The sequence below is a fragment of the Hippopotamus amphibius genome, chromosome 1 (genome assembly GCF_030028045.1).
Source record: "Hippopotamus amphibius kiboko isolate mHipAmp2 chromosome 1, mHipAmp2.hap2, whole genome shotgun sequence".
In the NCBI taxonomy this organism is placed as follows: Eukaryota; Metazoa; Chordata; class Mammalia; order Artiodactyla; family Hippopotamidae; genus Hippopotamus; species Hippopotamus amphibius.
Window position 1 is genome coordinate 97,523,962 of NC_080186.1, and position 143,409 is coordinate 97,667,370.

The 143,409-nt window shown below is 43.5% G+C and overlaps 5 protein-coding genes across 8 annotated transcripts; 2 read left to right on the forward strand and 3 right to left on the reverse strand.

Moving 5' to 3' along the window:
- Nucleotides 1-20,274: 20,274 nt before the first annotated feature.
- LOC130856089 (pepsin B-like) lies at nt 20,275-58,385 on the reverse strand. Its single transcript, XM_057740320.1, is given in 19 exon segments — nt 20,275-20,434; nt 20,657-20,748; nt 21,817-21,894; nt 21,896-21,965; nt 23,571-23,658; nt 23,661-23,692; nt 24,858-25,029; nt 25,723-25,869; nt 26,382-26,499; nt 27,650-27,806; nt 43,459-43,575; nt 47,205-47,329; nt 47,811-47,976; nt 49,624-49,680; nt 50,641-50,845; nt 51,234-51,263; nt 55,029-55,090; nt 57,660-57,776; nt 58,065-58,385. Coding segments are annotated over 18 exon segments (1,878 nt in total). The 5' UTR covers nt 57,662-57,776; nt 58,065-58,385.
- Nucleotides 58,386-63,887: 5,502 nt separating this feature from the next.
- On the reverse strand, nt 63,888-74,081 carry LOC130856423 (methylosome protein 50). Of its 2 annotated transcripts, XM_057740797.1 has the most exons (11): nt 73,768-74,081; nt 73,305-73,490; nt 72,384-72,525; nt 72,069-72,118; nt 69,608-69,678; nt 69,424-69,478; nt 67,276-67,347; nt 66,614-66,722; nt 65,868-65,936; nt 65,239-65,314; nt 63,888-65,183 (listed from the first exon to the last, which is right to left on the reverse strand). In XM_057740797.1, the coding sequence occupies exons 1-11, from the start codon at nt 73,880-73,882 to the stop codon at nt 65,121-65,123; spliced, it is 1,008 nt and encodes a 335-aa protein (XP_057596780.1). In that variant the 5' UTR covers nt 73,883-74,081; the 3' UTR covers nt 63,888-65,120. The 2 variants fall into 2 exon arrangements, with proteins under 2 accessions (XP_057596780.1, XP_057596686.1); XM_057740703.1 differs by having other exon boundaries at nt 63,888-65,314; nt 73,768-74,080.
- Nucleotides 74,082-74,142: 61 nt separating this feature from the next.
- Nucleotides 74,143-86,087, forward strand: ATP5PB (ATP synthase peripheral stalk-membrane subunit b). The gene is made up of 7 exons (XM_057740926.1): nt 74,143-74,287; nt 74,565-74,601; nt 78,285-78,430; nt 80,315-80,478; nt 80,837-80,962; nt 84,531-84,710; nt 85,673-86,087. Exons 1-7 carry the CDS (start codon nt 74,248-74,250, stop codon nt 85,748-85,750), a joined length of 771 nt encoding a protein of 256 aa, XP_057596909.1. The 5' UTR covers nt 74,143-74,247; the 3' UTR covers nt 85,751-86,087.
- An 11,632-nt stretch (nt 86,088-97,719) lies between these two features.
- Nucleotides 97,720-101,400, forward strand: C1H1orf162 (chromosome 1 C1orf162 homolog). Of its 2 annotated transcripts, XM_057705874.1 has the most exons (6): nt 97,720-97,789; nt 97,940-97,987; nt 98,767-98,836; nt 99,742-99,836; nt 100,111-100,160; nt 100,903-101,400. In XM_057705874.1, exons 2-6 carry the CDS (start codon nt 97,951-97,953, stop codon nt 101,062-101,064), a joined length of 414 nt encoding a protein of 137 aa, XP_057561857.1. In that variant the 5' UTR covers nt 97,720-97,789; nt 97,940-97,950; the 3' UTR covers nt 101,065-101,400. The 2 variants fall into 2 exon arrangements, with proteins under 2 accessions (XP_057561857.1, XP_057561848.1); XM_057705865.1 differs by lacking the exon at nt 100,903-101,400 and having other exon boundaries at nt 100,111-100,340.
- A 4,880-nt stretch (nt 101,401-106,280) lies between these two features.
- ADORA3 (adenosine A3 receptor) lies at nt 106,281-123,054 on the reverse strand. 2 transcript variants are annotated; one of them, XM_057745224.1, is made up of 7 exons: nt 122,382-123,027; nt 112,918-113,024; nt 110,686-111,033; nt 109,087-109,153; nt 108,266-108,366; nt 107,796-107,857; nt 106,281-106,411 (listed from the first exon to the last, which is right to left on the reverse strand). In XM_057745224.1, exons 1-7 carry the CDS (start codon nt 122,729-122,731, stop codon nt 106,409-106,411), a joined length of 1,038 nt encoding a protein of 345 aa, XP_057601207.1. In that variant the 5' UTR covers nt 122,732-123,027; the 3' UTR covers nt 106,281-106,408. The 2 variants fall into 2 exon arrangements, with proteins under 2 accessions (XP_057601207.1, XP_057601216.1); XM_057745233.1 differs by lacking the exons at nt 106,281-106,411; nt 107,796-107,857; nt 108,266-108,366; ... (1 more) ...; nt 110,686-111,033; nt 112,918-113,024 and adding an exon at nt 119,570-120,708 and having other exon boundaries at nt 122,382-123,054.
- Nucleotides 123,055-143,409: the final 20,355 nt, after the last annotated feature.

Consider the following 143,409-nt stretch of genomic DNA (forward strand, 5'->3'; position numbering starts at 1 on the left):
CAGATCTTTTGGTTTGTTATAATTTGAATCATCTTCATATCAGTGGTAATCTCTGGAAAGAAAACAACACATCAATTCCACATTCAGATAAGCCTAAAGTGAGCGCTTCACTAGAATGGTAGAGGGGTCAATACTATAAACATACAAAATTAGAAAAGTCTTCTCTTCTTAAATCCAAATCAAGCCAGATTAGAGGTAGGAGGATGCTTTTCACCAAAGATTAGGACAGAGTTGCAGATTACCACAGGATTCTTTGCTCAAAGTAAAGAGAAGGCTAGTTTTATTCCTTGCACTAGCTAGACTAGAAAAAATACACAGTCTTGAAATATTTGGTATTTAGTTTCCTTGCAGAGTTACATAGCAATAGCTGTTTCTTGATGGGCAAAATGAATTAGTCTCAAGTTCACCATAGCAAGGCAGTAATTTTGTATATAACATACTCACAGATGGAAAAGTGCATATTTTCTAGGATTTTGTTCAATAATTTGCCTCAAACGCCCGTCTCAAACTCAAATGAGAAATTATTGAATGTTAGAAACCATAATTTGTCTTGATGTTCATGCTGCTGACTCTCATGGTACATTGTTTAAATTATGTCCTACACCTGGGTGAAATGGTTCATGGGCCCAGGTCTACTCTAAATAGGATGACCATCCATCTCATGTTTCTGTGGACTATACAGGGTTATACTGTTATTCACTCAAAAATGTCCCAGTACTGATACATCTACAACATGAATACTACAATTTTGTGCATATGAATGCCCAGAAGAGAAAAAGGTGTAGGGACTTCCCTGGTGGTTCAGTGGTTAATAATTTATCTTGCAATGCAGGGGACGCTGGTTTGATCCCTGGTTGGGGAACTAAGATCCCACATGCTGCGGGACAACTAAACCCATGCGCTGCAACTAGAGCCCATGCACCTCAACTACTGAGCCCACGTGCTCTGGAGCCCACGCCACAACTGGAGAGAAGCCCACAGGCCACAATGAAAGATCCCATATGCCGCAACTAAGATCAAACACAGCCAAAAATAAATAAATTAATTAATTCTTTTTTAAAAAAGACAAATGCGTAGACACAGAAAGATTAGTGTTTCCTGGGGCTAAACAGGAATGGGGAGTGGCTGCAAATGGGTTTGAGGGATTTTTTTTTTTTTTTTGCTGTACTGAGCAGCATGCAGGATCTTATTTCCCCAACCAGGGATCAAACCTGTGCCACCTGCAGTGGAAGTGTGGAGTCTTACCCACTGGACTGCCAGGGAAGTCCCCTGAGGGATCTTTTTAAGGTGATAAAAATGTTCTAAAATTGATTTGTGGTGACATTTTACAAAAATCATTGAATTTTATTATGAGTGAAATTGCAAAAGTAAATTGTTAAAATGAGTAAAGTTCATGGTATGTAAACTATACCTCAATAAAGCTGTTTTAAGAAAAGGGAGAAAAAAATATCCCAGTCTGGGAAGTAAACTATATGGTCACCCTTGCTAGAATATTTTAATTTTTCTCTGCAAAAATAAATTAAAATCCCTACAGTAGGAATCATGCCTTCTGCTTCTGCTTCCTAGAGAATCAGTAAGTGAACCAATGTATATGGAAGTATAGTTTCTTTGGTTCAAGGTGTTTCTCTAATTACCTAGTGTCTAAAGCACCAGCAGAGACTTGGGCTTGAAGACCAGAGGGTATAAACCGTCACTGCAGAAGTTGCCCAGGAAGTCCTCTAAGCCAAGACCCCAAACCATGGCACCATCCATCAAATCCATTGGCTTTCAGAAACTTCGCTTGTGATATGAGTGTAATCTATCAGCCTGGCACTAAGTCTCTTAAAAGACTCTAAAATTATTGAAAGCATTATGCAATACCTTTGTAAAAAGAAAATACAAAGAAAAACATAATCATAACTCTATAAAAGAACTCGTCACTTTTGCATGTTAATCGCAGTCTTTGTGCATCCACCATCATTATTTACAAGGTCACCATCACAGCAAAAAAAACATCTATCTCCTATTTTTTATCTTTGTTTTCACTTTGGATGACAAACATTTCTTATATTTCTGCTTTATTTTTAATGATTTAAAATACTTTTTCATGTTTATGAATTATAATTTAACACACCATTACTCATTCTTTTCACGTTTTACAGTCATAAGCAAGACTCTGAGAAACACCTTAATACATAAATGCTTTGATCATATTGTCTTTCCAAAAATACCCAAGAATTGAAATTGGAGGCTAAAGAGTATACATATTTATACAATTCCTGTTATATACAGCCACATTGTTTTCCAAAAGAGGAAGCCAACCCAACTCTATACAAGAAGCATTTGGAATGACAAGTGTACTTACAAACTGGGAGTCTGTAAGGTGTGGTGAAAAGAGCATGAACTTTGGAATTATTCAGACCTGTAAACCAAATTCCAGTACACCATCTACTATATGTCCTCCAAAATTAAATTAACCACTTTAGCATCAATTTCCTTATTAGGAAATGAAAATTATAATGTATATTTCATAATAATAGCACTTTCATTTCTTGAGCATACATTCATCAAGCATTCTTCATGTAATCCAGCCTCTCGATTATTCTCTTTCCATGGAATAAAAATAAATTTTGTCATAATCTCAAGAAAGAACTCTCTAAGCAAAGAGAGCTTTGTCTTCAGTTACTCTTGTGGAATGCGAGCAGCCTCCAACAAGCATGCGGACATGGTCCTGAGGCCAGGATTTTATTGGCAAGTGTGCCCACAGGCACCAAGTCCCCTTTTGGTCACCAGTGAAGAATTGCCAAGGTCTGAGACACAGGCTACCCGCTCCTCACACACCTGCATTACTGGCAATAGGACTGACTACAGTTAGCTCTACTCTTTCCTTCTTAAAAGTCTATGCCAGCAACATTATTGGACCCTCGGTGACCCTCCCAGAGCAAAAGTCTGGCACTTTTGTTACCCTGCTCATTAATGCAAGAGGTAATGTTCCTCTTCTTGGGCAGCTTTTTTGTTTGTTTGTTTGTTCATCAAGTATTTTATTTTTTATTTTTTTATTTTTATTTATTTATTTATTATTTTTTGGGGGGTACACCAAGTTCAATCATCTGTTTTTATACACATATCCCCATATTCCCTCCCTCCCTCGACTCCCCCCCACCCTCCCTCGAGTCCCCCCCCACCCTCCCCGTCCCACTCCTCTAAGCCATCTTCCATCCTCGAGTTGAACTCCCTTTGTTATACAACAACTTCCCACTGGCTATCTATTTTACAGTTGGTAGTATATATATGTCTGTGCTACTCTCTCACTTCGTCTCAGCTTCCCCTTCACCCCCCGCTCCCCCAAACCTCGAGTTCTCCAGTCCATTCTCTGCGTCTACTCCTCCCTTATGAACAATGGTGTATAAATGCTCAGAACTTTCCTCCTGCTGCCCCAGGCCAATCTCATTTTCCTTTGTCTTACCTTTGCTTACTGTTCTCTAAACTTATCAAAGGATGGAGGACAGAGGTAGAAAGGCAAGACTGAACATTCAGTAAGAGGAGAGTTGGTCAGGGCTGGTGAAGAAAAAGGAAATATTCCAGTTTCAATTTTTCTCTACCACAACCCCTGGATTTGACTACAAAGAACCAGGACTCTTTATTTGTAGAGGTCTTTTGGGGGTGTGTGTGTGTGTGTCTGTGTGTCTTATGTCTGTGTACATGTCTAAGAAGGTAAATGTCAGTGGTTCATACTCATGTCTTCTATATATATTATATATGTGTTATATAAAATATACAAGAGTGAGTCAAAAATTATCCACACTCTGGCTGCAGAATTTATATTTATTTTAATTAACTTTCAGAAAAGACAGCTACATCATTTTCAACATAATCTCCTTACTTTTCAATACACTTTGTCCATCTGTCAACAAGCTTTTGTATTTCCTCATTAAAAAGTGTTTTAGGCTGAGCTGTGAGCCACAAATGCACCACTGTCTTCATTTCTTCATCAGAAGTGAAACTTTGTCCTCAAAGGGCTGCTTTCAGGGGACCAAACAGGTGAAAGTCTGATGGAGCAAGATCAGGACTATAGGGAGGATTCTTTAACACCTCAAAATGAAGTTCTTGCAGAGTGTTGACAGTGTGTGCAGAAGTGTGCGGATGTGCATTGTCATGCAATATCATAACGCCCTTCCCTGGGCCCCCAGCCCACAGTGGTGAACACATAGATGAGCTGTGTACACTGGGGATGTGAGGATGGCTCAGATTGCTGAGGTAAGACTACAAGCTAAATTCTCCTCTCAAGGACCTGGGAATGGAGTCAGAGAAAACATAGGATAAACTGGACCACTTCCCCTGAAGAGTTCTAATTTCTATGGAGTTAAAGACTGATCCACTCTTGAAGTAAGTCAGAAAGAGAAAAACAAATACCATCTGCTAACACGTATATATGGAATCTAGAAAAATGGTACTGATGAACCTAGTGGCAGGGCAGGAATAAAGATGCAGACATAGAGAACAGACTTGAGGGCACAGGGTGGGAAGGGGAGGCTGGGATGTAGTGAGAGAGTGACGTTGACATATATACACTACCAAACGTAAAATAGATAGCTAGTGGGAATCTGCTGCATAGCACAGGGAGATCAGCTCGGTGCTTTGTGACGACCTAGAGGGGTGGGATAGGGAGGGTGGGAGGGAGGCTTAAGAGGGAGGGGATATGGGGATATATGTATACATAAAGCTGATTCACTTTGTTGTACAGCAGAAACTAACAACACTGCAAAGCAATTATACTCCAATAAGGATGTATTTTAAAAAAAAACTGATCCAATCTAAGCTAACACATTGTACGGTTATTTTAATTCCTTACCTGACAAGTGTCATCCTAATCCTTAGCTGTCTCATTCCCATCTCTAGTTCAAAGAAATGTGGATACAGGATTGTAGGAAGTGGAGTTGAGGAAGTTCTCTCTCTCATTTTTTCTTTCTTTCTTCCTTTCTTCCTTCCTTCCTTCCTTCCTTCCTTCCTTCCTTCCTTCCTTCCTTTCTTTCTTTCTTTCTTTCTTTCTTTCTTTCTTTCTTTCTTTCTCAGATCTTCATTGGAGTTGATCAGCAATCATCGAGTTGATCTCCCTGTGTTATGCAGCAGCTTCCCACTAGCCATTTATTTTACACTTGGTGGTGTATATATGTCAATGCTATTCTCTCACTTTGTCCCAGCTTCCCCTTCCTGCCCTCCCCATGTCCCTAAGTCCATTCTCTATTTCTGCATCTTTATTCTTCCCCTAACACTGGGTTCATCAGTACCATTTTTTTAGATTCCATATATGAGGGTGAGTCAAAAATTATCCATACTCTGGCTGTAGAATTTATTTTAATTAACTTTTAGAAAAGATAAATACATCATTTTTTGACATAATCTTCTTGTTTGTCAATACACTTTGTCCATCTGTCAACAAGCTTTCGTATTCCCTCATTAAAAAATGTTTTAGGCTGAGCTGTGAGCCACGAATGCATCACTGTCTTCACTTCATCAGAAGTGAATCTTCGTCCTTGCAGGGCTGCTTTCAGGGGATCAAACAGGTGAAAGTCTGATGGAGCAAGATCAGGACTCCAGGGAGGATGCTTTAACACCTCAAAACAAAGTTTTTGCAGAGTGTCGACAGTGTGGGCAGAAGTTTGCGGACATGCACATGCTCAGACCACAAAAAATGAATCACTGCCTGCTGCTCTTCTTTTGTGCAAATCACAAGTGGGGCATCCACTTTTGCTCACACCACAGTTACAAATGAACTGATGTAACATGTTTACACCTGCACAGCAGTGACTGGGGAAACAGCAGCCTTGAATGGAAAGCGCTGATAAGACAGTGAGGCCAACTGAAGCTTTAATATAACCAGAATGTGCATAATTTTTGACTCCCCCTCGTATATGTGTTAGCTTATGGTATATTTTTTTCTCTTTCTGACTTACTTCACTCTGTATGACAGACTCTAGGTCCATCCACCTCCCTGCAAATAACTCCGTTTTATTCCTTTTCATGGCAGAGTAATATTCCATTGTATACATGTGCCACATCTTCTTCATCCATTCATCTGTTGATGGACATTTAGGTTGCTTCCATGTCCTGGCTATTGTAAATAGTGTTGCAGTGAACGTTGTGGTACATGTGTCTTTTTGAATTATGGTTTTCTCAGGGTATATGCCCAGTAGTGGGATTGCTCGGTCATATAGTAGTTCTATTTTTATTTTTTTAAGGAATCTCCATACTGTTTTCCATAGTGGCTGTATCAAATTACATTCACACCAACAGTGCAGGAGGATACCCTTTTATCCACAGCCTCTCCAGCATTTATTGTTCCTAGATTTTTTGATGATGGCCATTCTGGCTGGTGTGAGGTGATACCTCATTGTGATTTTCATTTGCTTTTCTCTAATGATTAGTGATGTGGAGCATCTTTTCATGTGTTTGTTGGCCATTTGTAGGTCTTCTTTGGAGAAATGTCTATTTAGGTCTTCTGTCCATTTTTGGATGGGGTTGTTTGGTTTTTTGATATTGAGCTACATGAGCTGCTTTCTCTTTTGTAACAATATTGAGTGTCCTATAGGAGGCTGAAACTCCAGCTCTCTTAGATTTTCAAATATGTAAGTTTTCTAATGATGGAAACTCCTCTATCAAAAGGAAAGACACTCATGATGCTTACCAAGCTATAGCTGTAGCAACACAACCAGACCTGTAAAAAGGCAAGAAACAAACCCATGACTCAGCTTGGGCCTTCCCAGGGAAGCTACAGACCTGTTGCATGGCTGGGTAACTAACAATGAACAGTCAGCTACTGGTGAGGCCTGCACAGATCTTCCTCTCCACAGCTTGTGCCTAAGCCACCCTGGGGAGGAGAGGGTCCTGGAGCTGGGTCCCTACCACTTAGTGAGCGGTGAGTAGAAAGAGCATGGGCTCTGAGCAGATACTATTGTGCTTGAAGCCTGGCTCTTCTCCTTCCAGCTGTGGGATGCTGGATACTTTGTCACATAACTCCAACCTCAGTTTACTTACTGACAAAAATGGGGAAATGGGACTTCCTAGGTGGCACAGTGGTTGAGAATCTGCCTGCCAATGAAGGGGACACGGGTTCGATTCTTGCTCCAGGAAGATCCCACATGCCTCAGAGCAACTAAGCCTGTGAACCACAACTATTGAGCCCACATGCCACAACTACTGAAGCCCACGTATCTAGAGCCCATGATCCGCAACAAGAGAAGCCACTGCAATGAGAAGCCTGCACACTGCAATGAAGAGTAGCCCCTGCTTGCAGCAACAAGAGAAAGCCCAAGTGCAGCAAGAAAGACAGAATGCAGCCAATAAATAAATAAATAAATTTACTTTTTTTAAATGGGGAGATTAAAACCCACTTCAGAATATATTGTGAGCATTAGATGAGATAACTGAAGTGACATCACCTAACATACAGTCAGAATCAAATAAATGTGTGTCAATCAAACCATCGGGCCATCTACCTGGCACAGTCATCAAGGCTCCAACGGACTGGATTTTCACCTTTCAACAATTACCTTAAGCCAAGATACAGCTTATCTGCTCTTGTCTTAACTCAGCTACATGTTCCGTGAGGGCAACAGCTGAGCAACTCGCCATTCTTGCTGAGGCCCAGGATGTCCCAGAGCCTGTTGGATCAGCTGCTCCCACTGGTGGTGTTCAGCATCCTCAGGTGCTCATGGACCACAGCCTTCCAAGGCTCTTCAGGAGTGGGGTGCTGCCAGGTTGTGGATCTGAGCACTGAGGGCAGATTAGCTTTTCATTACAGAGGGTGGCACTGGGCAAGATATGGGTGGTGAGAGAGGTGATGAATGAAGGAGACTAGGGGTTGTAAAAATTATTCTATGAAGATGAGTCAAAAATTATCCACACTCTGGCTGTAGAGTTTATAGAAGTTTTAATATAACCAGAGTGTGGGTAATTTTTGACTCACCCTCATATTAAGTAAAATATTGGAAAGAGAAAGGCAATGGGACTTGGACTGGAAGATATAGAAGCAGTGCCTTGGCTTGGATGCCTTGTCTCTAGGAGACCATTGTGCAGGACCTGCTTGGGCTTGGGTTCAGGGTGAGTGCTCAGGCAAGTAGATTCATCACCCTGGACTAAGCCTCCACTCCCTTGTCAGAGATAGAGTAATACTGTGACCTTGGTTGACCCCAGGTTTTCATGCCATAAAATTAAATGATGAATGTGAAAAAGTTCTAAAAACACAAGGGATTGAATAGGAGTCAAATACTATCTGGTAATATTGAGATTTGCTTTTTGGTTAAAAAAAGGGCCCAGTACCTATCCCATAGTAGCTTCTTAATAAATACTCAATGATTGAATGAATGGTGTGATTAGAATAGGAATATGAATGTGTCCTGACCTGGATCCCACAATCTCATTCCAGATATCTCCTACTCCCTTGGAGCTGTATTTCCCCCATCCCTACTTGCCTCCTCCTTGCACTTAGGCAATAGAATAAAGTGGCACGTGAAGGAGAGAAAGAAAGAGGAATGGATGGGGTGAAGGAGAGAAAGAAAGAGGAATGGAAATGGAGGAAACATCCATTATGTCAGCAGGGATGGCTCTGGGGCACAGTCATTTCACCTAGGGGAGCCAAAGACATGCAGGAAATGGCTGACTTGCTGAGACACAGCTGCTTAGACCTTGAAATGCAGTTCTTTGTTGCTTTAGCACTTTCTATCAATGCACAGAGGAGTCAGTCTTTTCATTCTGGACCCTGAGCATGTGCAAAAGAGAGAGAAAGCCACAGCCTAACAAAGCAGGGGCTTGATGAGATGGCACACGCCAGGACAAGAGAGAAACGACATAGAAAAATCCAAACAGAGCCTTGTTGTATTGACGTTAAGGGCAGGATCCCTGCTTCCTGATGCTTGATGGAGAGGATTCTCTGAGTTTAGAGGAGAAGAGGGGACTGGGTCTGTGTTACTTACCAGCCCAAAATAGCATCTTCCCCATCTCTGCTGCAGTCCCTGCACAAAGGCCTGGGGTCCCATCTCGCTGTGTAAGATCTGAGCTGAGAGGGACCTCATTATCTCTGTGATGCAGAACAGCAGCACAAGGCATTGTACCAGAATCCGGCCTGCATCCAGCTCCACATTTGTCTCATTTCCAAGATCCCTGGGCAGCCTATTGTGTTGTCAACCCCTCACTTGCTGTGGCCAAGTTCAGAGAACTCATTACACATCAAATCTTCTCAAGAAGATAAAATCCTTTTGTCATGTCTTTGACCATAAGAGGGACAGAGACATTCCACCAGGACTGTAGAGAGTTCTTTCTGTGGTTCCTGTGACTTTTGGGTAGAAAAGAGGAGAGTTATAGTAGAACTAAGAAAGAGGGAAGCCAAGAGCTCCCTGCTTTGGGTTGGCTCTAAATTCTTGGTTTAAGGGTCCTTCACTTCTGTTTAGGTTTCTCGGCCATGACCATGAGCTAGGAAGATGGCCAGGGTCCTAGGGCAGAAGCTCTGCCAGGAATGAAGAATATGTATCTATCAGGAGTTGTGTCTCCACCAGGTGCAGGAACCTGAGGAACCCCAACTGAGGGCTGTGGAACAGAGGGCCCCTGCCAGCAGACCTCTCTTCCTAAAACAAAGGTCTGATCATGTCTCTCTCTTCCTCTAAACCCATTGTGGTTCCCACTGATTAGATAATAAAGTCCAGACTTTTAGCAAGGCCCTGCCCATCTGATCCAACCCACCTGGCAGCCTCATTCCCTGCCATCCTTTCCAGGTACTGTGTGTTCCAGCCAGTTCAGATTCCCCACTGATCTACAATGGCACAAAAATCTTCCAAGTCTCTGTGTTGTTCTTATGCTGTTTTACTGCATGAGATGCCTTTTTACTTTCCCTACCTGATGAGTTCCTACTCACACTTCAAGGCCCAAAGTTAACACAATTTCCTCTGTGATACCTTCTTCTTTCCTGACACTATCAGGCAGAATTCACTGTAACAGCATTTATCTCACTTGTATTATCATTAATTTGGTAGTACAACAGATGTTTACTAAGTACATCTTATCTGCAAGACATCTAAGATCTGGGCATTTAAAGAGAAAAATAACACAGTCTCTTTCCTCTAGGAGATCATAATCTAGTTGTGGAGATACACATGCAAATGGGTAAAATCCAGTGCACTGTGTAGTGTATGCTCAGAGATACAGAGTGCTGTACCTCTTCACAGGGAGTGGGAGTGTAGGCACAGGAAAGGGAGAAAGATGTCAGGGATCAGGGAAACTTTTATTTACACAAACTGAGATTTTGATCAACTTTTATGCATTAGTGATATTTGACCAGAGATGACATAATGAGAAATAGTTAAATAGAAAGAAATGTCTAGAACCTGTTTTAAGTATAATAAATATAACCAAAATATAAACTAGCATCCCACATGGCCACTGTCCGCATGAATTCAATTTTAAAGGCACATTATAGCTGCCAATGATAATTAAAGAGGAATTCCAATCTTTACTTATGTCTCTTGAAGAACATTAAAAATTATAATTTGTAAGCAAAGGCAACATTTCTCAAAATCTCCATCATACGGTCCACTCCAGGGATGTTGCTCTGGAACATCTTCCCCAACAGATCTATATCTTCACTGCCATACTCCATAGTTACTATTCCTTCTCACTTCCTCGTTACTTTGCAGCTCTTTCTATTTAAATACTTTCCTTTATCTTCCTTTCTGGATGTGTTCTCTCTCTCCCTCTTTCCCAGTCCTCCAGTTCTCTACCACAGAAGATATGATAGTTAGGTGGGCAAGATCTTTATTTAGTGTAATGGAGATGGAGGGGTGCTGGTGAAAAGTGAGGGAACAGTCACATATTAATAAATCATGTCCCCATTCCACAGTGATAGTCAAGGCAGAACAGACTTTAACTTGTGGAGTAGTTTCTGTTGGGTGTTATTTTCTAGAATCCAGGAACAGACAGAATTTTCTAGCTCTGGCTTTACCAATACCATCATACATTGCTCTAGCAGGCTGGTTCCTGTTGATGCATTTTAGGTGACTCATGATAACTTGCACTTGGTTGTATTTCAGTATTCAGAACTTTCCAGAAATCATATCTCTAACTCAAGATCTTTGTTCTAAATAGTTGAAGCCAAAGGCCAGAGCATGAATAGAGGTGATGCTGAGGCAGGAACAGTGGCTGACAGGGCAAGGGATGAGGATGGAGGTGAATTGGGGCTAACCTGCAACTCCCTTCCCTTTGACAGAAAGAATCTATTTTTTCCACCAGAGAAATGCAGCAGAAAAGAAAGAAGGAATGGCTCAAGTGCAGACAAAACTCAATTCAATAAAATCATGCATTATGCATGAGTAGAGACCACTCATGAAATGACATAGAAAAATAATAACTACATCCACCACTACCAACACACACACATCTGGATTGATAATGTTTTGCATTTTTCTTTTCAGATATATCCTAATTACATTGGTTGAAGTAGTTTTGAGGTCCCAGAAAAATAATAGTTTTTAATTCCCTGGAGGCAGCATTTCTGCACAGGAAGAACATGCTCCAGATGATTACTGATAACAATGTAATGCAAATTCAGCTAATGGGCTTTACTTCAAACAGGGAAAGTGCTCAAAACTAAAATCCTCTATCGGGGGGAGTGGCCAAAATGGCAAAGTAGAAAGACCCTGAACTCACCTCATCCCATGGGCACACCAAAATTACAATTATTTACAGAGTAACTATTGATGAGAATGACCTGAAAAGTAGTTGAAAATATTTTCCACATTCACCAATATAAAGAAGGAACCACAAAGAGATGGATAGGAGGAGCAGAGATGTGGTATAGTCGAGACTCACACACACATGTAGGTGACCCACAGACAGAAAGATAATCACAGTTGTAGAGATTCTCCCCAAAAAGTGAGGGATTCAAGCCCTACATTGAGCTCCCCAGCCTGCGCATCCTGTACCAGGAAGGCAAGCCCCCAGAATGTCTGGCTTTGAAGGCTGTTGGGGCTTGCCTACAGGAGAATCAGAGGGCTCTAGGAAGCAGAGACTCCACTCTTAAAAGAAACATGCAAAATCTCACACACTGCGAGACCCAGTGCAGAGGCAGTAATTTAAAAGGATTCTGGGGGCTTCCCTGGTGGCACAATGGTTAAGAATTTACCTGCCAATGCAGGGGACATAGGTTCAAACCCTGGTCCCAGCAGATCCCAAATGTCACAGTGCAACTAAGCCCATGTGCCACTACTGAGCCTACACTCTAGAGCCTGTGAGCCACAACTACTGAGCTCACGGGCCACAACTACTGAAGCCCATGCACCTAGAGCCCGTGTTCTGCAATAAGAGAAGCTACCGCAATGAGAAGCCCAAGCACTGCAAAAAAAGAGTAGCCCCCGCTTGCCACAACTAGAGAAAGCCCACACACAGTAATGAAGACTCAATGCAGCCAAAAAATAAAATAAAATAAATTAACTAATTAATTAATTTTATAAATAAATAAATAAATAAATAAAAGGATTCTGGGTCTGAACCACTTGCTGATCTTGGAGAGACTCCTGGAGAGGCAGGAGGGAACTGGGACTCCCTCTGTGGACATAGACACTGGCAGAAGCCTTTTGGGGGAGCTCCTTCTACCATGAGGACACTGGTGCTGGCAAGTGGCATTTTGGAGTCCTTCCTCTAGCCTATTAGTGCTAGGGGCTTACCTGCCCACCAACCAGTGGATGCTAGTCCCAGAATCACCCAGGCTGAGCAGCCAGCCATATGGGGACTCAGCCTCACACAACAGCAGATCAGCACCAGCCCTGGGCTCCCTAGAAAGCTGACCCAGAACCCAGCACTACCCACCAGTGGCTGGCACTAGATCTATGACCCCCAGGTCCTGCAGCCAGCTGCACAAGGACCTGGCTGTAGCTACCAGTAGGCCAGCTTTGGTCCCAGGACCCCCAGCCCTCAGCCAACTCCATCCACCAGCAGCCAGCAGCCTCTACGTGAGGCAGGGCCTGGCAGCCACCCAAGATAGGAACCAGACTTGCCTGCTGGTGCACCCAAAGTAGTCTTCCCTGCCACAATAGAAGAGCCCACTCGGCCCACATAGAGGGCACCCCTAAATCATATAGTTCTGGTGACCAGAGGGCCTCATAGGACATATCCTATATAAGGTCCCTTCTCTATGACCAGAAACACAACTGCAATAAACACAGAGAATTAGGCAAAATTGGGGGACAGAGGAGTATATTACAAACAAAGGAACAAGATGAAACACCAGAAGAAGAACTGAGTGAAGTGAAATAAGCAATCTACCCAATAAAGAGTTCAAAGTAATGATCATAAAGATGCTTAATGAACTCAGGAGAAGAATGGATAAACATAGTGAGAAATTTGAGTTAGAAATTATAAATAAGAACCAAACAGAGCTGAAGAAATAATAACTGAAATAAAAAATACACTAGAAGGGATCAATAATACATTGGATAATACAGAGGAACAGGTCAGCAAACTGGAAAACAGAGTGGTTTCCACCAATTAACAGTTGAACAGAAAAAAAAATTTTTTTGATTAGAGCAGTTTAAGCGACCTCTAAGAGAAGAACAAACATACTAACATTCACATTATAGGCGTCTTAGAAGGAGAAGAAAGAGAAGAGGGGCAGAGAACTTATTTGAAGTGATAATAACTAAAAAGTTCCTTAACTTAGAAAAGGAAACAGACATCCAGGTTGAGAAGCACAGCAATTCCTAAATAAGATCAACACAAAGAAGACCACACCAAGACACACTGTAATTAAAGTGGCAAAAAGTAAGCATAAAGAGATCATATTAAAAGCAGAAAGGGAAAAGCAACTAGTTTTATACACAGGAACTCTCATAACACCATCAGCTGACTTTTCAGCAGAAATTTTGCAGGCCCAAAGGGAGTATCATGATATATTTAGAATGATAAAAGCAAGAAAACAACCAAGAATACTCTGGTAGGCAGGGCTATCACTCAGATTTGAGGGAGAGAGAAAGAGTTTTACAGACAAGCAAAAGCTGAATGAGTTCAGCACCAATAAACTGACTTTACAAGATAAGTTTAAGGGACTATTCTAAGTGGAAAAGAAAAAGCCACAACAAGAAATATAAAAATTATGAAAGGAAAAATCCCATTGGTAAAGGCAAATATACAGTAAAGTTAATAGGTCAACTACTTATAAAGCAAGTAGGAAGGTTAAAAGACAGAAGTAGTAAAATTATCTATATCTGTAATAAGTAGTTAAGAGATACACAAAACAAAAAGATGTAAAATGTAATGCCCAAAATACCTAATGGGTGGTGGAAGGAGTAACATTCAAACTTAAGAGATTATTAACTTAAAATAATTACATACATATATATGATAAATATTACTTATGATATATATATATATATATATATATATATATATATAGTTGGCCAAAAAGTTCATTCCTATTTTCCTGTTAAGATGTTTTATATATATATATATAAAACATATATGTTATATGATATATCTATCTATATTACTTATGGTACCACAACTCAAAATCTGAAAGTCTATAATAGATATACAAACACAAAAAAAGAAAGAAATCCAAACATAACTTAAAGGTAGTTATCAAATCAGAAGGGAAGAGAGCAAAAGAAACAAGAACTATGAAAACAACCCCAAAACAATTAACAAAATGGCAATAAATACATACATATCAATAATTTCTTCAAATGTAAATGGACTAAATGCTCTAATCAAAAGACACAGAGTGACTGAATGGATACAAAAACAAGACCCATATATATGCAGCCTACAAGAGACTCACTTTGGGTCTAAAAATGCATACAAAATGAAAGTGAGGGGATAGAAAAAGATTCCCTGCAAATGGAAATGAAAAGAAAGCTGGAGTAGCAATACTTATATTAGACAAAATAGACTTTAAAATGAAGATGGTAACAAAGAAGAACATTACATAATGATAAGAAGATCAATCCAGGAAGAAGATACAACAATTATAAATATATATGCACCCAACATTAACAAACATAAAGGGAGAAATTGACAGTAACACAATCATAGAAGGGAACTGTAACACCTGACTTACATCAATGGCAAGATCATCCAGACAGATTCAATGAGGAAACACTGACCTTAAGCAACATATTAGATCAGATGAACTTAATAGATACATATATTAGATCAATAGATAGATAGATAGATAGATATTCAATCCAAATGAAACAGAATACACATTCTTTTCAAGTGCACATGAACATTCTCCAAGATAGATCACATACTAGACCGCAAAATAAGTCTTGATAAATTTAAAACTATTGAAATCATATCAAGCATTTTTTCTGACCACAGTGAAATGAAACTAGAAATCACCTGTGAGAAAAAAAATTCATAAAACACAAATTCATAGAAACTAAACAATATGCTACTAAACAACCAATGGGTCACTGAAGAAATCAAAGAGGAAATCAAAAAAATATCTGGAGAACAAATGAAAACGGAAACACAATGATCCTTAATCTACAGGATGCAGCCAAAACATCTCTAAGAGGAAAGTTTATACCAATATAAGCTTACCTTAGGAAACAAGAAAAATCTCAAATATACAACTAACTCTACACCTAAAGTAACTAGAGAAAGAAGAACAAACAAAACCCAAAGTTAATAGAAGGAAATAAATAATAAATATAAACTCAGAAATAAATGAAATAAAGACAAAGATAGAAAAGATCAATAAAGCTAAGAGATGGTTCTTTGAAAAGTTAAACAAAATCTATAAATCTTTAACCAGACTCAACAAGAAAAAAGAGAGAGGAACCAAGTAAAAGAAATCAGAAACAAAAGACAAAGTTTCAAAAAGTTTCCTGACACCACAGGAAAACAACGGATCATAAGAGATTTCTATAAACAATTATATATGAATAAAATGGACAAAACTAGAAAAAATGGATAAATTCCTAGAAACATACAATCTCCCAAAACTGAATCAGAAAGAAATACAAAATATGAACAGATCAATTACCAGTATGAAAATTGAATCAGTAAGAAAAAAAATTTCCAGCAAACAAAAGTCCAAGACCAGTTGGCCTCACAGATGAATTCTTCCAACCATTTAAATAAGAGTTAATGCCTACCCTTCTCAAACTATTTTAAAAATTGAAGATGAAAGAATGCTTCCAAACTCATTCTATGAGGCAAGCATCACCCTGATCCTAAACCAAAGAACCACAAAAAAAGTTACAGGCCAAAATCACTGATGAACATAGATGCAAAAATCCTCAACAAAATATTAGCAAACCAAATCCAACAATAAATTAAAAGAATATCCACTATGACCAAGTAGGATTTATTCCATGGATGCAAGGATGGTTCAGTATTGGCAACTGGGTCAATGTGATATACCACATTGACAAATTGAAGAATAAAGATCATATGTTCATCTCAATAGATGCAGAAAAAGATTTTGAAAAAAATTAAACATCCATTTATGATTAAAAACTCTCAACAAAGTGGGTATAGAGGGAACATGCCTCAACATAATAAAGGCCATTTATGACAAATCTTCAGCCAATATCATACGCAATTGGGAAAAGCTGAAAGTTTTTCCTCTAAAATAAGGAACAAGACAAGGGTGCCCATTCTCACCATTTTAATTCAGCATGGTATTGGAAGTCCTGGCCCCAGCAATCAGATTAGAATAAGAAATAAAAAGAGTCCAAATTGCAAAGGAAAAAATAAAACTGTCCATGTTTACAGATGACATGATATCATATATAGAAAATCCTAGTAATACCATCAAAAAAACTATTGGAACCAGTAAACAAATTCAGTAAAGTAGCAGGATACAAATTTAATATACAGAATCTGTTGTATTTCTATACACTAACTACAAAGTATCAGAAAAAGAAATTAAGAATCAATCCCATTACAACTGCATCAAGAAGAAAAAAATACCCAGGAATAAATCTAATCAAGGAGTTAAGAGATCTGTACTCAGAGAACTGTATGACACTGAAGAAAGAAATCAAAGGCAACACAAACAAATGTAAAGATATACTGAGGTCATGGACTGGAAGAATTAATGTTGTTAAAATGGCCATACTACCCAAGGCTATTTACAGATTCAGTGCAATCCTTATCAAAATACCAATGGCATTTTTCAAAGAACTAGAAAAAATAACTCTAAAATCTGTGTGGAAACACAAAAGACCCCGAATAACCAAAATAATCTTGACAAAGAACAACAAAGCTGAAGGTATTATGCAACCTGATTTCAAACTATACTACAAAGCTACAGTAATCTTTTTGATGGTATTGGCACAAAAACACACTGGTCAAAGGAACAGAATAGAGAGCCCAGAAAGAAAGCCACAATTTCATGGTTAATTAATCTGACAAGGAGGCAAGAATATACAATGGGGAAAGACATGCTCCTCAATTAACGGTATTTGGGAAAAAAAAGACAGCTACATGCAAAGGAATCAAACTGGACTAAATAGTCTCATACCATATACAAAAATAACTCAAAGTGGATTAAAGACTTAATGTAAGACCTGAAACCATATAACTACTAGAAGAAAAAACAAAGGCAATATGATGTTTGACATTGTTCTTAGTAATATTTGTTCAGATATGTCTCCTCAGGCAAGGGAAACAAAAGCAAAAATTAAAAAAAAATAAGAGTACATTAAACTGAAAAGATTCACACAGCAAAGGAAACTATCAACAAAAAAAAGAGGCACCTACTAAATGGGAGAAGATATTTCCAAACCATATATTTGATAAGGGGTTAATATCCAAAATATACAAGGAACTCATACAACTCAACATCAAAAAGCAAACAACTCAATTTTTTTAAAATGGACAGAGGACCTAAATAGACATTTTTCCAAAGAAGATGTACAGATGGTCAACAGACGCATGAAAAGGTGCTCAACATCACTAATCATCATGGAAATGCAAATCAAAACCACAATGAGATATCACTTCGCATCCGTCAGAATGTCTATTAACAAAAAGACAACAAATAACAAGTGCTGGAGAGGATGATGGGAATGTAAATTGGTGCAGCCACTATAGAAAGCAGTATGGGTGTTCCTCAAAAAATTAAAAATAGAACTATCATATGATCCAGCAATTTATCCAAAGAAAACAATAGCACTAATTCAGAAAGATATGTGCATCCCTATGTTTATTGCAACATTATTTACAATAGCCAAGATGTGGAAGCAACCTAAGTATCCACTGACAGATGAATGGATAAAGAAAATATGGTATGTGTGTATATATAAATATGTAATATGGTATATACACATATACCATATATACCTCCCAAAACATGAGGAAGATTAAGAGGTACAAACTTCTTACGATTGAGTCACAGGAATGAAATGTACAGAGTGAGGAATATTATCAACAATAATGTAATATTTTTGTATGGTGACACATGGTAATAGACTTATTGTGGTGATCATTTTGTAATATATACAAATATCAAATCACTATGTGGTGGAACAGAAACTAACATAGTGTTGTAGGGCAATTATACTTCAAAACCAAACACACAGATTGAAAACACTCATAGGAAAAGAGGTCAGATTTGTGGTTACTAGAGGCAACGGGTGGGAGGATGGGGGAATTAGATGAAGGTAGTCAAAAGATACACTTTTAGCTATAAGGTAAATAAGTACCAGGGATGTAACAAACAACATTATAAATATAATTAACACTGCTGTATGTTATATATGAAAGTTGTTACGGAAGTAAATCCTAAGAGTTCTCATCACAAGGAAAAACACTTTTTCTTTTATTTTGTGTCTATATGAGATGATGGGTGTTCACTAAACTTGTTCTGATAATCATTTCATGATGTATGTAAGTCAAATCACTATGCTGTACACCCTAACCTTATACAGTGCTGTATATGAATTATATCTCAACAAAACTGGAAGAAAAAATAAAAATAGATAAGTATAATAACTTTAAAAATTAAAAATAAATTTTAAAGAAGAAAACAAAGAGACCTCCCTGGTGGTGCAGTGGTTGAGAATCTGCCTGCCAATGCAGGGGACACCGGTTTAATCCCTGCTCCAGGAAGATCTCACATGCCATGAAGCAACTAAGCCCATGTGCCACAACTACTGAGCCTGTGGCTCTGGAGCCCGTGAGCCTAGATCCTGTGCTCCTCAACAAGAGAAGCCACCACACTGAGAAGCCCATGCACTGCAATGAAGAGCAGCCCCTGCTCGCCACAACTAGAGAAAGCCCATGCATAGCAACAAAGACCCAAGGCAGCCAAAAACAAAAAACAAAAAACCACAAACAACAACAAAAACAACAAAAAAGAAAACAAGCAATATGCTCCACTTGACTGAAAATTCCTAGAGGGCCAGAGCCATGCCTCATCTATATTTTCATGCCCTGGTATCTTGCACGCAGCCGACTTCATTACATAGCAGTATAATAAGAAATACATCTGGATCTGATTTTAACAGTAACTGTGTGATTGTCACTCAATGCCTCAGTTCCTTCCACTGTAAAATAAGATTGGGGTTTTAAACTCAAATGCTTTAGGCCCCTACAGGTAAAGTAAATACATGAGGCAGCCTGAGAGTACACGTAGGGCATGATGGGGTCGGCAAAAATGCCAGATAGTATTCAAATTCACTAAAACTGTGCTGCTCCCCTCAAAAACAAACAAACATAAAAAGTATTTTCTGATCAGATTTGGCCTTCAGAGCACCTGTTTAAAAAGCTCTCTTGGGTTTCTGTCTTCTGTTCTAAAATTCCTGAGTCATCCATTGCTCTGGTTCACTTTTTTTTCTAAGAATGGAGAGAAAATAACGTTGGGTCAGAGAGTGCTGGGAGGGATGAAAACCTCCACCTAGGGTCTCTCACGTAGAGACCACTGCATCCTTGATGCCCTGCTGCATGCAGCCAGATACCACCTCTCCTGTTCTCTCCCATTGGTTAACAGTTCCCCCCCAAACAGCCATTGCTAAGTTTCAAATTAGGATTAACCACTAAATTGTTTATTGGAAGGAGGCTCAAAGATGTTTGAAGATTTCTGATTTCATTAGTTGCAGGAAGTCCCAGTAGGAAGAAAAACTCTATTGAGCAGAAGGCGGTCGGGATATAAACAATGCTGCCACAGGCCCACAGACACATTAGGATCAAGAAGAAAGACTCCAATGAGCCGAAGGAATCAGGATAGTTTAAAATGCTGCCCTCAGCCACAGAGGCGTTCGGGCAATCACATAGTTCTCGGAGAGCGTGCACATGGCTAGTCTAGGCGGAGAGGGCAAAGCCCACCCGGTTGTTGCCCAAGCCAAAGACAGAGTAATACTCCTTGAGGAAGACATCGCCCAGAATCCACAGGGGCTCCTCGCTGGAGGAGGGCACGTAGGAGGACTCAACCCCCAGCGTGCAGTAGTCATCATTCTGAAGAGACAGACGATATGAGGACATCACCAGTTGCACTGCAAAGGCCTTTCCCCATGGGAACGCCCCCCACCCTATGACACTTGGGGGGTCCCTACTTCTTATTCACCTTCAGCCCTGCCCTTGGTGATTGCCCGTAGCTGCCCAGATGTGAGCTGGATCACAGAACAGCCTTTGGGCCCATCCAAACACACATCCAGGGAGCCTGGGATGAATACGTATGTAGGAGACATAGGCAGAGGGAGGTAGCGGGAACGGGGACCCACTGATGATGACGGTGATGGCAGGCAGGTCCTGCACGGAGTCACAGTCGACCACAAACTGAGAGAGAAGAGGCAACGCTGCAGAGCGCCGGGGCTGGGTGCCCAGACAAAGGGCCCAAGCCCCCCTTTTCCTATGAGACCCTCTTCTCCACCTTCCAGCAGAGGCCGCTTCACAGCATGGGAGGCCAGGCCTGACTCCCAGGCACAACGCTGACTGGCCCTCTTGCTTCTTGACTCCTCTCCCTAAACACACCTCAGCTCTTAGATCTGGGGAGCATGGTTGTGGCCATAAGGAATTAGTCTCTTCCAGAACACAAATTCTAACCTCAGAAAGTACAAATTACAGAGAAAAGGCAAGGGCACACATGTATAGAAGAATACTCATCATGCATTCTCATATCCACATTTGTGTACAGAGTCCATTTACTATACACACGCACTTGTACACAGGGAAAAGCAAATTAGACACGTGTGCCAAGAGGGGTGGATGTGGGGACAGGAGGCTACTCAGAGTAAAACCCAAACGTGCGATAAAAGTGAAGGAAGAGGCAAATGCTAACAACTATGAGAGGAAATGCAAGGCAGAAATAGACACACAGATGTAGAGAACAAATATATGGACACCAAATGGGGAAAGCGGGGAGAGTTAGGGGGGGAGTGAATTGGGAGATTGGGATACCAAATTGTATACTCTAAATATATGCTGTTTATTGTCTGTTTACTGTATCTCAATAAAAGTACTTAAAAAAAAAAAAGTGAAGGAAGAAAGCCAGGTAGAATGGACAAGTGCATTGTGCCCTGACTCTCTCACTCAGTCAAATGACAGTGGCCAGACCAAGCTGAAATGTGCTCCTAGGACCTGCAATGAACTAGTAGCGCCTCTTGACAACCATACAGCCCACACTCACAGTCTGGATGGAGTTGGTATCACTCCCTCCCTTTTCCCTCCCTTGCACTGGAGGTTCATGACTGAAATGCCAAACTGTGTCCCCAACTGTTCTGTCCTTCCAGAGGCTCAGGTCCCCACACAACCCTTCCTCCTCCCTCTCATGCACTCATTGCACTCAGGCTCCTGTGCTGAGACTGCCTAGATGTGCAGAGAAACCCTTGGCTTCTGGCTACTCACATCACCATTCTGGTCCTCCTGGGCTCCTATTGACTGCAGGAAGGAGGTCATGTACTGCTGGGGAACAGCCAGCCAGGAAGGTCCCCATATCCACAATGGCCTGGCAGCCCTGGGAACACCAGCCAGTGGCCTCGTCACTGATGGCAAACCTTAGAGGAACACCAGTACAAAGAGAGTCAGGTGCCTCTGCCACAAACATGAGCCATGTCTTCCCCTCATCACCATGCCCCACCCCCCCGCCCCCAGTCCAGGAGCTCCTACATTCTGCATCCTCCAGGTCACAAGGCCACCCTATGACACATCTGCCCATGCAATGCTGCTGCACCTTTGTGACTATTGGAATACTAGCCTCAGTTTTGGACTGGTGACCTCTCCAGCTCTGACTGGAAGCTCTTGGAAGGCAAGGACTATGTCTTGTCTTCTTTAATCTCCCTGTGTGGGGATTTCCAGTGCTTACCCAGTGATTAGGACATATAAATTGTGATAGGAGCACAGGTAAATACTAATGGATTAAAAGAGAGAGATCACTGTGGACTGGGCCCCCAGGAGAGGTTTTGGAAGCAATAGGAATTAATCCAGGCTCTGAAGTTTGCCTTAAATTCAAATAAGCACAGAGGAGTGGAGGAGGGGAACTACAGGTAATGTAAACCAAAGCAAGAAAGTCATGACAAAGTGCAAACACTTGGTGAAGTCTATGCTTCCTATCAGGAAGTGGTGGAAAGGCTGTATTGATAGGGAGGCCCTCGCTCCTGTATGATCTTGAGTTTAGGTCAAAAGCATTTTATCTTTAATTTGCACATGATGGAAAATTCGTGAGGGCTTTGAGTGTAAAAGTAATACATTCATGATTATGAATTTTGGGGTCTGATATGCTTATGTTCAAATTTTGAAATTTGTGCAATGTGTGACTTTGGATAATTTACTAAACTCTGAGCCCTGATTTCTTTATCTGTAGAATGAAATACAGTGCTGACATCCTTATAGTGTTGTGGAAATTATATGCAACAGTATATGTAAAGTATTTAGCACTGTATCTGGCACGTGGAAAACACTAATGACAGCTATTACTCTTACTGATGATGGAGGTGGTAAAGATCACACTGATGGAATAATGAAGCTTCTACGAGCAAAGACGTGAATTCACAGCACCTGGGAATGACCAACCTGCTGGCATGGCAAAGCTCAGTGACCAGCTCAAAAAGTTCCATCACGAGCTAGACACCAGAGACCTCCCTGGTGGTGCAGTGGTTAAGAATCCGCCTGCCAGTGCAGGGGATATAGGTTCAATCCCTGGTCTGGGGAAGACTCTCACATGCTGTGGAGCAACTAAGCCCATGAGGCACAACTACTGAGCCTGTGCTCTAGAGCCCCCACACCACAACTACTGAGCTCACATGCCGCAACTACTGAAGCCCACGTGCCTAGAGCCTGTGCTATGCAACAAGAGAAACCACCACAATGAGAAATCCATGCACTGCAACAAGGAGTAGCCCCCAATTGCCACAACTAGAGAAAGACCGCATGCAGCAACAAAGACCTAGTGCAGCCTAAATAAATAAATAAACAAATAAATAAATAATTTTTTTTTTAAAAGAACTAGATGTCAGAGTCTACTGAGCTCCAGGACCAGGTCAGCCTGGGGGTTTGGTGATTCTTTAAGAAATCTGTGTCATGAGAGGAACAGGAAATATTGTCACACTGGAGGAACATCCTAGGAGCATCCCTAATCCATAGGAACTGTCTGCTCTACTTACTCCTCGATGTCTATCTGCCAGTACATTTCCCGGGTGACAGGGGTCCAGACGATCTGACCAGAATAGAGCTGGCTGTTCATACCCCCAGGATGAGCCCTCCATCATACTGATAGGTTGGTTGGCTGGGGAGAAAGGTACAAGAGCATGAGTTCCACACATAGTTCCTCTCTGTCCTCCCGCCTTTCCTCTCTCCCTCAGATACAGAGGTACTGCAGAACAAGGGTGTGCTGTCCTGAGTTGGCTCAAGGTACAACAGAGAGGAGAATTCTCAGAGAAACCCCCAAAGTGCAGAGACTTGGAAACACTGACTCCATCATAAAGGAGAGGACAGACACCTGAAAACAAACTATAAAAGTATCCCAGAGAGACCATCCCTGCACAGGGTGAGAATAAGAAGCAACCCTCTGAGAGCACCTGGAATGGGGCCTGACAGAGACCCGCAAGTGTGCCATGATGGGGATGCTCCTATCGTGGTCAGGTTGGTAACTAGATAATGTGAAGAGATCTAGGCCTCTTGTGTTCACTACCTGGGCCTGCCAGTGATCAGAGTAAAACATTTAGATTAGGTACCTTGAGGACCATGTGTTTAGGAATAAAGGATCAGGGAGTAAAATTTGCCATGAAAGTTTGAGGCCAGGTGGAGTAGGAAAAGTACTGGATTCCTGATCAAGACATTTGAGCTTGAGTCTTAGCTCCACACCTACCAGAGACTGACCTGGCTCAACATCAACAACCTGTTTGAGCCTCCATTTCCTCACTGGCAAAATGGGGGCTAAAACAGGATTTTTGAGATGTCATTTGAAGTTACTGCTACAAGAATACTTTGGAAAGCCAGAGGTGTTATTACAGTTATCCCGCCATTTCTGTTCTCTTCACTAGTGGATGCTCATGTGGCTTGTTCAATGGCTCTAGAGTTGTGCAAATCTAACACAGCAATCTCCAGATTTACTGAACACATGTGGAGGGAGCATTATTCATTTCTAAGAAAAGAGTCATCATATGGCTTATGGCCATCATTAAAAATTCTTCCAGTGCATTTATCTTTTTTAGTTTATTTAAAAACTTTATTGCTAACAGATATTACAGCTTATAAGTTTTCCAGTGCATTTAAAGTAAAATTCTCGTCAAAATGTAATCACTATTTTTCAGAAATACATGGATTATATATAGCAAATTATACTCATTGGATCAGGAAACTTTTTTACCTGGCCTCTGTCTGATGTTGAGTTATCCAAAGCCCCCACAGAGCCTCATTTGATGAGCCCTTCCTAAGACAAGGGTTCTTACCGAGAGAAGTAGAAGCTGAAGAGGGGTTCGGTGAGCTGGTCCTGCTGCACCATGTTCTGCATGACTGTTGGGGTGCCCGCCACCACCAAGCTGGGGTAAGCCATTCCCAGAATCCCATCAAAGTACGACTAGTAGAAGGGATCGCTGGGCTCACTCTCACTCAGGCCAACTCCTGGTTATCAGTGACCATGTTCTGAGCCTGGGGTGAGCAGAGAAAAGAGCTTCACAATTCAGGTGGACAAGTCCTTCCCAGACATAGGTGCCCGGGGTCTGGAATCTGGAGCCTCTCCCAGGAGAGGAAGTTGGCTTCTTTCATGCTGAGCTCAAACGTGAGGGTGAGGGTAGAAGGTGAAAGAGCAACAGCATCCCTCAACCATGGATATCCTAGAAAAAAGAGGTAGGTGTTGGGGAAGCAGAGGCTGGTGCTTTCTGCAGTTACAGCCTCCACTTTCATGGACAGTGAAAGAACAGTCACTGGCTTTACACTGAACAATTCACGTGCAAGAAAAACAGAGAACTCTGAGAATAAAACAAAAGGAAATAACAAAATAGTGAAAGGACAAGATATCAAATATCCAAAGTGAAATTGTGTGGAGGAAGGAGGATATTTATTCTATGTGGTTCCAGGGGGCAGAGTTAAGACCAGGAAACAAAGTCGCAAGACATAGCAACCTTAGCATCACATAAAGAGCTTTCTTCAGTCAGGACTGCTATGGAAGCAATTCCCACCTTGGGAGGAAGGTTGAATTAGATGGTCTTTGATATCCTTTCCAACTCTTAGCTTCTGGGAAGGTTGTACCAAATTAGTAATCCCAGATTTTTCTGAAAGCTTAAGGCTCTAAAAACTAGGAGACGAACTACAGACCCTCAGCAGCTATGAGAACCTCACTCACAGTCACAGTGTCATATCCTAGGATCACACTCAGGCTGCCACTCCCATAGGACAGTGTATAGGTTTGCCCATTGAGCCTGAAGGTGAAGGACTGGCTGGAGTTGAACCTATTGTGGTTGGCTGTAGAAAGACAAAATGAAATATTAGTGTCAATCATTAATTTCCGAAATAGAGACAATTTACCCTTGACAACCTGGGATCATCGGGCCAAAGCTGGGTTAGGGCCTCGGCCTCAGCTCCTTTGTACTGTAGACAAACTGTGTTGGCCCCAGAAAAGCCTGTCCCCTTGGATAACATACATTGCCCAAATTCTCTCCAACCCATTATCCCTGAAGGACGGATCTCTTCAAAAACACCAGGAATTCCAGCCCATGGGAGAAAGTTGAGGGAAAGGAACAATGTAAAAAGGGATGGAAACCTCACTCTATTTCTGCTCTCTGTCTCCAGAACTGTCAGCACTTCTGAAATGTAGACCAAGTGTAAGATTTCCCCATGTTCGTAACTTAATCAGGATGAGATAGTGATTATGCACCAAGAACTCTGGACTTGGCATTATATGCCTGCGCTCAGTTTGGATGCTGCCTCTCCCTCTGCTCCCATCCAGGAGGTGGTAGTGATGGTGGTACACTCACAGCAGGCCTGGGTCTGGCAGTAGGTGGAGGGCACCCAGAGGTTGGAGGAGCCCGTGTCAAAGAGGACCAGGAAATTTTGGGGTGGTGTTCCAATGCTGATCTCCCCAAAGTAGAAAGACTGCAGAGAAAAGTTTGTCACCCTCATTAAGCAGCCAAGCCTTGTCCAAAGGATGGGAAAGAAGTTGGCCCACTGGAAGCCATATTTTGCCCAAAGGATTTCCTTAGGGAATAAGAGATTTCTCCCACAAGTTCTCCTTTCCACCTGGAGCCAGATACTCTCAATAGTCCACTTTTGTGTCCCTAATTGCAAATGTTTGACCAGCTGAGACTTAGTCTTGCAAGACAATATCTTTTTCTAAATGTTTTCTACTTTGTAATAAGGTGATACCTTCATGTATTTACCATGCTGTGCCAGAATACCCAAAGATGGAGAAGAATCACTTTTTTCTCTTTTCCCAGTGTCTATCCACTGTCCTGCTTCACATACACACATGTACATTCACTCAAACACACACACACACACACACACACACACACACACACACACATCCCTCCCCTTCCCTTCTAGTGTTAGATACTTCCACCACCATTCTCCTCTTTCCTGGTCACATACTTACAATGGGAACTTGGAAATCTAGAGTGAGAGGTAGCATGGAAAGCAAGAATAGAATTTTACTGACAGTTTTAGTTCTAGGTGAATTTGGGCCAATCATGTCATTTACCTGCCTCTATTTCCTCCATCTATAAAATACGGAAGTTGAAATAGGAGATCCCTAAAGTAGCTTCCAGTCCTGAAACTCAATGCGTGTTAAGGTGCCCTGTAAAGATACTGTAGCCTCAAGAACATTCAAGTAATTGCTCTGGGTATACCTGTGTATCTTTCCAGGGAAGGGAGATATGTATAGTGTCTGGAGCCACTGGAGATTTTGCCTGGTGGACTTGCATGTGTTTTCCTTCTTTCCCCTGCAGCTCATTGCTAGGACATTATTTCAGTCTCTTAATTGACTTGAACATTCCCACATGAATCTCTTAACCACATAGACAGGGCTTTAGAGGGTTGAGCCAGTAATGAGAGGAAAGAAAGAAGGAAAGGGAACTAAAATACTATTAGACAGCACCAACTCCTAACACTTTTAGATACTTTCCATAGGAAGGTGAGACTTAGGTTCAGTAACTAATCCAAAATCAGAGCTAACCAGAGGTATAAATGAGTGTTTAAGAATGGTTATTAGCTGAGGGTCATGGACACCACCTCCCACTTCACTCACATCCAGGTAGTTGGTGAAGGGCTCATAAGCAACAGCATCATTACTGAAACGATACTTGGCAGCTGGATCAACCTTTAGGCGGTTCTTTAGGAATTTCTCCAGTACACCCTGCTGCTCCATCACCTCACGGATAGATTTGCCTTTCCTCAGGATGATTCTGCAGAGGATAGGGTAAAAAAAGGACTAAACTTCACACATCCCTTCAAGGACCTGACCTGGGGTTTCCAAACTTCTTTAGTACTCTACCCAAAAGAGCCTCTTTTAGGAAATGCTCCCAGATTTCAGCAAGTTCTAACCACCACAGTCGCTCAAGCATTTCCAGCATGAAAATACACCACACCATATATTTGGGTTTTGTACTTATATATTTTTCCAGAAACAAAATGTCTGTTTCTTCACAGTTTCCTCCTATAAGCTTGGGGCAGCGATCATACATCCTTCCTTCTTAAGCAACAAAACACCCAACCCACTCTTAAACACACACACACGCTCACACACATTCACACACACTCACACACTCACACACTCACATGCACACACTCACACACGCACACTCACTCACACACACCCCCACACACACACTCACACACATACACACACTCATGCTCTCACACACTCACACACACACACACCCCATCCATTTAAGTCTTGGCCCACAGGAGTTGTTCAGTTCATGGTATCAAGAAACAATCCAACTGCTTTTCCAAGAGACCTGCTGAGGAAGTCCTTTGCTCTTCCCTAGTTTGTCAGGCTCACTCAGGCTGAAATTCACGATGAAGCTAAATCCCAATACACACCTTTCCATGTCCTCTGAGAAGTGTAGACAAACAAAGACCAAGACCAGGATCTTCATGGTGCTGATTTTCCACTGTTCACCAACAGACAGGACACGGTGGCAGACCCAAGGGTTGGGACACACAGATGGAGGTTGGGTCTCTCTCTTATACTCTGATCTCCCTTGTATTTTTCATCTCTAGGCACATGGGCTTTCCTATCTTTGTACCAGCTTGTGCCTCTACACATCCATGGATCCTGTTTGTTTTTCCCTCTGGCAAGTATCAAGGACTTTAATATCCAATTTGTAGCCAATTTAAAAAGCAATTAATGGCTTTGCTGATGGAATTGTGATAACTAATGTAAAATGCATTGGGGACAAAGATCCTGGTACCCTTGTCTACTGGGAAATGGCTGCTGGCAACTTCTGCCAGAACAATGGAACAATTTGCTCTTTGCCTCCAAAGGACTTGTGCTTTTTTGAGATTTGCAGTGTACTCTCTACTTCTTCTGCTTCTTTTCCTCCCTCTTCCTTTGATCAGTCTCACCTATAGCCTTCCATATATGATTTTCATAGTCCATGACACTCTGTACTCTTTTTTATTTTTTTAGTTCATGAATTTATTGAATGCCTACTCTGTGCTCTCCTCGGCACTAAGCTCTGGGAGTACAAAAATAATTAAGAAATTGTCCTTGTATGTAAACATCTGCATTCCTGCTGGAATGACTGACACATATTCAAATTATGAGGCTATGCGGCTTGAATGCTATCACCATAGGCATTCAAATGGATAGCAGATGAATGAGAGTGAAAATAGGAGTATTCGTAAAGCAAGCAGAGAGGAAGTGATAGCTCCTGGTGGGATAAAAAAGGCTTCACAGAAGAGGTAACATTTGAGTGACAGTTTTACAGGAAGCTGGATGAGGAAGCAAGGGAAGTGGAAAAGCCATTGAAAGCAGAAGAAAAGCTTGAGTAATGGCACAAAGAAATTGTGTGATGTTTTCAGAGAACATTGTGACCTACAGTAGTGGCCAGAAGATCGATCTTCAGCATGGTTCCTCACCAGCCAAGACACATCCGAAGGACCTGCACTGGATCTGCACAGTTCTTGTCATGTTAATTGTAGCTCTGAAAATTATTTTCTACTCAAGAAACCATTTGAAATGAAAAAAGACTACAGTGGTAAAATAAAAATACTCTTGAGTCTACAATTATATTAAAGCAGTATGTAGTAAGTACCTTCAGTATTTTAACTATTATTCTATCAAATTATTTATGACATGTCTCATAACTGATTACACCACACCAAAGCACCTTGGGTGGAACTACTGGACTACAGTGCTTGGTACCGATAATAGCATAATTGTAAGGCCTATTGATGCATGTTTATTTAAAACATTGTGTTATTGCCTCTGCTGTTAATAAATGAACAAATGACTACCTGGGGGAACAGCTAATATACTTACTTACTTCCAGAATTCTAGAGGTATATTTTTATTTATAATTGGATAGACTATATTAATTAACTTTATAGACCAGCATGATTGTATAACCTATAGCCTTTGTAAAGTATTTTTGTAATTTATCTTTTGCATATATTAAGTGCAGCTAAAAGCTATTTCATTGATTGCTCTCCATAATTCTTTACTTTTTAAATTTTAAAAATCTTTTTAAAAATTTTATACAGTTTTTAAAGGTTACTTTCCATTTACAGTTATTACAAAGTACTGGCTAAATTTCCTGTGTTGTACAATACATCCTTGAGCCAATAGTCTGTATCTCCACTCTCCCACCCCTCCATTGCCCCTCACCCCCAACTGATACCCACTAGTTTGTTCTCTATAACTGTGAGTCTGCTTCTTTTTTGTTATATTCACTAGCTTGTTGTATTTTTTAGATTCCATATATAAGTGATATCATATAATAGTTTTCTTTCTCTGACTTCTTTCACTTACCATAATACCCTCTAAGTCTATCCATGTTGCTGCAAATGGCAAAATTTCAGTTTTTTTATAGCTGAGTAGTATTCCATTATATACATTATATATACCACATCTTCTTTATCCACTCATCTATTCATGGACGCTTAGGTGCTTCCATATGTTGGCAATTGTAAATAATGCTGCTATGAACATTGGGGTACATGTATCTTTTCAAATTAGTGTTTTGGTTTTTTTTTTTTCAGATATATAGCCTGGAGTGGAATTCCTGGGTCATATGGTAGTTCTATTTTTAGTTTTTTGAGAAATCTCCATTCTGTTTTCTAGAGTGGCTGCACTAATTTATATTCTCACCAACAGTGTACAAGAATTTCCTTCTCTCCACATCTTCTTGTCAACATTTGTTATTTAGGTTCGTTTTGATGATAGCCATTCTGACAGATGTGCGGTGATATCTCATTGTCGTCTTGATTTGCATTTCCCTGATGATTAGCAACGTCAAGCAACTTTTCATGTGACTGTAGGCTATCTGCACTTCTTTGGAAAAATATCTATGCAATTCTTCTGCCCATTTTTAATTTTTTTTTATGTTGAGTTGTATGAGCTGTTAAAATATGTTAGATATTAACCCCTTATCTGTCATATCATTTGCAAATATTTTCTCCCATTCAGTAAGTTGTCTTTTCATTTCATCAACAGTTTCCTTTGCTGTGCAAAAGCTTTTAAGTTTAATTAGTTCCCATTTGTTTATCTTTGTTTTTATTTCCTTCAGGAGACAGATCCAAAAAGATATTTCTACGATTTATGTCAAAGAGTGTCCTGCCCACGTTTTCCTGTAGGAGTTTTATAGTATCCAGTCTTACATTTAGGTCTTTAAACCATTTTTAGTTTATTTTTGTATATGGTGTTAGAGAACGTTCTAATTTCATTCTTTTACATGTACCTGTCCAGTTTTCCCAGCACCATTTATTGGAGAGACTGTCTTTTCTCCACTGTATAGTCTTGCCTCCTTTGTCATAGATTAATTGACCATAAGTGCATGGGTTTATTTCTGAGCTCTCTATCCTGTTCCACTGATCTATGTGTTTCTGTGCCAGAACCCTCCTTCTTTCATTACTATAGCTTTTAGTATAGTCTGAAGTCAGGGAGCTTGATTCCTCCAGCACCGTTCCTCTTTCTTAAGACTGCTTTGGCTATTTGGGGTCTTTTGTGTTTCCATACAAATTTTAAAATTATTTGTTCTAGTTTTACGAAAAACACCATTGGTATTTTGATAGGGGTTGCACTGAATCTGTAGATGGCCTTGGGTGCTATGGTCATTTTAACAAAGTTGATTCTTCCAATGCAAGAACACAGTGTTTCTTTCCTTCTCTTTGTGTCATCTTCAATTTCTTTCATCAGTGCCTTATAGTTTTCAGAGTACAGATCCTTTGCTTCCTTAGGCAGGTTTATTCCTAAGTGTTTTATTCTTTTTGATGTGATGGTAAATGCGATTTTTCCCTTGATTTCTCTTTCCGATACTTTACAGTTTTTAAATTTAAATAGTCCATAATTCTTTACTTTCTAAAAAGTATGTGAAAATTTAATGAGTTGACTAAGCAATAACATACCAAGTGCATTATAACTGGAAAATGTAAATATATGCATTATTCACCACATATTTTTGCTACACACATTTTTTGTCTTCACACACCTTGGTTCTGAGTTTGAAATATCATGCTTTAAAAAAAAATGCCTATATGTCATGTGAAGCAGTACTGACTTTATTCTGCACATGAAAAGGGGCCATTAAAGTTTTTTTAATCTAGTGAATGACACACTTAATACCTTCTTTGTATCATTTATACATAGCTTTTTAGATTGTAGCCTTTTAGAAGCATTTAGTGAAAGATGCCAGTTACCAAAATGATTCCCTAGTGAAGTTGTAGCTGGCAGAGGAAAGTTGTTAGAATATTGTCATGAGGCTTTTGACCTATGCACAAACCCAAAGAAGTTTCCAATTTCACTTATATGGTTTAATGCTTCTTTATAGAAGCAAATTCTTAAAGGGACACTCAAGAGCTACAGAGGATATGCTTGGAGCAATAACTCCTATTTACTGAACACCGACTTTACACCAAGCACATATTTCCTCTAACCATTGTAACAACCTTGTGAGGCTAATTTAGCTTCTCCATGACCACACGGTCAATAAAAGGCAGAGCTCGAATTTCCAGTCTGGTTTGTCTGAACTCAACTTCTGTTTAACCATGACTTCCTCCTCTAGGCTCTCTGTGTGCAAGCTCTCTTTGTTTCAATGTGAATGAAAGTATCAACTTTAACAATAATGACAAAGAGATTTATATTTGATTTAATTTTTATAGAAAGGTATTCTAATTGCTCTCCTAGTTTTTCTTCCTGCTGCCATTAAAAAAAAAAAAAAAAAAAAAAAAAAGCAACCATGTACGCTGCTGCCACCTGGTGGCAATATTTCTAACTTACAAAAAAGGGTTTTAGAAATGTTGAAAGGAACCCTTTATGTGACTCTTCAAAATTCAAATTAGAAAGGGACCAAAGTGCACAGCATCCACAGCTCACTTTGCTAGGTAGATACAACTGGTGCCTGCTCACTAGTCATGCCCCTGTGAGCTTATGTCCTGTCCCCTTCCCATCCATGTTAGATCATCCAAACCATCTCCTTGCCAGTGCTTCCTAAGACGTCTCCCACTGCACATCTGTGTCTCTGGCCTTTTGTCAACCCACACATTCCAGGCTCTATTAATGCACACAGAAAGTCTTCTTTGCAGTATGATATCATTACCTAAGCTCTCTGACTCTGTTTCCTTGCCCAAGTAAAATAATGACTGTACCGCACAGGGTGACCTGAGTTCTCTCAGATAAACATTTGAGTGATTCTTATCTCTCTCACTGGTGTTTAAAGTCTTGTAGGAACCTAGTTCCTGAAACACCACCTACTGCCCATAGCACAGTGGCTTCCACTCAGAACAAGTACTCAGAATTTTCCACCCAAGAGAGGAAAGGGGGGAACATTACTCGGGCTTCTGTTGCCCGTAAGGATCGCACAGTCACCTTCTCTTCAAGGCAATGGGTCAGTTAGGAGACCAGCACTGACACTGCTCCTTGACAACGGCAGTTCTTCCAGACCGAAGTCAATTTGTGTGCTGTGCCATATCTCTGTGGGAATTGATCACAGTGTCTAAAAAGACCACTGCCATAGCTAGTTGTCCTTATCACAAAAAGTAGGAAGAGTTTAACGAGTTGGGTGGGGCATATTCAGCAGGTATAATTCTTATAATTCTTATGAAGCATCATTCAAGAACTGAAAAATTGGACTTCCTAGGTGGCGCAGTGGTAAAGAATCCACCTGCCAATGCAGGGGACACAGGTTCGAGCCCTGCCCTAGGAAGATCCACATGCCACGGAGCAACTAAGCCCGTGAGCCACAGCTATTGAGCCTGTGCTCTAGAGCCCATGAGCCACAACTATTGAGCCCATGTGCCGCAACTATTGAAGCCCACGCACCTAGGGCCCGTGCTCCACAACAAGAGAAGCCACTATAATGAGGAGCCTGCGCACCACAATGAAGAGTAGCCCCTGCTCTCAGCAACTAGAGAAAGCCCGTGTGCAGCAATGAAGACCCAAAGCAGCCAAAAAATAAATAAATAAATAAAAATTAAAAAATTTAAAAAAAGAACTGAAAAATTCTTCCATTTATTAGTTCAGAGTTATCCAGTCTGAGTGAGGGCACCCATCTGGAAAGGTAATACAAAGAAGACAAGGAATTAGAAGCAGGTGTTAGGTTCTAGGGCTCCCTGACCTTTACGGAATCAGTAGGGAAAAGCTTGCAAGTAGGCATTGAAGGTTTTGGTGTATTGCTTATGTATTTGCTACCACTGAGTCCTTTGGTTATTATACTGGTGTCATTTTTGAGGGCTTGCAAACTGAGCTATGTGAGGAAGATGTAAGGGTGAAGCTTTTATTTTGCCAGCAATAAACTGACTGTATGATCATGAAACTTAGTCCCCTCAGAGTGGATATTTCAAGACTGATTCTAGGAGTTTGTGTACAATATAACTTTCCATTTGTTAATTCATAATCACCTACAATTACTATGGTACAGTTATAAGTACTTAAGCAAATGAAGTATTTCCCAACCACTGATACTGGCTGGAGGAAGTGAGGTCTGGAAAGGCTATAACTTAGTACTCACTGCTAATCTGCCCTCTTTTGATGTATTGTATCATCCCACATGCAGAGATTAGTACAATCTCCTCTCTGAAGTCACAATCTCCCCTCTCCAGAGATTATTTTCCTTCTAAAGATGTTAGTGAAAAATTAGGAGTAGGTGGAAGCTACATTGTAGTGAAAAATTGAGGATGAGCATCAAAGGAAATCAACAGGAAATAGTCCCTTACTTCCCACAAAGTGGTCCCTCGTCGATGGTAGTTAAGTCTAGGAACATGAGTATGCCATCTTCAGTCACTTCCAATAAACTTCCAGCTAAAGTCATGGATGATATTTTCCCAACTTGAAGACCTGCTCTAAATTCAGGAGCCAGATTACTGGGTTTGAATTGCTGTTTGCTGCATCCCAAGGAAAATATCTTCTCATGGTCCATGTTGTAGGCACTGAGCCAGACCCAAGGAAGGCATGGGGCAGAGCTGTGCTCTGGAAGACAGCATGCTCCATCAAGATTCTAGAGATGGGGTCTGAGTTCAGATCTAACCTTCTAACTCTTCCTTCTCACTGTTAAGTTAGCCTCTATCCTCAAGAAATGTCAAAAAAAATAAATCCACACTTCCAACTGATCTTAATACGTCAGAGAGAGCAAACTACCGGATGCTTTATATACTACAGTTCAACAAGCATTAACAATAATACCATGAGTCCTATTAGATTTTGTCAGCTCCAAGCTCCTTCTTTAGGAATTCGCCCTTCCCCTGCCTCCATTTCCTTCTAGAGAGGCAAACCGTGTTAGTGCTCCCTCTCCCAGTTCTGTCTCAGTGATAAGTACATTATTTAGGCCCAGAAAAATATTGCCGCCTCATTCCCTAGAAACAATGACTTATAGCAGGATTAGCACACAACCCTCATGAGGCCACCAGAGCCTTTCTTGAAACTGACATAGAGCTATCATGTGAGATAAGTATTCTTTCCACTGGGAAGATATTATTTTGGGGATTCCAGCAGCATCGACTTGATCGGATGAAGAAGACTGTCTGCAAAATTAATGCAAATAAAAGCCAGCAGAGAGAGGGAGAGAGTCCAGATCTACTGACTGCCCCAGAGCAGGTACAATGGGGTAAAACAGAAAATGAACCTCTTCTTCTTGGGCTATGTGACTTCTCAGCCTGACAATTATTAGCATCTTACTTTAAATTTGGATTTTGTTCATATATTTCTATCCCTGCCATGGTTTAGGAAATCTGTATTTCCAAAGCACTCTAGCTTAGCCTGAAAAGTCTGTGATTGTTCAAATCCTAAAGCAACTCTCCACCTCACCCCCCTGCCCTAAAACAGCAATATCAAGAAACAAGCTACATGGTGATGCATAGAAACTAAATTTTTGCTAGCAAACACACTATAGTGTATACAGAAGTAGAAACATAATGCTGTACACATAAAAAAAAGACAAGCTACAAAAACCACACAGCCTGTTGGAAGTGTGGCCTCTCCAATGCCTACTTCATATGCGGTCATGCAGGAAATGGGCAAGAGAAGGGCCAAGAAAGCAGTCAGGAATACGGATGCATGTTATGTGCCAGGCACTCTTCTAAGTGTTTTAAGCATATTAACTGACACATTGAGTCTTCACATTTACCAACAAGGAAACTGAAGCATGAAGAAGGCGAGTAACCTATGCAAGGTCACATAAGTGCCAAGTTCAGAACAAACACACCCTGGCTCTGGATACACACATTAACCGCATGCTCCACTTCCTCTCTAAAGTGGACAAGAGCTCCTATCAGAGAGAACTAGGGGCTGGCAGGTGAGCTAACCAAAGAACTCACACCCTGCCAAGGAGGGAGTCTTTGTAATTCACAGCCAACAGGATATGATCTTTGTAATGTTTTCCATTCTTTTATTTTTCCAAAGGGAATTTTTATTGGGGGAGATGAAACTAACATGTCTTGTAGTTTATAGGTTATCAGGCCATGAGGGTAAAATTAGGACCTAATCGCGAGGACTGGGTACCACCCAAAAACCCTGGCCTTTGAGCTGGATGCAGTAACTGAAGGGATTTTGGAGTCAATTTCCAGGAAGATAATAAGTGGTTTCTAAACGTAAAAGAAAGGTTTGCACAGATATTTGAATGGCTAAAAGGGCAGATGTATGGCAAAGACTGCTATTTACCCCCAATATCTGTCCTTACTTTTATATATTTCATAGTACAAAATCCTAAGAGTTACCTGGGTCCATGGCATACCAGCATAAAACCAGTATTTGTCAGGTTTCATTGCAGAATCAGTTCACTTTCAGAATAAGTTCACAAGAGAGTGTGTGACCTCAGCATTGAACTCTCCTCTTCCCCTTTACTCGTGAACAATACAGGGTAGAACCTTGACTGCCCACTGATCTGTTTTGAGACAGATGATGAAGTCGGAGGTCCCAAAAAATCTATAGCTAAAAGATAAATTCCAGGAAGCTTATAAGTTCGATTTTTAAAATACTTAGATAAATAGAAACTGCCAGGTACATTATCCTTGAATAAAGCACATGCAGAAAAGGGAACAGAAAAAATTCACAAAGATTCATCAGAAATAATTATTGTCCATATAGGAGCTAGTGGGAAAGGCTTCACCTCTATCCCTTTTCTACACTCTAAGAATGACCCATTAAACATATAATCCCTAAACTTTAAGGAGATGAGGGTAGGGTTTATACAACAAGTAGAAGAAACTTAAGATAATCCAGTGTCCAGAATGAAATGCCAACCCACCTCTATTCCCTCAGAACTTAATGCAAACATGAAACCCTTTGATCCAATTTCCCTATCAAAGCACATGTCCTATGTGCACATGCACATGCACACAAACACACACACACACACACACACCCCAAGTTTAGCTTCTCTTAAACATAGGAATATGGAGCTTGTGTGGTAGGTTATTGCAGTAACATCCTCCAATTTATCTATGCTTCCCTGTATCACTTGGATAATTCCCTACCATTCTAACTTTGTGCTTGGTCATCTGACTTGCTTTGGCCAATGGAACAATAGTAAACACGATTCAAGCAGAGACTTAAAAATTAATTGCCTGTTGGAGCTTTCTCTCTTGCTTTCTAGTAACAATGAGACCACAACCTTGTAAACTAGCCAGTTGAAAGAGACCTCAGTCAGCCCAACTGAGGCCATGATAAACCAGCTCACCGCAACCCAACCCACTGTAGGTGCCTGACCCATTCCAGCCACGACCAGCCAAGACCAGTTCAGACCATAAAATCCACCAAGTTCTTCAATTTAAAAAAAAAAGATTAGTTCTTCAAAAAAAAAAAAACACCTAGTTGAACACAGCCTAAATTACCAGCCTTTAGAACTATAAGCTAAATAAATGGCTGTTTTGTAAGCCACTAAGTTTTGAGGTTGGTTTGTTGTGCAGCTTAACTGATTTGTGATTTACACGGTAGCAGTGTGGTCCCGGGGACATGCGTCCACACATGTGTGCATACAGCCTACACCTGCTGTAATCATTTATGACAGGTGCTTGCTCCCACAGGTATTTTAATAAGACCCTTAGCTGAGAGTCTTGGAGGCTGCACTTCCAAAAGAAAAGCGGACATGGATAATAGCTCTGACACCTACTAGCATCATTGTTCCCTAGGAGAAGAAAGGGCTAGAAATTGGTCCTGTGTCTATACTGACTTATGAAGGTCAATCACGCCCAGGAAAATACTCTGTAGGTGGACTGCAATGTGTACTATAGGAACTGGTATTTCTGGAGAAGCCCTAGCATAAGTTTGCAGGTAACACAAAAATATTGATTTCATCTTCTCCTCCACCACTTCTTACGGAGTGTTTTTTCAGAGAGGACTCAGACTTTACCAAGTAGGGAATATAACAGGAAGACACAACTCCCTCCCCCTCCTCTCAACCGCCTTGAGGAGCATGGAAGACTTCTCTAGGGGAGATCCTGGCTCTGGCCGACAGTTACGTCAGCGGTTGCGCATGGCAGAGAGGGAAGCACGTAATCAACGCTGGAAAACATCAGTGTGGGCCAGACACAAATTCCCTCTTCCCAAAAATAACAGGAGGAGAAAGTGACCTTGAAAGGGAGAAGCGGACAACTGGCTAGCACAGGTCATTTCGAGAAAAGAATTTTGGAGAACTCAGACACCTTCTTGTGCTTCCAGTTTATTCAACAGAAAAGAGGGTCACTTGCTGTGGCCTGGGGCCTGCGTTGCCCCAAGAATGGTTTACGAATGGCTGGGCACAGGCAGCTTCTGTCAGGGCACCTAGAAGAATAGGCAAGAGCCTTCCCCAGTTTCCACCAACAACGGACCTTAGGATCCTTGGTCCACAGCAGAGTTTTCTGGATTTTCTTTCTTTAGAGAGAAAGGACTCATTGGAAGGTTACTGAGTCGTCAGAGGAATGATTCCATCACTGGGAAAAAAGAGGTTGTCAAAAGCAAGAGGAGTGTGTCCTGGGGGCGGGATGCCAGGACCAGAGAGCAGCATCCAGTTCTCAGCTTCTGTGTGAAGACCAGAGTAACCCGCCAGGGGGTCAGGGTCCACCTCAGCAGTCAAACTCTCCTCTCAAGGGTCTCAGTCTGCCCATTAGGGGTGACTGTCATCGTCCCAGAGGGGATGGTCATCTTCTCAGGGGCTACAGCCTTCCTTCTCGGGGACATGATCGTCCCTCCAGTCTGCAGATGCACAGGAGCCACAGTTATCCCTCCAGCGGTCACAGCCTGATGGCCCACAGGGGTCATGGTCTCTCCAGGGCTCGCAGTCGTCCCTTCTGGAGCTACAGTGTGCTTTCCAAAGGACAGAGTTTCCCTTGTAGGGGTCACAAGCCCCCCTCTGGGGACTGCGGTCATAGTTTCAGACTTTCTATGGGTCTCAGTGGCCATAGCCTCTCCTCCTGGGGGCAAAATCCCCAAATCAGTGGTCAAATCCTTGGTCACAGCCACCCTTTCAGGGACAGTTCTTGAAGAGTTCACAGCAGTTGAGAGCCAAAATTGTGGTGAAGGAGTGGAGCTGACCTCTAGGGGAAATCATCAGAAAAGGATGAGATTCCTCCCTCTTCCTTCCCATCCTATTACTGACAGGACTAGCCCCACGGCAGGGCTGAAGTACCTGCTCCCAAAGTAGAACTGGAGCATTTCCCAATGTACCCACTTGATGACATAGACAAAATCTCACCACATAGAAGCCCTGCTCCCCTACCTCATCATGTTCACATGATCCCAGCCACCCATGGACACTCAGTGGGTCTGCTACACTTTCAGTGAATGACCCCAAGGAGGAGTCTGACAGTTCTCTATGCTGAAGCCCTTGCTTTGACCTTCGCACCTTGAGCAAGACCTTGCCCCCAAGGCCTATTCCTTACTTGTGGAATCCTCCAGGAGAACGCTTCTGTGTCCCCTATTGTGGGAGGCACCAGGAACAAGGCTGAGGGCAAGGAGGCTGCTCTAGATAGTGTGTTGTAAAGCATCGAGTTGGAGTCCCATTTCCTCCCCTGACTAGCGTATTATCCTTCTGAGCCCTAGTCTCCTCACAAAATGAGGGTTATAGACCATCTCCAAGGATGCTGTGGCTCTAGCAAGCCAGGTTCCATCTCCTAACAACCAGGGCAGTCTCTACTATCAAAGAGACATCAAAAAGAAATCTACTTTCCTTTTCTGGTGCTTGTCCCATGAAAACAGGAAAAAGAAATAGGGAAATAAACTAACGAACATGAAGTGTTCGCCATGAGCCAGCATGTTCTCATTCCATACCTCATTTAGTTTGTACACTAATGTCATAACTATAAGGATGGTCCCCATTTTGTAGATGGAGAAAACAAAGTTCAGAGAGGTCCAATGGAACACGTTTCCAAACCAAGATTAGAAAGCAGACTGGCCTGGCATCAAAGCTTATTCTCTTCCTTCAATGTCATGTTGCCTCGACAAAGCTTTTAGCTCTAACAGAAGGGACCCACCAAGTGGCTGGGCGTGCAACTGTCAATCCCAGCTTCCAGGTCATAGCTACTCACCACCCTTCAACAGCAGATTATTCAACGTGTAGACAAGGGGGAAAGGGCCAGTGCCGCAGAAAGTGCCCCTGACATCATCCAGGTCCAGTGTCCACACCATGGCCCCCCCAAAATGCTCTCTCTTTATGAAAAATGCCTGAAAAAAATCAGTAGTCAGTCAACACACTGTGCTAGCCACCCTCTAGACTAGGTACAATGGCAAAGACAGATGGACTCTCAGAAGGCAGGATGGCAGGATGGTTAGGCATGTAGTTTGTATCTGAATCTCTCTTTTACTGCTTATTAGCGATGGGATCTTGAAAAAAGTTGCATAAAGCTTGGGTGTCTCAGTTGCCTCATGTGTAAAAGAAAATGGATAATAACATTTCCAACATTTTTAGGACCCAAAGAATTCCTACATGCACTTGTTACCACATGGATGAAATTGGAAGACGTTATGCTAAGCGAAATAAGCCAGTTACAAGAGGACAAAACTATGATTCCACTCATAGAAGTACTTAGAGTGGTTAAATTCGTGACCTGCAGGAGCTGCGTGAGGGAGGGACGGGGAGTGGTTTAATGGCTGTGGAGTTTCAGTTTGGGAAGATGAGAAAGTTCTGGAGATGGATAAGGGTGATAGTTATTCAACAATGTGAATGTACTTAATGCTACAGAACTGTAACAAAAAATGGGTAAAATAGTGAATTTTATGTTATGTATATTCTGCCACACTTTGAAAAAAAGTTTTAAATTCCTACTTGTAAAATACTTGGAGCAATACTTTGCACGTAGGAATTGCTCATGAATGTTAAATACTGTCTGGCTCCCCAGCCTGCTAATCACCATTCTCATCATGTTAAATGATAGCTATTGCTTTATTTTTTAAAAATCACTTCAATATACCTTATGCCATAGTGGTGCTATAAAGGAGGAGTAGAGCAGGTAATATCATACCCTTTTCACAGATAAGTAAATAAAGTCTTTGTCCGTGAATTTTAAAACCACAGATATAACCAGAAGGCAAGGTTTAGACCCAAATCCAGGTTTTATTATTACTTTGCCAGTGCTCTCTATAAGGCTGATGAAAAAGGCAGACTCTATCATATGCAAACAACTGCATGACCTTGCCAAATCAGTTGGCTCCTTTCTAGAATTTAATTTCCCCAAATGTAAAATAAGATGGGAAAACCTAATTATTAAGTTTGAATCTGTGAAGATTCTGAGATTTTATCCTACATAGAGGCTAACAAGTTAACCGGTCAGTTTTATATGTACATACACATACATACACACATATACCCCAGACCTCTGGATCAGAGAACTGACCATTTCTACTCACAGCAAAAAGTCAGAATAGCTCCTGAAGTTTGCTCTCCATTCCCCAACTATCCAAAGACTGATGTGAAGGCAACCAGATATTCACCTGCACGTACAAAAGGCTCTGTACCACAGGAGAAGAATCCCAAAATTATGAGACTCAAGCTTACATAGGAAGCTGGCATATCTGGTCCTCCTCCTCTCTAGAGAGACAGAGACCTCTGCTCTGGAAAGTAAAGAAGTCCTCTCTGGGGAAAGGGATTTTACAATCCTTGCAGGTAAGGAAATGGCTCTGGAGGAGAGGGGAGGGGCAGCTCTGTATTTTAATTACAGCTGGTCTGCTTCCTTTACTCAGAATGCCTGCACAGTGCAGGATCACTGAGAAATCCAGGGATAACTGTCTCCCAATGATTACCTCCAAGGTTTCTTTCCAGGCTGAGATTCTGAGATGAAACCCCTTAATCATCCTCACATGGGCTTGTGTTCCCCTCTAGCTCTGTAAGGCTCTGTAACTGCCCTTCAAAGCAAGGCCACACTCTGCCACTAGCCCCAGGCTTTCCCCAACAAGGGGTCAACCCCCTCTTCCATGTCCTATGGCTCATATATTTAATTCCATCCAACTAGATAATTCCACTGTCACTGACCTTTTTTGTTTGTGCCCTCTATTCCACAACTACAGAGTAAGATCCTGGAGGTTGAAAGCCTTGCTCTCTACCTCTCCCCACAGCGGGCCTCACCCAGGGTGAAGCACAGAGAAGGTCACAGTGAATCTTCATGAATGCTGCCATATTTACGCTGCTTTCTACCCCAAACTTCCCCCAGAGAACAACCAACACCCATCACTTCTACACCACTTACAGGAGGAGAGGCTGCAACATCTCTCTATTTATAAGCCCCAATATCCAGGCAGTGACAGAGTGCTGACAAGTTCTCACTCATCACTCTCCTCCCAGCTACCCTAGTCCAGGCCCTCACTATCTCACACTTGCACACCCAAAGTGCCACACGGATTACAGTAGGATCACAAGGGGATATACTAAAAGCAGTTTCCAGGTTCTTTCTAAGACCTGATGAATATTCAGGGGTGGAACTAAGAATTTCCACATTTATCAAGTCTCTTAGGTGATTCCAAGCAGAGGCAGGTTAGGGAACCAGTAGAGCATGTCACTTCTGTTCTGTTTCACTATAACAAACCTGCCAGATTCAACTTCACAGACCACTGCTAATATGGGGAAGGAGGGTGGTCACAATTAGAGCCTAAAGGTTTCAAATTCACAGGTCATATACCTGTTCAGAAACCTGATTTTGCCTGAAAATGCACACAGGATGAAGGGCAAACACCTTCACCAGTGTTCAAGTCCCTCCATAAATCCTCCCCTTCAGAATAAGACAGTTGGACCAGATTTGATTAGGAAACTCCAGTTAGATCAGCTATGCCTGAAACTCACCTGATCTAGTCATTCTCACCTTCTCATCCTCCACTCAGTACACACACCCCCATACACACACACACACACAGACACACACACACACAGTACAGACAAGCACCTCACAGAAGCCAGAGGGAAACTATGCTGAAACAAGAAAGGACAAAAGTCACACCTTGTAACTGAAGCTGATGGCATCATCATAGCCAACCCACTCCTTCCCCTTGTAGGCATATGGGACGTATTGATTATCAATCCAGCGCTTCTTCGCTCTCCGGATGAAGGAGCAAATCTGCCAAGAAAGATCACCAGGTCAGTTCTGTGAAGTACCATAAAGGGAAGCACCAGCAAGGATAAAAAACCCAAGAATCCGTCACCATGGACTGAGAAGAAGGTAGACCAAAGAGGGAGTAGGGAAGCCACTCACAAAGGACCCCCTCTCTATTCTGCAAAATGCCCATCTGAGAAGATCTCATCTGATGAAGGTATTGCCAAGTTTTAGAAAGACATCTTAACATATTTAATTTGTTTAAATTTTATAATGAACTTGTATTTTGTATATCCAGGAAAATGAATATATGACTTATGGTTTCTATACAGCTAAAAGAAAAGTAAAAATTACCAATAAGTCTGTGAAAAAAATATGATTATATAAGCCTTTCTACCATAGAATGAACTCAGGTTTGTAATTATTAAAATATAATTTTAAGTGATTTAAAAAATCAAAATAGACCTTTTTTGTCAAAAAACTTAAATTGTGGAGTAAACAAGATAATGATAATTTTATACATATATGTATATACATATGGGGACCAAAGTTTACAAATTTAGTTTGTGTTTGTTTCACTAAACTATGCAATAAATTTCATTAAACTATGCAATAAAAATTCGCAACTTGATGGAAAAAAAAAAAAGAAACCAAACCCGGGTTTGGTAAACAATATGAATACCAAACTACTACAGTAACAAACCTGACCCTTGACCAAACCTGTATCTTTTTCAAAGAGTTTTCATGAACAAGTATCTCCTCTGGTCGTTAAAACCAACATAAACTGCCCCATCTAGGTAGTTATCAAACTAACTTTCGAATCTATAATAAATGTAAAGGTCTCAAAGGCAGGGAGAACTAGGTTATTATAATCAAAGAAGCACTGAGTATGGACTGGGTACGATATGCTGCAAAGATGTAGACGTGCTCAGGTTGGGCTGCAAAAGTTAATGTGTAAGGTTTTTTCTCTTTTTTCGAAATTAAAAGTTTAGTCTACCAAAATCTCTTTGACCCATAATGTCCTTCAAGAACACTCCTTCAACTATGTCATCACTCATGACCATGCTTCATTGGATTAGCAGGAAAACATCTCCAGGCAGCCACCACAGAGCAGAGATTAGAGAGAGATACACCCGGCACCTCCACTACCACCTAAGGCAAAGATACAGCTCTCCCACTAGCCCCCGCTACACACTGGTGTCTATGTGCCTGCTGTTCTCTGCCTAGGAGGTCCTTCCCATCTTGTCATTTCTGCCCATCGGGATTCTACCTGAGCCTCAAAGATCTGCTCAAAATCCTCCTGTACCATAAGACCTTCCCAGGTCCTATAGCCACACACTCAGTGCCTCTTACTGTCTTCTCTTGTGTTTCACATTCGCTTGGGTCCATGTCTCTTTCCTTCAATCAATAGCAAGCGTTGCTGAGGTAGGGATTAGGAAGTGGAATTGGGGTAAGGAGAAAGGATCTGTAATGGGAAATGTCCTGACCTACTTTAAAAAAATCTAGTAGTGGGAGGGAGGGAGTAAGGGAGCAGAGAAGAAACAAGATTGGCCACGAGTGGTTAATGATTGAAGCTGGGTGAGGCGTATTTAGGAATCAGGGAGAGTGAGAGGACATTATACTGTTCTTTTACTTTTGCAAATGTTTGAAATTTTATAAATATATATATATAATTATGTATGTATATATACATATATATATTGCAAATATTAATTATGCTTATTTAGGGCATAAAGTAAGTTAGAATTGACTTAAAAATCATTTAAGAATCTTCTAAGGGGTGAAATATCTGTCCCCCTCCATTCAGACTCCACCCACTCCCTCACCCCTAACAAAGGGCTCAGATAACTTCCCCAGAAGAAAAAGAGAATATTCCAGAGAGTGGATTTCCCTTGCTGCAGTAAACCACCTCCTTGTCCTGTCTCTAGTCCTCATTCTTGCCGAGGGCTGGGGCGGGGGTGCCCTAACTAATAGAAAGAGGTCCCCATTCCTGTCACCTCATAATAAGCCAAGAAGCCAGCCTGCTTGGTGTACTTCCCTGGAGATGCTGGTCCCACAGCTCCTGCCCGCAGCTCATTCTCAGAGGCTCTGAGGAGGCGAAAAGTACGGCCATAGGTGGGGAGCCCCATGAGGAGCTTCTCAGGGGGGGCCCCAAGCTTTCGCCAGTAATTCATAGCATATGCCTGCAGGTAGGAAGAACACAAAGCCCTCCTTGTTACCAAGAGCCAATGGACTGGCTCAGGGGCAGATTTCTGGGCAGCTTGAGAGCTTTCCTCTTCTTACCGAAGATTTGGGGTCCTCGGGCAGAGAGAACAGGGGGCTATTGTGTCCTGTGAACTTTTCCCAGCTTCCATGTAAGTCATAAGACAAGACGCTGACAAAATCCAAGAGTCTGTAAGGGGCAGGAAGAGGAGACATGAAGAGCGTGCTAGCAAGCTAACTAGCTGTACACTGGCCACCCAACTTCCCTGCCATCTCTGCCTGTGGGGACAGCCCAAGCCATGCCCTCCACTTGAGAGGCTGCCCCTGGAGCACACAGCTGGTTAGGACAGTGCATCAGGGCCTATGCCATCCTCAGAGTATCCAAGGGGGTGGGAAGGGGTAAGTCACTCAACATAAAACAAAAGCATTCAAGCTAATACAAGTGCAACAGAGGTCTGCATAAATTGTCATGTGTAAGCAGTTCTGCCCCACAGCGTGAAAAACTCCTGTCTTTCTACCGTTCAAGGAACCGTTGAAACCCATCTCTTCCAGAAAGCTTTCCAAATGACAAAGCGTAACTGAGCCTTACCAGGTCACGGGTATGGAGGGTAACACGGATTATCTAATTTAATTTTAATCTGGCCAATGCCCTAAGTACCACAATCGTCTCCGTTTTAAAATGAAGAAATTGAAACTCAGACAGTTATCTAATTTGTCTAAGGTGACCCAGCTGGGTGAAGGTGGACTCACTCAATCCTTCCTGGCTACAAGACCAACACTAGCCAACCCACCTCACTGGGTCTCTCACCTTTCCTGCCACATTGAAGCCACTCGCACTAGGTATAATCACACACAGAAACACCCAAGATCTTTTGTGTTCTGCGTCTGCCTCAGTTTTCATATCTGTAAATACTTGATTCTTGGGCTTTGAGAAAATTAGTCCAGAGCTGTCCAGAAAGTTATGAGGTCTCTGCCTGATTTTGTAACTTTTTCATTAAGACCAGTGCTCTGAAAACTGGGCCTGACTAAGCATTCTTATTTTTGTTTCAGTAGCAGTAGTTGGTAATTAATCTCAATTACCGGTTGGTAATTAATCCATCTCTATGATACCAGCCACCTGGCACCCAGTAAATGTCGACAGCAGAGGCCAGAGCCCTGGCTTCTCTCCTTGAGACCCAGCGATGGGCAATACAGATCTCTCCCCAAGAGGATGCTGTGGTGTGGACTTGTACTACATCACCTCCCTCAATCTCCTAGGGAAAGCCCAGGAAATAATGGAATAATCCTCGTCCCCACCTATGCTTCTGATCAGCCCCCCTCCCAAAGGGGCACTCATACCAGGGCAGGAACTTGGAAAGCTGAAGGACAGGGCTTGGGCACCTCTGGGGTTCCGAGCTCCAGATGCCTCCTGCCCTCCAATGCCCCTCCCCAACAAGGCAGCACCCACTCACCTTCCCAGGAGGCGTGCACCATATGCTTTTTGGATGACATGGGGGTCCCCAGAGACAGCAGCAGAGAGCAGCAGCCTTGGACGCATGGTGAGCTGCGCCTCCTTCCTGAAAGCAAGCAGGAGCTCCTGGGAAGAAAGAGAGGCAGACAAGAGAACTAGACAAAGCAGAGTCAGGGAAAGCAAGACTCATCAGGAACCCTTTATTTACAGAGCACCCTGAGCCAGGAGAGCAGGCAGAAGCCCTGCCCACAGGCTCATGAGAAAGGCGGACGTGAGCCAGTGCGGTAAGTCTTTGAACAGACGGCTGGCAGCAGGCCCAGGTGACGAGTTCAGACAGCCCGCCTGAGGGAGCCCAGGAGCTGCACAGAGAAGGCATCACTCAGGCTGGAGGACTGGGGCCAGGCCTGGATGTGACAGAGAGAAAGGGCCACCACAGGGTGCCTGCTAGGCAGCTCTTTGTCCAACACCTGCAGGTGATGGCAGAAAAAGAACCTTCTGCTACCACTCTCCTGCCCTTGCCCCCGGCCTTAGGCTCCTCCTGTGCCCTGCCCAGATATGATCAAAGTAGAATCATTTCTAGATTCAGGAGCTGCCAGGCTGGCCTTACTTCAAGTAAGAAGAGAAAGGTCCAGCGGTCACGCCTGGGGCTGCCTCTGAGTCCAGGGTACAAGAAGAAGAGGTCCAGACCATCAAAGCCATGTTTCCTCAGGAGGGCTATCACGGAATTGATAAACTTCTCCCGGTTGCCAAATGTGGACAGCATCGTGGTGAACCTGCAGGGAGACCAGTGGTGAGGCCAAGAGTGCTTTCTGCACAACCTCAGCCTCCCCTACAAGACCCCTTCGTTTGTGCCCCGTGGAGGGCACAGTGGATGTGGCTGAGGAAAGGAAGGCCAGTCTTTGAAACTCTCAAACTCTCTTAACGCCCATCCCAGCACCAGAGCTTCAATACCCAGGAATGAGGACTTCAGGCTCCATGGAGGATTTGCAACCCATGACAGCCGCCGCCAGATGGAAAGCAGCACACAGCCTGGCGTGGAGAGAGCGGGCTCGGGCCAGCTCTGCCTCCGAAAACCTGGTCTGCCTCTGGCCAGGCGCGGTCCCCTCTGCTGTTTCCTCGTGGGTAACAGATTCGTCCCGATGCCACTGACTTTCTCTGTCCGAGCAGATCAGGGCAGGGAACGCGAGCCAAGGGCCAGCATCTCCAGAAAGACCTCTCAGCCTCTGGGCCCACCATGTGGCACAGGAGGGCCATGCTCTGACTAGGGGTTCATTGGCTGTTTCGTTGTTTTCTATGATTTCTATTATTTTCTCTTCCATAGTGAAGACACTATTGGAAAACTCATAACTTATTGAAGCTGAACTTTAAGCAATTTGGGATTAGTCCTACGTGCAATGATTAATCAGATTCAGACTTAGGCAGGCCTGGTTCCATTATCTGATTGCCATCCCATAGCTGGGCGGTCTCTCAGGGTCACCTGGGTAAAATATGGAAAGTTCCTTAACTTCTCACTCTTGCTTTTTTCTACAAATTTAGAATGTAAACTTGTATTTTAAAAAGTGGTCTTTAGAGGCCACTTTGGAAGCCTCTCCCTAGTAATCATGAGACAATGCATGTAAAGCCTCTGGCCAGCGTCTGGACACAGCAAATGTTCAAGAAGTGGTGGCAGAGGGAGAGGTGAGGTCTGGGGTCGGGCAGAGCCGGTTCTCCCCCAGCTCCCTGCATCCTCCTTGCACTGTTGCTGGGTCCTGTGCCAGGTGCTTCCTCTCCCACACACACCCTTGCCCAGACCTCCACCTGTCCCTCTCCGACAACTCCCTCCTCAAAGGTGGGAAGGGAGGCAAGGCTCTACCCTTGGCCTCAGCCATGAAACGGGGAAAGTTTCTTCAGAGCACACGAGGCAGTTTGTCACCTCTACACTGCCTGGTAAAGGGTAAAGGAGAGTAGCCACCACGCACTGGACAAAGACCATGTGCCAAGGTGCTCCGCTGTGCACCCTGTTTATGTTACTTCTTTTCCTCCCATCCTTTGAGGTTGATATCACTAGCTCCATTTATAAAGCGAGGAAACCCAGGTCCTGGGTCACGTCCTGAACAAGACTCCTCCCCTCTCTGAGACAAAACCCCTGCCTCTTAGGAAGGACAGAGGGGACCACTGTGAGTGCCCCATTTTGCCCCTCATTTCCACCAGCCCCTTTATCACCACCTCCTGGACCTGCCCTGTCTCCCCTCACTCACCGTGGAGGAGAGGCCGGGGACTGCTAGAGTCCAGGGCCAGGTCAGAACCGGGGGAGTGTCTGCACTCGCGTAACTCCCCACGGCCCAGCTGGCTCTCCACTCTGTCCTCACCTCTGCCCTGCCTGCTCCTCCCCTATCACATCGCCCCCACCCCAGAGAGAAAATCTGACAGCACAGTCTCACCTCGATGTGCCAAAGTTCCACCCTCCGATGGACAGCAGTGTTTTCAGCTCCCTGTTCCTGTGACGCAAGACAGAGTCAGTGAGCTGGGTTCTCACTCATTCCTTTGGGTTAACAGCGGGAAGTAGGGAGGAAGGGAGGACGAGGATGGAAAGGGGGAGGCAGTTGGAGGAACCTAAGGAAGACCCTGAGGAAGAAAGGAGCAGAGCCCAGGAAGGCAACAAGGAAAAGAGAAAGAACAACCAGGTTATCACACCCACGAACACGCAGGCTGCCCAAAGCTCCCCCACACTCCCCACTCACATGACATTCCCACGAAAAGGAAAAGCAAAAGCAGCCTAAAATTTCTCTTCACTCGCTTTCTTAGTCAACAAGTGTTTTTTAAGCAATTATTAAGTGCCACAGACTGCTTCAAGTGCCTGAGATACTGTAGTAAACAGATGGGCAAGCTCCCTGCTCTCCGCTCGGAGGCTGCAATCTATGGATTTTCCCACCCTTCTATAACCATGCATGCAGTGACAGACCGCCCCCCAGACAGAAGAGCCCAGGAGTCCTGGGGAGAGGAATAGTGAGCACCAGCTCCCTCCTGGGCACTGACCCAGCCACTGGTGTACAAAGACATCACAGACACTGGCCCTTCCCTTAGGGGCACATCTGCAGGTGAAAAAAGGTAATAGAAACACTAGCAATTATGACGCATCTGTGATCGCAGCTCTCTCTGAAGCACTTCAACAGCATTAATACATAGAACCCTCAACAATTAGGCTTGAAGAGTGAGTTGGGAGATGCCAGGCAGAGAAGAGACAGGAGCGCATTCCAAGCAGGAGCAACAGCAGCCACAAGGGCAAGGAGGCAAGGACGAGCTCAGAGTGCTGACCAACGGGGAGCTCCCAAGGCAGGGATGCTCCTGGATGGGAGGTGAGGACTCGAGAATCAGAGGAAAATTGGCGACTAACATGAGAAAAGGCTTAATTCTCTTCCATTTGTAAACTACAAGCCCCACATCCAAAGTGAACACACCTCTCCTTGAGCTGGTTGAACTCTGGGTAGAGGATTTCCTCATCCTGGGGGTCCTTAGCAATGATCTGATTGTCGTTCATCGAGGCAAAGGCAAATACCAGGTGGGTGCAGAGAAAGGGGTCCAGGTCCCGGGGCAGGATGGAGGCAGGGCTGGGACGACTAAATGCCCAGTTGGTGAAATAACACACCAGTTTGTGGGCAGCACCTGGCAGGGGAGAGCAGGCATTTGTTGGCAGAAACCAAGGTGGGGATGGAGCTCAGTTTCCACAGGGGAGCGTGGACATAGCCCGAGAGGCCAGGCCACTGTAATACCCCCCACACGCACCCCCCAAAGCTACACTGAGGCCAGGTCCCTCCCCCACTGCTGGGGTCCCCGGGGGGAAGGAACGCCCTGTGAAACCCTGGTCAGAACGGATCCTCCAATCCGGATCCGGCCCGGAGAGTGACTGAACAGCAGGCGACTGAAACTCCTCTGCTGAACCGCATTGGGTCAATGATCCCCGACACGGAGCCAGGGCAGGGCGGGGCTGCAGGGGACACTCCACGTGGAGCACTTCTCAGCTGGACCCTCTCCCTGGCTCTGCTTTCCTTACCATTGTGGTGTTTCAGCACAAGAACCAGCCCTGTAGGAGACAAAGGAAGGAATCACACGCAGAGTCACAGGCACACCGGGAGGGACACACCCCAGCACACCCTCCAGGTCTGAATGCGCCCACCAACTCACACAAATGGAAACACACACACGCGTCCCTCTCTTCTTCTCTACACTGAGCAGGTGAAGCCAGAACTATCTACGCCCCTTTGCACTCCAATCAACACCACGTGTATACACACATGCTTTGCACAGGGGCAACCATGACATTTAGAAGTCCCAGAAAAAGCTCTAGGCCAGTGGTTCTCAACCCTGGAGGCTAATTGAGTGATATCCCGGCTCCTCCCCCAAAGCTTCTGAATGAATGGGTCCAAGGTGGAAGCCAGGTATAAAAATGTCTAATGCGCAGCCACGGTTGAGAACCACTGCTCTGATCACTCCTCCCTGAGACCCTCTGGCCCTTCACTGTGTTCTGTCCCACCTCTACCTAATCTAGCCCCCGAGTCCCAGGATGCTTCCTAGGAATCAGAGAGACTAAGAGACATTGTGGGGCCGGGACCCACCACACTCACCAACCCACAGCAACAGTTTCCCCATCTCCGTGGTCTGAGAGCTGCAAGCCTAGAGCTGGAACCCCTTTATATGAGCTTCCCCAGGTACAACCTTGGGACAGCACCAGGACAGTCCAGCTACACACACACACACACACACACACACACACACACACACACACACAAAACCAGGGACAGTGATTAATGGGCAGCTGCCCCAGAGTCACAGTGACCCCATCATTCTCTGTCCTCCTGCCCAGCAGAGCCACAGCTCTCAGATCCAACAAAGCAACTCTGACACTGGCACAGAGTGGGTGTCCACCATGGGCCCTGGCGAGGGCAGGGCAGGGCTCAGCCCCTCTTCCTGGAATTCAGCCCCACATGGACTGAGTACGAAGACGAAACACTGAAGGGCAGCAGTAATTCTATTGTTCTAAGATTAGTGGTTAGAAAAGCAGTGTAATGTAAAGTTAAAAAGCCCCAGCTATGGACTCAGGCAGGCCAAAATTTGAATCTCAGTGTCAAAAATTAGAAGTTTTATCATCCTGGGCCAGCTATTTAGCTCTTTGAGCTTCAGCTTCCACACTTGTAAATTGGAGATAACACTTGAGCTTACTTCACAGGGTTTTGTTTGTTTGTTTGTTTGTTTGTTAATTAATGTGTTTATTGGTTGCATTGGGTCTTTGTTGCTGTGGGCGGGCTTTTCTCTAGTTAAGAGAGCAGGGGCTACTCTTCATTGTGGTGCACCACCTTCTCAGTGCGGTGGCTTCTCTTGTTGCAGAGCACAGGCTTTAAGGCGTGTGGGCTTCCTTAGTTGCGGCACATGGCCTCAGTAGTTGTGACTTGCAGGCTCTAGAGCACAGGCTCAGTAGTTGTGCACATGGGTTTAGTTGCTCTGAGGTATGCAGGGTCTTCCCGGGCCAGGGATCAAACTCGTGTCCCCTGCATTGGCAGGCGGATTCTTAACCACTGTGCCACCAGGGAAGACCCACCTCATAGGGTTTTATGTGAATTAAAAAGAATGTATGAAAAAACATTAGTTCAGTGCTTTGCATATAGTAAGGTCTCAGTGAATGGTAGCAGTTATTAGAGATCCCACAAGTGTTTCCCCCCAGAGCAGGGTTCTCAAACTCAAATCCTGACAGGCAGATAATGTCAATGGGTGAAGTGGACACAGTAGCATAGTTCACTTTCCACTTGACTAGAAGAATAACAGTTCAAGCCCAGTGATACACTTCAACTAATATGAAGCCTCTTGGTCAGGAGACAGCAGAGATTGGTATGAACAGGGACTGCACTCTGAATAGCCACTAACTTTTGCGTTGCTGTGAAATAGAACTAATCTTTGGGAGGATTCTTCAATTTCTCAAGAGAAGACAAAACTCTGAATTTTTGTGAGTCAGCAATGTCGCAGCCAGTGTGTGAGTCAATGGTGACACTGCCATGACAGGTGTCAGGAGCCTAAGGAATAAGATAAATCCAATTCTGGACACCTGGCAGCCAATTTTTAAAAATAAAACAATAATATGAAGGATAAATAACATAGGTCTCTGCTCCAATGTTTTCATGATCCATCAGTTTTCTTTTCTGCTACCGAGGCTCTCAGGCCATGAGTAGGTCCCACATTTCAGGATCTGAACCTCAGTCATAGGGACCAGAAACTGGATGTTCCCAGTGTATCCACTCTGCCCATCCTCTCGAGACTCACACTGCTCACCTAATCCACACGCCACTGAGGTACTAACCAGACGTCAGTATAATAAATGACACTAGGAAATAACAATGATTAGTAGTTGAACTCACTTCATTTCTGATATGAAGAAACTAGGAAAGTTTAATTTGTATCAGCAGGTTGCTTGGATACCATGCAATGAAAACAATAAGTGGTATAGAATGTCTAGGGCGAGGATATCTCACTGAAACTTGGGATAGCCTGAGAGAATACCCCACCCAACAGAGGCTGTGTCTCCATTTGTTCATTCCTCTTTGCCTTCCTTTACGTATTCAATGAATATTCATTGAGCACAGGCCAGGCCCTAATAGGCACCCTAGGTATGTGGTGATGAAGACACAGTTTCTGCTCAAAGAGCTTCTAGTCTAGTGAACACATGGACCACACCCCCCAGAGCTAGTGTGTGTCTCTCTCTTGTATTTCTTGGACGAGTACAGTGGAAAACACATGCGTTTTGTTTCCAAACAACCTTGAGATCCAAGTCTCGCTCTGCACTGTCATTGGGTCCCAACTGCATGTTCAATGCCACCCTCTGTACCTTGCACTAATATTAACTAGAATCAGGAGATACTTAAGCCTCCTGAATGCAACGCTGGATCAGGTTGGCAACATCTCACACCGTTGGTCAGATTACCCTGGTGTGGTTTCCAGCGCTAATGACCAAGCTCTTACTTGTTTCCCAGTTCCTAGCCAATGGGCCCTAAATTGTTTCTGGGTCCCCACTTTGATTTCTCCTCCTAGTTTATAAATTGTAGGCATCACAGTTGGTTCCTAGGACCTGCGTCCTGACTCATTCTTGCCAGGCTTCTGGTGCCTTACTGCCTGTGTTTTAAGACCACCCTGATGTGAATGCCTGCTTCTCTCTGCTTCTGAGCCTCCCCTCACCCCACCTCCTGCTCCCAGATACCACATCACTGAGATGTTCCACGAGGTTTGTGCCCTTCCATGCAGACTCCTGCCGGGGGGACACTAGCTGTTAATGCTGTACCCATCACAGAGCCTAATCTGCCTGCCAACTGAACCTCCTTCATCTGCACCTGGCTCAGTGTTCTGGACTCTTAGTCTCCTGCAGTGGACAAGGCTGGATCCCAGACCCACCTGTTCTGTACATTCAGAAGTGACTGATGATGCTGAGAAGAACAGCAAGATATAACAATGGAGGCCTGGGAGTGACCTCTGCTTCATTCAGGGATGACTGTGCCAAAGAGTTGGCAACCAAGACTCCATGTGTAGGAGATGATGGATAATGAAAGGCTGAGTGAGGGTCACGTTGAGAATCGGTGTGCCATGTCACTCTGTTCCCTCTCAATCCCCCTCCTTGAGTTCTTGCTGTCAAATGTACAACCATTGCTTTGTATTTTTACACACCCACCCAGATACTTAGAAAACACTCCTTCCTAGGCTTAGCCTGTTCTCACGAAATGAGAAAAGGCATGTACAAATGTCTTTTAGTTGGCTCGCTGAAGAAATCCCCACTGCAGCACAACCCCTCCCATATTCTACAACACTCAACTGGATGAAGGCAAGATCACAGATGTGAAGGGCTTTGGGTTGACCAAATTTTTCATGATTCTCCTGTGGAAGAATTGGAGAAGTATAACTTGAACAAAAACAATTGGTTGAATATATAAGAACACAAAGAGTGTTGACTACAGATCAGTGCAAACTTGAAAGAGCCTTACTACAACTCTAAAATGAAGGGGATACACTAGAGCATGGTTTCCCAATATTTAATACTGGGAAAAGACTCTGTGTGTAGAAGAGACTATAACCTAGCAACTTCACTTTTAGAAATTTGCCATGCAGACATATTTGCCCAAGTACACAAAGAAAGTATGTTCACTGCAGATTTATTTGTAACAGCAAAAAAACAAACAAAACAAAAGGGAAATCCCAACTGACTAAATGACCATTATATGAAGACAGATAAATACGTTACTCTACATCCATGCAATGGCCTCTTTCTTTACCTTTTAAGCCAGTGGTTTTCCATTGGGCAATAATTTGCCCCACACAGGACACTTGGCAATGTCTGAAGACATTTTTGGTTGTCACAATGGAGGCAGGGGTGCTACTAGTACCAGGTGGGCAGAAGCCAGGGATGCTGCTGAACATTCTACAACGCACAAGACAGCTCCCCCCATCTCCCACAGCAAAGAATCATCCAGTATTGAGAATTAATCATCCCAAGGGTGAAAAACTCTGGTTAAAGCAGAGTTGCTTTCATTGTTGTTCTTGTTCTTGCTCTTAAAATTCCATCACAAACCAGAAATCAGGTATCTATGTACCCCTTATTACCCTAAATTTAAAATTAAATAACTATTTCTTCTATTGCAAAGTGAGCTCTTTTCATGAGGATACATGATTGATTTCTCTTTGTAGCCCCAGAACCAGCAATTAAATGGTCTGCCTTTGGGATGAATGAGCTATGAAAAAGCACAGCCAAGCAGCACAATCTGGCTCAGAAAGAGGCAATGGGCACTGTGTCCAGTTATAGAAGGAGGGATTGTAACAGCTATGTTTTACATTACTTGTTTTCATCTTCCCATTTCCCTCCTGTTACTTTATATGACAGCACTAATGATGGCTAATTGTTTACGTTTCAGGTGACAGTATGAACAAATGAACATCATCCCATGATGGTAAATAGCTGATGGAACTTTGGGCATCTCTTGTATTGAGGACATGAAATTTTACCTGCATTTCAAACAAGAGAGGACACTAGGGAACAAACAGGGTGGACCATTTGTCCAATTGTCCCTCTACCTCCCCATTCTTCTCCACCTGCTCTCTGCCCCTGCAAGTTAGTCTGTTTGGACTACATCCAATAGCTCAGTGGGCTCTGCCGGATAGAATAGTGGAGAGAAGAAGGAGGGTGAGGTCAGGATGTTTATTCTCCTGGACTACTCCCTGTGATGTCACATCAAGATGACTATATCCCTCCAGGTTCGCTTCTCCTCTCAAGGAAGACTGCTCTGTGTGACTATCTCTTCCTCTAGTTCCAGGTAACCTCTCCCTGTAACAACTCCACTGTTCTAGCCCTGGCTTCTTGCACTAGCTCTATGATTCCCCTAAACCACTCCCAAAACTCTGTAGTTAGTCTCTCTGTAAATAAGCCCTCCTAAAATCATCTTAATTTGAATGTACTGTTTCCCTTGGGACCCTGACTGATCGACCACATAATCTTGGATCATGTTGCTCCATGACAACCTACTGAATGGGAGAGAGATTTGCAAATGATATGTCTGAGACCAGGGAGTAAATTCCCAAATATACAAAAAGCTCAGACAACTCAATATCGAAAAACAAACAACTCAATTAAAAAATAGGTGAAGACCTCAATAGACATTTTTCCAAAGAAGATATACAGATGGCCAACAGTCACGTGAAAACATGCTTAATATTGCTGATCATGAGGGAAATGCAAATCAAAACCACAATGAGGTATCACCTCATACCTGTCAGAATGGCCATCACCAAAAAGATAATAATAATAAATGTTGGCAAGGATATGGAGAAAAGGGAACCCTACTACACTTTTGGTGGGAATGTAAATTAGTACAGCCACCATGAAAAACAGTATGGAAGTTCTTCACAAAATTTTTAAAAAAAGAACTACCAATATGATCTGGCAAATCCACTCCTGGGAATATATCTAAAGAAAATGAAAACACTAATTTGACAAAAATACATGCACCTCAATGTTCATAGCAGCATTATTTACAATAGCCATGATTTGGAAACAACCTAAGTGTCCATCAACAGATGAATGGATAAAGAAATGGATGTGTATATGTAAAATGGAATGTTACCCTGCCATAAAAAAGAATGAAATGTTGCCATCTGCAACAATATGGATGGACCCAGAGGGTATTATGCTTAGTGAAGTCAGACAAAGAAAGACTAATACTGTATGTTTTCACTTACATATGGAATCTAAAAAAATTTTTTAAATGAATGAATATAACAAAAATAGCAATAATCATCTTTCAGAGTGTTCAGATGATTAAAAGTATTACTTTAAATAGCAATTAAAGCCTAAGTACTCAAAAATATAATGCACTATTAACTATCTGCATTTGTTAGGTGCAACAGACAACTCAACTAGAAGCAATTTAACCAGAATGAAAACTTATGAACTCACATTAAAAGAAATCCAGAAGAGGTGGCTTAATCAGCACTGCTTAATTCAGGTGTTCAGCACAATCACCCAGGACCCAGGTTCTTGATGTGCTTTTCTAAAGGACACGGCCACCCGCACCTGAACAAAATCAAAGTCCTGTTAGTAAAGATGGAGGAAGGAGGGAGAATAGTTACTAGAGAGCCAACTGCACCAGCTACACTGTTATTAAAGTATATGTAATGTGCAGCTGCGCAGCCTCTATGGTGGCAGATCAGTGTGGATGGTACCCAGAAAGACTCTTGAGGAAGAGAGGGTGGAGTCAGCAGAGCAGGGTCAGAACAAGAAAGAAAATACCCTTCAGAGAAACCAATGATGAGGGGCTGTTATTCCTGATAACGTGGTGACCTCACAGGAAGATTCCCATACCTCTGACAACAGCTTCTAGTTCACTTCCAGCCTCACAGGACATGCAGCATTTTCCCCACTGACCAAGACAGTAATTGCCAGGGTGACGGGGTTGCAAACAACAGACACCAACTCTGGCACAATCAGTCAAAACAGGAATTCAAAGGAAAGCCTGCAAGGCAACTTAGAATCAATGCGCAAGTTACATAATCAGCCTTTCTTTTTTAACTGAGGTACAGTTGATTTATAATATTATATTAGTTTCAGGTGTACAACACAGTGATTCAATATTTTTATAAACTCCATTCAAAGTTACTACAAAAGAATGGCTATATGTCCCTGTGCTGTACAATATATCCCTGTTGATTATTTTATACATAGTATTTTGTGTCTGTTAATCCCATACCCCTGTCTCACCCCTCCCTCCCTTCCTCCTCTGCACTGGTAACCACTAGTTTGTTCTTTATATCTGAAAGTCTGTTTCTGTTTTGTTATACACATTCGTTTTATTTTTTAGATTCCACATATAAGTGATAACACAGAGTATTTGTTTTTATCTGTCTGACTTTTTTCACTATGCATAATACTCTCTAGGTCCATCCACATTGTTGTAACTGGCAGAATTTTTATTTTATGGCTAACATTCCATTGTACGTATGTACATCACATCTTCTTTATCCATTCATCTGTTGATGGACACTTAGGTTGCTTCCACATCACGGCTATTATAAACAATGCTGCTATGATCTTTAGGGGGCAAGATTCTTCTCAAATTAGTGTTTCTGTTTTCTTCAGATACATACCCAGGAATGGAATTGCTGGATCATATCGTAGTTCTATTTTTAGTTTTTTAGAAACCTGCGTACTGTTTTCCACAGTGGCTGCATCAATTGACAATCTCACTAGGGTTCCCTTTCCTCCACACCCTCACCAACATTTGTTATTTGTAGACTTTTTGGTGATAGCCATTCTGACAGGTATGAGGTGGTATCTCAACGTGGTTTTGATTTGCATTTCTCTGCTGATTAGTGATGTTGAGAAGTTTTTCATGAGCCTGTTGGCCATCTACATATCTTCTTTGTAAAAATGTCTATTCAGGCCTTCTGCCCATTTTTTAATTGGGTTCTTTGTTTGTAATAAAGAACTATGAGAAAGAGAAATTAAGGGAACAATCCCACTTACAAGCACATCAAAAATAATAAAATATCTAGGAATAAACTTAACCAGGGATGTGAAAGACATATACTCTGAAAACTATAAAACACCGATGAAGGAATCTGAAAATGATACAAAGAAATGGAAAGATATCACATGTTCTTGGATTGGAAGAATTAATATTGTTAAAATATCCATACTACCCAAAGTAATCTACAGATTTAATGCATACCTATCAAAATACCAATGATATTTTTCACAGAACTAAAAACAAGTAATCCTAAAATTTAAATGGAACCACAAATGACCCCAAACGGCCAAAGCAATCTTGAGAAAAAAGAACTAAGCTGGAGGTATCACACTCCCTGACTTCCGACCATACTACAAAGCTATGTTAATCAAAACTGTATAGTACTGGCACAAAAACAGACACATAGATCAATGGAACAGGATAGAGAGTCCAGAAATAAACCCACAAACTTATTGTCAATTAATCTATGACAAAGAAGGCAAGAATATACAATGGAGAAAAGACAGTCTCTTCAATAAGTGGTGCTGGGAAAACTGGGCAGCTACATGTAAAAGAATGAAGTTAGAACATTTTCTAACACCACATACAAAAATAAACTCAAAATGGATTAAACACCTAAATGTGAGACCTGAAACCATAAACATCCTAGAAGAGAACATAGGCAGAACACTCTCTGACATAAATAGCAATATTTTTTTAGACCTGTCTCTTGGCAAAATAAGTAAAAGCAAAAATAAACAAAGGGGACTTAATCAAATTTAAAAGCTTTTGCACAGCAAAGGAAACCACTAGCAAAATGAAAGGACATCTTACTGAATGGGAGAAATGATATGCAAATGATATGACCAATAAGAAGTTAATTTCCAAAATTTACAAACAGCTCATACAACTCAACATCAAGAAATCAATCTTAAAACACAGTCAGGATCCAAGAAAGACTATTTATTAAAAAAAAAAAAAAAGACTGCCAGGGTCCTGCCATGGGAAGTCTGGGTAGAAAGTCCCACTGCTGGGACTGGTGCTGCTGCCACTGGGCTGTCACTCATTCATCATTGCCAGATACCCATTCTTTGAATCTTTGCAGCACCGCCTCCAGATTTAAGTCCTAGATGGGAGTAGCCAAATGGCCAAGCCTAGTTCAGCTGCCTACACCCTAGTGGCTTAGGTAAAAGAAAAAAAAAATCTAATCCCCTTTAAGTTTCCATAGTCTCCCCTCCAAAGCACACGATGGAATACATTTCAAAAGCACATCTAACATGTCACTTCACTGTTTGAGATCCTCATCATGGGTCACAGCACCCACCATCCAGCAGTAGCTAGCCTCATCTCCTTTTACCCTGCACCCCCCCCACCTCCATTTAACCCTAGCTGCAGTGACCACTTTCTCTAGGAAGCTCTAAGCTCCTTCCACAGCAGGATTCTCACACTGCCACTTCCATCTGGAATACTTCCCCAGCCTCAAACATTAGCTAACCCACACTCAACCTTCAGGACTCAATCCAAATGTCACTTTATCAGGGAAGATTTACCACTTCTCCATGACCGGCTACGATCCCTCTATTTCCGGCAATCTTTATTTCTTTTGGCTAGCACTAACATGCTGATTCCTCCTTGCCTCTCTCTAGACTAAGCTGCTGAAGGCTGGGCTGCCCACGTCTGTCCTGCTCACTACCACACACCGCAGTGCCCGAAAGCTTCCAATACACCACAGCTGCTCACTCTCGAATGGCTGGTGACTTCCCGGCCTGGTTCCTGACCCATCTAGAATTCTCAGTAGGTAATCAAAACCAGTGCTTCTCAAACTTTAACAGGCATGAGTCCCTGGGGAAGTTCTGAAAATGTAACTTCTGATTTAGGAGGTCTGAACATTCTGCCCTTCTAACAAGCTCCAGGTGATGCCAGTGCTGCTGGTCCATGCACCACACTTTGAGGTGCAAGTCAACACCTTATGAAATCAAATAAGCCGGACACTTAGGACAAATACTGTATGATCCACTCATGTGAGGTACCTAGTACAGTCAAATTCACAGACCCTAAAGTAGAACGGTGGTTGCCAAGGTCTGGGAGGAGTTATTGTTTGATGAGTACAAAGTATCAACTTGGGATGATGGATGGTGGTTGCACAACAATGTGAATGTACTTAATGCCAGTGAATTGTACGCTTATAAAATGGTTAAAATGGTAAATTTTATATTTTACCACGTTTTTTTAAAAAACAACTTAAGAAAATTAAATAAGGCCCACATTGGCCCTGTCAAGTGGAGACTGCAACAGGGGCCCAGGGATGGTGCTGGGCCCAGAGCCTGTGTTTCCAGGTGCCGAGGTCAAAGGTAGCATTAATGCTAACTCTGCCAGGCAAACTGACGTTGGATAATGGTCAGGGGCCCGTACATCAGCCAGTTTCTAACCTAATCAGAGGGCTTCTGTGAGAGACAAGCTGCTTGTTAAAGATCTGGCAGAATTTGAAGCTGATATACTTGTACATACAGAGTACATTTTCTGATTCAAACGAGTTTCATTCCTTTCAGCTGAGATTCCAGATAAGCGTTACCACTGGAGTGGAAAATTTTAGTTTGAAACTGAAGTTCCTAATGTTTGTAATGCAGTGCCTCCCAAAGTGAAATATACCAGAATCGGACACCCAGCATCACAGTGACAATGAAATGTCTACATTCACAGAGGAAACATACACCCAGTAGCAATGGCTTTCCCACCAGAAAGTTAAAAGGATGTTGTTTTGGGGGTGAAACCCTTTACTTAGTCATCTTTTGAATTTTGATGATTATATACTGAAGAAGCACAGCATCATTTACAAGACAAGGAGAGTTTCCAGAATACGTTGAGGACTACATTAAACCTTACTCCAGATGATAGATTTTAGGATCAATGATTGTATCTTATATGCCTCTGTAACTTAAAATGAGTTAACACTTCCTGTCCTGATCTTTGCACCTTCTTCACTCTCTGGATTGTACTAGTCCTATGACCATGTAATGATGAAAAACTCCACAACTGGCCATTTTTGATAGAGAACTCAATAAGAAAATGTGTTTGGGGCTCAAAACAGGTCTGCTTACTTTACTTTTCCAAAACCAAGCTATATAGACTGCTGATGCTGAGATTTTAATTAACTCAAAATTGAGACTAGAGCTTCCTTACCCTTTTGCCAAGCAAAATTTCCTGCACAAGTGATTCTAAAGTTCAGTGTGACCCAGATATTGGCAGTAAGAAATTTGCCACAAACAGTGGTTTGGTATGAATTCTTTCAGCTTCTTTCATGTATGCTGGCTCTCTTTAGATGCCCTAAAACTTCTCTAGAATGCATACAAATATTTGGTGTGTCTTACTGAAAGAAATGCTTATGTAAGTAGTTTGGAATAAACTTTTTTTTTTCCTCTTGTTCTTAGTTTGTAGATAGTTAAGCAACTATGGAAGTACAAAGAATATGAAAGCACGTTGCTCATGCTGTCCACATGCAACAAGATCTGCATTTTACAAATCAGAGCCGTTTACTCTCAAGTCTAGATGTGGCAAGAAAGTTTTGGAGCCGTCTGTAACTGAGTGGTTAAAAAATAAACTACAGGGACCCTCCCACACCCACCCACCCAATCTCCTGCTCAATCACGTCGTCCAGAGGAAACATGGCTGGGAGCCCAGAGCAGTCAGAGCTTGGGTGATTTTGCTGTCTTAATGCAACTGTGAATCAGCAGGTAATGCCTGTATAGCTGGTAATTAACGACCAGATCCTGGAGAACCAGCCCGATGTCTGGAGTTACCTGGAACAGTACCTGAGCCAACCTAAGTGCTTGCTGTTCTGAGCCACCAGGAATCAGCAGTGGAATATTGTAGGTCAGGTTAGTGGACTTCGGAGTAAGAACAATGAAGATAGAGGAAAACATTTATTCCCAGTGTTCAGACATGTGAAACTGTGAAATTAAACGCAAACTACATGCTTGCATGGTTTTAAACAAAGAAAATAAAACAAGCCCATTTCCACCTATCAACAAATCTGTGCTCACTCTACTAAAACTACTCTCAAGTCAAGGACTACTGAATAACCCTACATGTGATACTACATTTCTGATTATTGCGAGGTCACATTCTATCTTGACTCATCTTTCTCACAGTAACAGATACATTCAATCAAAACTGCAATGGTCATTCCTGCTGTGACTTTATGTTTGCAAACATCTTGGTGACGATCATAGATGGAATTACTTGCATTAGCACAGATCTATCTGAATCTAAATAATATTTTTTACATTAAGTAACGTGGTTCTTCAAACTCTAGGTTTTTCTCCTTGATATCACTTTAACCGCCTTGACACATTACATTCACTTCCTTGGATTCTTTACGTCTTTCACTGAGTTTTCTCTCTACCGTTCTTATGTACATGAGGAACAGGCCTATGCAAATTTAATTCCTACCCACCTTACCCTACCTTACTTTCTCTAAGTGATCACAAATTTTAAGCTTTTTGCCTCTGGGAAGAACTTAAGTGTTTCTACCAACACACCGTATTACCTCCTAAGGAGTTACACTTAAGAACAGTGAAGGCTTCATTCCCACCTCCCCCAAACCCGACAGGTAGATCACTGACAACAAATTCCCATGTTTTTACTCCAGGGTAATTGTGAGAACAGAGCTCATGCTCAGCAAGGGTGAAACACAGAATCTTTACTTACAAATGTTTTGCCCATGAAACTGCACCAGTTTCATGAGATTTTAGCTAAACAAAACTTGCAAAGCACAAAAGTACGTAACTGATTTAATTTAGTTTCAATGCAATCAACAATTTATCCATAACTTCTAAGTGGCAGTAGCCACCAACCGAGTAACCAAATATTTACCTTAAGTTCCAACTAACTATTCCGGGGGGATGGGGAAGCACACAAAAAAGGAATGGGCTATTAGATAGATACCCTGATGACTCAACATAAGCGGCACGTCTAACTGCACATGACGCACACGCTTCAAAAGACAAGCCAACAATGAACCAAATTTTTATTTCACTGACCAGTACTTCCGATTCTTTCTCTGATGCTGTATCTAAAATCTTCAGAGTCCCCCAAAATAGCATTCAGGCTTCCTATATTCAGAGGTATGGACCCAGAGGCAAAAAAGGTCAGGCCCCAGGCTGTTTTCAGGTGGGAAAGTGGCAGACATTCCTATGCACATTTGTGTCAGTTTTTAACTGAAATGCCCTTAAGCTCTCCATCCTAAAACTCTTCTATGGCATCTATGACAGAAATACACTCAACTCTCACACACACAACTCCATGGGGGTGGGGTGGGGGCATTACACAGGTACCAGCCAAACTTCTTATTCAGCCAGAAACTGGACTTCTGGCCCAGTTTAATAACAAGGGGATGTGCAAAACTGTGGTGAAGGTCCTGGCTCTTCCTCCAAGGTGAGCTGGGCTGGATACGAATGGCAGCACAGCCCATGATAAAGGTGAATTAAGCTCTATAAAAAAATACAGTTGCTCCTATCTCTGTGAGCTGCTTCCAAAAATCCAGGGATGCCCACATTCCACACCTCATCCAGACATGGCCAATTCCTCATGCAAAGCTACATGGGAAGCATAAAAACCTATCATTAACTTTGGGGGCTGGGGATGGAGATGGGGACTAGGCCTTGGGAAAGATGTGGGATGGACATTTTATTCCCCCCATCAACAAAAACTATGTATCTACACACACACTCAGACACACACATATCCACGTTCAAGGAAGTTTTTCTTCCCTGACTACAGGACCCCAGCATCCAGCCTACCCCAGGCTGTGAGACAATGCCTATTAACTGCACAGATCCGGCATACCAACATGCTGTAAAAGGCTCCTGTGCTGTCTCACAAACTGAGAGGGCAGGGACAAAGGGAGTGGATACTCATGGGGGATTTGCTTTTTGTCTGAAATCCAATCTACTCGGCAACACTCTTAGGTCCAGGCTCTGGGAGAGGTTCTGTGGGCACGATGTGGTGGATGACTTGATGGTCCCAGCCCACTGTGGTTAGAAGGGAGTGATTGAGCGGGGACCAAGTAGCATCTCTCACAAAGTCTCTGTGGGCTCGGCTTCTAAACCTACAAGAGAACAAAGGAAAGTGTGGGCACAATAAAAAACAAGAAGAAAAAGGAGAAATGGAAAGAAGAGACCCAACACACCCAGGGCACCATATATATGGCCTAGTTACCCACAGAAGACTTCATCATCCAATCCAGTGCTCTATTTTCATAGAAGAAATGATAGCTAGAGCAAGGGTGGTGATATGAGCCAGTATCAGATAGCATCTCATGGCAAAGAAAGAAGTACAATCAGATTTTCTGTCTGGTGCCTTTCACCCTATAGCAAGTTGCATTTCCTACATGTGGTTCTTTGTGTGAAAAGGGTAGACTGTCGCTTTCAGGGAGACAGCTGGAATGCCAGGCTCAGAAATCCCACCCACCACCATTCCTCCTCTACCAGGGACAGAGCTGGCTGTGAGCCCCCGTAACAGGGAGACAGCCAACAGTCAGCCTGCTTCCAACACCAAGTCTCCTTGAAAGAGACAACCCACTTTTCCAAAGAGAAAAAGGACCCAGCCACCTGTTGCTCCCCTTCCTGATTCCTGATCCCAGGGTTACATGTCACACTTACACCTCGGAAAGGCCTGAGTCCAGCACAGCAAGTGAGCAGTCTTCACTGACCGAGGCCAGGAAGGGAGTACTAGGAGAAAAGGAGAGGGTTAGGAAACATAATACCCATAGGTCTCAAGACAAAACCTGGGCTTCCTAGGTGGTGCAGTGGTTGGGAGTCTGCCTGCCAATGCGGAGGACATGAGTTCGATCCCTGCTCTAGGAAGATCCCACGTGCCGCGGAGCAACTAAGCCCGTGTGCCAAAAAAAAAATAATAATAAAAAAAAGACAAAACTTGACCAGGCAGCCCTCAAACCACACTCTAAAAAATCAGAAAAGATGGCCTGATCCCCACTTTGGGTTAAGGTCTGGCTACCACTCAAATCTATGGTATAAGTTCCAAAAGGAAATGGAGGAAAGCCAGGATTGACAGCCATCCTGACAAACTAACCATCCCACCTGGTCCCTCAGCAATGATCCAGAAACACAGGCTTTCCAACCACACAGCCCTAGAAGCCCAAATATTAATCATTCTGGGTGTTGGGCAGGAACAAGATCATATTTTAGCCATTTGCAATCAGAGACCATACAACCCCCCCAAAAAAGCAGACTAGAGTCTTAAGAGATCTTTCCCATTCTAAAACCTCAGCTATAATAGTGCCCGCTTTAAGGAACTACCCAATCAGCTAATGCTATGCCAACACAAGCATCCCCCCCTCACTGTTCCCATTCATACCCACCAGGCCCTTGACGACAAAGGACAGTACCTGTGTGGGGAAAACACAAGCCCAGTGACACACTGGGAGTGCACAGCTGAGCTGAGGGCACAGCTTGCACTCTTGGTGTCCACAAGGGAGATGGTTCCATTCTCATCACCTGAAGGAAAGAGGGAGTATGTCACAGAGGTTAAGAGCATGGGTTTTTAGACTCAGCCAGATCTGGAACTGAATGCTAGGTCCTCAATCTTGAACAGGTTAACCACTCTGAGCATCAGTAAAGCAGGAATAATTAGTCATTTGGGGGCTGTGAAAATTAAATTAATGGATGACATCGTTGTTATGTTAACCACAAACTGGTCACCATATACACAGCCGCATCACCACGTTAACACAACTATCCCTGCTATACAACAGGATTCCCTATGTAGCAATTCACTTGCTATGTAGCCCACTGACTCCTAGCAATGCCCAGAATACAACAGCCACAGCAAACAATCAGGAGTCAAATCTACTAAGACAAAAGTCATCATGTCCTCCAAAGCTAAACTAAAACCACTTTTGGATCATCCCACCTTCCCACCCCCTCCATCAGTATCACCTGGTGCCCAAGTGTGCTGATGAGACTGAGCTGCTAGAGCCTTGAATTATGGAGTCAGCTCTCGCTCATCCTCCCGCTCCCAGAGTCAACAGAGTTCGACATGCTGCCTTACCAAAGACAAAGACTTCACTCTGCTGCGGATGCCAAGCCAGGGAGGCAGGAAGGTAGCCAGAGGCACTGCAGCCTGCCAAGGGGAAAAGAGATGTCTGGAACAAGACCAGGTCTGAAAAGAAGCCTCTCAGGTGAAGAAACTCTAAATCCCAGGAGCACCTATATTCAGTTTCCCAAGCCCTGCTAAAGCAGTCCTGTCCTCATTCTTCCCCCCCGCCCACCCCCCCGGCTATCTGTTTTACAGTTGGTAGTATATATAAGTCTATGCTACTCTCTCACTTCCTCCCAGCTTCCCCTACACCCCCTGCCCCCTCAAACCTCGAGTTCTCCAGTCCATTCTCTGCATCTGTGTCCTTGTTCTTGTCTTGTCACTAAGTTCATCAGTACCATTTTTAGATTCCGTATATGTGAATTAGCATACAATATTTGTCTTTCTCTTTCTGTCTTACTTCACTCTGTATGACAGACTCTAGCTCTAGCCACCTCATTACATATAGCTCCATCTCATCCCTTTTTATAGCTGAGTAATATTCCATTGTATATATATGCCACATCTTCTTTATCCATTCATTTGTTGATGGGCATTTAGGTTGCCTCCATGTCCTGGCTATTGTAAATAGTGCTGCAATAAACATTATGGTACATGTTTCTTTTGGGATTATGGTTTTCTCTGAGTATATGCCCAGTAGTGGGATTACTGGATCATATGGTAGTTCTATTTGTAGTTTTTGAAGGAACCTCCAAACTATTTTCCATAGTGGCTGTACCAGCTTACATTCCCACCAACAGTGCAGGAGAGTTCCCTTTTCTCCACACCCTCTCTAGCATTTCTTGTTCCTAGATTTTGTGATGATGGCCATTCTGACCGGTGTGAGGTGATGCCTCACTGTGGCTTTGACTTGCATTTCTCTGATGATGAGTGATGTTGAGCATCTTTTCATGTGTTTGTTGGCCATCTGTATGTCTTCTTTGGAGAAATGTCTATTTAGGTCTTTCCGCCCATTTGTGAATTGGATTATTTGCTTTTTTGGTATTAAGCTGCATGAGCTGCTTGTATATTTTGGAGGTCAATTCTTTGTCCGTTGTTTCGTTGGCAACTATTTTTTCCCATTCTGAGGGCTGCCTTCTAGTCTTGTTTATGGTTTCTTTCGCTGTGCAAAAGCTTTTAAGTTTCATGAGGTCCCATTTGTTTATTCTTGATTTTATTTCCATGATTCTAGGAGGTGGGTCAAAAAGGATCTTGCTTTGATGGATGTCATAGAGTGTTCTGCCTATGTTTTCCTCTAGGAGTTTTATAGTGTCTGGCCTTACATGTAGGTCTTTAATCCATTTTGAGTTTATTTTTGGTCAGAGAGAGAGAATGATGGAAGAAAAGGCAGGAGAGAGAGAGTCAGTGTAGAGGGACTTGATCCAACATTGCTGGCTTTGAAAACAGAGGAAGAGGGCTGTGAGCTAAGGAATACAGGCAGCCTTTAGTAGCTGGCAACAGTCCTCCACTGATAGCCGTTGAGAAAATGGGGCCCTCAGTCCTACTGCCATTAGGAACTGAATTCTGCCTCCAGCTTCAATGAGCTCCAAGTAGATTCCTCCTGAAACCTTCTGGAAAGGAACCCAGCCCTGCCAACACCTCGATTTTTAGCCTTGTGAGACCTGTGCCAGACTCCTGACCTACAAAACTACTTAGTATTTGTTTGACCCAACACTCGGCCATTAGTCTGGGGCTTGGACAGTCTTCTATAAACCCCTCTATCGCCAGGACAAGCAACCCCAGAAGTCTGGACTACCATGAGAAAACAAAGAAACACTGTCCTCATTCTTGACCCTCACAACCTACATCTACCCATCAGCCTCATGCCCTTTCCAGACATGAGTCACAGGTAAGTTTCAACATAAAGCATGAAGGTAACAACTCTGGCCCCTTTATTCACCCATCCAGGAAATGTAAAGTAAATCACCCCTCATCCCTCAGGGACCAGCCCTTCCTCTTGGGACCCACTGCACAAAATGAGTCTCAGTGGGAAAGAAAGCGATTGTGTCCTTTCTGTCAGTGACTGGGCATCTGGCAGCTTCGCCTCTGACTCTGGCCAAGGAAAGCCTCTTCCAGGTGGGTTCCCAGTATCACTCTCCCACTGCTGGCTCCCGGACTCACCCATCTGTGATGCTGGCTTGGGACAGCGGGTATCCCACAGTAAAATTCTATTGTCCTAGAAGAAGGAACAGAAAAATCACCATCCAAAGAAGCAGTGGCTGGCCAGAAGCCCTCCACACTAGACGCAGGTCTAAAGGGTCTGAGTGTGGTTAGAAGGTGGGGAGGGAAAAAGATTGTATCTCACCTCACCGCATGAAAGAAACACAGAATCCTTGTGGGGAGAGGCAGCAACACAGGTGACCTGCCCAGAGTGAGCTGGAGAGGAGAGAAAACAAGAAATATGACAGAGAAGACGTAGGCCTTACTATCAAGCAGCCCAGATACTATCAAGGGGGAGGAGGGAGGGTGTGAGAAATAGGCCTAGTCTCATGACGAAAATTAACAGATTCTGTGAGATTTGGGATTAGACAAAACCTAAGAGGCAATGCTGATACCATTATAAAACGTCAAAAGGCTTGGGGAAAAATGAATCACTGAAGATAAATTAAAGGCTGAGTAAGAACAAGAGAGGAATTTACAGTAAAGACATCCTAGAATAGCAGTAGCACAAGCGCCTCCAGGTAGCATACAAAGACTTCTGAGCGAGTTCTGGACACTGACAGTTTTATGGGAATTTCTCCAATGTTCTCCTTCCATATTGAACTGAGAGGCTGCCTCTAACGTGCCAGCACTGCTGACCTCTAACTCTCACAGTCACCCTTCCCCCGACTGGAGAAGAGACACACACCTCTCACCCACTCCAAACCTTACCATGGCGGGACGCTCAGGAGTATAAAAACCTAAGGTAGAAAGCAAAAGGGGCTTTTCCTAAGAGCCAAACCACAAAAGAATGAGCACCTGGGTAAAATTCTGTGGAGACTGGCCTTTCTCAGCCACATCGCAAACACAAGTGTGCTTCTGTGGCTGATCTCTTCTATTTAACAATGAGAATTTTGAAAAATATGACAGGTGGTTGTCATAAAGACATCTCACAAGTTTATCTGAATTTAAAAATGAGGTCAGATTTTTTCTGACCCAAAGTTAAGTCTCAGTTGGCCAACTGGTTAAAGTGCAGATGGTTTTTGGCAGTTAGGTTATTTCATAGATGTTTTACATAAGTTAAATGAGCTTAATCTGCAAATCCAAAATTCTGAGGAACATATTTTATAAAAGTGTACAATAAATGACATGGCCAGGTATAACCTTCTTTGCAACTAGTTAAATTTAAATTAGATACTAATTTTAAAGTGTGTAAGAGGGTACAGAGTTTTTCAAAATTCTTTTAGGGCTATGTGCTAAAAATGTTAAAGCTCCCTGCTAAATGTTAGTTACAGGCTGTGGAAACCACCTGCTCCAAAGTGATTTAATCAGACTTTCTGAGATAGTCTGAATGTGGCTCTGCCCTGAGACAGAAGTGAGGGCTCAAACTATCTTCCACAGAATCCACGGAAAGTCCACACTATGAAAAGGAATGTATTGCTCACTTGAAAAAAGCAAAGCTTTGGGACAAACACCATGGGAGAGTACAAACGATGAAAAAAATACATGGTCCCTCTGCCCTCAAGGAAACTGGAATTAGTCGGGGGAATAAAAATAAACACAAACAACTAATGAAAAAGGCTGAAAGGGGCAAGTGCTGAAAAAGAGTTATTTAGCATTAACCAGAAAAACACATCGTAGGTCTAGGAAACAAAAAGCAAGTATAGGAGACTCTGAGCACTGCCATTTTAACATTATTGTCTAACTATCTGCAAATGACCCTGGAGCTCCAGGAGATATATGAGCTTGTGATTTTGCTTTGCACTTATCTGAATCACGCACTTTGAAGTTAGAACCAGCAGAGAAAAGCACTTTGTCACTGAGGGAACCAGTGACCACCCATATCTACATCTCTTAGCCACACACACATTCGTGTTCTACACATATCTTCATTAAGAGTTGGTATCTTCATGAAGAATGGCTCCCAAAATAAAGTCAACTAGTGCTGTTAATGAAAGTGAGCAGGAAAAGGAACATTAATAGAAAGTATGGTTCTCACCAAAAAAAATGAGATTTTATGGAGGTGAAAATCCAAAAGTTTAAGATTTACAAGTATCAAGGTTTATACTTGGAGAATACCAGAGATCTACTGTCATTGGGTTTAGATAGCATGGTATGCTTGAAGGAGGAATGACAGTAAAAAGGCTTGATGTCGTGACATGAACATGGGATTTTAATCTGCAAGCCACAAGAAACCAGTGAAAGACCCAAGATTACAGATAGAGAGATGAGATGAGTCCCACCATCTGTGTGAGATAAAGCCTGAAAGTAACTGGGAGCATAAGAAATGGAAAGGAAGGTCACCGACCAAATGGAAAAAGACTCCAAAGAACTTGGGGACCAACTGATAGTGGGAAAAAAGAGGGGTGCAAGAGGACTGGGAGTTTGAGCCTCAGGTGACCAAGAAGGGGGTGAGGCCGTGAATAAAAAGAAAAAAAAACAATTGGGAAATTATGAAAGGGGCTAGAATTGACACTGGGGACTGACCATAGTTTTGAAAGAAAACTATCAGGCAGGAGAGCAAAGTACTGATGTTACTAACATCAAAGCAAAGTTCAAAGAGCACAAAGGGGAGAATAAAAACTAAACAGCCAAAGCCAGGACTGAAAAGGAAAACTTGCACTCACCTCGGTATGAATTCAGAACCATCTGCTGAGCAAGGTCCCAAACCTTGATGCTAAGAAGCAAAAGGAAACAGAGACTTAATCTAACCTACACTACCTACATAAAAACGTGTTCAAATAAGAACATCCTATGTCTTTGCCTACTGGACTTCTGGTAGGGTCTACTTTTACAATGGACTGCAAAATCCTTAAGAAAACCTCACAGGCATGTCAATAATTAGTTACTGGGTTCTTATAATGAGCCCAAAACATTACTTAATGAGGCTAAAGACACCCAAAGGAGGCCCAGAGACAGGAGTGATGACAGCAGGGACCCACCAGAAGTCTTTGCTACCGCTGACAGCTTGTGTGCCAGAGCTCAGGACACTGACTGTAGACACGATGTCATCGTGCTCATACTTGCAGAACTTGCTGACAATGAGTGTCTCATTCTCATCCAGCTCCCACAATTCAACAGCACCTGTTGGGGGTGGGGAGGAGGGTGACGGAAACAGGCTTGGATTACCCCAAGACAGCAGTTCACTTCTAGGATTCTAAGTTTTCAGGAGACAAGGATGAAATCTCCACAATGATCTGAGCAGCACACAGTCCAGTATGGTTAAATATTCCCAATTGTTTGGACACTAATAAGTAATTTGAATAAATGTCTTAGAATCATAAAAAATATGTTGAATAACATAAAAATATGCTGAACAGTGATTAAGAACAGAAAATCCCCAAATAGCTGTCTTGAATATGTAGTGTTCAAGCTCAACTGCCAGAGAGGCTCAATCTTTAATGTCCCATGTTTATCCTTCCATGCAATGCCTATCAACATCCACATTCTGACTTTTTTTTTTTAATGGCAAAGTTTCCATTGCTGAGTTTGACATTCAAAACAAAAAAAGCAGAATGAAGACACAAGAAGAAAATGGGAAGAAATGTAAAGGGAACAGACTGGCTTCAGCATCATCTTTAAGATCAAGATTATCTTTGGTCTGGGTTGGGTGGATACAGAGAATAAAAATACTTCCAATTCATTTCTCAATTTTGTTATGGATTTTGCTAGAAATTTTCACCAAACAATTTAGAATCTTGGGAAAGGTTATTTCCTATCTACACAGTTATTCTCCTTAGGGGCCAACACACTCAAGCTCTGCCAAGCTCTCCTACTGAGTATGAGATATTAAAAATTGAGCCCTGCCCGACCTATACCCCTAACCTCCATTCCACCTGTAAGGTTGAAGAAAAGTGACTCACCTGAATCGGAAGCCACTAGGATACCTCTGTCCCCTATCCAAGTGAGGTCAGCCACTCCGGCCTCCGTCTGGACTCCAGCGGAGCAGAAACCTTCGTTGGGGGCGGCACAAGGGTCCTTGAAAAGCCAGAGGGAGCCAGCCCAGCAGCGGCCACTCAGGCTAGAAGCCCCGAGCAGGAGCGCCCCATCTAAGGGAGGTACAAGCTGTCAGCGCGTGAGAAGTGGAAGAGGTCGTCTCCCTGGTGACCAACCAGAAGCCCGCTGGCCGGGTCTGGATTGGAGCCCAGGAAAGCGGGTCATGGCTGGGGAACTGCGCTCAGCGACGCGAGGCAGGGGACAGGATGGCATGCGGGGGGAGCAGGGGGGATGGAGGGGGGCCAGGGGGACAGGTTAGAAGGTTTCGTCCCGGGAACTGGCACTCGGGGGTGGGCTGACGGAGCTCCCAGGCCCGGGACCTAGGCTTACCCGACCGGTACCGTACAGCCTCCAACTGCCGCTCCATACAGGCGGGCGCATTAGGGGGCAGGTTCCATTCCCGGGCTGCCGGGGGCACTAGGGGGGGCGGGGTTTCCTTCCGCATCTCCACGATTCCACTTCCAACCTAGACCCAAACCAGACGCCCGCCGGAGATTCAGCTCCGCTAGCCCCCACGTGGTCTGTCTCTGCGCCACCGCCCCTCTGGACCGGCTACAGCCTCTCTACATCTCGCGAGAACTGCTTCTACGATTCCAGTCCGCTTTCTGGCGAGCACCCTCCTGCGACGGGCTCTCTGAGTGCTGCGCTTCTTATCGCGAGAAAAAAAAAAATTCGACCGGAAGTTGATAAAAGAGGGCACAATGTTCTCTTCTCGCGAGACTTGTGAGCGCCCATCTTGCTTCTGCCCGTGACAGATTTTTGTGTGGGGGTCACTTGGGCTTGTAGGGTGTGTGTGTGGGATACCTGACGATGCTGTCCCGGGTGGTACTTTCTGTCGCCGCTGCAGCAGGTGAGAGGTACAGACCCTGGTCCGGGCTAGCACAGTGATTGCAAACCAGCGCGTCTAGGGTTACTTGGAGCAGGTGGGAGGAAAGGGGGTGAAGAAGGGCGCGGCGAGACTGGGCCTGAGTGGAGAGTGATTAGTGGCGCTCGGAAGGTGAGTGTGGGGTCGCGGGGGATAGGAATGGAGAACGCGTGACCTTAGTGATTGGGCTCCGCGGGGACCGAGGAAGGGGCAAACCAGATTTCACCTTGACCTTGCTGACCTGCGCCTTGTGTATTTGCAGCCCCCTCTCTGAAGAACGCAGCCCTCCTCGGTCCAGGGTAAGTGTGAGCGGTGTAATGCTTCCTTTTGTCCTTGCTTTACCACCTCATTTCACTTCTGAGTAATCTGCTTTTAGCTTTAGGCCGGTAATTATCTTTCTTTAGGTTATATTGGGACGCTTGAAGTCTCATGCAAACACGTGTGTTCCTGTAACTGCCTGGAACACCGTTGTATCAGATAATAGCAAAGATTAAGAGAACAAGTGGATGTATTCTAACTAAGCTAGAAACTGGTTTTGGTGTCTTCTAAGCCCCGCCTCTCTCCCTTGTGACCTTCAGCCAGACATAGCTGCCGCAGCCCGAATCAGGGTTACTAGATTGCATATCCTAGGACAAGTTGTGCTAAATAAAACAATGAACCATGGGACAACTTTTACTGTCAGGTCAGAGAAATTGTTTATTGTTTCAGTAAATATTTATCTTGCCACCCACATAACCAAAAATACAAAAAGGAGTAAGGTTAAGTACCTGCCTTCACGGACCTCATGCACAGTCTACCAGGGGAGGCAGCTATAGAGTAGTAGTGTACAGTGAGGGCTCTGAAGCTGCAAGAGGGTACGCCTGGCTCCTCCACTTAAAAGCTGTGGGACAGTAATTTCCCCATCTGCAAAACAGAGGTAAAAGTACATTATGGATTATGAAAATAAAGGAAATTAATTCCTGGGAACTCTAAAAACAGTGCTTGGTACATGATATGTGCTTAGTAAATGTTAGGTGTTATTAATATTATTTCATAAAACGTCAGTTTTCTTTGGGATTTCTCTTTTTACTTCCAGACTTAGTCCTAAATCTTGCAAAATTTGGTAACAATCCTATGGCTTGAAAAAGTGGCTTTGGTTTTTCTGTAATTTTTATGTAAGTGGTAGAGTGAGGCTATAATTGGCTGCTTCCAGCTTCTCAGAGAAGAAAGATTCCATACAGACAAGTAAACAAATAATTGTAATATAGGTAATAAATACATAGACAAGATGCAAGGAGCATCCTTGAATTCTCTTTCACATTTCATGTCTGATATATCAGTAAGGCTCTTCCTTCAGATTATATCCAGTGTCTGACCACTTTTTTCACTGCCACTACTACTGGAGTATGAACCACCATCATGTTTCACCTAAGCTATTTCATTTGTCTCCTAACTAGTCTCCTTGAATCTGTGTTCTTGTCCCATTACAGGCCATTCTCACAGTAGCAGTAGGGATTATGTCAGTTCCCCCACCCTTCCCCTGAAAAACCCTCTAGAGCTGCCCATCCCACTTGAAATAAAATCCAAACTTACGATAACCCAGAAGATGGTTCATCAGGAGTTGACCCCATCCTACCTCTTGATTTACCTTCTTACATTCTCTTTTTAGGTCATTCTCTAGCCATACTGGCCGTCTTGCTATTCTTCTAAAAACTGGCAAGCTTATTGTTGCCTCAGGATCTTTGTACTTGCTCTTCTCTCCTTTCCCCAGGTCATTGAGTCAAATGCCATCTGATCTACCAAAAAAGCCTTTCCACCATTCCATTGTTCCTTAGCCCCTTCCCTCACCCATTTTTCTTCATGGAACTTACAACCATCTGAAATTGTGTATGGGCCTATACACTCACACTTCCCAAACCCCCACTAGAATATCAAAGATTGGGACTTTGCTTATTATTATATTCCGGTGCCTAACATAAATAGAAAGTCAGAAATGTTTTGTTGGGTGAATAAATGTCAGCCCAAGATTGGAGAGTCCTTTATAAAGGGTGTACTTGAGATGTTCTGAAGGCTGGTTGGTCTCGGTAGTCATTAAGTGAAAAGTGTAACCAGGCAGGAGGAGCAGCATCAGGTTTGTTTTTGTTTGTGTTTGTTTTTGTTTGTGTTTGTGTTTGTTTTTGAAAGCTGTAAGTAGTTCCATATAGCTGGAGAGTAAAAGAATGAAGGAAGATGAGGATATAAAATTTGACAGGTGCTGAATCACGAACGCTATATTAAGTAGTTTGTTTTCTGTGGACAGGAGAGAGCCTATTGAAGAGTTTTAAAGTCAAGTTTGCATTTTTAAAAAACTTTCAAAGCAGCAGGGAGGGGGCTAGGTTTAAGGGGTATTTGAGGAGAAGCCAAGAGACCAGGTTTTGGATTGCTAGCTTGTTTAGGCAAGAGTTGATGAGGGTTTGAACTAAGACAGCCATTTAAGGAGAGGATTTGTGTCCGCCTAAAGCAAGTTCTTTAGTGCTATGCTTTAAATGAATGGTTCTCAACCTGGGGCAGTTTTGCCCTCCAGGGGACATTTGGCAATGTCTGGAGACATTTTTGGTTGTCACCACTGGGTGGGGGTGGGGGTGCTTCTGGCATCTAGTGTATAAAGGCCACAGGGATACTGCTAATCACTCTAAGTGCACAGAACAGCCTTCCACAACAAAGAATTGTCAATAGCCCAAAATGTCAATAATGCTGAGGTTTAGAAACCCTGATTCAAATGAAAGAATCTTGAGCATGTTTCTTAGATTTCAGAAGTTGGTGTGGTTAACTCATAATACATCAGGAAGCAGAAATGATATTCAAAAGACAAGCAATAAAGAATAATCGATGAAATAATATAAACTCTTACATTGCAAGGAGATAAGAGGGGAGGGGAGGGATAAAAACATACTGAGAATTTGACGGAGATTAAGCTTGACAGCAGATATGAAAAGTTTAGAGGATTTTATTTCATCAGAATCTTAATGAGATACCAGTATGCTGTAATTGCTAAAAATGCAATCTTAGGCTACTTCATGACAAGAATAGTTTGCAAATCCACAATAATAATGCAATGGTTCAAGGCCAATAATGGCAATAGCAAGTTCTCAATATGTATTAATATTTGTAGCATGAATTAATGGGTCAAGCTGTATTTAGAGTATTGTGTTCAGTTCTGTATACTTCATTTTTGTAAACAAAACCAGATTACCGCTTGTAGTGGAAAATCAGGATGGTGAAGGAATTGAGATGTTTAACCCAGATATATGAGCGTTATCTTATATAGAAAAAGGAACTTAGAACCGGTGGGTAGAGGTTTTGGGGATGTATGTAGTAGTTCAGTTCAAAGGATGAACACAGTTAGAGCTGTCCAACACTGGAAAAGCATGTTTTACTTAGTGCTTATTTAGCACCCCATCACAGAATATTCAAGAAGGTCAGAGTTCTTGCCATCAGGGAGCTCAACACGGTGGACATGTAATAGCTAACCACGTACGCAGAAATTTACCATATGCCAGGCACCGTTCTATGTACTTTACATTTATTAGCTCAGTTAATCCTCACAGCAACCCTCTGAGGTCATATTCTTTATTTCCACTTTACTTTCGAGAAATCAGAGATTACAAAAGCGTAAATTAGAAGTTTGAGCCCAGATAGTCTGGCTGCAGAGTCTACGTTCTTACATAATTCAGTGCTAGTAATAGACATATAAAGTGCTAGGCAGATGACCCATGAAACTTAACAGAATGGATTCTAATATTGGGTAGAAGGTTACATACAGCTTTAAGTAAGTTATTTCCCCTTGTCACAAAGCTAATTATTGGACCTTCCTGTTCTTGGTCTGTTCTCTTTCCATTAGGACAGTTTCCCATTGAGGGAAACTGCCTCAATACTCATTCCTGTTTGTTCTTATCCACAATTGTTCATACATTGTGCTCTGTTTAAAGAGTGGGCTTGAAATTTGTATAATTTCTATCTTTAGGGTATTGCAGGCAACAAGGATCTTTCACACAGGGCAGTCAAGTCTTGCCCCTGTACCACCTCTTCCTGAATATGGAGGAAAGGTTCGTTTTGGGCTGATCCCTGAGGAATTCTTCCAGTTCCTTTATCCTAAAACTGGTGTAACAGGTGAGCATTTGCCCAATGTTTGATAGTATGTTTGGATGATATGATTTATGTTAATCTAGGGTTTTAGTGGTCTCTTACCTTTTCCACATATACCAGAAAAATCAAGTCAGCAGTTTTTAAAAGTAAAGTGTGGTAGTGATTCAATTTAAGAATTGATTTGATTGCTTTAACTTGTCTTTGAAATAAATTTGGGATTTTAACTTGATTTTATAACGTTGTCTCCGTTTCTAGATACACCAAATTTATTGAATGCCTGCTCTGTGCTAGGCACTGTTCTAGACATACAGTGGTAAACTAAAGTGCCTGCCATCATGGAACATGCAATCTTTTGTAGGGTAGACAGTAAAGAAATGAGTAACTGGGGAATTCCTGACGTTGCAGTGGTTAGGACTTGGTGCTTTTGCTGCAGGGGCCGAGGTTCAGTCCCTGGTCAGGGAACTGAAATCCTGCAAGCTACACAGAGCAGCCAAAATAAATAAATAAAAATTGAGTAACTGTATAATACACTTTCAGGTAATGATAGAAAGAGCTATAGATTAAAATGAAGTCGGGTAAGGCAATAGAGACTATGTAGTATATGTATAATTATGAAAAAAGAACTGAAACATTTATCAGTTTTTTTTCCTCTTAAAAGCATAAATTGTACTGAAACCTTTCATTTTTATAATACGATCAGCTTTCACTTTATTTAATGCATACAGCAGTTCTATGAAGACATTTTTATTACCCAGAAGAAATAGACAACAAAGAATTTGCTGAGATTTATTCTCTCTTTAGTGACTGAGTTGGACTTAAACACAGGTTCTCTAGTTTAGTGTTCTTTCTACTACACACACCACTGTACCTGAATACTGCTATGACTAGGAAACATTGAAAACCAAACTTTGGGTTTTTTTTTTAATCTCTCTGGGGAGTGGCCTAAAATAGCATTTCTGTAACTAAAATTGCAAGAAACGTTAATTTCCTCAGACCTCCATAGGTGGTAAAAATGCTGCATATGATAGGCCTCTTTTGTACATTCACACTTAAAATTTATACATTGAAGGCCAATTTCTTTTTTAAGTGAACTGTTGAAACTTTGTATGGGAAACTCTGGGTAAAATATATTTGAAAATGTAACCCTTTTATTCTCATAGTACATCCTAACATCCTTTGGTACCTGTGTTGCTCAGAAACACTGTAAACTGCTTCCCTAAAGACCTGCTTTAACCCTACCTAGCATCTTGTGAGGCATAGAGGAAAATCCTAAAGAAGTGTACATCATGGTTTGTGTCCTTGCAGAATTCATGGCCTGGTAAAAGAAAAAGATGGCCATATTTGAAGCATTAATTGAGAATCCTCTTATTTAGTTCTTTTACATACATGCTACTTTATAGTTGTATCTGTTTTGTTTGCTTATTTCCAGTGTCAGGTTCCTATTCAGTAAATAGGCAAGAGTGGGTAAATTTTATTCTGACCAATGTCCCCACTCAATAAATAGTATATTTTGCTGCACAAATTACTTCTGAAAGTAACCTGACATCTTTATAAAATATTTCCTGTCTTTTAAGCAGTTCTACTAGATACTTAATGTACATTCTTTCTCAGTTTCATCAACCCTATGAAGAAGATACTATTCCCATTTTACAGTTAAGGAAACTAAGCTCAGAGAATCATCTATATTGCTCAATGTTTTATAAGTTTGTAGAGTTAGATTTCCATGGGTCCAGATCCTTGTTCTTTCAACCCTATCCTACTGGTTCTTACCTAGTGTTCTGTTTTTGAATCTGATTATTTAAAATCATTATTAACTTTGCCTTCAATTAATTAAATGCGGAAGGATCTCTCTGTCTTCCCCTTTTAGACATAGCATATCCCTCATAAAATAACTTTTTCTTATTTTAGGACCCTATGTGCTCGGAACTGGGCTTATCTTATATTTACTCTCCAAAGAAATATATGTGATAACTCCAGAGACCTTCTCTGCCATATCAACAATAGGATTGCTTATCTACGCAGTTAAAAAATATGGTGCCTCTATTGGGGAATTTGCTGATAAACTCAATGAGGTAAGAACCATAAATCATATTTCCCACTTTAGACCGTAGTAGAAGTGTCAAAGCGATGTTTTTAGTACAAATGATAGGGGCAGAGCATACAGAAATGAATCTAATTATTAATGGTATTACTAATTTGAGATAAATTTTTAAAAATGTACCAGACTTTCTCCAGCTTTTCCATAGTTTTTTTCATTCAGCAAGATACTGCATAGCTATTATGGGCAACTCTTTTTAGGAATTTGTGTAGTTCTCCTTATGTGTGGGTGTTTTCACAAATGAGGGGTATGACTTTGAGGAAGCATAAAATGAATCTGTTTTTATTACCTGTGGTGCTTTCACTGATCTTTGTTATAAATCATAATTGCAGCAAAAAATTGCCCAACTAGAAGAAGTGAAACAGGCTTCCATCAAACAAATCCAGGATGCAATTGATCTGGAGAAGTCGCAGCAGGCACTGGTTCAAAAGCGCCATTACCTTTTTGATGTCCAGAGGGTAGGTTTCAGAGCTTTCTAAGGCAAGTGAAGTTATGCATTTGCATGCATTTAAAACAAAAAATTAGAATGTTATAAGAAATAGTTGGATAGGTTGAGCATATTTTGTTTAGAAAAAGAATATTTGGGTGGGTGTTGGCAGTTACAGCTATTTAGACATCTAAGACCTATCAAGTAGATAAATAATTAGAATTATTACTGTAAAACTAGGAAGAGTAAAAAGTATAAAAGAACACATTTTGAATCCACACAGAGCGAAAATTTCATACACGCTCCCTGTAAGAAAGTCTTATTTAACATACTTAACTGTAAGGAAATCTGATACCTTACATTTCAAATTCACAATATTTAGTTTCTAAAACAACTTTAGGAACATATTCGAGCATTTTGTTGTTATTTTCTTTGAGCCCAGTACTTTATGCCTGATATTTAAAGTGAGATGTCCTTATATTGAAATTTTATGTTATAGAAGCACCTGTGAAATGAAAAATGAGGTGCTGAGGTAAAGTAAGTGTCTGAAATATTACAGATCTGGGTCAGTATTTCCTAGTGTAGTCTTGGTACCATGTGCATCAGTCATCTTTGGTGCAAATTTTTGGACCCATTCCAAGACCTGTGGGATTAGAATCTCTGTTAGGAGGTATCCAAGAGTCTATTTTTTAAAACAGTATCGTGAAAGATTCTTAAACATTTATATGTTTGAAATTCTCAGAAATTTTAGAAATATCTTTCCATGCCTATTTAGGTTACAACCAGCGAACGCTCCCTGCCTCATAGGCAATATGTATGCACAAACAAAATCTGGCTTTTGAAGGTGTAGCTTTTTTATAAGAATCAAATGATAGTCGTTAAAATTTTTATTTATTTATGAAATATTTATTTAATAGGTGTATTTTGTGTGTGGACACTGGTCAAGGCAAGGTGCAGGGAATACAGCAGAGAACAAAACAAAGTGCCTTCCTGGCGTCTACTTTCTAGCCAGAGGTTGAGAGAAGGACAGGAAAAAATAAGCAGATGGGAATGTCAACTTGTATGAAACACATGTAGAATAATGAACTTATGTTAAAGGAAAAGATATTTTAGGAGGAGGGAGTTATTACTGTTGTTATTGGGCAGCCTAGAAAGGCTTCTCATGTGAGCAGAGGCCTGACAAAGTGATGGTGCAGGCTACGTGGATTACTGAGGAAATAGTATTCTAGGCAGAGGGAAGAACTATCACAAGGGCCCTTGCTTGATATAGACAAGGAAAAGTAAGGAGGCCAATGTAACTGAAGTGGAATGGGTGACGAGGAAGGTAAGAGGAAGCAATGCAGAGAGTGGCCAAGGGCTAGTCTTACAGGTTTCTGTGAGGACTTTGACTTGTACTCAGAATGAGAGAGAAAGTCATTGAATCTTTTAGGCAGAGGAGTGATGTGATCTCACTTGTGATCCCACTCTGATTGCCTTGTTGAAAGTAGTCTTCAGTCTTGTGTGCATTGGTTTCAAATGCCTGTGAGTTAGCCAAGTAGAGTTGTTAGGTAGACCATTAGACATATGAGTCTGGAATCACTGGGGAGAATTCCAGACTGGAGATTTGAGAACCATGAGTTTACAAGTGGCACTTAACAGCTGTAAGGCTAGAACATGAAGGAAAGTAACTGGTGGAAGCAAGGATCATTTTAATTTGCAGTTGCCCTACTTATGGTAGAGTAGTAAGGGTCTAAGAATTTAGCATAGGATTTAGCAACATGGAGGTTGGTGACCTTGGTAAGGGCTATTTGAGGAAGGTAGGTCATTTGCTGAAAAGGAAAGTAGTCAAAGAGATGTTAGAGATTTGAGGAGAAAGAAGAACAGGAGAGTGAATGAACTAAAAAAAATGTACCTAGAAGTATTGGGGACTTACTTGAGATTAATATCTCAAGCCTGTTATGTATAATAACAGGTGGGCCTATAAGGATTCTCATTACAGACTAGAAGATGACAATATCCCTGTCACCATTATTAATTCAATGTTATTCTGGAGGTGGTAGGTGATTTTAGAGAAGAGAAAGGAAGAGGTATAAAAATCAGAAAGGGTAAAGTTATCCTTATTTATAGATTACCTGATTATATACCTAGGAAACCTGAGAGAATCAACTTAATTCTTAAAGCCATAAGCAAATTCAGTAAGGTATCTGGGTACAAAATTCCTATTGAATAAACAAAATCAGTAGACTTTTATATACAAATAGCAGTCATTCATTAAGTGTGCGAGAAAAGATAAACCATTTAGGAAAAGATGCCTAGGAGGAAACTTAACTAGAAATGTACAGGTTTTTTTACTTTGAAAAATGTAAAATGCTTGTGAGGAATAAGGTTCTAAAAACGCAAGACTCAGTAATATAAGGATATCAAATTCTCCCTACTTTAATCTCCAAATTTCACAAGTTCCTAGAAAGAAAATACTAATAGACTAGGGGTGGGGGGTGTTGGGGCTTGAACAAATTGATTATTGATAGAAAAATAAAAAGAATATTCAGGAGTATTCTGAAAAAGAGAAGTAATGAAGTCTTACCAAATATTAAAACTCATAAAATTCTAAGGAATTTTCAATAGCATGGTACACTATATGAATAGAAAGTCAAATTGGCACAGCAGATTAGGGGGTCTAGAGATAGACCTAAACACATAAGGCAGTTTAGAAAGGTGGCATTTTCATCTTAGAGGGGGAAAGACAAACAGTTATCTTGGTAGATATAGGGTTGTTTTCCACTTTTTTGCCTTATACCAAAACAAATTTCAGATGAATTAAAGATCTTTAAATAAGAAATGAAACCATAAAAGTAGAAAAAGAGAACATGAAAAACAGTACAGTACCCTTGGAATGGCAAGGCCTTTCTAATAAAGACAACAAAATGCAGAAACTTGCATGGTGACGGATGTTAACTAGACTCATCGTGGTGGGCATTTCACAATATATACAGATATCCAGTCGTGTTTATATACCTGAAATTAATATAATATCGTATGTCAGTTATACTTCAGTTTTTAAAAATCCAGGAACTATAAGAGGAATAATTGTTATGTTGATCTCATTAAAAATTTAAAATTTTACATGCAGAAATTACCATAAACAAAGTTGAGACAAACTAGGAAGGATACATGTGTTCCATGTGACACAAAAGAGTAGTTACCTTAGGATAGACCAGCATCCCAGTAAAAACTAAGTGTAGGATGTGAGCAATTTATAAAGATATAAGTAAATGTAAATGGCTTCTAAATATGTAAATTTTCTCCTTAAGTAATGACAATTAAAATTGATATTTTTTTCTGCTTATCAGAATAGTGGAGAGTAAAATGTTTTATAAACACCATTGGTCAGGGTTTGGAGTAACAAGCATTTGTGTTGCTGGTGAGAGAATGAAGCAGTACAACTTTTTTGTGGAATTTGACAACATTAGTCACAAGTTAAAATGGATCTTTAAGAGCATGGGCTTTGTAGCCTGGCTCCTTGTAATCACGTCTTGGCTTCACAATTCATTGGCTCTATAACCTTGGACAAATTCCTTAGTGTCTGCCTCAGTTTTCATCACTTCTTGATTTTGCTTCAGAATAACATTGCCATGGTCTTGGAGGTCACTTACCGGGAACGGCTGCATAGAGTATACAGGGAGGTAAAGAATCGCCTGGACTATCACATCTCTGTGCAGAATATGATGCGTCAAAAGGAGAAAGAGCACATGATAAACTGGGTGGAGAAGCACGTGGTACAGAGCATCTCTGTGCAGCAGGTACGTGATGTTTTGAAGCTTCTGGAGTTGTATTGCTGTCTCTGATAGGATAGAAATAGCTGGTAAAGGGCCTTTAGCCTAGAGACATTGGGATGGCCCTGGTTTATTTTTCTGGTTAGTGGTAACCTAGAAGATGCTGCACAACTGCCATGATAGGTTTCCTCCTTCCTCAAGGTTTGGTTACCAATGGGTCTCTTCACCTCATAGGTCAAAAAGAGTGGAAAGATTGTTGACAACACTCATTGAACAGACTTATGTTCAAGTTCCAACATTTGGGAAATATTAACCATCATGTTCCTCTGTAAAACAGAGGCTGGGCAAGTCTAAATCTAATTCCATGATTTCCCTTCCCAGCCACTTAATTCATTGGTCTTGAATAGAAATCTTTTCTACTTTTTACATAAATGTGATTTCCTTTTTAAATTTTATGTTCTTTTTTTATTTATTTATGACTTGATTTCTTCTTTCCAAGAGAGATAGATAGTATACTTAGGCATTTCTGGTCCTTTTCTGCATAACCATGCAGGACTAGAAAAACAGGGTCTGTCAACATTTAATGAATTGGGTTTTTTAAAATAAACTGTTTTTTACATAAAAGTGATACACTTATTTAAGAAACTTGGAAAACACGAAAGTATACAAAAGAGACTAAAAATTATTTTTATTCTTTCTTAACATTTCTGTATTACTAATGTTTGTTAGGTTGGTCTTTTTCAAGCAGCTGTTAGCTGTAAAAACCTAACATCAGTGGCACATGGTCACAGGAGTATCTAGCTTCAACCTCTAGACAGGTTTCACTCATAAAAGCTATGAACTATTTTTAGTAGTCTATCATATTAAGCCAGTAATCCATCTTGAGGTTCAGTAGGAACTTCTTGTAGGAGGTATCCTTTAGAATTACATTGTTTATACCTTTCCCTGATTTGAAAAGTTCTAACCAGCTTTCTCTTTCCTAATCACAGGAAAAGGAGACAATTGCCAAGTGCATTGCAGATCTAAAGCTGCTCGCAAAGAAGGCTCAAGCACAACCAGTTCTGTAAATGCATCTATCCCAATTGAGACAGCTAGAAACAGTTGACTGACTAAATGGAAACTAGGCTATGTGACAAAATCTCTCTGTATTGCTGTCTACTGAAGTTACAGTTTCCCTTTCCTAAAAATGAAAAGTTTGTTTCATATAATGAGAGAATTAAAACAATCTGTTGGCCAGTAAGATGTTTCTCTCATCCTTCTTGCTCTGCATTTTGAGTTGTTCCATGATCACTTTTGAGTAAGCAGTTTGCTTTGAATAAAACTTGATACCTGACTAAAAACTATCAAGTTACAGTTTAAATTTGAATTAATTCAACTATCTTGTAATAAAGTGACAGTGGAAACGAAGTTTTTCAAGATGCATAATTTTCCGAAATATTATTTCAACATTTGTTACATGAGTAAAAATTAAAGATGTCATTGAACTGATAATCTTGTTTATAAAACTATTAGTGGCAAGCTATTTTTTGCTGGTAGGTTATGGGAAATTTAAAGCTTTTCAGTACTTTTAAAATAACTAAAGGAAATCTTATATATCAGATTATATCATTGACTTTATTTTCATTTTAGTGTCAGAAAAATTGTCATAAAATCACTCTCAAGAATCCAGCAGATAAGTTAGAAAATTCTGCCCTTCCATAGGTCTGTCCGCATTTAATTCTCCCATACTTGTATAAGGATTTACTTGTAAACAAAGGGATAACTTACATAATAAGGAAATATTTGAAAATATGTACGATATGGATAATTGCTATTTTCATTGACTAAGATGTTACTTAAAGGAGATTTTGATATGGTCAGCAGAGTTGTTGCAAATTATTCGTTAAATAAAGAATTGCTGTGCTAAGCACAATCCTGCACTGGTCATACAGAGATAAGAAGTTCCTACCTCAGGGAGTTAAAAATCTACCGGAGAGGTGGTAAGAATATGTGCTACAATACAGATTTTAGGTGTTTTGAGAGTGTAGTGACAAACACTGTTTTAGGTAGTCTCAATAGCCTCATCATTTCCCCTTGTATATAATTGTATCAGTCGGCATTCAGTCAGAAGCAGAAGTACTAGTACATATGTGTATATATAAGGGATTTGACTTTACACTCTCATGGGAGCTGGTTAAGCAGTCTCTGTAAGCTCTTAATCTTTGTTTCTGATGAAGGAGCTTGACTTGCATGGCGTAGGCGTTTAAGAAGGGAAGGCAGATGTGAACTGAGAGAGGGTAGGAACAAGGGGAAATCACAAGCACAGACTGAAAGCCTTGTCAGTTTTTATCACCTCTGATCTTCATAGTATGGTTGTCCTGTAGAACCCCAGGCCTTTCCTCACACACCTGGTCCAAAGGTTAGAGAAACTGAAGGATGACCCAGGGAAAGGTTGGGAAGTTACAGGCCCAGCTATGACTGGTGAGTCAGCAGATTAGCATCAATATGTATGAGCCACAAAGTAGTTGCTGCGTTCACAAAGGCAGCTAGGCTAGACATGAGGCTGTCAGAGTCCTCTGGCCAGTCAGTTCAGACAGAAGAGCTTCATCTGGGTCTCATAAGGCCACTGGGCTGAGCAGAACCAGGAGCCAAATACTGACATCTTTACTCACAGCAGCACTTACAACATGCTGTGGATAGCCAACACGATGCTCTGCCACTTGGCGTGACTGTTGCAGCCAGCTGTAGAGCACATGCTGCTCCTTTTGGACAAGGACGTGCTGGAGGAGTTTGTTAACCTGTGCCTAAGGAGCGTGGTGTCACAACCCAAAGTGAAGCCAGTCAGGAATGAGAAGGAGGTAATAGATACGCTGAGCAGGGTTCCTAGAGGCAAAACTCCAGACTACAGCCCCAAATCTCTACCTTCAGAATATCAGAAATTTTTTATATGTGGTGGATGTGGTTTGGGATGTATTGGTTTGCCAAAAAGTTCATTCAGGTTTGTTCCGCCACATGAACATTTTGGCCAACCCAGTACAAGTTGGCTGCATGGTAATTGGTTGTGCAGTCTAAAATGAAGAGTATTGCAATTATTTTTTAAATATATAGAAAGTCCAATTGATTTGAAGTATTTTTGTATTGGCAAAAGGAATAGATTATATTTGTCAATGAAAAAAAGGGAAACATTATTTTTGTCATAAATTTTGTAATGGCCATAAAAATAATTTCTAATAAATGATAAAAATTCTAATCAACTAATAAAATCTGAAGATCATTCCATCAAGTGGTCCATTACCTAATTCACAGGTTGCTCTTAGCATCACTCATGGTGGAATAACCAGATACGTTTTCTGATCTGCTGAAATGTGAAGTAGACAGTATCACCTGTGATGTAATCTAACCAGAAATATTTAACCTCATCTATCAAAACTCAAAATGTAAATTCCAGTTTCCAGGAAATGCAGGAGATAGAGGAACAAGATAAATGACACCAGAGGAAGTAATTAAATTAGGGATTATGCTTCCATTTATTGGGTCATAAGTGTTTTTCACTAAAATTTTTTATGTTTTCTGTTAAGGTCTTGTACCTTTTTTTGTAAGATTTATTCTAAAGACTTTCTACTCTTTATTAGGATTATAAAACGTACCTGGCTTAAAATCAAATTTTCTGTTTGTCATTTGAGAAATAAAATTAAGATTCAAATTTCTACAACTTTGTTGTTGGGGTTAAATGCAGTTAAGATGCAAAAGATTGGTTTCCAGTAATGGTAAACTAGGTAATTCAGACCCCCTCTCATGCTGAAGAAATTTTTAACATCTGCGTGAAATATAAAACATATCTTAAAAATATTAAAGCACCAGATGGACCTAGACATTGCCATACTGAGTGAAGTAAGTCAGAGAAAGACAACTATCATATATTGCTTATATGTGGAATCTAAAAAAATAGTACAAATGAACCTATTTACAAAACCAAAATGAAGTCACAGATGAAGAAAACTTATGGTTATCAGGGAGGAAAGGGGGTGGGGGGATTGGATAAATTGGGAGAATGGGATTGATGTATACACACTACTATATGTAAAATTGATGACTAATAAGGACCTACTGTATAGCACAGGGAACTCTACTCAGTACTCTGTAATGACCTATATGGGAATAGAATCTCAAAAAGAGTGGATATATGTATAACTGATCCACTTAGCTGAAGAGCAGAAACTAATATTGTAAATCAGCTATACTCCAATAAAAATTAATTTTTAAAAAACATTTATATTTTAATATAAATATGTAATTGTAATATAAATATATGTGTATATTAATATATGAATAAATTATATATTTTAATAAATTATATAATTATATAAAATAATACATACTAATATAATGTAAATATATTTTACTATACATATATATTAAAATATTAATGAGAAATCATCAGGCCAAGAACCAAGAGACAGTGGAAATTCAGAGAGGTGAGGTTAGCACTCAGGACCATTTTTGTCCTGGGAGCACTTGCCCATCTGAAAGAGATAGCTAAGAGACTTAGTTATGCTTTTGGTGGCTTCACAGGACTAGAGAAACAAAGGAGTCCAGGACCAATCGAGGATAGAGACCTTGAACTACCACTGCCTTCCACCACCACCAGCATACACACTGCTGCACTCTAGGAGTAAAGGTGAAGACAGAAATAAACAGCCCTTGGGAGTACCCTGGTTTCCTAGTGGTTAGAGTTCTGGGTTTTCACTGCTGTGGCCCGGGTGCAATCCCTAGTTGGAGAACAGATCCTGCAAGTCTTGGGGTACGGCCAAAAGTAAAATAACCAGCCCTTATATGAACAGATGTCCTGTTGTGAACAGATGACCCAGTAAAAACTCAGGCCCTGAACTTGGATTAAGGTGATCCCAGATTGCTGGTGCCCCCAGGGGCCTGGCACAAGCAATGAAAGAAACACTGTTTGGAGGAAGATGACATGATTCTAGACTTACATTATAACATGATTCTAGACTTACGTTGTATAGAACTCCATCTTAGCAGGCTGAAGAGAGACTCTCCTGCTGGCCTTGAAGAACCAAACTGCCATGTTGCAAACTGCCTGTGCACAGCACCACGTGGCAGAGAACTGCAGGCAGCTTCTAGGACCTGAGAACAGACTAGCTAACAGCCATAAGAAGCTGGGGCCCTCAGTCATACAGCAGAAAGAAAACTTATTTGTCCAGCAAATAGAGGAAGCGGATTTTCCCCCAGTCAAGCCTCTGATGAAACCAAGGCCCCATCTAATACCTGAACTGCAGCCTGGTGAGACGCTGAAGCAGAGAATCCTGTTAAGCTGTGTCCCAGCCTCTAACCCACAGAAACTGAGAAAAGAAATGTGTGCTGTTTTAAGCCTCTAATGTGTGATAATTTGTTATACTGCAAACTGATTCAACAAGGAGCCTTACCGTTTCCATCCGGCATGTTTTTTTTCCTGGTTCATCCACTGTGGATTCCCTTTCAGGGGCTTTGATCCAATTTCCCACTTTGGTGCAGGCTTTAGATTTGGTTTCCTGACCTCGTACAAGGCCTTTAGACCCAATCTTCAGATCACCAAAAATTGGTGGCTATTCCCAGAGCAAACACCAACTCCAGGTCTCACTCAACTCTCTGATCATACAGAGTGAAGTAAGTCAGGAAGAGAAAGACAAATATTGTATGCTAACTCACATATACGGAATCTAAAAATGGTACTGATGAACTCAGTGACAAGAACAAGGACGCAGATGCAGAGAATGGACTGGAGAACTCGAGGTTTGGGAGGGGGCGGGGGGTGAAGGGGAAGCTGAGACGAAGCGAGAGAGTAGCACAGACATATATATACTACCAACTGTAAAATAGATAGTCAGTGGGAAGTTGTTGTATAACAAAGGGAGTCCAACTTGAGGATGGAAGATGCCTTAGAGGACTGGGGTGGGGAGGGTGGGGGGGACTCGAGGGGGGGAGTCAAGGAAGGGAGGGAATACGGGGATATGTGTATAAAAACAGATGATTGAACTTGGTGTACCCCAAAAAAAAATTAAAAAAAAAAAAAGAATCTCCAACATCGGACTTCCTAGATGGTGCAGTGGTTAAGAATCCACCTGCCAATGCAGAGGACACAGGTTTGAGCCCTGCTCTGGGAAGATTCCACATGCCATGGAGCAACTAAGCCCGTGTGCCACAACTATTGAGCCTGTGCTCTAGAGCCCGTGAGCCACAACTATTGAGCCCATGTGCCACAATTATTGAAGCCCACATGCCTAGAGCCTGTGCTCCACAACAAGAGAAGCCACTACAATGAGGAGTCCGTGCACCACAATGAAGAGTAGCCCCCGCTCTCAGCAACTAGAGAAAGCCCATGTGCAGCAACGAAGACCCAACACAGCCAATAAATAAATAAAATAAATAAATTTACCCAAAAAAAAAAACCTCACTGAAAGGAAAAAAAATTAAAAAAAAAAAAAAAAAAAGAATCTCCAACATCATGGACTTCCTAGGTGGCGCAGTGGTTGGGAATCTGCCTGCCAATGCAGAGGACATGGGTTCAAGTCCTGCTCTGGGAAGATTCCGCATCCCACGACGCGGCTAAGCCCATGCACCACAACTATTGAGCCTGTGTTGTAGAGCCCGTGAGCCACAACTATTGAGTCCATGTTCCGCAACTGTTGAAGCCCACGCGCCTAGAGCCCGTGCTTCACCACAAGAGAAGACACTACAATGAGGAGCCCGTGCACCACAATGAAGAGTAGCCCCCGCTCTCAGCAACTAGAGAAAGCCCGCATGCAGCAACGAAACCGAATGCAGCCAATAAATAAATGAATAAATTTTTTTAAAAAATTTAATAAAAAAAAATCTCCAACATCTAGTTCAGCCATGTATTTTTAAATTATGGTGTTTCAAATGTTTTAAAGATCTAATCTGCTGTAGATCTGGGGATTTCCTTCACTCTTTAAGCCACTGAAGTCTTTACTCCCCACCACTACCACATCCCAAGCTTTAGCAAAAGAGATCAGGATCTCATCATTTCCAAATCCAATCAACTCTCTCCAGTCCTCATCTTACTCAGCCTCTCTCGTAGCAGCATCTGGCACTGGTCGACCACAGCTTTTCCTTCCTTCTTTTCCTCCCTGGCTTCTAGTAGCATATGTTTGCTGTTACTGCTATCACGGTTTCCTCCCAATTTCCTTAGCTGACTCCACTTTTTCTGCCTCCCTCTTAAGTAGTGGTGTTCCTCAGAGTTCTAGGAATGTTTTATTCTCATTCTACCAACTGTACTTGGATCATCTTATCCATCCCCATGACTTCTGCTATCACATATATGCTGATGGCTTCCTAGTCTATAGCTCCAGTCATATTGGGCAGGATAGGTTAGGTTAAGTGAGGTAAGAAACTATTCCAGAATCTCAGTAGTGAACACGAAAAAGTTTATTTCTCACTCATACAGAATCCACTGCAGGTCCGTGTGACCCTCCAGAGAAATTATCCTCCGTCTGGTGACTCAGTGATCCAGCTTTAGAGTTTTCTACCTCACCTTCTCATCCAAAATCTCCATAATCGCCCTGAAGGGGAAGAGGTCAGAGGAGGTCTTCCTTAAGCAATTACATGCTTCAACTAAAAGGGAAATACATCACTTTCATTCGTAGTCCATTAGCCAGAGCTTATCACATGGCACTGCTAAACCACAAGTGAGGATCTGTGCCAGAAGGAGAGGAGATCTGGTTAGGGGTGAGAATGAGTACTCTCTACCACACAAATCTAGAACTCTTTCATGAGCCCCCACCCACGCACCCAGCATCCCTCTCAACATCTCTACCTGAATGTTCCATAGGCACGCTAGACTCAATGTGCCCAAAAGGAAACTCATTATATATGGCCAATCCTACACCCCGCTTCTTCTATATTCTCACCATTAATTGATCCAATGCAGAACCTGGGGGTCATCTTGAGCTCCTCTCTCACCCTCACCTTCCTCTCACAACTGAAAAAAAAGAACCTAGATTCATCACCTTTCTGCCCTACTGCCTCTTCCCCACAGCCAATGCCTCTGATCAGATCATCGCTGTTTCTCATCTGGAACTCTGCCATACTAAAGGACTCCCCACCCACTGTCTGGCCCCTCACCAGTCCCTCCTACATTCTGTTGCCCAAACCCAAATGTGATCATGTTATATCCTTCAGCAGTCTCTCCATTGCCTCTAAGGTGAATTTTGTTTAGGGTTCTCTATCATGTGGTCTTGCCCTTCCTCTATAGCCTTTCTTCTTCCCTTCCACTTCCCCATCCACCCTTATTCCTTGTAGCACCAGTGATGGTGAAATAACTTGCATTTCCCTGAACATCACAAACCTGATGAAGCATGTGTTTGCTCATGCTGTTCCTCTGCCTGGAATACGCTTCCTTCCTCTGTCTGCCTAGAAAATGTGACATCTTTCAAGATGTAACTCAAACATCATTTCCTCTATGATGCTTTTCTTGACACCCACTCTCCTTCCTTATTGTGTAACCTGAGCCCTTTCTCTTTTGAGTCCCACTCCATCCTGTATATCTGACACAGCACCTACAACATTTCATCACACTTACTTACTCCCGAACTTAGCAGTATGTTTGGGTCATCGTAGGTGCTCAGTAAATGTCTGATTAATTAACCCTCACTCTTCAGTCTCAAACTACTGCTGTTTCCTTCTGGCTCCTCTTCCTCCTTCTGCCTCTTGGTAATATCTCTGATCATAGTCTTTGACTTTTTATCCTCCCTTGTTTTTGCTACCACTCCTCTAAACATCTCTCAAATTCATATATCTCTGTCTCTTCCACTGCTAGCTACCACCCTAGTCCAAGTTACTATCATCCTCCAACTGAATCACTGTAATAATCTCTTAACCAGCCTTTGCATATCTATTCTGGCTCCCTTCCAATTTGTTCTCACCCCCACCCTCGCAACCCCCAGTTTTAGTGGTTGTTTAGAAAGCAAGTCTGATCACATCACCCTTGTTTAAATACATTTCGTGCAGATAAACGCACGTCTCCTGTCATAAAGACAAAAGCTCTCAGGGAACTGACTCCTTCCTGGTTCTTCAGCTTCATCCCCACCCCCAGCACCCCGGCATCACCCTCACACACTTCCTTGCTCTTTCACACTAGATTTTTTTTTTTTTTTTTTGGATATCTTACTCTCCTTTCTGGCACAGGGCTTTTGAGTTTCAATGTTTTCTTCCCTTTGACCATTACCACCCCACCCCCACCACCACCTTGCCCTAGAGGAAGTCCAGCTCACACCGGATTTTGGCTTTTTTTCTTCCAGAAAACTGTCCCTGGTTCCTGTATCAGAGGCATGCACAGCCAGGGATCCTGCACAAAAGGCTGGTTTTTTGCCCACCATTATGTCCTCAGGACTTAGAATTCAGTACATGGCACATAGTAAATGTGCAATAAGTGATTTTGGAGTGAATGAAGAAATGAATTCTCTCAGCCACTGAGATTCAAACACTTGGAGCAATCATAGACTCATTCTGCTATTTCATTGCCTGTATCCAGGTCCCAAGTCTTAAAACTTCCAATCTTATTACCCCTGTGGATGTCTTCCCATTACTGAAGCTCATGGCCTTATTAAATACCTGACATACTGCCAGTATGCTCCCAGCTATTTTCTTGTCTCTTTCTTTACCCACAATTTATCTTATTTGATGTGATATAATCTTCCTTAAAGGCCATGTTTATCATATTATACCTGAATTCAAAAACTTTTAGTTGTTCCTTATTAATGCTTAAAATATATTTTTTGCTTGGATTTAAAGACCTCCACGATATGTCTGAATCTATCTATGCAACTATTTTCTATGTCTCAGCCTTTACCAAGGCCCCACCCTTGAACCATGCTGATATCCCAGAAATTCATCACTCAAAGCCCAGCAACCAGTCCTGGGCTTGGACATTTCCTCACACAGTCCCTTTCTTCTCCCCCATCCGCGCTCCAGGCCTCCCGCACACAGTCCAGCCTGATTCTGCCAGCCCTACCAGCCTTTCCTTTCTTCCAGGCCTGCAAGTTGCTCTGCCCTTGGCCTGAAACTATCTTCCCCAGGAGGTTCTTTACCCAGCCAGCTCTTTCTCATCCTCTGGTTCTCAGGGTAAATACTGCTCCTTGGACAGGCCCTCCCTGGTCATCCATTTTATTTAAAAATGTTCTCCCATTATTTGCTCTCCATCATGGCACTCTGCTTCTTGCCTTCATGCCCCATGACATATCCACGATTAATCTGTTGTTTTCTTGTTCCTCGTTGCTCTTCTCAGTTAGACGGTAGGCCCCATGAGGAGCTTTTCTGCCTTCTCTCTGAAATACCCACACCACTTAGCCCACTGCATGGCCCACTGCGTTTATTTAATGAGTACATTTATTAATATTATTTTATGGGAAAATGTTTACAAGTGAATGATTCGCCTGCCCTTTGAAGGGGTCTCCATACTCTTAATACACTTAAAGTCTGCCCAGCCTGCACTTAACTCTTAACACCGTTTGCTCTTCATTTTTCTGATGAACCTCATTTCCCTGACTCAAATAAATGAGACTATGTTATACGTGGTGACAATGATAATGTCACACCACTGTGACTCCCACAATATCTGGCATGGTGGTTACACACTCAGTAAATATTTAGAGATAAACTTTTATCCCCCTGTGTTCTGGCATTCATGTGTCAAGAGATATAAAAGAAGCTTTCTGCTTATGGAATTAAAAAAATATGGGGTTAGCCACAAAAAGGAAGTCTGCCCTGCAGTTTAGACAAGATGTTTGCGACACACAGCTTGATGGTGGCAGTGGCAGTGGCAGTAATCACTATTTCATCATTCTGAAAAATAAGGGTGGTAACAAAAGCAGCAAGAGAAGACTTCAGTCTTAGACAATGACATCTTATGACCGGACTTTTTCTTAAAAGGTAAATGCGTTTACCCCATGCTTTTAACCTAGATGAAATAATCACCAAAAGAAAATGTTACCTAATTTTGAGTGTTTCTGTAACTTTTTTCTTTTTAACTTTATTTGGTGGGGGAAGGGTTGTATTTGAATGGCTGCATTTAGTGGATGGATTTTATGGCAATCAGTAGGGTTTACTGAAGCCAGACAAAATATGAGAAAATGTATATATATATAGCACTGTTTCCATTTTAATTTATACCTCTGTCAAATATTTGGAGTGTTGTTTTCAAAGGGAATGTATTTCCTGCTTTTCTTGGCCTGGATCTGTAAGTAACTATTTCCCTATTGCATCATGTGATGGTTTTGTCTTTCAGGGTGGGGGACCCCGCTTTTGTTTCAGGTGGCTGTTGCTAACATTTCTTTAGGATGTTTGTAAATTCAGAGCCACTCCTAAGAAGGTTAAGAATTTAAGGAAACCTATGATCCTCCCTTCACCCACCTCCCCAATGATATGGTTTAGTAAAAGTTCTTAGGATATGTTCATACTGTGTTTAGTGCAAACACATATTTCAATATTTTAAAAATAATACATAAATATTTTACAGTGCTCTACAAAGAGCACCATTGACTTTTAAATTAGAAAAGGAATAAAAAATGCTAGAAACATTGTTACCGCTGTTGATTCTGCTGTGGATGGTGGACTTTCTATTCTCATGGCTCAGAATTCTCACCAAATTTCCCTGTTGGCACCTTTTTTGTTATCCTAGATCACATACTTTTAAAAAGTTTGTTTGACTGTAAGGCACTTGATAATGTTGCTGTTATCATTGTACATGGCCATGAGGCCCAATACTCCCCATGTCCAAGGACTTAGAAATTGATTCACTTTTGAGAGCTGAACAATTAAACACAAATAATTGATGGCATTTGTTGTCTAAATAAATTACCTTAAAATACAGTAGCTATAGCAGAGCCAAAAATTCTTATAATGGGTTTGCCTAAGTATGAAGTAAAATTGCGGCCTCCTAAAATTTTCTTTTTATTTATTTATTTATTTATTTATTTATTTTATTGGCTGTGTTGGGTCTTCGTTGCTGCACATGGGCTTTCTCTAGTTGCAGCAAGCGGAGGCTACTCTTTGTTGTGGTGTGCGGGCTTCTCATTGCAGTGTCCTCTCTTGTTGCAGAGCACGGGCTCTAGGCCCGTGGGCTTCAGTAGTTGAGGCACATGGGCTCAATAGTTGTGGCTCACGGGCTCTAGAGCACAGGCTCAATAGTTGTGACGCATGGGCTTAGTTGCTCCTCGACATGTGGCATCTTCCTGGGGCAGGGATCGAACCCATGTCGCCTGCATTGGCAGGCAGATTCTTACCCACTGCACCACCTAGGAAATCCTCTTATTTTATTTTGGTTAAATAAAAGTGGGAATAATTTCTATCAACAAGCAGGAAACTGGAAAAGCAAGCTACAGTACATAGCTATAACAGAAAGTCCTATCACCACTAAAAGGCTTAAAGAAATTTTCAGAGATGGGAAAATGTTTATGGTAAAAAGCTTAGCAAAAAAAAAAAAAAAAGAAAATATGAAGAAGTATCTCAACTAGCTTTTAAAAAATGCATGAAGTACAATGAAAAGGAATACACTAAAATATTAACAATGGGTAGTGGAAGTTTGAGTGATTTTACTTTTCTGCTTTTAGGTACTTTATACTTTTTAGTACAAATAAATAAAAGAGGGAAAATACGGAAAGCTTAACATAACAGAACTTTAGCTTAGATAAGGGCATTTTCACACTTGAAAAGATAATGTGTAAACAAAATAGAAGTGTCTGATGCAGCCTGGAGGAAGGACCTTCAAGAACAAGTTAGTTTATTCAGCACTGCCAGGGAAGAGTGAAGCAAATGCATCATACCTAGGTGGCACTTAATATTAAAATCAGACATTCTGCTTCTCTCATACTTCAATTCAATGTTTATCAAGCAAAATGATGGTTTTAATTGGCTTTCTCATACATTTTGATAGAATGCACTGATTATACCAACATGTTTCTTATTTATTCTAGTTCATACATCAATCTCCTGTGAGTTGATTGGTGTGAGTGTCAGTTCTGGAGCAATCAGTCAATTCTTGGTGCCCTGATTATATCAAATTTATGAACCTACAAAGCTGAGGACTGCCCGCTGAGCTTCAGTACTCACACTGTGAAGTATGTGACCACTGATCTCACTAGAACACTCACCCACTACTTGCCTCTCTCCCATGTTACTGCTCTTATTTAAGATCACAGTCTCAGAATTGACCCCTCTGCTGCCTGTCTTTTCCAAGCTTTCTAAGAGTTACCTTTTTTAATTCTCAGGGGAAAGCAACATGGGAAACGATCATTCCAAACCTGAACCAGACAATAGTAAGTCCAGTAGAGAACCCATTACCTGTCTTGCTGCTGTGTTAAAATGGACTGGAATCACTGGACTGCTGAAGGGCTGTAATGGGACAATATTTCTGAAGTTGGAAGATTCATATTTTACCATGATGCAGGATCTAATGCCAAGAAGAGTGAAAAGGGGAACCAGGGAGAACTATCTGATACTCCAAATTTGAGTAAAGCATGTCTCTGTGCTCAATATTAGACCATCTGGGTAGTTAATGAGACTCTGGCTGAGTTCCCTCACTGCCCCCCTATTTGTGGTGTAAATATTAGGGAAGCTCACCGAGGCTGCCTTTGGCTAGTCCCTGTTAATAGCTGCCCTGAAAAACAAATGAACAACAACAAAAAAAAGACAGCAATTGCCAAGGTCAAATTCCCCAGGACTTTGGGAAATGCTAGTTCTGGGCTTCACTTTTGGTTCTTTTCTTACTGGCCTTAAGATTCTCTGCTTAAGTCCCAGGGAGCATTTGTCCCTAGGGTCTTATTAAAATCTTTAAGGGAGGGCACTGCAGTGTTTTTATTAAAGGGATATGTGGGACTGCAGAAATACTAGTCTCTTCTTTCATTTGTGTAGCTGATTGTTGTTGAAGTTCCTGATCTAGTTTTCATGTCAAAGGATCCAATGTTCTCTCCTCTTGCGGAGCTGTAGCCCCATCATTAGTCTCCACTGGTTGCTTGGATAAGGTCGAGCATGTGGGTACCCTCAAGCTGGAGAGAGACGTGGCAAATGCACTAATCTCCTTCGTGTTCTCTCACAGACAGACAAAGAATCCACTCCATGGCAGCCCCAGCAGTGACCTGTGCACCCTGCCTCTCTGGCCACCTCAAGTAAGCAAGCATCCTTCCACCCATTTCATCTCGTACCACACGGCATTTGATTTTGTGTTGAACGCTTTGCCTTATGGACTAGGGAAGGGAGGTCTGGGGAGAAGGGACCAGAAACAGAGGAAGAACTGAATCAGTTTTTTACCTTCAGAGTGTGGTTCTTAACCAGGGGTCCCCCAAACCTCAAGAGATTCATAAATCCCCTAACCTTAAAAAATTTGCTGTGTGCAGTCCATTTTTTTTAAAGATTTATTTTCATTATTTATTTGTGGTTGTGTTGGGTCTTTATTGCTGCGCACGGGCTTTCTCTGGTTACGGTGAGTGGGGGTTACTCTTTTTTTTTTTTTTTTTTGGGGGGTACACCAGGTTCAATCAACTGTTTTTATACACATATCCCCGTATTCCCTCCTGGGGGCTACTCTTGATTGCAGTGCATGGGCTGCTCGTTGCGGTGGCTTCTCTTGTTGCGGAGCATGGGCTCTAGGCGTGCGGGCTTCAGTAGCTGCAGCACGTGGGCTCAGTAGTTGTGGCTTGCAGGCTCTAGAGCGCAAGCTCAGTAGTAGTGGCACACGGGCTTCGTTGGTCTGAGGCATGTGGGATCTTCCCAGACCAGGGCTCGAACCCGTGTCCCCTGCATTGGCAGGTGGATTCTTAACCACTGCACCACGAGGGAAGCTGGTGCAGTCCATTTTTAAGGGGGAAGAGAGCCCACAGCTTTGAGGCCTCAAATCGATCTGGAACCCAAAAGCTGAAAGTTGAAAACCCGGGGGTAAGATTGAAAGTTAACTAACCAGTGTGAAAGCTATTTCAGAGGTATACCTGTAGATGGGAAAGGTTACCCTCTAGTCTTTAGAAGAGGCCTTCAAAAAGCCCAGCGGGTCATCTGCTCCCTTTCTTCGTCACAACAGCAAAGAACATTTGGTCTTGGCCTTTTTTGCTGGAGTCCTACTGACCCTGCTGCTGATGGCCCTTGTCCTCCTTATCACAAAGAGCTGCAGAAAATGTAAGTCTCCAAGAGCTGCAACAGCCCTCCTTTCTCTGCCATCAAGAAAGAGTTCGCTTTGAGGGGGAGTAAATCTTGCACAGCCCACCCTCTCTGCAGACCAAGGACTTGAGTCCCTTCACTTCTCTCCTGGCCCTCCCCACCTTCCACCCTTCCCACCTCCAACACCTTTTCTCCACCCTATCCCTTCACCCAAGATTGAAGAGAGAAGCTTCCAATTCCTCCAGGCCCCACTGGTGAGACTTGTCCCTCTTCTCCCTGGCACTTGTGGCAGGTCACTCCAGTCCCCGGGCCCTGGATCCTCACTCGGATCCTCCAGCCACGGTAAGACGACACTCCAGTCCCCAGGCCCTGGATCCTCACTCAGATCCTCCAGCCACGGTAAGACGACCACGCTGTTTCCTGGATGTGGAGGCCTGCTGCCAATGGAATTTCCTTCTATTGACTAGAGTAGTGTTATTGCTCTGGACACTGGGCAAGGGATTCTTTGAAGGGCTCTTCTGATCTCTTTGGGTCTTCTCTGACCCAAGCTTTCAAGTTGCTTCTTTTTTTTCCTTTTTTTTTTTTTTTTTTAATGTCTATTCAGTTCCCTTGCCCATTTTTATTTTTATTTTTTTGTTGATTACCCAGTCACTTTTGTTTTTATTTATTTATTTTTTGGCTGCATTGGGTCTTTGTTGCTGCACTCAGGCTTTCTCTAGTTATGGTGAGTGAGGGCTACTCTCTAGTTACGGTGAGCGAGGTCTTCTCACTGTGGTGGGTTCTCTTGTTGCAGAGCATGGGCTTTAGGTGCCCAGGCTTCAGTAGTTGCAGCACACGGGTTCAGTAGTTGTGGCTTGCAGGATCTAGAGCACAGGCTCGGTATTTGTGGCACATGGAGTTAGCTGCTCCAAGGCACGTGGGATCTTCCCAGACCAGAGATTGAACCAGTGTCGCCTGCATTGTCAGGTGGATTCTTAACCACTGTGCCACAAGGGAAGTCCTCAAGTTGCTCCTAAATGTCACTTGCTTCTAAGAGACACCGTCCTCCAAATTGAACTCATTCCTCCTCCTTCTTCCTCTGCAGGTTTCATCCCCAGAGGAGGCACTTACCTATGCCAGCATGACTTTCAAAATCTCGAAAGAAAGCAGCGATTCCCTGACCATGAACCATTCTGCAGATGCGGACCCTGTTGTCTATGCTCAGATTAAGGTGACAGACTCACGTCGCCTTTCCAGGGAAGCCTGAGTCCCTTTCCTCTCATCTCAGCTCTGCTGTCTTCATACATCACTTTCTCTTTTAACAAATTTTGGACGACAGCCTGGATGAAACCACAGTCAGAGTTGTTTGGGTGTGATCGGGCAATGCTAGCCAGCTGTTTTGAAGACCAAGGGTCAGTCTTTTTCCCAGCCTGAGAAAAGATTGCTGGCCCTCCCACTTGGATGAACAGCCTGTTAGCCCCTTGAGGGCTGAAACTGCCTTCTTTGTCTACTTCCAAGTGTGTGGTACAGAGCTCAGGGCACAAACAGTGTTCCCTCAGCATCACTGATCAACTTGGGAGAAGTCAACCAAATGAACAATCTAGAGAGGATTACAAATAAAAGCAAACTGTCTGCAATGCTGGCTCCTTCTCCATCATTGATGAGTCTTTCCCTATCACCTCCAGAGGTGCAGAGCTCATTCACAGCCAGAAAAGCCTAATGGAGGTGATAGTACTCTGGAACTAACTCAGGATTGATTGAGGCACAGGTCTCAAACTCTGCCACTAACTAGCTGCATTCATTCATCGGGGCAAGTATGTAAAACTTTTGAAGCTTCAATTTCCTCATCTTGAGAACAGAACTAATAACACTTATTTCTTAGTGTAAGAATAAATGAAATATCATATATGTAAATACTCTGTACATCCCAGAGCTTGACACAAGTACAAGGTCCCTATTGGCTAAAGCACTATTCAAATGTGGATGTCCATCTCCTTGCTATAGCATAAGACATACACATAACACTATATGGGAACTAAAGAGTAATCTAAATGTTAGCCAACCCTGCCAATGGTTATCCCAATGGATAACCCCATAGACAATCCTAGTAAAAATTTTTTACTAGGAAAGATTATTCTAACTCTCCTATGTAATAAATAAACAAGAAAGCAAAACTAGAAAAATTCATAAAGATAAGCAAATAAAATGTGGAAAGGCTGGCCTTAACAGCTAACTAAAAGTACTGTTTTCTTAAGAATGGCTAATTAAAACATGTTACTGGTTCATGAATAAATAAAGGGATAAAATAGAAAGACCAAAAATAGATCAAAAACTACATGAGGAAATTTAGAGTATGAGGAAGATGACCTGTCAAATCATTTGGGGGAAATTAGTTTATTTGTAAAAGGTGTTGAGACAATTAGGTAACCATGTAGATGAAAATAAGATTAGATCTATATCTTACTCCTTATATTAAAATTTCAGATGTGTCAAAAATTTAACTAAAAAAATAATAAAAGTACTAGAAGAAAATATGGGAGAACTTTTAAAACAGTGTGGAGCATGTCTTTGAATGTATGACACAGGGTCAATAAACCAGAAAAGATTGATTAACTTGACTTACAAAGTAACATTCAAAAGACAAATGACACACTGGGAAAATACTTGCAGAGTACGTTGTAGACAAAGGGCTGATTTTCTTAATATATTAAGAATTCCTATAAATCAACAGGGAAAAAAATCAACAACTCAATAGAAAAGAAAAAGGACAATGGATAAGGTTGAGCTATTCACAGAAAAGGAAATATAAATGGCTTTAAACATATGAAGAGAAAACTCAACTTTACTCATAATAAGAGAAATCATAATTAGAACTACAATTAGATAATACTTTTCGTCAATAAGATTAGCAAAATTCAAACACGTTGCTAACAAACTGGGCAAACTTGTGGGGGAATTTAAGATATACATACACTACTGGTGGGAGAGTGAGTTGATGCAACTACTGTGAAAGGCATTTTGGCAAGAGCTAACAACATTTTAAATTCTATTTCTAAGCATGTATCCTACTTAAACATGTTGGAAGTCACCTGTGTAATTTGAATTGCAGCATTCGTCAAACTGACTAAAGCCTAGTGAGGCTTGTTATACTCCAAACACTATTCTGAGTGCTTGGCATGTGTTCATGGAATCCCCACAAAACACTAAGAGGTTACAGTTATTATTATTCTCATTTTACTTTCTTATAATGTTGTTTTTGTAACTAATTCTTTTTAAATTTTATCTTATTATTTTTTGGCTGTGTTGGGTCTTAGTTACGGCACACGGGATCTTCATTGTGGCATGCGGGATCTTTCGTTGCCGCACTCAGGCTCCTCTCTAGTTGTGGTGTGCGGGTTTTTTCTCTCTACTTGTGGCGCACAGGCTCCAGAGCACATGGGCTCTGTAATTGTAGCTCGCAGACTCCAGAGCACGTGGGCCCTGTAGTGTGAGGCACGTGGGCTCTCAAGTTGCGGAACATGGGCTTAGTTGCCCCGTGGCATGTGGGATCTTAGTTCCCCGAACAGGGATCAAACCTGTGTCCCCTGCATTGCAAGGCGGATTCTTTATCACTGGACCACCAGGGATGTCCCTTATTCTCATTTTAGATACAAAAATGGAGGCATAGAGAGGTCAAACAACTCGCCTATGTTCACACTGTTACACAGTATTACTGAATTTGCACCTGTGTTTACATTTATTTAGTCTGTCTCTGGAAGAAAACACCACTAACTGATCTTAGTAATTGCGCCTGGGGAGGGGAACTTGATAACTGAGGGGCAGGGATGGGAGGAGGTATTCTTTCCCTTAAAAACCTTTGTGTAACTTTTGAAGTTCTTCATCTACCTTGTTGAGGATTTTCAGGGAGCCCAATACCTAGTATTCACATTCCCCACCTGAATTCTAGACCACCTGAGAAATAAGAGGACTCAGCAGATGGAAAACAAAGTAGCATCTTTATTACCAACATAGGAGAATATAAGCATAAACCATAGCTGCAGAGACGTGGGCTTCAGAACCCTGAACTCCCCACCCCTCCAGGCAACCCGAACAGCAGCTCAGCTGCCCCCAGGAGTTGCAGAAAACACCATGTGCTTTTTGAAAGTTGCATCCAAGAGATTAAAAAATGAAGAGGAAGGGCAGAATAGGCACGCCTGGTTCCTATCCGCAGATCCTCTCATCAGACAGGTCACACCACCTCTGCTGGGGCATCACTGAGGAACGTCCCTCCGGTGGAGCTCAGTCCACAGGGAGGGAAGCATCCTGCACAAATCTCTCTTAAAAACACAGTAAATAATATTTTTGAAAATCAAGGTAAGGAAATTAAAGTTTAAAGAGATGACATAATTTACCCAATGTCTCCCACTAGTAAGTGGCAGAACAAAATTTAAATCAAATCTTCTGACTTCCAATTCCTTGCATCTTGCCTCCACACCAAGTTGTCTCAGAGCACGTATAGTGGCAGAGAAACTAGAAAGGTAAAGTCAGGTGATGTGTTTGAGAGAGCATGTTCACTCTGAGATGGAGCAGCTGCTCCTGACAGCTGGGTTTTGAGGGGAAGACAGAGGAAGAGAGAGTTGATCAAGGAGGGGGCCCTCTGTGGGAGCTGACAGGTCTAGGAGAAAGCTTAGGGAAACAGCCTTGGAAAGAGATGGCGGCACTGCAGTGTGGCCAGCCACACGAGGGCAGCAGAGCACCAGGAATGCCCTTCTCCCCTGGCTGGCTGGGGGATGCCCCTGTGGGGAGGACTTAGATTCAGCTGACATCAAACAATTCTACCAACCCTGAAGCTAGAAGCCACATCAGCTTTCCAGTTCAGGATCGGTACCCTATGAACAGCTTCAAGAGCAGGCGTAAGCATCATCCTATGGCCACCCAACACATGAAATATCAGAGTAATTGCTCTTCCCTCTGTTTTCTTGAAGTTTCCCATTTTTAACAGCACAGCCCTGTATTTACAAAGTCTTGGTTTTTTGGTCTCTCCATCATGAAAACTGGCGTGCAACTAGCCTTGCTGGAAGATGAAATGAGTAATTAAATAATTGACCACAGATTCAAGTCCGCTAGGTATGGGAAGAAAAAAGGCTGTGCACCCTGAATCATGGAACCAGAACAAACCTGTAGGATTCTCAAGGGAAATAGTTTTCCAGATAGGTAAGTATACATCTTCCATGACCCCTCTGGATGTCTTCATCTGTCGTGGAAGATTGATGTCTACTATCTTGCCTTGTGTAGTAGGATGTCCTAACCCACCCAGCCCAGACTGGATTGCTATTTGCAGAACCAGTGGGTTAATGGCTTCTTTATGCAAGTTCAACACATGGCCACAGGGGAAGGATTGCGGTTGTTTTGCAGCTGAGGGGAAAGATAGCACTTTTGATGTTGTTTGATCTGAGAGTCTGGGAGGGAGGAGGACCAGCTGTGTGGGAACGTGGAGGATGGCAGCAACGGGGTGGCCTCCACACTCCCTCCTCTTCCCATCAGGGTGTTGAGTCGCTTTGGGTTCCCTCTCTACAGACAGAGGGCTTAGGGTGGAAGCTGAAGGAACTGTGTTCATAAAAGACTCTGTGAGAGCCTGGACCTAAATGTGCAGCGCATGTGCAGAGCCCTGTCCCAGCCCTGCTCAGACCAGAGGGCCACTGAGTGTGCTGAGCGTGGAGACTGGCCAGCACCCTATCAGGAGGGACTAGAAGAGCAGAGTTTCTATGAGGGCAGCAGAGGCAGTGGTGGGGAGACCCCAGGGTCTGAGGTAGCAGGAGACACACTCTATGGGGAGAGAGGGTGCAGACGTGCAGGTGGAAGCTAAGAGTTTGGGTAATTCTGGCATTGAAGAAAATATCCCCTCACTTGCACCCATAACTGCTGATGCTCCCGTCTTGATTGTGTTTCCTGATGTGAATGAATATTTCTTTCAATTTATCACACCTTGGTTTCTCACTGATCAGAAGCAGCATCTATTCAGTCTGGTGGCAGTTTCCCATACAGGACAGTCTTTGAGCCAAGAGAATCAGAGAACCCCTGAGTTAGGCTCTCTCCCTTTCTTTGGGTAGAACAACATGTAATGTCAATTCAAAAGTAAATTGGAATATTATATTTTAAAAGAAACTTTTCCAGAACTACTTTCCCAGTGATATCCTAAGAGAAGTTAGTCATACCTTGGAGTTGATTCAACACTGGGTCAGAAATTTATTGGCTAAGAAATAAAACACAAGTGATCTCCTGGCCCCTTGACCAAGATCTGACACTCTTCTTCACTGCTGACTAGCCGAGTGCGTGAGAACTAAGATCTTGAGATGTTATCTGACTGTGGCCTTGCTCAGGCATGGCCTAGCACAGCCTCTCTGGCTGCCACTGTTCTTACCTAGCTGCAAATGATCGCTGGTGGTTAGAGGGGCCTTGAGAACGCCTGAGATCAGAATCAGTCCCCAAGATGTGGGCCGGTTGTCATGGCGATTCTATTGTAGCATCATTTTATTTATGAACTAAATAAAAAGAAATCTTCAGTCCCATCTGTTCAGTATGAGCCATTGCCTTTGGAGTCAGGACACATGGGAGGGGCTTCAAAGAGTTGTCTACTTTGTTGGAAATAGAAAAGGAAAATTGAGTTGAAATTTGCTGTTTACATCTGCTGGGTGTTTCTGCAGCAAAAGAGGCAAACTGTGTCATGGGAGTTTCGTGGGGACTAAACAGCAAAGTTTGTTTTCAGGGCAGAAATCAGACATCATGACTTCAAAGGTCATCAGTCAGTCAGCAGGAAAGCTTGGTGCGTGGGGCCTGCGTTCACCTCTCACCAAGCTCTGGTAACATGAAAGCAGCTGGCCTCCTTCAGAGCCCAGAAGGGACCCTGATTCCAGCTGCCAGGTTCCCATTGCCTGAGTGTAAGGAAGCAGGCCATGGCTAAACCAGGTTGTACAACTCCTTGCTAAAAAGGAATAGGATTGGGTTCCATTGCTTCAACTTTCATAGCACCATGCATCTCTCCTTTAGAGTACATACTGTAGTTGACAATTTCGTGTGTGTGTGTGTGTGTGTGTGTGTGTGTGTGTGTCTGAGATGGTTTGCCTACCTCCCACACTACATTTCAAGCTCCATGAAGACAGATGCTGTTTTTTTTGACTCAGCTGTGTATCCCAGAACCTGGCATGGTCCTTGTTTATTGAATGAGTGAGTGAGTGAGTGAATGAATGGATAAAAAATCCTGGGGAATATGGGGTCCTCAATTTATAGAGAAGAAAACAGGCCTGGAGAAGTAATAAGTTGCCCAAGGTCATGCCTTACAGAAGTGACAGTGGTTTTTGCAAAAACCTAGACTCTAATTGTGTCCCCAGGGGAGTGGTCTTGGGCAAAATCAAGCAAGCTGTTGCTCTGTCTGCCTCTCCACAGTTCCCACAGCTCTTAGACGGCGAAGGGCCAGGAATGCCGTGGGAGCCACTGCTTTGATTTCTTAGGGATCCTGCCGTGGCCCCGGGACCAAATTATCAGAGAGAGAGTAGGAGACCTCACGGCCTTAGCTTTGAATTTTCAGATTCATCTGGATATAGACCCTTGTGTTTCATTAACAGGTGCTTCTGGTTTTGTTTGTGTTCTCTTATTCTCTAAAATGTTTTCTACATTTCCATACCCAGAGGAGGTTGGAGTCTGTTTTGTAATTATGCCTACAGTCTCTCCATTGCCCAAGGTATTTCTGTGGCTTCTGAGCATAAAAAAAAAACCTATTAGCCAAACAGTAGCACGTGTGTCTGATGCTCTCGGTACCCTGTGTCCACTTGAGAAGTTAGCCAATTCACCATATAGTGGCCTTGAGGATTTTGGCTTTTCTGATGCTGCCCCAAAGGTAAGGTGGGCAGATCCACACAGACCCTTCTGAGCAAAGTTCTTCTGTTTAGGATCCGGGAGCCCTGCAGATCAGGGAGCGGTGGGCACAGGGCCCAGGATAGAAGAACCAAGGAGAGAACTTACCAGAGGTGTGGGGATCACAGAAGAAGCTTGGTTGCTTTTCTGGCTTCTAGCTAAGCCTTTACCTGCGATTGCCCAAGGGCAGAAGGAGGCACAAAATTGAAAGGCCACTCCTACCATGGCTCAAGGCTGTGCCTTGGGCCTGTCCCCTTCCACTCCTGACCCTCCTTCTCAAGGAGAACCTTCTATGCCTGCTTACCCAGGGGCCCCAGAAGCTCCTCTGATGTCTCAGCCTCCCTCTCCCCTGGTCTACACCCACCCCCCCACTTACGAGGGCTACAGTGCTCTCTCTGCCACCTCTCAGGGCGCCTTTGTCACCATGAAGCAGAAGGGCCCCCAGCCCCTGGGCAGGCTGCACGGGATTCCAGGGGTCCAGGCAACAAGGGGAAGGTCACATTCCCCCTTTTGAGAGCTGGTCCTTGACCCCTTTCATTTTCCCCAGTTCCTGCCCACCCCCTCAAAGCGCTACCTACCCCTTCTATTCCTTTGACTTCTCCTCCTTCTGGACAAGTGACTGATTATAGAGATGATCCCCAAGCCCGTGATCAGTACGCAAATGATGAGAATGGACATCCTGGAAGGAATCACAGACAGCACCCATGTGCCTTGGAAGAAACCACCTTTTGGTTCTCTGCTCAGCATCCCCTTTTCTGGGTCCCATCCCCTCTCCCTGCCCCTGCTCCCACCCAGTTCCAGCAGCACCTGGCAACCCAGATTCCTTTAGAGCGCCCCGTCTCCTCCAGACCACACTTGATTGGACCTGGGGTGGGTGGTGTCTGACCAAGCTGGGCCCAGCCCCCTCCTGGGAAACTAACATGGGACTGGGAGTGGGAGGATGTAGTCTCAGGCTGGCGACTCTCTTGAACAGGGGAAAAATAAACTCACAGCTAGAAATGAATTCTCTTCTCCCATGGCAAAGATGAAATATAAAAGGGCAGGGGGAGAGAGAGGAAGCAAACACACATAAGCGTAGCAGACTGGAGATGGAGATAAATCCTACAAGGCTCCTGCCATTTCTGAGGGCGACCGCATCCCTGCCCTCGCTTTTCATCAGACACTGCTCTCTCCTTAGGATAAAGTCTCCTCTTTAATTAAAATAGCCAGAGGGCATTTTTGCTGCTTGCGACCAAGAGTCCTAAACTATATTCTTTTGAAAGAAAGCCAATAGTCACATTGAAGATAGTTCAGGAGGAGAGACAATACCCGGCTGGAAAGTAGTGGGTGCAAATCCACCGTCCTGCTGTGTTGTTACTGCCCACCGAAAGTCCACTTGTCTCCTAAAGTTATGACTCACCTGGAGCGATCTGCCTTGTGGACCACTTTGGAAGCCCTGCAGCTTCTGTTCTTGCTGCCTGATAGTTCTGTGTCAGAAAGAATTTGTTGAGAGTCAAATAAGGCCCATCCCCAGGCCCTTCCTTTGCTTTCTGCATCTCTGCACCTCTGCCTGTCATTTCCTCAATCTCTAGAGAATGAGCACCCTGGGTGACTGCTGGGTCAGGTCCAGCTGTATACATGTGCCCTGCACAGGGCAGAAGGTGGAGGGGATAAGCAGGGCTGAAATCCAGCCCATACTCTCTTTGCCAAACCATCACCCTGCCACTGGGCTCCATGCATCTGGAGGAAGGGGTACCTTATCCAGATTTCCACAAAGGCTCTGTATTGACTAGATATGGCCCGTGGTTAGAGAGTGCCAGGCTGAAGGCTATAGGAGGGGACCACCAGAGGCACCAGAGGCCAGTCCTATCCATGAGGAACTGATCAGTAGGTAACATAATTGCCACATCGTGCTTCTTACAGCCCCCAAAACCCAACGGGAGAAGGGTCACCATACACATTGCCTCCTACGATAAGACGGGGGGGGTGGGTGAAGGGTGTCTGTGTTTCATTTAAATTAAAGAGTACATTTAGGTGGGACTTCTTTCATCCTGAACCTAAAACTCAGGACAGACTACACACTTAAGTAAAAGCAGAACCACACAAAGTAGAAACACTGTAGGTGCAAAGGTGTCACACATTCAGTAAGTTGCTTGCTGAACAAATAGCCATTTGGGCAAGTGTGAGCAAGGCTCTCTAGCACCAGGAAGAGACTTCCCAGAGCCTCCCTTAAGTCCTCTGGTGTGTTTTCTTTCTGGCATTGTACTCTGGATTGTGCTAGAAAAAGACATCCCTTCTAGAAATGGAAATAATGAGAAGCTATCGGAGGAAAAAAAGAAGAAGAAAAGAAAGGTAGTGCTTTCCATAAGCAATGTGCCTGAGAGAGGTTTTCTGCTGTGAAGGGAGGTTTTCAGCATTGGACAGAAGGACTTTGGGAGCATCTGGAGACCCTATGCCTTCACCCTGGCCCAAAGGAGCAACACACTGGCTTAGACAGACTCGCCCCTCCAGGCTGCTCCACCCACACCCTGCCGGCAGCCTCTTGGTGCAAACTGTACTCCTTAAAAGAAAGCACTGACACCTTGGGCCATGATATGTATCCCTGTAAATTATGAAATTATTTAAGTGGACAGTTTTTGAAGGTGTTTGTCCAGGTGCCAGGACCACTTTTTACAGCCTTGGTCACCTCTCAAGAAGCGAATCTTCAAGATTCTAGCCTGCAAGGCAAAGCTGTCACACCTGTGAGCCTCCCAAGTTCCATGAGCCAGATGGCTGTGAGGGGGTGGGGTGGGGGGAGAGTTTCCAAGAGCACCCCTCAGCCCAGGCACCCTTCTCTTCCCCAAATTCCATGTTGACTGTCAGCACCCTCAGCAGCTACCCTGCTGTGGAGGGACGCAGAGACCAGGTTACCCCAGAGACCCTAGAGGGAGCCCCAGCTGGTGCTCAATGAGTATTTACCACACCAGCTAGCACCCGCTGAGGTGGGTCACCCCCAGCTGGACCCCGACAGGCCCCCTACCTTTCCCAGACCAAAAATTGTTGACGAGGGCTCTTCTGCTGTCGGTCACAGCCAGTTCTGTAAAATCCATGTCATCCCTGGCAAAGTCCCGCTGGAGACCACACCAGTACCAGCCTGTATCCTCCTTGGTCAGACAGGACACAGTGACAATGAGCTGGTTTCCTGTGTCCCTCAGGGCCACACGGTCAGTGCTGTTGGGTGTGACGGCGATGATGTTGCAATAGTCCCGGAAATAGCCTCGGCACCAGTATTTGGGGTGATCCTTATCGTGGGCGTCGTAGTTGCAGGTGGCAGAAGCTGTTTCCAGCACAAAGCTTTCCTTGACCTTTTCATCCATGACCATAGCATCTGCGAACATACACACAGACAAACACCATCGTTCTTTTAAACACACTGCAGCTCCTGCACCCTGGAGGAAAATTAATTAAAGCACTGGAGGCCGATTTTCGCCTGTTTTGGGGTTGGCAACTGTTATGGACCGAATAGTGTCCCCCTAAAAATTCTATATTGAAGTGCTAACCTCCCAGTACTTTAGAATGTGACTATGTTTGGATTTAGGGCCTTCAAAGGGGTAATTAAGTTAAAATGGGGTCATTAGAATGTGCCCTAATCCAATCTGACTGATGTCCTAATAAAAAGGGAGATTAGGACACAGACAGCAGAGGGATGACCATGTGAAGACACAGTGAGAAGGCAGCCCTCTGCAAGTCAAGGAGAGAGACCTCAGGAGAAACCAAACTTGCCAGCACCTTGACCTTGGACTTCTAGCCTCCATCACTGTAAGGAAACAAATTCTTGTTGTTTAAGCCACACGGTCTGCGGTCGTTACAGGAGGCCTAGCAAACTATTACAGCATCCCTGGAGAAGACTTTTTCCCGGGCCTAAGAGTGGGTAAAATACATATCCCCCTCTGCAGGAATTTAGGAGGCCTTGCATGTTGCCTTGAAGGAGGATTGAAGAGCCTGAGTCTTACTGTTAGTAGATCCTCTGCCCCTAGCCCCCCACTCCACCTTGGCACCCGCAAAAAGAAAGTAAGGCAGTTTGAAATAGAAACAGACTCACAGACATAGAAAACAAACTTATGGTTACCAAAGGGAAAAGGGCAGGGGGAGGAATATATTAGGAGTTTGGTACTAACAGATACACACTACTATAGATTAAATAGCTAAACAACAAAGACCTGCTGTATAGCACAGGGAACTGTATTCAGTGTCTTGTAAAAGTCTATAATGGAAAAAATCTGGAAAAAATATATGTGTGTGTATATATATATATATATATAGTTATATATAATTATGTATATGTATAACTGAATCACTTTGATGTGCACCTGAAACTATCACAACATTGTAAATCAACTCTAATTCAGTAGAATTTTAAAAATAAAAAATAATTATAAAAAAGAGAAAATAAGGAGGCTTCTGCTGGCTGTATAGAGCTGAAAACAGAGGCGTCAGGTTCTGTTCTGTCCTCAGGGGTTAAGAAGTTCATGTTTCCTCCATACCAGACTGGTGTGGGCACCACTGTCATCTCAGGACATTTCATAGTAAGTACACATTTCGTGTACTTCACATCCAGCTTGACAGTGGCTGAGATGGGCAACAGAGCCCACCTCACCCTCACCCTTCCAGATGTGCACTGGGGCCCCCTCAAATGCTGCCTCACGTGTAGCTCACAGTGGGTGAGACCAGCCTACAAAGCAGGCTCGCATCCTTGATCTCATTTGACGTGATATGCTACTTTGTTCTCATATGGACCCTGTATGAAAGATCACGTGATGCTCAGGTTACTGGCCTGGATGCTGACCCAGAGAGAGGTGCAGTGACTCTCAAAGGTCACAAGGCTGGAGGGTGGAAGAGCTGGGGCCACCCCGGTCCTCCGAGTCTCATCTTTTCGGGTCAGGCATGGACAGAAAGTGCAAAGCCCTGTCCTCATATATCAGCGCAAATGTTTTTAAGGGGAGAAGCGTGAAGGGAAGGGGAACTCAAACTGAGAGAGAGAATACAGAGCCCTCATTTTAGCTAAGGGTTTCAAATTCCCCACAACCCTTGTATCAGATCGAAGAACAAGGATTAATTTAGACAAGATCTATTTCCACCTCCTTTTATTTTCTCATTCCCCTCCTTAGGTGGTTTGAGCTAATAAGCAAGAACTCCAGGTAGGAAAGGGAAAGAAAATTCACCGTCTCTGGGAAGCTTGGAGGGCTGAAGATGTTCCTCCCCCATCTCTTACCTGAAAAGACAGTCAAAGAGAGCAGAATGAAGAGCCTCATGACTGGAGGGAAGTGAATCTTCAACTGAGATGACCAGATGGACCCAGGGGTCTTAAGAATCCTGGATCTGTTGAAAGGAAACAGATATCTTTGAGTTTAAGACGATTTTATCCTCTTTGGAGAGACCAGAGAAAAGAAGGACCAATCAGTTAATCCAAGAAGTGCTGCTATGTACAGGTATCCAGGTTGTGCACTGCACATGGGTACCTCATCAGAGGGATGCCATTTGCGGACGTAAACTTACTTAATAGAGTAATATGAAAAAATTCTGGGCTTCCCGGTAGAGCCCAAAACAGCAGTGGAGATCCCCCTCCTAGATAAACCCACTCTGGCACACAAGGCACACTCGGAAGGGCACACACAGCATCACTGGCACACATCCATCTGTGCGACTGTGCCCTGCCCTGCCAGTGGTCCAGGTATAATCCAAGGCCAGCCCTCTTCTCTGTTCAGCACTCTTGGTGGCCCAATTCCTATTTCGCTGAGAGGAAACCTGTTAAGGAGTTTCATAACTCTCTTGCCTTCTGAGTGGACACTGCAGCCTCATCCAGGGAATGGGGCTAGAGGGTGGGAGCTTGTGAGCAGGTGAACGTGAGGGTTTGGGGGCATCAGCAGCCAGGCTGCAGCCTAGAGACATCCTGAAAGCTTTCCTGGGACAAATCAAGGCTATCTATCTGCGCAGCAGAAGTTTCCCCTTATTCCTAATGAAACTCAAATGGCCTGGCCACTGATTTTTAAAGTTAGAATTATGGAACCACCCTAGTGAATTTATTTTATTTTTTTAAACTTTTATTTTATGTATTTTATTCATTTATTTATTGGCTGTGTTGGGTCTTCGTTGCCGCACACAGGCTTTCTCTAGTTGTGGAGAGTGGGGGCTACTCTTCGTTGAGGCGCAAGGGCTCTTCATTGTGGTAGCTTCTCTTGTTGTGGAGCACGGGATCTACACGCAGGCTTCAGTAGTTGCAGCACAGGGGCTCAATAGTTGTGGCGCATGGACTTAGTTGCTCTGTGGCGTGTGGGATCTTCCTGGAGTAGGGATCGAACCCATGTCCCCTGCACTGGCAGGAGGATTCTTAACCGCTGCACCATCTAGGAAGTCCCCACCCTGGTGAATTTAAGCTGAATGCTTACTCATCACATCCCAGAGCTAGCACTGCTCATCAAGGGCTGGACAGGGGTGACTGCCCAGGTTTTCAATAATGTCCTCCCTTGAGGAAGGAGAGCCTTTCTCTGATTTACACTGAGTCAGCATAAGGGCCAGCGGCAGGCTTGCATCAGGGTACTTGTTTTACCTGCCTTGTGTCAGGTGTTTTGCTTATATTGCCTCATTTTTTCCTCATGAAACCTTCATGAGTTCAACAATTAAACTGCAAAGGATAAAAAATGAAGTGGGAATCTACAGGTTAAAAGGGGCTTAAGAGACATACTGACAAAGTTGCAATATATGGAATTTATATGGACCCTGACTGAATGAAACAACTGAGGAAATTTGGACAGTGACTAGATAGTTGATGATATTAAGAAATTATTACATTTCTTCCAGGTGTGATCATGATATTGTCATAGCCAGCCTCTAAGATGGCTCCTGGTACTCATCCCATCATGTAATCCCCTCCTAGCCTGCATCAGGGCTGGCCCGTGCGATCAATAAGATACGGCAGAAGTGTTGGCATATGACTTCCAAGGCTAGGTCATGAAAGCTGTGCAACTTCCACCTTGGAAGTCGCACTGCTCCTTCTTTCTTGCAGAAGTTGTGAGGATTCTCAAGCAGACCTGTGGAGAGGCCTATGCGGAAAGGAACCGACCGGCCAGACATGTAAGACCCATATTGGGAGTAGATCCTCTAGCACCACCAAGCATCCCGATGACTGCAGATCCAGCAACCTCGTGAGAGACCTCAAGCATGACCCACTCAACCAAGATGCTCCCAAATTCCTGGCCCATAGAAACCACAAGAGATAATAAAGAACTATCATGGTAAGCCTCTAGGTTTGGGGGTAGTTCATTACAAAGCAATCAATTGGGACTTCCCTGGTGGCGCAGAGGTTAAGAATCTGCCTCCCAATGCAGGGGACACAGGTTCGAGCCCTGGCCCAGGAAGATCCCACGTGCTGCGGAGCAACTAAGCCCGTGGGCCACAACTGCTGAGCCCGTGTGTCAAGACTACTAAAGCCTGCGCACCTAGGGCCCATGCTCCACAACACAAGAAGCCACCGCAATGAGAAGCCTGCACTCCGCAATGAAGAGTAGCCCCCGCTAGCCATAACTAGAGAGAGCCCATGCAGCAATGAAGACCCAACACAGCAAAAAAATTAAATAAAACTAAAATAAAACGTTCTTTACAAAAAAAAATTAATATTGACATTGTGGTTCTTGCTTTTTAAAGTAGTCCCAATCTCTAAGAACACTCAGGATTGCTCAGAGATGGCACCGTGAAGCCGAAGAAAGTGCCAACAGAAGGAGATTGGGCACAGATATCAGGAAAATGCCCAAGACATGAAAAAGTAATATTCTAAAGCAAATGACGGGCTCGGAGTTACAGAGCATAAACAGGTGTGTCTATTAGTATTCTGAGTATTACTTGGTGCTGTGAGTTCTGCTGCTCCCTCTTAAGGGTAGAATTAATTTTCACTCTATTTGATGTATAAATAAGAAGGTAAATGGGTAATAAGGATAAACCAAAGTTTAAAAATATCTTTTAGAAATCCAAAATGAAATGTTTATAGATGAAATAATTTGATGCCCGAAATTTCGAGATAATCTGGGTAGGGCAAGTTGGTGGGGGCATTAATGGAACAAGGTTGGCTGTAAGTTGATCATTATTAAAGCAGGGTAATAGGTGTAAAAGCCTTCGTTATTCTAGTCTCTCTACTTTTGTGTGTGTGAAGTTTTTCCTAATAAAAGCAAAAAGCAAACAAAACTTTGACACAAGTTTTACTAGTCTCCCACTTTACAAAAGAGAAAAATTGAGGCTCAGTTCTTTTTCTTTATTTTCTTCATATATTTTTGTTTGTGTTGGGTCTTCATTGCTGCGAGGCGGTTTTCTCTAGCTGCAGAGAGTGGGGGCTACTCGTCATTGCAGTGCACAGGCCTCTCATTGGTGTGGCTTCTCTTGTTGCAGAGCACAAGCTCTAGGCACGCAGGCTTCTGTAGTTGTGGTGCATGGGCTCAGTAGTTGTGGCTCTCAGGCTCTAGAGCACAGGCTCAGCAGTTGTGGTGCACGGGCTTAGTTGCTCCACAGCATGTGGGATCTTCCCGGACCACGGATCGAACCCGTGTCCCCTGCATTGGCAGGCGGATTCTTAACCACTGCACCATCAGGGAAGTCTGAGGCTCGGTTTAAGTTACTGCTAAATTTAAGTTCGCACAGCTAGTACAGCTGCCATCAGCTGATGCTAAGTTAGGAAGAAAAAAATGTTCTTTCCATCCCTCGATTCTGCTTCCCCAATAGTAACAATAACACAAAACTGTAGCGCGCTTTAGAGTTTACAAAGAGATTTTATATTATGCCATGTTGTCTGAGTGGTTGAGGCAAGATGCAGCCTAACTTTTCTCATTCCCATCATACCCAGTACAGTATCTAAGGGCAGAGTTTCTCTGGAAAAGGTGCATTTAGTTGTAAGGAACTGAAGACACAAATGGACCATGGCCAGACCGTATATAAAAATAGAACTCTGGGCCACAACCAGCCCAGGAAACCAGCCCCTTATCTACAGTAACTGGCCCAGAAGTCAGCCTGATATAAACCAGACTTACAGGAAGTCAGACCATTATTGCTAGCAACAATCCAAAAAAGCCAAACAATAATCCCTGTAGCTTCCTTAATTTTTGTCCTGCTTCCAACTAGGGACCAACCAGAGAAACTTAAGTATGGCCCCTAACCCATCACAGAGGATGCCACACTTCTAGTCGGCCTGCCTACAGCCTCTCTGGCCCAACCGTCTCCAGTCGGAGTCCACCTGAAGCCTTCTTTTTTTCCTCTATAAAACTATCCCACACTTCTGCCTGTCTTTGAATCTCTGCCAAAAAGCAAGAGGCAGGGGCTGACTCCTTTGCTACAGAAAGCTCAGAATAAACAGCCTTTGTTTGTTCTCATTTGGTTGGTCTTTGCTTATTTCTATTGTTGACTTGATTTTAAAAATTGGGTAAATAAGCCCCGCTACTCAGTATCTATCTTTGTTCCAGCGAATCTGTATGGAGAAGAGGAGGACGCAAACCTCGGTTTTGTCTGGGTGGTCTTTTTACCTTATTCCTTTAAAATGAAAGCCCAATAGCCACCTTTGACAATGTTTAGCTGAAGAGAGCTAGCCAGGAAACAGACTCAGAGAAACTCCTGTGACATTAATCTCTAAACCTGAAATCAGGGTGGATCTCGCCACTTCTAGCCCAACTCCTCACCAGTGAGGCTTGGTTCATCTTTTTTGAGTTCACGCCCAAAGACACTTCACTGTAAAGGCCTCTTCTGGGCTTGTGGAGCCCCTTAGCTCAAGAGATTTTCATTGACTGTCAAGCTCCCAAAATACAACTTCCTATAAGCCTTCAGTGGGTTTGCTAAGCAGTGACTATCAGAAGGGAAAAGAGAGAGAAGGAGCAGAAGAGAAGAAAGGGAGAAAAAAAAAAAATTCTTCTGAAACTCAGGCGCTACAGGTTGTCTGATGACTCCAAATGACTCAGGACAGACAGCTGGTTTCTTTTGAGGGAAGTGGTCCCTTTAAATCAAGTTTCCGAAAAGGGCATATGCCACGTGTTGCTATAGCAGCTGGGTTAGGGAAATAACCAACACGTCCCTCAAGTCTCCAACTGGGCAAAGGTGAGTCGTGGGCACAACAGAGTGCCAGGAATACCCAATGCCCCAGAGTAAACCCAGGGCCTCATCCTGGAGGGGCATTTTAACAAAACACGAAAATGAATTCGGGGGGAGAAGGCTGAAATCAAGCAAGGGGATTCCATTAAAAAATTGGAGGTCAGGGAAGCTTGTTTTTTGAATGAAAAAAGATCCCCCAAAATGTTGATGGGAAGTTTGTCAGGACAAAAGTACCCTCCTGGGACTTCCTAGGTGGTGCAGTGCTTAAGAATCTGCCTGCCCATGCTGGAGACCCAGGTTCGAGCCCTGCTCCAGGAAGATCCCACATGCCACGAAGCAACTAAGCCCGTGAGCCACAACTATTGAGCCCATGTGCTGCAACTACTGAAGCCCACGTGCCTAGAGCCTGTGCTCCACAAGAGGAGCCACTGCAATGAGGAGCCCGCACACCACAATGAAGAGTAGCCCCTGCTCACCGCAGCTAGAGAAAGCCCGTGTGGAGCAATGAAGACCCAACACAGCCAATAAACAAATAAAATTAATTAATTAGTTAATTTAAAAAAATACCTCCTATGTCCAGGAATGGGGGGGGCGGGGGGCAGGGAGCGGGGTGGGGGGTGCATTGCAGTCCTCTGCCTCTAACATAGGAGTGTGAATGGCGCCAAGAAGTGGGTGCGTGGGTGCGTGGGTGCGTGGGTGGGGTGACCAACTTGGTGTGGCATTAGTGGAGAAGCACATGCGAGTTTCTCAACATCCCAGCTAGTGCTGATTCTTCCTGGTGTGACAAGAGAAGAATCAGAAAGGACATTTCCCTGAAGTGAAATGTTAATAAGATAAACATGGTTATCAGGCTCTGGCCAAAGATTAGGGTCAGGATAACCTTTCAGGATTGGCTAAGAATTAATAAGAAAAATATTTCCGGTACATTTATCCTCTTTGATGTGGTGTAACTGAAATTCCCATCTTGCTGCTCTCATCAAGTTGATATATTTATTGTCTTGGGAGTGACAGCCCACAGCGGCAAGTTTGGGTAGCCCAAATCAGAGATGCCACCTCGAACTTCCAGAGCCACACTCGATGCCTAAGTGATGTGACTAGGACACTATCCCTGTCTCATGTCCTGACTGGCAACAGCAGCTAAGGCAGAAACCCCAGCAGTCCTTGAGTATACAAACCATAGTTTGTACCCATGATTCTGTTAATTGTACATAAAGTGAAGATTGGACTTTGTAGAAATTACAAGTCCTTCTGCATGTCTAAGGATACGTAGCAAGAATCTTGGGTTCTCCCATAAGGCAGGGCTGCCTTGAAATCCTGGCTCTCATGCTTGTTAATTGTGTGATCGTGGATGAGTTACTTAACCCCTTTGTGCCTCAGTTTTTTCTTCTGCAAAATAGAGATGGTAATAACGGTACCTCAAAGACTGTCAGGACCAAAAGACACAAGCAAAATAGTTAGTACACAGAAAGTGCTCAACAAATGGTAACTATATGGTGTCTCTTTTTGCCCCACTCCCACTATTCCTAATAAATAATCAAATACCAGAGGAAATGATTAAGACTCAACTCCAAGAGAGAATCATTTCTTCTCCAACACTTGATGAATGGTTCATAAAGTTGACAAATGTTCTGATCAGCCTTGGAAAAAGGAGCAGGGTGTTCTGAGGCCAGGGGTGAGGGCCCTAGAATTTACACGGGTGAACATACCACATGGCATCAGGTAGAAGCAGACGGAGTGCCAGGAGCAGCCAGCCGGATCTTCAAGCCCCGAGCGACCCTGACCCTCAGCAAAGAGCTACACAACAGTTAGCTATCATCTTTTATTTACTCAAATACATTTATTTACAGGCGAATCCAGCAAGTTGAGTCCCCCTTTAACTCAGTTCACTCCTTGCATTCCATCCATCTTCCAGGCATTTGCTGAGAGTAGGGTTCTCTGCTTAGTTCCATAATGGAGTGGAACTGAGTCACCATCGTGTACCTGTCCAGCCCAATTGGGCTCCTTTCGTCAGTAAGTCAATGAGGCATCCTTCCGATTCCACTGACTTCTGTTTGGGAAGGAGGAACACAGGCAGTAGCAACACTAGAACACTGTCCTCAAGTCAGACACCCAGACAATTAAATTAGAAAAGGACAAGAAAAAAATGAACTAGAGAAAGAGGGTAGTAGTAAGAGAAAGAGGGTAGTACAATTGAAGGCAGCCAGCCAAATGCTTCCCACATCAGTGGAAGGAATCAAAGACATGAGATACCCCTTGGCCCAGGTGGATAGGCCCCCAAGTGCTCTTTGATGCTGAATCTGAAGGTCAATGGGACGGTCAGCCATCTTTCATGAATAGCTACTCAGAAGTCTGCTCAATGCTTGGGTCCAAGGAATTAGAGGGCTGGCAGATTACACAGGCTTTGAGGATCAAGAGATAGGTTTCCTTGAACTTCTTTATTTTATAAGCATAGACGATAGGGTTCATCATGGAGTTAGCGTGGGACAGCAGGATGCCCAAGTACAGCACAACTTGCGGTACTTCACCATCAAAGTAGATGATACAATTGATGATGGATAAAGGCAGCCAGGACAAAGCAAACAAGAAAAGAACCAGAAACAGAGACTTGGCTGTCTTGAACTCCCGTCCGTAAAATGCACCTGTCTCTTTGGAGCTGGAAAAGTTCTGATTGAGTTTGTTCCGGATGATATAGAAGATGTCAAGGTAGATGGCACACATGACAACCAGTGGAATTAAAATCCAAGTGAAGAAGCTGAAATAGACCATGTAGTCCATCCTCATGACAGAAATGAACTGGCAGGAAAGGAAGGTGAGATTTCTGTGGTACTCTGAGTTCAGTTTCATGTTCCAGCCAAACATGGGAGTCAATCCTACCAGGAAAGACACCAGCCAGCAAAGGCCCAGTGCCAACCATATTCTTCTTTGAGTGGTGACCCGCCTGTATCTGTTTGAGTGAAAGAGAGTCAGTGAGTTCACAGCAGAAATTGCTAATGGGTGGGGGGAGATGGAGCTGGAGAGTGTTAGTAGTCTATGGTGGTTTCAGCTAAACTCTACTGGATATGAAGACAAGGTGAGCAGACGGTGATTAGAGAAAAATCCAGCAGAGCTCTCTGGGAACTTTTCTAAAGAAGTACAATCTACAATGCAGGAGGAGTACGTTGTCTAGAGTCAGGGGCTTGCATACCCCAACTCACAGCCCCTTTTCCAGCCCAAGAATTCTTCAATTCCTGGGAAGTAAGAGTTATCAAAGTCTCCTGGGATCGCCTACCTGGGCAGAAATAACCTGCTCAAAGCATGTTTGCCTGCCATGCTCTGCACGGTGTTTTTGTTTTTGTTTAGTTTAGTTCTGTTTTGTTTTTGGCTGTTGTGCTGCTGTCCATAAATTAGACTCTGCCTCTCCCACACGTTGCCTCTACTTGTGTCTGCCCTTGCTTCTCTATTTGCACCACACTTGGTGTTTGAGTTAGAGTCCGTGGAGCTACGAAAGTCACATTGATGTGCTTCCATGACCTTAAAGACTCCTCCAACCAAAAGTCACCATTTCTCCTTAAACTATTCTTCTTGACAACATTCTACACAGACTTTAAGAAGGAAGCAGATTTTTAGTACTGGCTATGTACTCGATAGTCTATCAGTGAAATCTCATGATAAACTGGAGATATTTATGACAATCTCCATTTTATTGATGGAAATGGTGAAAATCATAGCAGGTACAGCTACCACTTACTGAGCACAGGCTGTGTGCCCGGCATTTTCCTAAGAACTTTATGTGTATTAACTCATTTGATCTTATGAAGGAGGCGCAATTATCATCCCCATTTTATGGATGAAAAGAATGAAACAGACAAGTGAAGCAACTTGTAGAAGCTAAAAGTAGTGGAGCTAAAATGGAATGGAGGTAAGTCTGAGTTCAGAGCATCTTAACACCATGATGAGGAACTGAGACTCTAACCTCAAGATCTGGGATTAGAACCCAGGCTTCTTTGTATCAAAAGTTGTCTGTAGCTCCCTCACCGTGCTCTTTTCCCAAGAGAAGAGAGGAGCAACAAGAAACCAATGCCATTAGATTTCTAAATTTAGCAGTCTGTTTTGTTTACACAGTCCCAGGAAAAGTTGTTACTACTCTCCGCAATGACTACTCTCCGCAATGGAGAACGTTTTTGGTTCCCTTCTCAATATGGAAGAGGAAACAAAATTAAAATAACTTTAAAATAGCCTACATTTGCAAAGAACAGAAGCACCAGTTTATCTCTTCTTCTTTTCTCTCTGCTTATCTTATCATCTAGTATGTTTCTATCATTTCTAAAAGCCAAGAGCACTTTTCACTACTTAAAGAGGCACTGAGTTTTTATCACCTTTATCCCCCCGCCCCAGGATATCAAGCACGTATTCCTGGAGTCTATGGGGGGATTGGAATGTTCCCCTGTTTCTAGTTCCCAAGTCTCTGTTCATCATTGCTAAATCCTTCACACATCAAATGGTGAAAAGAACCTCTTTCAAGCTCAGAGGCTAATTTGGATTTGTTTCCACTCAAAACATCTGAGACCTGGACGTTGTAGACCCATTTCCCAGGCACCTCCATCACTGTCCCACACCAGCCCTCTTCAAGCAAGTTACCTGACCGTGAGCTTGACCCGCAGGTATCGGTCCACGGCAATGGCTACCAAGGACATAATGGAGGCGTGGGTGAAGATCATCAGCAGGCAGGTCATGAGAAGGCAGCTATAAAAGTGGATTGTGATGCCCAGGCTGATGACAATGGCCAAAGGCATGACCAGCACCCCGACAGCGATGTCAGCCAGGGCTAGGGAGACAATGAAGTAGAAGGTGGTGGTCTGCAGGCTGGGGTTCAGTTTGACCACCCAGATGACCAGCACGTTGCCCACTATGGCAGAGAGCCCAATGAGAATCTCCGCGGTGATGTAGGTAACGTTGGCCAAGGACACGGCAGTGCTGTTGACAGGCATCTCGCTTTCCGAGAGGAGCCTCCCAGGTGAGAGGAGTGCCGACAAGATTGGACCAATCAGCCTAGCTCTTGCCAGGCATCTCGCCAGAGGCCCAGGTGCTGCAGCAGCCACAGTCCAGAACTCACAACTCGCCTATTCCTTCTCTTCTCTGGTGGAAACCCCTTCTCCTTAGAGAGAACCCATCACAGGGCCTTTTCTTCCAGCCCCAATGCAGGTCACACATCCCCGGGCTCCCAGAAACCTGGAGGACAGTTCTATGTGGGCTGAATGTGAAAGTGCTGCTGTTCTTACTTCCGCTGCCCCTGGAGGGCTACTCAAGCTCCATCAAGATAAGCAACGCTCTTCAGTGGTGTTTCAGGAAATGAGATGGGCCAAGAGGAAGCACCGAGCCAGGAACACTCAGCAAAAAGATGGAAAGAAGGGGGGTGGGGGGGGGGTGTTTGTGGCGTGGAGAAAGCTCAGCATTCACTTACTCAGGGTCTAGATAAGAATGTCACACTGGTGGGAGGGGAGCTGGGAACACTGACTATGTAATAGTCTGGCTTTCTGCCAGCTTAGCAGAAAGACCGCGTGATAAGGAGGCAAACAGAACACACAGAAGTAAAAGAAATAGACTTTGATGGCAGGCTCCTAAATTCAGCCAGAATTTACTCCTTTTGAGTACACACCATAGACTGACAGTTTGTGTCACCCCAAAACTCATAGGTTGAATTCTGCCCCTCAAGGTCAAGGTATTTGGAGGTTGGGGGCTTTGGGAGGTTATTAGGTCATGAGGGTGGAGCCCTATGGATGGGATTAGTGTCTTTATAAGAGAGACCCCACAGAGCTCCCTGGCCCCTTCCACCATCTATGTACCAGGAAGTGGGCTCTCACCAGACACAGGTTCTACCGGTGCCTTATCTTGGACTTCCCAGCCTCCAAAGCTGTGAGAAATAAATTTCTCTTGCTTGTAAGTCACTTAGTCTTTAGTATTTGGTTATATCAGCCCAAATGGACTAAGACAGGACATAACATAAGCACTGAGAATTCAGCCACATAAGTTGACTCTGCTGGGCACAGCTGGAAACCCAGCCTCTGTGTCAAAGATATTTTGCCAAAGGGACAAACTAAGATTCCCTGTTCAGGTGAGCAAAACTTCAGCACCTCCTGTAAGCATCACATCTGCTGACCCTCATCTTCCCTTCTCAGCCCACACACCCACCATACCCTTACACTAGCAACCAGCCCGTGTCAAATCTATTTGAGGGACAAGAGGATGACCAGCCATGCAGAAAGGAGGGAAAGAGCAACATGTGCACATGATCACATGGCATACCTCCTGCCCTCCGGCCCAAAGCCCCACTCCCCACCCTGCAGGAGCAGCTCTCTATTTGGGAATCGGACCCTCTCCCTGAAGCTGCTCACCTGGTTTCCTCTCCTGGTAATGAGACTCTTGAACGCAAATTGCTATCTGGAGCCCACCTGGTTCAGATGTTTCTCAGTTCCGCCCAAAAGGGTTATTTCGAGAGACAGCAAAAGCAACAGCTGGACCTAAGCCCACACTGTGGATTGAAAGGCTTATAATATTTACCTCTAAGTACCAATCTATGCAGAGCCAAAAATAAAATTCGACGATCACAGGAGTGCTGTTCTGGTGTTTACTAACAAGTACCCCTCCCTGGGGCACTGGTGAGATGCATCGGCATGGGTCTTGCCAGAGTCTTCTTTAGTTGTTCTGCTTCTGCAACATCTGTCGACACCGCCTACTCCCCCCCCCCACCCCCCGCCACACCACAGGTCTGTCTGGCCTGCCTTGCTCATTCCTGCTAGACTTGCCACCTCTCCCTGAGCGAACTCCCCAGACATTAAGGGGCAGCCCTCTCAGTTGCATTTCTGTCGCTCCAGCATTTTCCAATGTCAGCTGTGCCTGCATCCCTGCCCTTTGGGAACATGAAAGGCGTCACCAGCTTCCAACGTGGCCTCTCATAAATGTCTCTACTGCAGCTGCTCTCTTTATCTCTGCTTGGGAGAAGGAAGTCATAGAGAGTGATTTCTAGGAGGCTGTGTGCTACTGAAACAAATCCTTATTTCTATAAAGCAACTGTTCAATCTGAGTAACTCGTTGCAAAAACATGTATCCCAGCTCCCGACCCTCAGCCACCCAGTAGCACCAAGTAACCTTATGTGAGGAAAAGACCCTCTGAGGTAGGGACGAGTTGTGGTGCCTGGTTGTGGTGATGGTATAGCTAAGGAGCATTTTTCCTGGAGGGTTTGGTAACCCCGGGTCTGCCTGGGGTGGCTGAGGACAGAGAGATCGGGCTAGCGGCAGAGTGGGGCACAGACGTTTGCTCTGTGCTTGAGAGCCAGTCAGACAGTGGACAGCTGTTGCATTTAGAAAGAAAAAGATGGTTGCCGGCCCTTGTGTGGCTGTGGGCCAGAAGCTGGGGGAAGGGCAAAAGTGGTGGAGGCCAGGAAAAGTCCCCAAACCATGGCTCCAACCCACTGGAAGTGAGCCAAGCTGTTAAGGATGGGTGTGACAGCTGGAGCTGGAAACCAGACTGGTGTGTCTTCAGATTCCAGACTATTTCCTCTCCTTTAGGACCCAGGTGAGTCCTTCTGGAACCAGCCCATCTCCTTGGTTAGAAAAACCAAGGAGAGGAGTTTTGCCCAAGGGCAGCGTGATGGGGACAGGATAGCCTGTGAGAGACTAACCCACAGGAGGAGGAGAGGCAGGGGGCGTACTTAGGGACCACCGACCCAGCTACCTCTCCCCTCTGGGAGTTACTTCCAGAATCCTCTGCACAAACCTGGGGAATTCCCTCTCTGTGAATAAAGGAAGCCCTTCCTTTACATTTTCTGAGTAGACAGAGCCCATCCTTACACAGGGGGCTGATCTGAGGGGTGAGGGGAAAGGCTTTCACAGCCACTTCACGTTTTGGCCTAGCAAGGGGCCTTGAGTGTCCTTTTCATTCTAGATTGAACACCAAAGGGTAGCCAGGGAAAGAGGACAGAGAAACCAGGAGGAAGGGTCATCCTCCCCCAGCCCCCCACCCCAGGCCACAGCCGCTCTTACTCAGGGAACTTCTCTCATCACCTCTGAGCCTCCTAATGCAGCCCCAAGTGCGAGTCCCCCCACAGCCTCCGTGCTGCCCCCAGGATCAAGTCTAGACTCCTCGGAACGGCACTGGAGACTCTCCTCCGTGGGGTCTCCCAGCCCCTGCTGTCTTCTGTTGCCTGGTTCCCTAGGAAACCATGAGTGCCACCAGGCCACATGTCCTGGGGCTCAAAGCAAGATCTTTCACTTCCTCTCCCTTGCTCACACGATCCTCTCTGGTTAGGAAGGCCCTTCTCCCCTGCACACACCCAGAAAACAAGCACTTTTCCTTCTAGACTCTTTCAAAGAGAACCTTGCAGAAAAATTTGCAGATACCACCCCTCCTTCCATGCCAGGTTTAAACAATTCTGCCCCTGCTAATCATTTTAATAATAAGATAAATTATAAGTGAAACATGGCTCAGTGGACTTTCCCATTTAAAAGAAAGCCCATGTCTATTTCAGTTCTACTGAAAGAAACCTAAAAACTCTGGAGGAGGGAAGGGCCTGGGAGGAACCATGAGCCTGAATCAAGGAAAAAGCAGCTGGAGTCCTAGGGAAAGGCCTTTCGTGTCCCAAACCCTGGCCTGGAGCCACCGTGGGTGGATGCAACTGGACTCAGCTCAACCACAAGGCTGAAACCTTGCCCTTGAGGTTCTGCTTAAAATCCTAAGAGCCTGGCCAGAGATGGTTCATCTGATCCTTCGCAGCTTCTCAGAAAAGCCTGGGAAACCCCAGCAACCCAGCCTGCGGTAACAGCAAGGTGCAGTGTTAGCAAGGGCCCAGGCAAAGGACTCTGCAGCCCCAGAGCTGGTGCTGGTGGCTGCTGAGACAGGATGTCAGGCAGGCGGAAGGTGGCAGAAGGTGGCTGGTTCTCACTGACTCGACTGCTGCCTGCAGAGTTGCACAAAATCACTTTGCTCACTTCCTCTTGGCCCCATCACCACTTCCCCAAAGCTTTATATTTTTATAGAACTTGATGCTTGCTGGCCAACAGCAGAGGCTTACAAAGAACAAGTGCGACTGGGGCAGGGAGGGTGGGGGGGACTCGAGGGGGGGGGAGTCAAGGAAGGGAGGGAATATGGGGATATGTGTATAAAAACAGATGATTGAACCTGGTGTACCCCCCAAAAAAAAAAAACAAGTGCTCAGAGTCACTCCAGGACCCTGGCCTGCTCTCACTGCCCCTCTGCCAGCCCCCCTTCTTTCTCTGCCTCTCAATCAAGCCAGAGGAAGGAGGCTGGGCTGATCTGGAGCCGCTGTCCCCAGGGGGCTTCCTACTAGGCTTTCAGCTGTGACCAAGAAGCCAGCGACGCCCTGTAGTCTGAGTTCAGCAGATTCACTTAGAGCCAGTGAGATGGGGGAGGAGAGAGGTCAAGGTTCCCCTACTCTGAACAACAGGAAATCCTGCCCAGCCAGGGGGAACTGTTCCTGGAGCCATAACACCCCACCCACCAGACCTTCCACCCACACTGGAAGTGTGTCATAAGGCCTCTGGGCTCTAGTGGAGAATCCAGAGAAGGGTTCAGCTAACTTTATTTGTTCCAGATTCTAGGCACTTTGGAAGAGGGAAGGTGTTCCAACCACAGGAGTCTTAGCCGGTAAGAGGCTTTTATTCTTGTGTCGCTGTTGGGGCGCTATGTGCAGCAGTGACCACCAGGTGGCAGCACATTTCCACGGCCACTCAGGATGCAAGCTGAGCAAACTACAGGAGGAGAACTTAGCAGAGCGCCTCCAAGCACCACCTGGCCAGCCCCCTCAGATTGTGCAGAAAAGGAAAGAAGAGAGGACTAAGGACAAGGGAGGCAAGGAGAGATTGCCATCTGCCTAAATTCAATCCAATCCCAAAGGATATTCCTGGGCAGTACCAAATTCCATCCTCTTGACTCAAGAGGCTGAGAAGCAGCTCTCCTTTCAAACCTGTGAGTGTTCCAGTAAAAATAATATCTGTTGTCCTTCGTAGCGTGCAAAGCTCTTCACAAGCTCCACATCACTAAATCAACACAACAGTCCCACAAGGCAGATATCACCCACCTCATCTCCCAGAAGAAGAAACTGAGGCAGAGAGACGGAGGGATCTCCTCAAGGTTGCCCATCTGGTCAGAGGCAGTGCGAGGACGGAGCCGTCTCCGGCCCTCTCTACTCAGGGGACGACAGACATCACCAGGGGAGGTCCCACCGGGATGTTTCGCTCCCTCTACTACGTCACCAGGCCTTCCCTCGGCGTCTGCCAATCTCTGACCTATCTTCTCCCTTCTATGGGCACAGGGCCCACGGGTCCACGTCCCTGGCCTTTGCTGGAGAGCGTCCTGTCTTTTGGAGCCCATGATTTCTCCAGCCACCTTGGGTCGCTTCACAATCCAGCCTCCTCTTCATCACAGCCCCAGGCTTTCCATCACCTGTGCCGGGTGTCTCCACAGTCCCCACGGTGGCCAACTCTACATCCTGCTGTTGACCCCCACGCCCTTTGTCTAAACACCAGAAGGTGTGGGAACGAGCTCCACATAGAGCGACAGCTGATCCTAAACGTTTCCGGCAGGGCCACGCCCCAGTCCCTGCTTTTTACTTTCTACCTAACAAATGTGACAACACCCCTGCAGGAATTGGGTGCAAACGCCCCTGTTTTGATGACATATGTGTCTTTCCCTCCTACTCTGCAAGGCCTCTCCTATTTATGATGATGACAGCTGCATGGTAGGGTGCCAACCAACTTGTGCCAGGCACACTGCCAGGGGTTGTACACACACCGTTCACAAGTCTACGGCAACCCTGCAGGTGAGTATTATTAGATCCATTTCACAGATGAGGAAACTAAGGCATGGTGCCCAGTGAATGACTAGCTCTGGGCAGCACAGCCAGTAGATTGCAGAACTGGGCCCAAACCCAAGTCTGTCTTGGCTTCAGAGCCCTGGCTCTTCTCAATGAACCACATGAGGACAGCTACACATCAACTATGCCGAAACCCAAATTGTCATTTTGGGCAGAAATTCTTCAGTGTCCTAATGGGTAAGACTTGCTTCATAGGTCAGGCCAGCTACTAGGGGCAGTGTGTTACTGGGTCAATTGTCTGCACTCCAGCTCCTGTCAAAGCTCAGCTCAGCAGGTGGTTATCCTGGGCCTGCGGAGAGCAGCCAGCCTCCCCCTGCCCCCGCCCCCACTCTCTACATGCTGCTCCTGCAGTGGCCTTATGAGCCCTGGAACCATATTACTTTAGTACCCTGCTGAAATGCATTCCCAGACAAGCTTATCCTCTCTGCTTTTCATTAAAGGCAAATACAGAAGGCTGTCAGAGGAAGTACGTCTTGCATTTCATCATGACCAGAGATACTATCTGCTATGTTCCCTATAGAATGTTTCTCAGAATGCATTTCTCTCAGGAGTTTAGTGCTAGAAAAAAAAAAGGTTGCTTTTTTTAATAAACTAGGCTGCTTTGTTGAACTGCTTAGTGGGAGAGCTCTGTATAATTTGGTTTTGCGTGGGCAGCCAAGAGGCTCGGCGCTGTGTCCTGTCTGAGAAATCACACTCTGCTTAGGTATCCCACAGCATCTATACGCCCGCGTCAGCCCCTGGCACCTCCTGTGTCAGGGATTCCGTGGCGCCTTGTTCTTTTATTATGAACGGCTCCCATCCGTTTTGGAAGTAGGCAAGGTGTGAATAATAAACACACAGAACTAACATTACAAGGCCCATTAGGGACTTCCCTGCTGGTGCAGTGGTTAAGAACGTGCCTTCCAACGCAGGGGACGCGGGTTTGATCCCTGGTCCGGGGAACTAAGATCCCACATGCCGAGGAGCAACTAAGCCCCCACGGCACAACTACTGAGCACACATGCCTCAACTAGAGAGAAACCTGCAGGCCACAACGAAGATCCCGTGGGTCACACTGAGACCCAACGCAGCCAAAAATAAAATTAAAATAAATAAATAAATAAATAAATAAATAAATAAATAAATAAATAAATAAAATAAAAGAAGGCCCATTAGTGTTTATTTTGAACGCAGGTCTGATGGTTGACGATCCCAGGCTGTTATATAAAGATTCTTGTCAGTCCCTCCATGACTTTGGGCTGAGGAGTTTTCCCTGGACAAGTGGTCCACAATCATATTTTAGATGATCAGTGTGGGCAAAAGAAAAAATATGTTGAGACTGGAAATGCCCTCTGGGGTTAAGTGAGCTCTCTGAGGAAAGCTTTCAGTACAATACCTGAAGCATCAGTATCCATCAGGAGCTAGTAAACACTCCCTTAGGAATGATGCTGTATGGAGTATAATATAATGATTCCCCAGGTAGAACTTACTTTTATTTATGTAACCCCATCCGCTTCCACAAAGGATTTAAGTTACTACCAGGCTGAGTCCATAGCTTCCTCCTTTGTACTCCCACGTCATCTCACACATTCCTCTATTTGAGCACTTATTACACCACCCTGTAGTTATTTATTTACATGACTGCTCCTCTCACTAGCTAGCAAACCCCTAGTAGCTAGTAAACTCCTTAAGTAAACTCCAATAAGAAATTATACCTTATTCATCGTTATTTCTCCCTCCCACTCTCTTTCTCCCAAAAGTACCAAGAGCCTGAAATAGTACCTGGCACATAGGAGACCTACAATAAATTCTCACCGAATGTGTGATGTATTATCTCCAGTCTCTCTGCTCCTCACCTTGCGAGAATGCTGACCACACCTCTCTACATCCAGACAAGAGTCAGAAGGGATCTAGGAAGACCTCTTCCTCAATGAAAATAGCTTTTTGTCTCTAACTTCAATTGTAAACCAGTACAGATAGAGAGCAACGTTTTTCTGGTCAAAGTTTGGGTCTGGTCAAAGGCAACCTCAGTTTGTGGTTTCAGCACTTTTACATACACTAGCCTACTTTATTCTCTCATCTCTGTGATATATCTGAAAGGACGCCCTCTACATACACACAAACACACACACACACTCTCTCTGTCTCTCTCCGTCTCTCTCCATCATCTCACTCCATTTTGTTTTGTTTTTTATAAATTTATTTATTTAATTTATTTATTGGCTACATTGGGTCTTCGTTGCTGCACATGGGCTTTCTCTAGTTTCGGCCATCGGGGGCTACTCTTCATTGTGGTGCGCGGGTTCCTCATTGTAGTGGCTTCTCTTTTTGCAGAGCATGGGCTCTAGGCGCGTGGGCTTCAAAAGTTGCAGCACATGGGCTCAAAGGTTGTGGCTTACGGGCTCTAGAGCACAGGCTCAATAGTTGTGGCGCACGAGCTTAGTTGCTCCATGGCATGTGGAATCTTCCCAGAGTGGGGCTTGAACCCATGTCCCCTGCGTTGGCAGATGGATTCTTAACCACTGCACCACCTAGGAAGTCCTCTCACTCTCTTTATTTCCTGTGTTCCCCCTTCCACAACCAGAGCTCTTCATCAGAGTTTATTCCTTTCCTCACTTGGCTTGTCACTGCTCTATCTGCAGGACCCAGAGCCACCTCTGGCCTCGGCTGGCCCGTTTAGTGTGACGCATGATGTAACGGGGTTCACATGTATCACTGTGTTTGGTATGGGGTTTCCAGGATATGAGGATTTGGGGTGGGAGGGAGCACCAGAGGAATCTGATGCCCAGAGTGGCTAGTTCAAGGTCAAATCTGGAGCAAGCAGCCAGAGTTCTTTGGTAGCAAAAATGTTGGAAATCCACATGGTTGGGAACCCATAAGGATGTGCTCCCCAGTTCTTGTATTTACTTAGGGTTGATTCTCTCAGTCTCTCGCTGGAGGCACTCTATCCATGTTCTGCTTTGCCACTCTGGTCCTCATCTCTCTGAATCCCCAGCCTGAGACCCTGCAACCAAGCCTGCAGTTGGTTTTTCCTTCTTTCATGGCTGTACCTGATCCTTGACCGATCTGCCTGTCAACCTATGCCAATGGGTGCAATGGTGGGTGCTAATAAGTCACCCTGAGAGCACCCCAGACATGCCTGATGGGTGTTCAGCTACAGTGAGATGCCTTGACAGCACACACACCCATGTCTCTTCAGCCAGGTGCCAGGCACATCCCATTCCACTCTCACCGACACGCTCCAGGGGGGAAATCACTGGCAGATCCAGCCCTCTGCTGCAAAACACGCCCATCTGTCTTTTTAAATCTCTGTTTCTAAATGGATGACGGTGGACAGATTGTTCATTCTGTGTCTTCATTCCCCCTTTGATAAATGACAAAGATACCTGACCGACGGCTGAGGGAAGAAATGTGAGCACGGCACCTGGTACAGAACCAGGTCCACAGTCTCGCTCTCTTCCCCCTGCGCCAGTGTGTGAGCGCTACAGGGGAGGGTCCGTGTTGCACTGTCAGGGGCACTCCAGCACCTGGCCCAGTACTCCACTTAAGAGGTGCTTCATAAATATGGAATTAAGGGAAAATCATTCCACACCTACCACCCTCCCCAAACCATGAGATACAGGCTTTTGGGGAATCCCTGAGGATGCACTCCCCAGATGCTGGTCTCTTTGGCACTGACTCTGCCAGTCTCTCACTGGAGCAGCTCTACTCCTGTCCAAATCCCCTGGTGGCGGTGATCCCAGCTTCTGAGACAGGAAGTGTCCAACGGAGATGTGGAGGAGGCAGTAACATCTTCCTCTCCCTTCTCCACAGTTGCCAGGGTAACCTTGCTTACCCTGTTCTGAGTGTTTTGTGAGCACTGGAGATGGCGCCCACCCGCCGGGGGACACAGAAGCAGGCGAGCTCGATGGGCTCCCAACAGTCCCACCCAGGACTCCTCTGTGAGCCTGGGGAAAGGCAGCCTGAGATCTGAAGATGCTCGGTTCCAGACATGCAGCCTGCCAGGTCACTGGCCCCTAAGAGCCAGTCTGGCCCCCCGACTTGCCACAGGTGACGCTCTCCCAGCACTGGTCTCAAGAGCCAGATGCGCCCAAGCACTAGTCATAGTTTCCATTTCTCATGTGTCATTCACTCCAGAGGGCCTGGCACATCGCTCGACAGTATTCACCACTGTGAAGGGCCCCCTCCTACGCCGGGTGTGAGGACTGCTGAATATTACAGCCACCTCCTGCCAAAACAGCTGCATGCAAACGTGGGGGCACATGAGGCCCATAATTTAACTTGAATTACATTTATTTGTATTTGCTCTCAACCCTAAACACCAGACATCATCCAATATTTCATTAACCCTGGAATCTTTCCTGATTTCAAGGAAACAAAGAGATGAATCTGATTTAGGTCAAGGGTTTAGGCTCAGAGCCGGGCTGTGGAGCCAGCTCCCATCACTCTAGGCTTCCAAGATAGCATCTCATTCTGTCCTTGTCCCTGCAAGATGAGTCAACTGGCCTGCTCTGGCCATTCCCAGGAGAAGGCTAGACCTTGCTTTAATGACCATGACTTCAGCTAGGGCAACAGAACTCTAGGTCACTGGAAGACGGTCCAGCCCACGACCCTTCCCCCCCACCCCCGCCCAGTGCCCATGACTAGGGCTTTTTGTGTGATGCTGAAGTTGGCACCCTCTCCCTTTCCTGCCAATAATGCTGGCTGTTGTTTCTGAGCAAATGGAACAAATGACCAACGTGAACTCCATGCAACCTACGAACTGGAAACATCTGCGGGGAGGCAAGGGCCGCCACTGGCTAGGGTGGGACTGGGGGAGATGGAGGAAGGTTTTGGGGAGGAAGATGCAAGAGCCTCAGGGAGGAGGGCAAAAGGCAAAGCCTCCGCAGAGAACCACAAACAGGAAGACGGGCCCTGGTGAAATGGCCCAAGTCTGCTGCAGGTCTCACAACTCCTCTCTGATTTTGCTTCCGAAGCTGAGCTCGGGTGTGTCTTGACCTATGAAGGGAGTGTACGCACCGCCTTTTAAAAATATCACTTTAAATGTTAAATTCTAAGTTAAAGCTGAGATGGATCTGATAAAACAATAGGTCCAGCTCCCCATTTCACAGGTGTTGACAAAGGTCCAAAAACAGAATAGGTGTATAAGTTAGAAAGCGAGTCTAAACTAGTACCCAGCAGCACCACCGCCCCACTGCGAGTGTGTATGAGATCTGGGCACACACCCACCCACACACTATACCACGCCACCTCCAAGTCAGGTGGATGAGGAAGGAAAAAAAAATAGCGAGTAGCAATTGCCTGCTATGTGTCAGGAGTCACGGAAATACAGCGACAGCCACTGACCCTCCTGTGGGCGTCCTCTGGTCCTGGCACAACGCTTAGTGCTCTGTCACACGCTCTCCCTTGATCCCTGTCGTGGCTCTATCCTAGAGCCCATCCTTTTCACCACAGCTGCTCTTTGCAGGTAGGGAAGGTGCGTTTAGAAAGGTTATGTAACTTGACAAGGTAGCGCTGCTTGTAGACTATAGAGTCAGCACCCACCTGGGCCAGTCACTTGCCTTGTGCCACTGCCCCAGGCCATTTGTTCAGTCCCATGGCAACCTTGAGAGGTAGGGTTTGCCAGTCTCTGCAGATGGGAGACAGAGGTGAGCAGCTCGAATCCTGAATTCAACAGTAAGACGGCCCCAGGATCTGCTTTTCCCCTAAAGTGGGAATCTCTAGCGGGAAAGGCTAGTTCTTGACCCAGACTCTAACCTGGAAAGGTCTTTGTGAGCATCGCACAGACTGGCTACGGGCAGAGCCAGGGGGACACAGACTGGGTCACAGGGGCTGCCCAGCCAAGACTCCCAACCGATAAGACTGAGCCTCATTCCCTGGTTCTGGGTGGGGGGAAGCATCAGTTTCCTAAACTGCCCCCTTCTGGTCCTCAGCCCTGCTTATCTGATGAAGGAAACACCAGCTGAGGGGAGTTTTTAGGCCTTGGAGGTTGGGCCAGCCTAGGAGAGGGGAAAGGAAGGAGCTGTGTGCTCCCTAATGGGACCCGGCGATGCTGTCAGTCTCCCGCCAGCAGATGACAAGGAAGGAGGTCTCTGGGAGGAACTAACCGTCCCGTGTGCCTAGGCAATGGGCCGGATCCTCACAGGCAGCTGAGCCCACTGTGGGGTCTTAGAACTGGAGGGAACCAGGGACAAGGAGGTGGAGTTCTTGGAGGCCTTCGGGGGAGGGGTGTTGGTTCCCCACCCCCCCCCCCCGGAGTCACAGTGCCGTCAGCTCAGCTCCCCTGATCTAACACAGGGGTGGAGGGGGTGGGATGGTGGGGCTGATTCACCCGCCATACAATTTGAGGATGCTGGTGGTACACAGGGCCGGCCGGACGTGCTCTTCCAGAACTCTGCGAGCAAGGCACGCAGGACGGGTGTTCCCCGCAGACTGCGGACCTAAGTCGGCACAGCCCCACCCAGAGAGGGGCACCCGCCTCAGGATCAGGTCCATGCCCGTGCTCTGCGGCGTGCGTACTCACCCACTTACACGCCCCAAGACTCCTAGAACTGCAGTTTCCGAGATTCCCGATGGGTTACTGATCTGGGGGTTGTGTCTCCCTCCCCCACGCCCATCAAGGGACCCTGAAGTGGGAAATCCTCTGACGGTCCTGCTGTGAGCTGAGCCGGGTTTGGACTCTGCCTGCCAGGACAGCGCCCTTGGCACCTGCATGGGCACACAGCCCGCCCTCACCTTCCACGACCCTGCACACATCACCTGGGCTCGCGTTGGCCTCAGCAGCAAGCTGCTCTCAGGGCCTCTGTGAGAGGAGAGCAAGGACCAGGGCCAAGAGGAAGTCACAACGGCCGGCTTAAAAATAACCCTCCTTTCCATGTCAGTGGTGAACTTGGAGCCAAGTTCTGACAGCCGTGGCTCGGGGCAACGTCAGAAAGGCCCAGAGCAAATCAGCAGAGGCCCATCTGCGAGCACACCCGGTGTGCTTATCAGCCTTAGCAAACCCCCGCCAAAACGCTGTCTTCTCAGAAGTTTCCGCCCAGCCAGCAGCTGTTTCCTCTCCTATATTTAAACAACCAGGTGAGTGGACTTGAGAGAGCATTGCTGCCCAGGGAAGAACACAGCCTCCCATGGAGCACACACGGCCTAGGGTGAGGCCTTGTGGCCTGTGCTTGGCTCTTCTCCAGAGTGCGGCCCAGCGTTCAGGAGCAGGCCTCAAGCCCCATGGTCTGTGCAGTGAGGCGGGGTCCTGGGGGGTCTGTCCAGAAGGTTTTCTGGGTGCAAGCAGTGTGTGATGCCTTCCAACACCAGATGGGGTGAAGGGGACCCCCAGGAGAGCCGGAGATCCATGAAACAACACCTATTTCACAGCCCCAGCCCCGAGCACCCGTGTGTGCGACCCCTTAACACCACTAGTCTAGGGATATATTCAGGCCTCTTGGCTATTTTTAGGAGCCATTTCCACCCTTATCTAAACAGAGCTGTTTGTTTAGAGGAAGGCCACAGCTTCACTAGGGACATTCTCCTGGTTCTGTTGGCTCCCAGGCCCAGTCTCTTGTGCTCTCATCCCACTACACACACACACACACACACACACACACACACACACACACACACACACACACAGCACTAGCCTCATGAAATATTTAGTGAGAGGAGGAGCATTTCAGGAATCCTCTAGAAAATGTCCCCGCATGGCAGAAAGAACCAACACTGAGTAACCTCCCCTCACTTAGGCTGCCCGACCTCGGCCGTTACTGAGAAATGTTCTCCATGAACAGCTGTACGCTGCTCAGCAAGAAAGGAGGTTTTCCTGGACTCAGTAGTTGTCACTGGACAAGAGCAAGGACTGCTGCTGTCACTCGTGTCCTGTCCCCTTCCCAAATCCCCACATACTCTGGGCTGGTGGTCCCAGCCGGTACTAGAGATAGAGGCTTGGCTTTACGTTGTTCTTTCCTTCCTTAAACACAGAACACGCCAACTAGCTGAATATTTTATATCCTGGAATCTACCCTGAGGTGAGCATTTCTGAATTTCAGCCCACAAAAGCACACTCTAGATTCCTACCTAGACTCTTAGGGCCCTGTGAGTTTGGGCAAGTTACTTTGTTTGGAGCCTCTTTCCATATCTGTAAAATCAGACTGAAATAGGTTAATGAAGCTGTTTTAAAGAATTGTCAAGGGGAATTCAATGAGATGATATTTATAAACACCTGCCAACTTGCCCAGCAACTCATACCGGGTCCTTAGCGGGTTGATGAACTTTCTATTGCTGCGTGAATTATCCATTTGTGTTTGGTTTGGGTTCCCCTTCATAGTCATGTAAAAAAGTTCAGAGCTTCTGATAAAAATTAGTGCCCCTCTCAGCACTGGCTCCATAACTACGTCCCTTGTAATAACAAAATATGAGTTGAGCAGTTGCTAAGCTGTGCAGACCCATCCTTTGTGTGTCTCAGCACATCTCTGTGAGGCAGGTATCATTGTTGTCCCCATTTTATAGATAACTAGACGGAGGTTAAATGACCTGACCAAGAATACAGATGTAGTACATGGTAAAGCCAGGATCTGGATCCAAGCAGGCTGGCTCCGGAGCCACCGCTTGGAACCTCTTTGCTACACCTGCATTGACTGTTAAGTGGATGCAGGTAGCACTGTTGAGGACTTTCCCAGAACCTAACACAGACCTTGCACAGTCCTTGCTTCCCCAGAATCTGGTTTTCAATTAGGCACACTGAATTGATCGTTTGGTAATGTTGATTCAGCACCTACCTATTTTATGCCAGACACTTGCATACATTATCTCTCAACCAGGATTTCCCAATCTCAGCTCTATTGACGTAATTCTTCACTGTGAGGAGCTGTCCACGCATTGTAGGATGTAGCACCCAAGGCCTCTGCCCACTAAATGCCCGTAGCACCCCCTCACCCCCAAGTTGTGGGCATCACAAATGTCTCTGAACCTTACCAAATGTTCCCTGGGGGGCCAAATCACTCCTAGTGGAGAACTACTGCTCTACATGAGAAGTCCGAAGTTCAGAGAGGTTAAGCGATTTTTTCCAAGGTCACAAGGCTGGCAGGCAGCAGAGACAGAATCTGAATCAATGTTTGCCTGACACCAAAACCAGATAATTGTCACTCTATCATACTCTCTCTTAGTTCTAAGTAAGGAAGGTGTGAACTCGATACTGAAATCTATTTGCCCAGAGGCAACAGCATCAATAAACTGATTTCCCACCCTGAGGCTGTTCAAATTCTGAACTTACGACTCCTGGCTGCTGCTCAGATTCTGATCTGAGCAGAATCTAGATCTAGACTTCGGGAGCTAAATCCAGAGACCTAGGCCACTCTATCAAGCCTGGGGATTTCAGCTCTTCTTTCCAATCCCATCTCTCCTATGTGTGCCATGAGCTTAGCATGGACATCCACTGCACTGGCTATCCTGGAACCGTGGAAAGGCTGGGGTCTTGGGAAATAATGGCAGCTCTTCCAGTAGCTTGTCCACAGCCACTATCTAGAAAATGCTGAGGCCAGAATCACAGCCCAGACTTCTGCCTGAGTTCCATCTCCTTTTGATTCCAAGTTCATTGATTAAAATCTTCACGGGCATATTGTCATACGGAGTGAAGTAAGTCAGACAGAGAAAGGCAAATATGATATTTATTATATATGATATCGCTTATATGTGGAATCTAAGAAATATGGAACAAATGAACTTACTTGCAAAACAGAAACAGAGTCACAGGTGTAGAAAACAAACTTACGGTTACCAGGGGGGAAAGGGGGCAGATCAATTGGAAGAATGGGATTGACATATACATACTACTATATATAAAATAGATGACTGATAAGGACCTACTGTATACCACAGGGAACTCTACTCAATACTCTGTAATGATCTATATGGGAAAAGAATCTAAAAAAGAGTGGATATATGTATATTTATAACTGATTCACTTTACTGTACACCTGAAACTAACACAACATTGTAAATCAACTATACTCCAATAAAAATTAAAATAAGGGCTTCCTAGGTGGCGCAGTGGTTAAGAATCCACCTGCCAATGCAGAGGTCACGGGTTCGATCCCAGCTGCAGGAAGATCCCACATGCCGTGGAGCAACTAAGCCCGTGTGCCACAAAAAAAAAAAAAAAAAAAAAAATTAAAATAAAATAAATCCACGGACATAAAATGGACTGAATTTGTGCATTATACCACTTCCTGTGACATAGAACAATGTGTAATTGAAGAGAGACTGTCAGGCATGTGAATATAAAGTTGCATACAAGAACCTAATTCATAGCAGAACTTTTTGTTCTTTGCTTCCCCCCCCCCTCATTTTTTCTCTTCTTTGCTGAAACCTGTCGTGCACACACAGCGATCGCTGTTAATGTACTGGATGTTAGAAAACAAGGAGCCACTTTCCATACAGCCTTCTTAACGCACAGGCAAAAACAACAACTAAAAGTAAGTTCTGCAGGAAACTAAATAAGTCATCACAAAGAGTAGGGTCACTGCCTGCTAGCTTTCTTTTATGAGGGAAATAATAACTAATAGCAACTTCTCCCCATGTTAGTGAAGTCCGAAAGCCTTGGCCACCACAGTAACTGCGTGGTCGGTGGCTGCCATCTCACTGTTCCTCAGAAGCCCCCCATAGCGTTCCTTCTGCCTGGAGTTATCACAGAAGGATTTTCATTATGAGACCATACGATCAACAATCTCCCGAACACGTCAGTGGGCAGATGGTGGCAAAAGTATGAGAGTAAGTCTCAGTTTCCAATTCAAGAATTTGAAAGATTAGGACGTCTACTTTAAGGTTCTATAATTTCTCAACCACATTAACCAAAGGGGAGATGAACGTTAATGGTAAAGACATAGAAACTGACTCAAAGGGGTTTGTCAGTGTTAGAGACTGTTTTGGCCTCAAGCCGTTCATTTTTCAAACATATTTTAAAGCAGTGTTTTTCAAACTACAGATCTCGATTCACTATAGAAGTATGAAATCAACTTAGTAGATCATGATCAGAGTATATTTTCAATTAAATGGAATGGAATGAAATGTACAAATCAGATTACATTGCACATTGTAATTTTGTTTCAGTTATATTTGAGCGTATAGTGGATAGCAATCAAAAATGAATTGCTTTAGTTTTACACCCTTACTGCAGTATAATTAATGTGCAAAAAATTCACATAATCTACACAATTTGATAAATTTTTACATACGTATACACCTGTGAAACCATCACCACGATTGAGATAACATATCCATTGCTCCCCAAAGTTTCCTCATGCCCCTTGGTCATCCCCCTTTCCACTAACTACTGATCTGCTCTGTTACTATCGTACAATTCTCTCTGTACTTTGTACAATAGAAAATTATATAAATGGGGTCATACAGCAAGTATGCACTCTTTTTTATCTGGCCTCTTTCAATCCACGTAAGTACTTTTGAGATTTATCCATGTTGTTGTGTGCATCGGTGGTTCATTCATTGTCATTGCTGTGTAGGATTCCATTGTTTAGAGCTACCACAATTTGCTTATGCATTCACCTGTTGATGGACATCTGGATTGTTCCCAGTTTGGGACTATTACAAATAAAAGTGCCATAAACATTTACACACACGTTTTTAACGTGGACATAGATTTTCTTCGGTAAATATCTGGTTATGGAATGACTGAATCACATGGTAGATATATATTTTGCTTCCTCAGAAACTTCCAAACCATTTTGTAAAGTGATGTTACCATTTTACATTCCTACCATTAATGAGTGACAGCTCCAGTTCCACTACATGGATCTTTGCCAGGGCTTAGAACGGTCACTTGATTTAATTTTAGCTGTTCTAGTGGTTATACAGTAGTATCTCATTTAATTTGCATATCCCTAATGACCAATGAGGTTGCGCATCTTTAAGCTATTTATTTTATTTTTGGCTGCGTTGGGTCTTCGTTGCAGGACACGGGATCTTTGGTTGTGGTGCGCCAGCTCTTTGCTGCAGCGGGATTTCCTTCTAGCTGTGGCGTGTGGGTTTTCTCTTCTCCAGTTGTAGCGCACAGGCTCCAGGGTGTGTGGGCTCTATAGCTGTGGTGTGCAGGCTTAGTCACTGCACGCATGTGGGATCTTAGTTCCCCAACCAGGGATCAAACCCATGTCCCCTGCATTGTAGGACAGATTCTTTACCACTGGACCCCCAGGGAGGTCCCTGAGCATCTTTTCATATGTGTATTTGACATTTGCATATCTTCTTTGGTGAAGCAAGTAGTAAATCTTTTGCCCATTTTTAATTCAATTACTAATCTTCTTATAGATTTGTTAGAGTTCTTTATATATTTTAGTTACAAGTCCTTTGTCAGATATATATTCTGCAAATATTTTCTCCCAGTCTCTAAAGACTAACTAACCATTCCATTTTTTTAACAGTGCCTTTTTTTTTTAATGTTGTAAATTTATTTATTTATTTTATTGGCTGTGTTGAGTCTTTGCTGCTGTGCACGGGCTTTCTTTAGTTGCGGTGAGTGGGGGCTACTCTTCATTGTGGTGCGCAGGCTCCTCATTGCCATGGCTTCTCTTGTTGTGGAGCACGGGCTCTAGGCGTGTGGGCTTCAGTAGTTGCAGCACATGGACTCAATAGTTGTGGCTCACAGGCTCTAAAGCACAGGCTCAATAGTTGTGGTGCACGGGCTTAGTTGCTCTGTGGCATGTGGGGTCTTCCTGGAGCAGGGATCGAACCCATGTCCCCTGCATTAGCAGGCGGATTCTTAACCACTGCGCCACCTAGGAAGCCCCATAACAGTGCCTTTTGAAGGACAAAAGATTTAATTTTGATTATTTATTTTTACTTGTATATCCAGTTTACTTATTTTTGGTCGTAAAGTTTGTGCTTTTTGCAACATATTAAGAAATATTTGCCAAGTCCAAGGCCACTAAGACTTTCCCCTAGGCTTTCTCTTAGAAATTTTACAGTTTTAGTCTCATATTCAAGTCAATGATCCATTTCTCTTCTTTTTTAAGATTTTTTTTTTTGAGGTGGACCATTTTTAAAGTTTTTATAAAATTTATTACAATATTGTTTCTGTTTTATGTTTTGTTTTTTGACTGTGAGGCATATGGGATCTTAGCTCCCCAACCAGGGATCAAACCCACACCCCCTGCACTGGAAGGCGAAGCCTTAACCATTGGACCACCAGTGAAGTCCCTATGATCAATTTCAAGTTGGTTGTAAAAGGTGTTAAGGATTGAGGGTCATTTATATCATATGGCTATCCAATTGTTCTTGCACCATTTGCTGAAAAGATTGTCCTTTTCCCATTCAGTTGCCTTGGCATCTTTCTTGAAAATCAATTGACCATTCTGTGTGGGTCTATTTCTGGACTCTATATTCTGTTCCATCAATCTGTTTATCTGCTTTTACACCAATACCACACGATCTTGAATGCTGTGGTTTTATAGTCAGTCTTGAAATTAAGAAGTGTTAGTACTCCAACTTTGTTCTTCCTTTGCAAAGTTGTTTTGACTAGTCTGGGTCTTCTGAATTTTGATATATGTTTTAAAATCAGCTTTTCAATGGCTTCAAAAAAGTCTCCAGGAATTTGATTGAGATTGTGTTAAATTTGAGAGATCAGTGTGGGAGAGAATTGCCATCTCAACAACACAGAACCTTGTAATATATGAAGATAATGTATCTCTCCATTCTGTTAGGTCTTCTTTAATTTCTTTCAGCAGTGTTCTGTAGCTTTCAGTGTTCAGATTTTGCATAGTTTTTGTTAAATTTATCCTCAAGTATTGTTTGTTGCTATTGTTGTTGCCAATGGTATTGTTTTTAAATTCAAATTTCTGATTGTTCATTAACAGAATAAAGACGTACAATTAAGTTCTGCATATTGAACTTATCTAAGATTGTCTACATAGGCAATCGTGTCATCTGCATATACAATTTACTTCTTCTTTTCCAGACTGTCTTTTATTTCTTTTCCTTGCCTTATTCCACAGGCAAGAGCCTGCAATACCACGTCAAATAGGAAGAGTGGAAGAGGCCCTCTTTGCCTTTTTCTGCTCTTAGGAGAAAGACTTTAGTCTTCCAAGATGATATTTGTTGTAGGTTTTTCATAGGTGCCTTTATCAGATCAAGGAAGTTCCCTTCCATTCCTATCTTACTAAGAATGTATTTCAGGGATATTAGATTTTGTCAAATATTTTTTATGCATCTATTGGCAGAATGATATGATTTTTATTGTTTAGTCTGTTAACCTGTGAATTACAGAGTGGGTTTTGAATTTGAGACTGGGTTCTGGGATACATCCCACTGGACATATATGTTATCTTTTTCATGTATTGTTAGATTCAATTTATTAAAAATTTTAAGAATTTTTTTGGCATTAATTTCATGAAGGATATTGGTCTATAGTTTTGATGTAGTGTGTGTCTGATTTCAGTATCAAAACAGCACCAGTTTCATAGACTGGTTGGGAAGTATTCTCTTCATTTTTCTGCAAGAGTTTTGGTGAAATTGATGATATTTCATCCTTAAATGTTTGCTAAAATTTACTCATGAAGTCATCTGTCCCCAGAGTTTTCTTTATGGGAAGATTTTTTTAACTAGAAGTTAAATTTATTTAGCTTTGATAGTTTCAAATGTTTTTAAAATTTCATCTAAATTGTTGAATTTATCAGCAAAGTTATAAATAGTTTCACATACCCATTTAATATGTGCGGGAACTGTGGTGATGTCCCATCTTTGGTAATTTTGTCTTCTCTTTTTTTCTTAATTAGTCAAACTAGAGATTTGTCAATTTTATTGAT

What these genes read in the sequence shown, in the direction of transcription:
- LOC130856423 (XM_057740703.1), bottom strand. Translation starts at nt 73,882, where the DNA reads ATGCGGAAGGAAACCCCGCCCCCCCTAGTGCCCCCGGCAGCCCGGGAA. An exon ending in CCTAGTGGCTTCCGATTCAG is followed by an intron (nt 72,526 to 73,304) that starts GTGAGTCACTTT and finishes CACCCCCAACAG; the next exon opens with GTGCTGTTGAATTGTGGGAG. An exon ending in GAGTGAAGTCTTTGTCTTTG is followed by an intron (nt 66,723 to 67,275) that starts GTAAGGCAGCAT and finishes TCTTTCCTTCAG; the next exon opens with GTGATGAGAATGGAACCATC.
- ATP5PB (XM_057740926.1), top strand. Translation starts at nt 74,248, where the DNA reads ATGCTGTCCCGGGTGGTACTTTCTGTCGCCGCTGCAGCAG. An exon ending in TTCTGTCGCCGCTGCAGCAG is followed by an intron (nt 74,288 to 74,564) that starts GTGAGAGGTACA and finishes GTGTATTTGCAG; the next exon opens with CCCCCTCTCTGAAGAACGCA. An exon ending in ACCTTTTTGATGTCCAGAGG is followed by an intron (nt 80,963 to 84,530) that starts GTAGGTTTCAGA and finishes ATTTTGCTTCAG; the next exon opens with AATAACATTGCCATGGTCTT.
- C1H1orf162 (XM_057705865.1), top strand. Translation starts at nt 97,951, where the DNA reads ATGGGAAACGATCATTCCAAACCTGAACCAGACAATA. An exon ending in CAAACCTGAACCAGACAATA is followed by an intron (nt 97,988 to 98,766) that starts GTAAGTCCAGTA and finishes GTTCTCTCACAG; the next exon opens with ACAGACAAAGAATCCACTCC. An exon ending in TGCCTCTCTGGCCACCTCAA is followed by an intron (nt 98,837 to 99,741) that starts GTAAGCAAGCAT and finishes TCGTCACAACAG; the next exon opens with CAAAGAACATTTGGTCTTGG.
- ADORA3 (XM_057745224.1), bottom strand. Translation starts at nt 122,731, where the DNA reads ATGCCTGTCAACAGCACTGCCGTGTCCTTGGCCAACGTTACCTACATC. An exon ending in CTCTTTGACTGTCTTTTCAG is followed by an intron (nt 111,034 to 112,917) that starts GTAAGAGATGGG and finishes GTATGTTCGCAG; the next exon opens with ATGCTATGGTCATGGATGAA. An exon ending in AAGTCAAAGGAATAGAAGGG is followed by an intron (nt 107,858 to 108,265) that starts GTAGGTAGCGCT and finishes GGGCAATCGCAG; the next exon opens with GTAAAGGCTTAGCTAGAAGC.